The sequence below is a fragment of the Bubalus kerabau genome, chromosome 22, assembly GCF_029407905.1.
Source record: "Bubalus kerabau isolate K-KA32 ecotype Philippines breed swamp buffalo chromosome 22, PCC_UOA_SB_1v2, whole genome shotgun sequence".
Classification (NCBI taxonomy): domain Eukaryota; kingdom Metazoa; phylum Chordata; class Mammalia; order Artiodactyla; family Bovidae; genus Bubalus; species Bubalus kerabau.
The window spans coordinates 14964384-15082885 of NC_073645.1; the positions used below are offsets into that span (position 1 = coordinate 14964384).

A 118502-nucleotide genomic window follows, 5' to 3' on the forward strand; every position below is an offset into this window, starting at 1 on the left:
CTGAAATTTTAAAATCAGTACACTAAGCAAATAATTGCAGTTCAAATTATCCTTGAAAATGTCTTTGCCTATAAATTACAACACCAGCTGTTAGGAAGTCCACCAGAGTCAGTTTTTTTCCTCCAGTATTGAACAGACAGCTAGAGTTTGGGAGGGAGAGAGGTTAATATCAATAGATAGATTGTGTATCAGAGTCCACGTTGAATTTTAAAAGAAATAAACACACATGGCCATGTGTTTTATAAATGGTTAGATGCTCACACTGCAAGAGATATATGAGATTTGAAACCTACTAAATGATCATCATACTCACCTCTTCCATCTCATTTTTCCTTTGGCCCGTAAGCCAGACCGACAGATGGAATCATGATATTAAAATTTGCTCTTTCTCTATTCCTGTGTCCTTCCATTGCCAAGTATTTAAACACTTAAATTCACAAAAGTTAAATGTGTATCTGGTGCAACTTCACTCTACTGTTGCAGGAAAACATAACATGCCACCCCTTCCAGAGTCATCAAGGAAGTAAGCATATGTGGAAAACTGGAAAGGTTGACACATGAGCAGTCAGGAACCCCTAGTCTCGATCCCTGATCTGGCACTAACTTGCTACGTGACCTTGCTGTGTGTCAAAATCCATTTGCCATCTCTGGAGCTCGGTTCCCTCACCTGTAAAACAATTTTTGACTCAGAGAAATGCGCCTTAACCCCTTTATACCAAGAGATAAAACACAGCAGGTAAAATGTGACCGCTTCCAGGAAATTAAAAAAGGGTGGGGGAGGGGTGGGATTGATGCAAGGCTCCTATTCTTCAGGGAACAACTGGCTTCCCAGCAGCTCTCCTGGATGCTTCCTGAGACCCAGACTTCTGCCTTCCGACAGACACACTGTCCACTCATGGATTCTGTGATGTCCTGGATCCAGGGTGCAACAGTCCTGAGCTCCAGCCTCCACTCCTTCCCCTGTTACCGGCATAAATCTTGGCAACTTACTTAAGCTATCTATAACTTCAATTTCCTCATGCATGCAACTAATCATATATATTTAACCTACACATGTAATAATAGTTGGTATTTTTGTTAAATATATAAGATAACATATGTTAAGCCCAGTTATTTTGTGCCCCTTGGGATCATTTAAACATTCCAAAAGCAACAAAAACAGAACGCTACTTTCTTAAGCAATAAAATAAAAATAAATAAATGGGAATAGTGAGCTCAGGAAACAGGAGAGCAACCAGACCTTGGAAAGACTGGACCCAGGGCAGACTGGGGTATCTGCACAGTAGGATAAATGTCCCTACATGGGTCTCTGTCCCATCGACCCTCTGTGTTTAGGATGGAATTGCTGATAGACATAACCCAGGTGGCTTAGCTTGGATCATAGGACTACATCTGATCAAAGGGAAAGAGCCCTGTGAGGGAAAACCCCATTCAGGCTGCACACGGTGAATACGAGTGAACTCCCTGAAAGAAGGAGGCCCTGTTACTAGAATCAGAGACCAGATGCTGCTGGGAAGGGAGAAACTATATTCCACACCCAGTCATGAGAGTTATCATCAATGTTACACAATGGTTAAATCCTTCTAAAAAGTTACTGTTGGGTTTTGGGGTTGTTTTTAATGGCCTGTCCAATGAAATCACCCTCTGGGTGTGACTTTGCCGTGATCTCTCCTGCTCCCCAACCTGCCTGCTGTTGGGCCTTTTGTGGTTCCAACCACTTTCCCATTGAAAGTCTTGCTGAGTTTTGTTTGTTTGTTTGTTTTTCTTTGTTTTGTTTGGCCACACCACACGCCATGTGCAATCTTAGCTCCCCAACCAGTGACTGAACCCATGCCCTCTGTGTTGGAAGGATGGAGTCTTAACCACTGAACCCGGGAAGTTCCAGTCTGCTGAGTTTAATTGTCTTTAGGGACCCAACTCTTCACGAAGGTTAACTGGGCCACAAAACACCATTAATCCAGTGGGTAGGCTTAGGTATCCTTAAAAGACTTGGTTTTCTTCAGTTATAGAACCATAAAAACCCCACATAACTGATGAATGAAAAAATTCAGAAACTGTGATCTTCACCCAGAAACAACACAAAGAAACTCAGAAACCAGAGCAGGAATGTCGCCTCTGCATGAACTCCTCTCTCCGTGACTCCCTTAGGCTGCTTGAACAGCTATCACAGGCTCAGTCTGGTCTTCTGAACCCTCTGTGACATTAGGTCAGAGAGTAACATCAACAATGTACTTAGCCAGGAGGGAATTAGGAGATGAGAAAAATCAGGGGCAAAAGAGACCAAAATGAATAGTGCACGCTGTTCTTTGTAATTTTTCTTAGCAAAAGGAGGAAATGTTTGGTCTATACGTTTAGGCTCAAGAGCTCCAGATCCTAATGTGTATTGTCTTGTGATTCTTTTAATCTGTGGCTTTTTCTTTCCCAGCACAAAATACCTGGATAAAAATTCCACCTGCAATCTGAAAGTGAGGAACCATAATTCAGTCTAAATTAGTTTTCAGGATAACAGAACCACTAGATGTCAGGATGCTGGGTTCTCATCTAACTGCCAACCACTGCCTAACTTGAGGGGCAGTGCTTTCCTTCTATGGGTCTCAGTGTTCTCATCCCTCAAGTGAGGGTGCTGAACCACATGTTTCTAAGGTCCCTTCCTTCCTGATTTATTAGTCAGTGAAGCTAGGATCAGAGGGATTCTTAGGAACAAATGTTTCCAGTGTATTGAGAGGGCTTCCCTGTTGGCTCAGATGGTGAGGAATCTGCCTGCAATGTGGGAGACTCAGATTTGATCCCTTGCTTGGGAAGATCCCCTGAAGAATGGAATAGCAACCCACTCCAGTATTTTTGCCTGGAGAAGTCCACAGACAGAAGAGTCTAGCAGGCTACAGTCCATGGGGTCACAAAGAGTCGGACACGACTGAGTGTATATTGAGAAACCAAGTCTCCTGGGAAAGACATACATGAAGATTAAAGTGAATCATTTTCCCACCTTGATCTGAAAGATCAAGGGCTGAAGAGCTGAAAAGTGCACTTGTTGATGTTACTAGAGAGCTCTGGAATATCACTCTTCATGAGCATGTGTTCTACAGTATTTGAGATGACAATAAAAGCCAGAAGTCAGTAAACTTTTTCTGAAAACGTGAAAGTGAAAGTTTCTCAGTCGTGTCCGACTCTTTGTGACCCTCATGGATTATACAGTCCATGGAATTCTCCAGGCCAGAATACTGGAGTCATTTCTTTCTCCAAGAGATCTTCCCAACCCAGGGATCGAACCCAGGTCTCCCACCTTGCAGGTGGATTCTTTACTGGCTGAGCCACCAGGGAAACCCAAGAATACTGGAGTGGGTAGCCTATCCCTTCTCCAGAAGATCTTCCCAACCCAGGAATCAAAGTGGGGTCTCCTGCATTGCAGGCAGATTCTTTACCAGCTGAGCTAAAGGTCAGATAATAAACACTTTAGGCTCTGCAGGCCCATAGTCTCTGTTGCCGCTGTTCAACCCTGCCTTTGTGGTATGAAAGCAGACACAGACAACAAACGAATGAGTGTGGTTGTGTCCAGTACAAAGATATGTGATAAGACCTGACCCATGGGCTGCAGTATGCTGACTCCTGGAACAAGGGATGGTCTTCCTTCACAGAGAGATGCAAGGCCAATTAGCATTTGTCCTTATGGAGGAGTCTGGAGGGAATGGTGCAAAGTCATAAAATGATTTGGAATAATAATAGTAATATGAAGATCCCTGACACAGGAGCCACAACATGTAGATTAAAGCCAAATTCCATTATTCAACTAATTGGCAAATTGTTTAACCTCCACCAACCTCAGTTTCTTAATTTTTAAATGGAAAAAAAAAAAGGAAATGCTATGCCTAAAGGAATAAGAACAAGCATAGTAACAGTTCACATTTGAATGTCATAAAATTTTAAAAGCTCCTTTTACTTTTATCATCATATTTAATTCTAAACAAAACTTAGTTTCTGCCTAACGTGGTAGATGTTATCTAATTCTCAGCATTCTGACTTGTAGATACCATCATTTCCATTTTATGGATAAGACACTTAAAGTCATGTGAAGAGTAAAACTGAGATGAAAACACTCTGCTATAACACTTTATAGCATAAAGTGTTATAATTGCTCAAGATGAGTATAATTCTTCCCAAGTACAATTCTTCCCAGTTCTTCCATAGATTAAAGTAGTGCCTTTTCATCATGGAATTTAAATCTAATTCAACATGTGCATTCTAACACCCACTATTGTATGTAATCAGCCTCCACCCTCAAGGAGCTCCTGATCCCCATACATACAGAACCCTAATTCACCCCTAAGGAGAGGCTAGAGAATCTCTCCTATTTCCTTGCCCTCCCTAAAGCATATCCAAAAAAACAGAGTTGCTGTTATTTTCATGGACATTATAGTCACATGGCAACAGAGATCCAGACATGGTTCCCACCTGCGCCAATAAAATATGTGAAGGAATGGTGAAGCAGAGATGTTCAGTGAAATCTGGCATCTTCCAACTCCCAATAGCCCTGCAAGTGAGAGGCTGCAGAGATTCTCCTTTGTCTGAACATGCGTAAAGGCAAGGATGACAGGTACTTAGCGAGTATCTTCCCATGGTTTACATTGGATGATCAGATGAAAAAGACACACACCAGGACATCACTGTCAAGTGTTTGAAATCCTCCCAGGCATTACCTTTAGACACTATACAGTTTTAAAGAGCAAAGACCATGGTTGTTGAATTCCATCTGCAGAGCACCTCACAGTATAATTGACACATACATGACTCTTTATTTATTTATTTATTTATTTGTTTTTTTGGTGGTTTTTGATATGTGTTTCTTTTTACTACAGTTGACCCTTGAACAACACAGAGGTTAGGGATACCAAACCACCCCCTCAAGCAGTCAAAAATCCATGAATAACTATATTCAGCCCTCTATATCCATAGTTCCACATCCAGGGATTAAACCAATGGCAGACTGTGTAGTACAAAAATTTGCATGTAAGTGTACCCACACATGGGTACAGATGTGTGTTGTTCAAGGATCAACTGTAAAGGGAGCATTGTTCTAATACAGAAAACCAGAAAATACACACACATAAAAATAAATAATTGATGAAACAAGACTAATTCATAATTTCATAAGGCAAAATATCTATGAATGTGGCAAATCATTTTCAGAGATGGCCACAACCACTCCTCCCTCCTACATGCACTTTTGAAATGTGATTTTGCCACTCCTCTCATCTAGAGATGGAATTTGATTTTCCCTCCCCTTGAACCTGACATCACAGCTTTTTTGCCAACAAAACATGGCAGAGTGACATTGTACAAATAATGGCTTTAGACTCTAAGAGGACTAACAGCTTTTGTTTTTGCCTGCTAAGAGCCTCTAGTCTCCATATTATTAACAAAACAAAAAAAATTCTTCTAAAATAAGCTATTTAAATAAGATAAAGTCTTATAACATCACAAGTCCAAGTTTCAGCTGAAAATCATTTGATACCAAGAACAGAAAAGATCCCAAATCAAGTGAGAAAAGAAAATCAACCAATATGACACAAATGTTGGAATTATCTGACATGGATTTTAAAGTAGCCATCTAAAAAGTGCTTCAGTGAGCATATGAACATGTTTGAACTAAATGAAAAATAGAAAGTCATAGAAAAGAAACAAGGTATGAAGAAAAAAACAAATGGAAATTCTAGAACCAATATATAACATCAATGAAAAAAAACACTCAGTAGATGGTTCAACAGCAGAAAGAAAAGGACAGAAGAAAAATAAAAAAGTTGAAAATTAAAATAGTAGAAATTACCCAATCTGTACAACAGAGAGAAAGAAAATAGAAAAAAAAAAAAATGAATAGAGCCTCAGGGACATGGGGGACTATGGCAAAAGATTAACATTCATGTCACTGAAGCTCAGGAAAAAGGGAGAAAAAAGGTGGACTGAAAAAGTGTTCAAGGAAATCATGGCTGACAATTCCCCCAAATTTGGTAAGACATAAACCTACAGATACAAGAAGCTGAAAGAAACTCCAACAAGATAAATCCAAAGAAATCTATGTCAAGACATATGATAGCTAAACTGAAAACTGAAGATAAAAATAATGTTGAAAACAGCCTGAGAGAAATGATGCATACCTATAGATGGGGGAAAAAAACCCAGTTTGAACAAGGCAGACTTCTCATTGGAATCCCTGAAGGCTGGAAAAAAAGTGGCATAACAACTTTCAAGTGCTGAAAGACAAGAACCATGAATTCAGAATCTTATAATTAACAAATATAGCCTTCATGGAGAGGAAATAACATATTTTCAGATAAAGGTTAACTAGAATCTACTTCTAGCAGAGAGCAACTAGAAAAGAACGACTAAGGGAAGGAAGTTCTCTAAACCGAAAGAAAACTGATAAGACATCTTAGAAGATGAGAATATTAAGAATGAATGCAGAAAAATCAAAAGAATGGTTTTGATTTTTATAAATGCAGTAATACTTCCTTCTCTTAAATTTTCTAAATGATATGGTTTAAGAAAAAAGTTCTAATTGATAGTTGAAGAAAAATTATGACAATGTCTGCTTTGGTTCCCCATGTGTATACAGGAAATATCTAAGACAAGATTAGGGGGAGAGAGTAAAGGGATTAAAAAAGAGGGAAGAGGTTTCTACACTTAAGTCAAACTGGTAAATGTTGACACCTGTAGACTGTGATATGGTGTGTATGTATATAAAGTAAAACCTAGAGTAATAATCATAAAAGATACACAAAAGAAACATTTTAAAATGCTATGGAAATCAAAATTGAATTTAAATTGCCCTCAGGAAGGCACAGAAAAATGAAAAAGAGAAAACAAATCAAAATTTTTTTAAAAAGCACAATTACAGTGGCCACCAAGGAATCATGTGCAAAGTGGTTAAAGGTACTAGAGCCAGCTCATCCAGATTAAATTTCTGACTCAACCACACTGGGCAAATTCCCTAGTCTCCTTGTGCATTAGGCACTGTATCTGTCAACCAGAGATAACAGTATCCACTGCACAGTATTGTGTTGAAGTCTGAATAAGTTAATACTTATTAGCAATGGCATCTGCAAAAGGTAAATATAAACATGTTTTCCAATTAAATAATATACAGTTGACAGAATAATGTGAGGATTAGGGGCACCCACCCCCCACACCACCAAAAATTCTGAATAATCCATAGCCACTTCTCCCTATATGTGATTCCTCCATACCCAAGATCCCTCTGTATCTGAGGTCCCTCCTTATATGAGTTTCTGCATCCTCGGATTCAACAACCGAGAATCACACAAGACTATAGTATTTACTTTTGGAAAAAGTCCACAAATAAGTGAACCCACACAGTTGAAGCCTGTGTTGCCATCAAGGGTCAAATGTAATTAAATTGACTTCCCAACTAGGGGCAGAGGAACATCCTCCTAGTTCTCATTCTTGCCCTCCTAAATTACACTGTGACAAACATTCTTGTTCTTTAGGCTTCTTCCATATTTCTGACCATCTTTAGGATACAGGGCTTCCCTGGTGGTTCAGATGGTAAAGAATCTGCCTGAATGCAGGAGACCGTTTCCATCCTTGGGTTGGGAAGATCCCCTGGAGCAGGGAATGACTACCCAACCCTGTATATATTGCCTGAAAAATCCCATGGACAGAGGAGGCTGGCAGGCTACCGTCCACGGGATCACAAAGAGTCGGACATGACTGAGTGACTAACACTTTCACTTCAGGATACAGGAGTTCTCTGAAAAATGTCTTGATGTTCACATGCAACCTCACTTTTTTTCTTCTCAGGATAAACACTGCAGACTTCTATAAGAAGAAGAACAGACACAGAACTTGAATAAAGTAGCTGCAGTTTTTCACCAGATTCATTTTGCCAGCACAGAGCAATGAATTCACTGATGCAGCATAGTATCCTGGTTAGGAGCAGAGACCGTGAGGTTAGATGGCCTGGTTTCAAATTCCAGTTCTATCATTTATTAGCTGTGCGACTTTGGGCCTATTGCTTAACCTCTCTGTGCTTCAGTTTCTTCACCTGTAAAAGGGAAGGAACAATAATATATAACCCACAGGAAAGTTATGGGGCTGAAATGAGTTAATGTACCTGAAGTACTCAGAGTGGTGCCTGCCATTCAATCACATACAAATGCTAAGTGAATTCCCTTTTGTGATGGCCTAAATTGATCCTGAAAGCATGCAGATAAGAAAACAATCATAAACCTCAATGTGAAATGGTGAGGAAAAGAGGGAAAATACCTCCCTCTTTCATCAATGAGTAACGTCAGCTGCCAAGAGTATTGTAATAGAGCTATTGGTTATGCGGCACCACAATCTGTAGCTGCTGAACATGGAATTCCCTATAAATCATCTTTAAACAATGAGTGAAACAAGTAATTTTGCATAAAGAATTTTTTTTTCATCTGAACAGATTCTAGCTGCCTGCACATGTGGGAGCTTAGCATATTTATTTGATGACAAACATATTGCCCCATCCCATAGGGGCATCCTAAAGGCTCAATGTTTAGTTTGAAATCTTTGAATATCTTGATTTAAAGGAATTCTACAATTTTTGGTTTAAAGAGTTCCATGACTCAATGGGTTTATTCTTAGATTCCTTATGGCTGTAAATCAAAATATAAGATCATGCTTTGGGAGATGTTGTTTGTTGTGTTTTTAAATGGAGTTAAAAATAAATTGCTAAAATCTCTCTTAAACTCTGGGCCTAGAGTAGATTCTATTTGGGGAAATTATTACACAGTATGTAAACAAACTGTACCAAGATAAATCATACAAGATTCCATAATTCCTTGCTGCTAAAGCATAACAGCTGCTTGCTGCAGAAATGTCAGTTTTCTCTCTAAGTCTAGTTTCTCCTTTCCTCATGTACAATGGCTGATGTCACCCTGGGATCTAAACACGGGACAGACTATAAAAGCATTGTGTGTGTTAGTCGCTCAGTTATGTCTGAATCTTAGCTACCCCATGGGCTGTAGCTCACCAGGCTCCTCTGTCCATGGAATTCTCCAAGAAAGAATACTAGAGTGGGTTCCCATTCCCTTCTCCAGGGGATCTTCCCAACCTAGGGATCCAACCCAGATCTCCTGCACTGCAGGCAGATTCTTTACCATCTGAGACACCAGGGAACCCTGGTGACAACACAAAAGCATTAATCCATCCATTTTATTCAACCTTGCAGCAAGATATGCAAGACCCAAAGGAATTACTCTATAATGGTCAGACTCCATACATTGTAAAAAAAAAAAAAAAAGAAAAAAAACAGAGATGTTTGGGGCTGATACATATGCTCTCAAGTCATACCTGATTAGTATATTAACCATACATTTTGATTTCCCAATCCAGTTTCAATGTTGAATATTCTGACCTATTTTTAGCATAAACTATCAGATCACCCTGGAAATTCCAATAGCTAAGCATTTTTAATCACACCTTCCCTATAACCCTGAAGAGCCATGTGTTTCATTTTAAGGTATGAAAAAATATTAAGACCATGAGCCCAGGCAGCCTTTCCTGTTCATAACAGCTAAGTACTGTCTGCCCATTTTCAGGGCTCAACATTAAGGTTTGACTTCCATAACTTGGGGAACGTGATTAGCATTCCAAAGAAAGCTTCAGAAGGGAGGCCTCATATGATTTCTTAAGAATTTCTGCTCCAATGTGCTTTGGAGATCTTACAGATTTAAAGAAGAATTTGAAGTAAATAAGAATACGCCACTAGAGGACTTCTAGTTGGGAAATATTCATATATTGGACCCTGTTCTCTTAGGGGATTAGCTCAATGGAGCATGGCTAAGATAATGGGAACAAAGACCAAAGAACACTCCAGCCTCTGCAGCTTTAGAGTACAGACTCTGGAATCAGACACAGATTTTAATCTTATCTCTGCAGTTTATAAGCTGTGTGACCTTAGACAAGTTAAAAAATCCTCTTTGGTGATAATAACAGTGTCATCCCAGTACTATTGTTGTGAGGATTAAATGAACCAAAATACCTAGAATAGTGTTTCTAAAACAGCATTTCCTATTTTAGTATTCTTATTATTGAGGCTGTTATACTGTCATGTCCATATTGAGAGAGATTTACTCGGAAACAAGAACCAATAAAACATATTAAGTGCCTACCACTTCCCCATTCCTGTGCTAATCACTCAGAATTCAATGATGTAAAAACATGTGGGTAAATGAGGGAGAAAAAACAAAGCTGCCAGGCAGAAGAATTCCAAGTAATTTATGTACTCCAGCTGGACTCCCCACTCAGAAGTAATAATCGCACATGGTGACTCTGTTTCAAAGAGCACAGTATAGACGGGGCGGGGGAGAGGGTACACACAGCGTTAAGTGAAGGGACCTAGCAAACGCTAGCTCAGCCAGGTGAGCAAGGGCACCATCAACAGCGTTGCATCGGGTTCATCACATGTACCCTGCTGCTGCTGCTGCTGCTGCTAAGTCGCTTCGGTCGTGTCCGGCTCTGTGCGACCCCATAGACGGCAGCCCACCAGGCTCCCCTGTCCCTGGGATTCTCCAGGCAAGAACACTGGAGTGGGTTGCCATTTCCTTCTCCAATGCATGAAAGTGAAAAGTGAAAGTGAAGTCGCTCAGTTGTGTCCGACTTTTAGTGACCCCGTGGACTGGAGCCTACCAGGCTCCTCCGTCCATGGGGTTTTCCAGGCAAGAGTACTGGAGTGGGGTGCCATTAACCCCAGCCAACTCATGAGAAAAACATCAGACACATCACAGTTGAGGGACATTTAACAGAACACCTGGCCAGTACTCCTCAAAGAGTTCAAGGATACCCAAAACAAGAAAGGTCTGAAAAACTGTCACAGCCAAAAGAAGGCTAAGAAGACATGAAAACGAAATACAATGTTCTGGTTCCGAGAACAAAAAAGGACACCAGATGAAAATGAAAGAAATGTAAGTGAAGTGTGGATCTAGTGATAATACTACACCATATTGTAACAAATGTACTCTACCAGTCTAAGTCATCAATAATAGAGGAGACTAAAGAGGTCTATGGAGAGTCTCTGTATTGTCTTTTCAATTTACCTATAAATCTAAAACTGTTCTGTGGGGGGAAGGGTGAGGGGAAGGGGTAGTTAGGGAGTTTGGGATGGACAGGTATACACTGCTTTTTTTAAAATGGATAACCAACAAGGTATAGCACAGATAACTCTGCTCAATGTTATGTGGCTGCCTGGATGGGAGGGGAGTTAGGGGGAGAATGAATACATGTATATGTATGGCTGAGTGCCTTTGCTCTCCACCTGGAACTATCACAATAATGTTAGTTGGCTGTATCTCAATACAAAATGAAAAGTTAAAAAAAAAGTTGTTGAATACATGAATAAATTGAAATCACCGTGTGATTTAAAAAAATAAACTGTTCTAGAAACTGAAGTTTATTCAAAAAAAAAAGAAGAAAGAGAGAGAGAGATAGGTGAGGTTCACAAGGAACACCCAGAGTAACAAGAAAGACAAGAAACTAAATTATAATACATGATAGTGTGGCATGCATAAGGACGGAAATGTAAAATGTGCAGAGTCTGCATGGAACATGGAAGGGCTAATGCCAGTGTCCAGGGTGGTAAAGTAGAGCTTCAGGAGGGACGCACAGCCTGAGCTGCAGTTTCTAGGAATGAATTAGGAGGTGTGGAAGGCAGGCCTCCTAAACAGTAAGGACAGCTTGGGTAAGACCTGGGTACTACTGAGCCCTTTGGTATTGTCATGGCATTCAGGGGGAAGGAAAGAAGTCACAAAACAGGACACTGGAGAGGAAAGAGCCAGATCAGAAAGACCTAGCTGCTGGACTAAGAACTGGACCGCACTCAGCCAGAGGGAAGCCCAGCCCAGCAAAGACGTTTCCAAAAGGAGAAGACTGAAAGGGCAAAGTAGTGGGAAATGCTAACAGGCATCCCATTCCCTTTAAATTCAAGCGCCTGTCATTCCTCCACTGCCAGAAATGACAGCTGGAACATACCAGACCTGACCTACTTTTAACTCCATTTGTCTGCTAATGCCATTGGGCTCAATTTATGGATGGCTAATAGGCTCTTTCTAGAGAAAGAGTCATGACTAGAGAAAAAGAACTTAGCATTATTAGTCAGAAGGCTTCTCCTGGAATGGAGAGAGCAAATAGCAGAAGGGCCCAGTCCTTAAGGCTTGACCTGGATGACAAGTCTTAGCCATCTCAGCCTGAGCATGGTTCTGTGAACCAGCACCCCGCTAGGGAGAACAGGGAGCAGACATTAGGCTGGGGGTTAGGAAATGCACTTTTATAAGGGGCTAGAATTGAGGAAAATGCCCTGGGGATTGGGCTCCATCCTGAAAAGAGGCCAGCAGTCTAGGAAGCCTATTAAAATAATAAGACAAACCCCCATCACTTTTTGCAGAGCTACCAGCAAGCCCCTTACTTCATGAAAAACAACAGAACGGCTTGTGGGTTCAGTGAGAAGATTTAAATTCCAATGTATGAAATTCACAAAGAGAAGAATTTGTCCAACCAACTCTTTTGGTTCCCACAATAAGGAGAGGCACAATATGTGGAAGGGTCACACCTAACAAACAAATCCTCCATTCCACATGCTTTTTACATGTCATTCCAGGAAGCCATGAGGAGCAAACTCTGGGCATACTTATTAGAGCCTGGAACACAACTCTGGTGGGCTAATTATTCTGGGAAGCTTCTGGACTGAAACTATAAGAGACTCAATTTAAGGAAGCTCCTAAGAGCAGAAGCCAAATTGGGCTCCAGGACTGCCCCAGAAATCTGGAGCTACTCTGAGACTCAGTTAAATGCAAGTCAACTAAACTCCAAACATACTTCATAAATATTGGGTTGGTGCAAAAGTTCATTAGGGTTTTTCTGTAAGGTGTTATGGAAAGTCTGAAGGAAATTTTTGGCCAACCCAGCCACCTTCCCTGGTGGCTCAGAGGGTAAAAAAATCTGCCTGCAATGTGGGAGACCTGGGTTCGATCCCTGGGTCAGGAGGATACCCTGGAGAAGGGAATGGCAATACACTCCAGTATTCTTGCCTGGAAGAACCCACAACAGAGAAGCCTGGTGGGATACAGTCCTTGCCATTGCAAATAGTCAGACATGACTGAGCGACTAACACACACACAATCTCCTTAGGGTTCTGAGGCCAAGCCAGGGTTTGGTTCTGCTTTAGAAGAATAATATCTCCAACAATTAGAAGAAAGCCTCATGGGACTGTTTTCTATGACAGGGCAGGGAGACTATTTACCAGTGTTTCCTACATGGGGCATGAGCACCCTCGCCGGAATTATTACACAGCCTCTCTGAGGTAAATGGTTTCTTGCATTAGAATAGGTTGCACAGTTCTCAGAAAAGAGGACCTGAACAAACATCCAGAGCAATGATGTCTACCACCATGCCCCACCCGAGTTGCAGGTAGAAGCTTCCTCAGTATGCAATGCCTATTTCAGAAAATTCCAGACATTAGCACTGGATAAGCATTAGATATAGTTGCATGGCTCTGCCATCGCATTTATTCCTCACAGTATCTCCATGATACAAGCATTATCATCTCTTATTTCCAGACAAGCAAACTGAAGTTCAAGTAGGCTAATTAGGTTTTCCAACCAGCTTGGAAGTAGAAGGTTTGAATCTAAGACTGTCTGACTCAAGGCCCTGGTTTTTAATCACTGCCCCATGAGAGGCAGCATGGACCATGGCTAGAGTATAACCCTCAGTGTAAAACATGTCCCAAGTCACTGGCTGCATGATCTGGAATAAGAATCTCAATATCAGGCTTCTGCTTCTCCAGGATTTCATGATCAATCAGAGGAGAGCTGAGTCAGGTGCAGACAGCCGGCTGAGGCTGGGCTGGGTTGTTATTCTTTGAACCAGCCCCCAGAGTCTGCTAAAAGGTCATGCAGTGGGTGCTCCAGGTGCACGTGGATGGGCAAGCTGGATGCACACTCGAAGAGTAAAGGTTACAACTAACTTAGGGATTTATGTTGCAAGGCCAGAGCTCTTGAAGCTCTTCATTTCCTAGTAAGTCCCTTTGCACAAGGCGAGGAGTGGAGACAGTGATCCTCTACAGTCAGGCTTTTGCTCTCTTATGTTTGCAATCTAAATGCAGCAGCGATTACCTACCCTTCTGGATTTTGCTGCTATTAAATGGTAGAAACTGCTGACTGAATAGCCCAGCTATCACTTCTGGATTCATGGCTACCAAATCCAAAATATATATACAGAGAGAGATACTATGTAGTACATAGTATTAAACATAAACACATGCATTATATAAATTATATTATTTATAATATATAAATTATATGATATCTGATATGACATTATATAATATCTAATATATACACACACACACACACACACACGTGTGTGTGTGTGCAAAGTCACTTCAGTCATATCTGATTCTTTGCAACCATGTGGACCATAGCCCACCAGGCTCCTCTGTCCATGAGATTTCCCAGGCAAGAATACTGGAATGGGTTGCCATGCCCTCCTGCAGGGGATCTTCCTGACCCAGGGATTGAATCCACATCTCTTATGTCTTCTGTATTGGCAGGTGGGTTCTTTACCACTAGCACCACCTGGGAAACACACACACACACACATATATATATCTCAAATCCAATTACTGGCTGCTGCTGCATAGACACAAAAGTTAAACCATAGATCAAAACAAGTATTCATATGGCTGAATTACTATATGAGATGGATATAAAATGCCCAGGAGAATAAATTGTAAAAAAAATACAAGCTTTATATAATCATAGTTCTTGAGAAGAAACATGGTAGCAAGAGCTTGGTTTTCCTCCAGCTCTGCCACTAACCAGCTCTGTGAAACTATAAGACCCAGTGAGGTCCATAACAAGCTCATGGGTCAGACATTTTAAATTATGGTGTGGCAGGGCATTGATATACATAGCACCATTCACAAGTGCAACAAAAACAAAACAAAGTCCTTTTTGTAACATCTTTATGGGGCTCTCATTGCCACCAATGGTGGAAAAAGAAATATGACACTTCAAGGTTACTTAGTCTTAAGTTTTGAAAAGCCTCCTTCAGTGTAACAGCTTTTTACTTGAGCAAATAGTCGACTCAAATTCCCTTTCAGCAGTTTTTTCCTCTTTCTTCAAATTTAATGTTCTCCTATTCCCTGCTTTTTACAATATAGTATCTAAGCATGTATCCTCAGCACAATAGGACTGGGCCATCTGGTCTACCTGATTTCCTTACCTCACAGTTCTACATTGCTAGCGTCAGTGAAGACTGGCTCTTAGGCACTCTCTATCAGTGTCTGTAGAGATGCAGATAATCCTGGTGATTTAGGGTGTCATGCTGGCTCCTGCTCCTAAATCTCCTAAATAAAGTAGTCAAAAAGAGTTCCAGAAATAAATGTCTCAGAAAGTAAAAGAGATAGAATCTTATTCATCACTCCAGCTACACCCACAACATCAATAATGATCTACAGTAGATGACTCATGTTTTATCTCCAGTCCAGACTACTCCTTGAGCATCTGACATATGTAGTCAACTGCAACTCTCATCTCCATATGGTGTCAGATTGAATATACTCATCCAAATTCATAATCTTAATCCCCCCAAATCCAGTCTTCTCTCAGAACTCCTTAAAACAACAAGTGCACCTATTATCCACCTAGCTATTTAGGGTAAAGATTTAGATCTCATCTCAAGCTTCTCTACTTCAGCCTCTCTATATAATTTATCATCAGGTCCAATTGCTTTGGCCTCCTAATTACTTCACAGATTCATCCCTTTCTCTCTGTCTTCATTGCCACCTCCTACTTCAAGTCACCATTTTCCCCCATCTGAACTTCTTCAAACCAAACAGGTGGCTGATTTACCTGTCTACTCTGGCCTTCTTCTAATCCCTTCTCTCCACTTTAGCCAGAGAGATGTGTATCAATCAGCACACGCGCACACACACACACACACACACACACACACACTCCCTTAACACTCTAGCTGGCATCCTATTAATCTAAGGCAAAGACAAAAATATTTAACATGCCTCTCAGAATCCTGCTTCTTCCAGTCCCCACTTCCCTCTGCAGCCTCCCCTCACACATTCCCCATTCACCTTGGTTCCAGTGTCACTGAGTTCAATCTCTCATCTGAAAGGCTTGCTCTCAACACGGGGTCTTTATGTATGCTATTCCCTCTATACTGAAGGCTCCTCTCCCCACTTAACCCTCCTTTGCCTGGCCAACAGAACTCTTCCTTAAGACCTCACCTTATCATCATTCCCTCAGGGAGCCCTTTTTAACCTTCCTGACAATGTAAAAGCTCCTAGTCATATGTACTTCTCAGTGGTAACTTTATATGTATGTATAAGGTGGCTCAGTGGTAAAGAATTTGCTTGTCAATGCAGGTGCTGCAGGAGACACAAGTTTGATCCCTGGATTGGGATGATCCCTTGGAGGAGGAAATTACACCCACTCCAGTATTTTGCTGAGATAATCTTATGGACAGAGGAGCCTGGTGGGCTATATACAGTCCATGGAGTTGCAAAGAGTTGGACACGACTGAGCATGCACCACACACACATATGAATTTAGATTAATATATATCTCTCTCATTAGACTGTAAGCTTCATGAAAGGGGAAACTACATCTGTTTTTGCTCACCATTTTCTCCTTAGCAATCAAAATGATGTATGGTACATAGAATGAATGAATTACTAATCATTGTATACATAACTGAATGAATAAAATTCAACCAGAAACTGATGATTAAATTTTTTAAAATTCAGTTATTGATATTTGTGGCACTGACTCTCAACAGGAGAAATGTTTTCAGATCAGAGAATAAATGCAGTCTACACTACCTGTTAGCCAGGTAATCTTTGGAAAATCATTTCACTCAGCAGCATCATTATAATAATAACTGTTTTCAATCACAGGGTTATAGATAAACTGTCAATTGCTATACGAATGTGAGACATTATAATTCTACTAGCAAAGCTTAAAAGTGTTTTGTGGAAAAGCCACCAAAAATTGCATAAGAACGCGTAATCAATGTTGAAAAAAGCCTAATGGTTTCCTCCTACAGGGTTCAATTTTACTTTTGTTAATATGGATCCTTAATCAAATGATACACTAAAATAGTTATGAAATATTCTTTAGGTACCCAATACCTTGCTAAAAGTATTTCCTATAAACTGCAAAGTTTATTTCCTATCTTGAAATCATGATTATAATTAAGTGGGTGATATCAGTTCTTTCCCCATAGATAAGAAAACTGAGCTTTAAGAGAATAAGTACTTTGTTCAAGGTCACAAGCTAGTAAGAGACAAAGGAGGATTCCAACACCTGGCTTCTGTGACTTCAAAATCTATCTATGCTTTTGGGAAGTCTGGATAAATTTAAAGGAGAAATTTTATCAAACAAAAGCAGCATTTTATTTTTTTATAGGGGATCATTATTGAAACCTGAATTAGCAACCTAGGAAATGACCTACAAGAAATATTTCAAACACCAAAGGAAAAAGTATAGAGACTTAGAGCCTATATCCAGGAGTCCTAATATATGAATAGCAGATATTTTAGCATGATAAAGGGATATATGATGAGTGGAGGTAGTATTTAGTTAAAGCATAAAATGTTTCTGACATAATAAACAACTTGGGTCTGTAGATTAAAAAAGCTCTCTGATTTCAAGGCCAGGAATAAGGGGTGGGGGTTGGGGGGGAAGATACTGAGGCATGCCATAATAAAATATTTGATCTCTTTAGGATAAAGAGAAAATCCTTACAAGCTACCAAGCAAACAACAACAACTACCTACACAGGAAGAAAAAACTCAGACTAACATTTACAATACTGGAAGTTAACACTAGAATCAAATCTACAGCTAAGAGCAGACTGAAACCTAGTTCTAGGCCCTAGAAGGGTAAATTCCTAGAAGGAAAACTCTATAAGATATTTAAATTGTAATAGCAAAATCTAGGCATTTGTCTTGGGGAAAAAAATGAAAACATTCCAAAAGTTTAATGGTAGCAAGAGGGGAAAGAAAGGTGAGAGAAGTGAAAGTATTTTAATGGTCTCATCCTGTAGGGCAGGGAGAACTGGAGAAACAGAGCATCAGACCGTAAGTGTACCCAAGTCAGGGAAATAGTTGGGTTTATTCATCTGGTGGAAGATGATCATTTAACAAGGGGAAAGAAAAAGAATGAATATCAACTTAAACCAGCTAGGTTAAAAGAAAGGAAACAGAAGAAACAAGAAAAGGAGTAGGCTCCTGGGTATGCCACGTGGGGAGGGACATGGGAGGGGTGTTCAGAATGGGTTGGATCCAGGTATACCTGTGGCCGATTCATGTTGATGTATGCAAAAAAAAAATCACAATATTGTAAAGTAATTATCCTCCAATTAAAATAAATTAATTTTTAAACATAAAAAAAGAAAGAGTAATGAAATGCAATGATTGAAGAAATAAAATTATTACATTGAATGAATGACTGAAATCATTCATAGACTGAAATCTACTAAAATATAAAGACTGTTGGATTAGGTTGTATACATTTTGCTATTTGCAAACTTGTATTTAAGTTGATGTGATAAAGATGGAAAATAAAAGGATCAGCAAGGAGATATCAGACAAATGCAAACAAAAGGAAAACAGATATGGCAACATTAATATCATATAAGGTGGAATTTAAGGTTAAAATATTATATAGGATTGAAAGCATCATTGCTGCTGCTAAGTCACTTTAGTCGTGTCCAACTCTGTGCAACCCCATAGATGGCAGCCTACCAGGCTCCTCTATCCCTGGGATTCTCCAGGCAAGAATACTGCAGTGGGTTGCCATTTCCTTCTCCAATGCATGCTAAGTCGCTTCAGTCATGTCCGACTCTGTACGACCCTATGCACAGCAGCCCACCAGGCTCCTCTGTCCACAGGATTCTCTAGGCAAGAATACTGGAGTGGGTTGCCATTCCCTTCTCTGAAAGCATCATTATGTGGTGGTAAAAAACTTAATTGAGGAATTTAGTGCTCCAGGAGTTGGTGATGGACAAAGAAGCCTTGTATGCTGCAGTTCATGGGTCACAAAGAGTCAGACAGACATGACTGAGCAACTGAACTGAACTAAACTGAACTGATATGTACCAAAAAATGGCAACTAAATATGTGGATCAAAAACTATTAGATACACAAGGAAAACTTGAAAAATGCCATTGAAATAGGGGATTTCAATACAACTCTTTCAGAACCTAGTGGTCAAAAGTAAGTTAAGGTTACAGAAGAATTTAATAATACAGTAAATAAGCTTGATTTAATAGCTAATTAAATCAATAGATGAACTAGTGTATACTAGTTTCTGGAAGCCAATTGTGAGTATCTCATCCCATCTCCATATTCAGTGTTGTCATATTAGTAACTAGAAATAGATCATGACAGGTGCATATACACCATGGAAAACAGAAATGCTATAATTGCTAAAAATCACATCTAGAAATTTGGCTATTAAACGTTTATCAGCACCCCACTGAGTCTCTACATGAACATTTACTTTCAAATAGAGAATATAATTTTTCTTGTATATCCACTGAACATTTTGAAAAGTTAATCATGTACTCAACTCAAAAACTTAACTGATTCCAAAAGTAAAGATTTTTACAAACTATATCTTTTGATCATATATCAATGAAACTTGAAATAAGTGACAAGAATTACCACTGAAAAAATTTAGAAACATATTTCTAATAAGTCTTAGATCAAAAAAGTACAATGAAAGGGAAATCAGAATCACTTAGAAAGCAAAAAGAGAACCTTTTTTTTCCCCCCCAGAAATCTATGGGATAAAGGGAAAACTCTATTTCATAGAAATATTATACTTTGAAATACCTTTATTATTAAAGAAGAATGAGCAAGGAAGAATAGTGCAAAGGGGCTTTGTACTAATCTTGAGAAGTTGGGGGATAAAGAACCATAAAATGAACCAAGAAGCAATGAAGAGAGAATAAAAATAAAAACTGATACTAATGAAATAGAAAACAAAGAATAGAAAGGATTAAAAATAGACAAAGAAATCCATGAACTGGTTCTTTGGAAGAAAAAAAAATAGATAATTTTTTAATCAGGCACTTGAATAAGAAAAAATGAGAGCAAAATAGAGCAACATTAGAGTTGAGAAAAGAAGTATAACTACAGATGTAGGAGAACTTAAAAGAATTATAAGAGAATATATCACATACATATTTTTAAGATGCATTCAAAACAGATTTGAAAATGTTTTTCCTGAAAACACAAATTCCTTAAATTGACCTAAGAAGAAATGGAAAACTCAAATATTCCGATCATCATAAAATTGGGAAGGCAATTAAAAGCCCACCTTCAAAAAAGGCATCAATACCAGCTGGGTTCATAGCCATGTTTTGCTATCTTTGAAAGAACAGACAAATATTTAATCTATTCCATTCCTAGCAGGAGGGTGAAAGTTTCTTCAGTTAAATTTTAGAAGATAAAATCATTGTAATATCAAATCTGATAAAAGTACTAACCAAAAAAGAAGAAGAAAAAGAGGAGGAGGGGGAAGAAGAGAAAGAACACTTTCTCCCGGATGTAAACTCAGTAAGGCCAGGGATGCTTATGCATAAATACTATAGCCTTTGTACCCAGACTGATACATGACATAAAGCAGGTACTCAATAAACATCTTTTAAGTGAATAATAAACCAGTTCTCCTTGTGAACATAGATGCCAAAACTAAAAATAAATATTTGCAAACAGAATGTGATGACACACCAAAGCATTTATATCATATCTTATTGTCATAGAGTATTTAATCAGTATTACAGAGGGAATGATATAAAATACCAACATTCTTTATTATTTCTGTGAAGCATCTAGAAAATTTAGTAAGTAAAAAAAAAAAAACAACAATGAATATAAGCATTAAAAAAGAAAAAAGAAAATGTTATTCTTGATATATGTCTCTATACCTAGAAGACCAATTATCCTAGAGAAATTTCCATAGGAAATATTGATTGATAAAATCCAAATGCACTGAAGTGGGTATAATATCTCATTTTCTAAAACAATGATGAAAACAAACATGCAAGAGAGAGATACTTAAGCATGGGAAGATATATATAAGGTTAGCCCTGAAATTAAAAGATGCTTACTCCTTGGAAGGAAAGTTATGACCAACCTAGACAGCATATTCAAAAGCAGAGACATTACTTTGCCAACAAAGGTTCGTCTAGTCAAGGCTATGGTTTTTCCTGTGGTCATGTATGGATGTGAGAGTTGGACTGTGAAGAAGGCTGAGCGCCGAAGAATTGATGCTTTTGAACTGTGGTGTTGGAGAAGACTCTTGAGAGTCCCTTGGGCTGCAAGGAGATCCAACCAGTCCATTCTGAAGGAGATCAGCCCTGGGATTTCTTTGGAAGGAATGATGCTAAAGCTGAAACTCCAGTACTTTGGCCACCTCATGCGAAGAGTTGACTCATTGGAAAAGACTCTGATGCTGGGAGGGATTGGGGGCAAGAGGAGAAGGGGACAACAGAGGATGAGATGGCTGGATGGCATCACTGACTTGATGGATTGAGTCTCAGTGAACTCCGGGAGTTGGTGATGGACAGGGAGGCCTGGCATGCTGCAATTCATAAGGTCGCAAAGAGTCGGACACGACTGAGCGACTGATCTGATCTGATCTGATCATATTGGAATTTCATGTGTCAGGGAATAGAATCAAGAAAGAAGAACAGGAAAGAAAATCCAGGTGAATTTTAAAGTAATATATATATATATATATATATATATATATATATATAAATTAATTTATAACTTAAGTTCAAATTTTAATCTTATTAGTAAAATGGATCTTAAAAGATGCATTTGTTTATTTTCAGTGGATTGCATTGTTCCAAGGAAAGGTATAGAATGAAAGAATTAAGAGATCACCCTTCCCAATTCTAACTCGAGGTGGTGAGATGCAGGTCGAGAGCACAAGAAGCATAGACTTTAACTCCAATATTTATGCTTCCAGGGCCCTGGCCTACTTTGCTGCACAATCTTTCTCTGCAACTTTCTATGAGGAATGCCCTCTAACCGGGATTCATTAGTCATAAGAGGGTATGGACAGACTAATCACAGGTAAATGCTGTTGGATTAGATTTCTCCACCAATGGGCCCCATCCAAGGCTGGTTTCACTCCTCTATGTTGCTGTTTCAAATAGCTGCATGATTAAAATTTTTGTTTGTTTGCTTTCTCTAGGCTTCCTCTAATTCCACTGCTGCACACTTAAGAAACTAGAAGTCAGTAAGACTACTGAAGAGCCTTCATTTGAAAGCAGCATTTCCCACTCTCACCCCACTCCTGCCCACCAAACACCATTACTCACTTGACCATGGTAATTGAATAAAAGTAGTTCACTGAACACATTCAGAGAGGTGCTTTATATGACATCATCTATGATTGAATGAACGTACTTAGAAAAAAAAAGTCCCTCTGATATGTCAAATGACATTAGAAATGTTTATCATATTTTACCTTCAGTTCAGTTCACTTCAGTCACTCAGTCGTGTCCAACTCTTTGCAACCCCATGGACTGCAGCACACCAGGCTTCTCTGTCCATCACCAACTCCCAGAACTTGCTCAAACTCATGTCCATTGAGTTGGTGATGCCATCCAACCATCTCATCCTCTGTCGTCCCCTTCTCCTCCTTCAATCTTCTCCAGCAACAGGGCCTTTTCCAATGAATCAGTTTTTCACATCAGGTGACCAAAATATTGGAGTTTCAGCTTCAGCATCAGTCTTTCCAATGAATATTCAGGACTGATTTTCCTTTAGGATTGGCTGATTTGATTTCCTTGCAGTTCAAGGGACTCTCAAGAGTCTTCTCCAACACTACAGTTAAAAGCATCAATTCTTCAGTGCTCAGCTTTCTTTATAGTCCAACTCTCACATCCATACATGACTACTGGAAAAATCAAGGTAAACTGGAAGTGAATCAAGGTAAATTGGAAGTGGTCAAACAGGAGATGGTAAGAGTGAACATTGACATTTTAGGAATCAGTGGACTAAAATGGACTGGAATGGGCAATATTAATTCAGATGACCATTTTACCTACTACTGTGGGCAAGAATCCCTTAGGAAAAAATGGGTAGCCCTCATAGCCGACAAGAGAGTCCAAAATGCAGTTCTTGGATCCAATCTCAAGAACGACGTAATGATCTCTGTTCATTTCCAAGGCAAACCATTCAGTGACACGGTAATCAAAGTCTATGCCCCAACCAGTAATGCTGCTGCTGCTACTGCTAAGTCGCTTCAGTCGTGTCCAACTCTGTGCAACCCCACAGATGGCAGCCCACCAGGCTCCCCTGTCCCTGGGATTCTCCAGGCAAGAACACTGGAGTGGGTTGCCATTTCCTTCTCCAATGCATGAAAGTCAAAAGTGAAAGTGAAGTCGCTCAGTCATGTCCGACTCCTAGCGACCCCATGGACTGCAGCCTACCAGGCTCCTCCGTCCATGGGATTTTCCAGGCAAGAGTACTGGAGTGGGGTGCCATTGCCTTCTCCACCAGTAATGCTGAAGAAGCTGAAGTTAAACAGTTCTATGAAGACCTACAAGACCTTCTAGAACTAACACCCAAAAAAGATGTCCTTTTCATTATAGATGACTGGAATGCAAAAATAGGAAGAGATACCTGGAGTAATAGAAAAATTTGGCCTTGGAGTACAGAATGAAGCAGGGCAAAGGCTAACAAGAGTTTTGCCAAGAGAACATACTGGTCATAACAAACACCCTCTTCCAACAACACAAGAGAAGACTCTACACATGGACATCAACATATGATCAATACCGAAATCAGATTGATTATATTCTTTGCAGCCAAAGATGGAGAAGCTCTATAGAGTCAGAAAAAACAAGACTAGGAGCTGACTGTGGCTCTGATCATGAACTCCTTATTGAAAAATTCAGACTTAAATTGGAGAAAGCAGGGGAAACCACTAGACCATTCAGGTGTGACCTAAATCAAATCGCTTATGATTATACAGTGGAAGTGAGAAATAGATTCAAGGGATTAGATCTGACAGACAGAGTGCCTGAAGAACTATGTATGGAGGTTCATGACGTTGTACAGGAGGCAGTGATCAAGACCATCCCCAATAAAAATAAATATTTTACCTTATGAAGTAACAAAGATGTTAGAGATAAATAATCTTAATTTATTAAGATCAAAATTGTATGTTTCATCTTATATTTTTGGTATAAATTTTGGTAAAAATATTTTACTACAAGATTTTTTTATTCTTTATCAGAAAACCTCTAACTATTAAGTATATTTCTGATTCTGGTATAATACCTAGATTATTCTTTTATTTATTTTCACTGTGGCATTACTTAAAAATCTCTGTTTACAAAAGTCCATGGAATAAAAGTTAGAAGCCACAGGTTCTATGTCGAGATAGCTGGATATTCTTAAATTGGAATAATCCAAAAAGTATTTATTGTTTCATCATCACAACCACCTCTTTCTTAAAGAAACTTAGGGCTTTGATTGTTCATCTTCAATTTTATAATAGTCCTTCTTGTTTTTTAAACTAAGATACAGCTCTGAAAACCAAATAAGTATGCAATTTTGATTAAAATACTTTAACCAATAGCTAGATTAATGATAGACTAATTGGTTTATTAAAATTATTGAACTAACAACTAACATTCAATAGCAGGTAAGGCAGTGGTAAAGAATCTGCCTGCCAATGCAGGAGATGTAGGAGACTTGGGTTAAATTCTTGGGTCAGGAAGACACCCTGGAGAAAAAAAAATAGCAACCCACTCCAGTATTCTTGCCTGGAAAATTCCATGAACAGAAGAGCCTGGTGGGCTACACATTCCTTGGGGATCACAAAGAGTTGCAACTGACCATGCATGCCCTCCTCCCAGCACAATACTATTCATTACCCTCAACCACCCCCTTGAAGTCAAGAGAGACCTATAAGTAGGGATTAGAGAGAAAGTGAGCAAGTTTGGAGCCACTCTTTGGCAGTTCCCACATTACAGCAGAATCAAGCCCTGCTGTAATCAGGTGAATCAGAATCAAGGTGACAGGACAGGACCTACCACAATAAAAGTAATTCTTTCTAAAGATCAATATATCTGACCTATATCCTTTTTTAAAGTTTGACTTTTCCTATTAATATGAACTTAATCCAATTCTTTGTAAAATAGCATCTAGGTTATTTCATAGTAAAGATACATTTGTCTCTGCCTTCCTCATACAGCATGCATGCGTGCTAAGTCATTTCAGTCATGTCCAACTCTTTGCAAACCCTATGGACTATATTCCACCAGGCTCCTCTCTCCATGGGATTCTCTAAGCAAGAATACTGGAGTGCGTTGCCATGCCCTTCTCCAGGGGACCTTCCTGACCCAGGGATCGAACCCACCTCTCCCGTGGCTCCTGTATTGCAGGAGGATTTTTTACCACTGAGTCACTGGGGAAGCCCTTCCTCATATTAGTATTAGTGAGCAATAAATAGGAAAATATTGAAATCACTCTCTTCTAGTCCCCAAATTTCCCCTTTGTCCACCAAAAGGATACAGATAAACAATTCAATCCATCCTGACACAACACCTCATTGTTAATAATGCATACCCAGATTTTCCCACTAGAGTATAAATTTACATAAGAGTGTAAATTCTGTGAAGCCAGAATCCTTGTCTATTCAGAAACCCAATGCCATCATAACCTGAGCTTTACAGAGTTCCTGGAACATAATAGGAACTCAATATATGTGAAACAAGAAGAGGGGAAGCAAGAGGAAGAAAGGAAAGAAGCAAATCAGGAGACGAGCAGGTATATAATAATAAATGATGGCTTATTATTCAAAGAGTGGTTGTATTATTGCTGTCACTGCACATATTATGAAGGGGGTTGTAAGTCTATTAGCCTGCATCTACAAAGACTTCATTAGCCCTTTAGATGTTTTTTGTTGGGCCTTAGCCACAACATAATCCTATTTGCAGCTAACATCTCTGAAAGAAATGTATTGTGGTTTCTGTTTATTTCTTAGCTAAGTCTAGGGTGCCCACATTTTAGAAGAAGATGACCAAAAAAAAAAAAGTTTCTCTGAAGCTATCTGAACCAAGAACAGCAAGTTCTGTTTTTATGTGGGAATGGATTTTCCATTAAAGGGAAAATGCACTATTTCACACAGTTTGGCAAAACAGTATTTTTTAATTTATATGTTTAAATTTAGAGCACTGAAAGTCCAATGTAAGAGTGTTTTCTGACTATGGAAACATCATCTTTACTTAGCTGTGAAGAAGGCCAATTTTCATCGACTTCACACTTTGACTCTCGGTAGCATGTCCTTATGAGCTAGGAAAACAAGCAAGGCCATTCTATTAGCCTTTAAAGTTTCTCTCACAGTCCAGATAATCATCTTAAGAGTATTATTCTATTTTAGCACATTTTCAGAAAAGTTATCACACTCACAAAATATGGCTGTCAACCTCCTCTTTCCTCTGTAGCAAGATGAATTTCCCTTTGCCTTTGCTCACCAGAAACCCTGTCTCACTGTGTGAAGTCATTTTAAACTGAAGGGAGTAATTCTCCAGCTCTGTTGATTTTAACCAGGAATGGAATCTATGAGTCAGGAGTGTCAGCACTTTTCTATCACTTATCCATATCAGATATCACATATCAATTATGGAAAATTCAGAGTCTGGATTTGATCATACAATTCCTATCAACATAGGCTTTCAGGCAGTCCCCTGCAGTTAATTAGACTGCTTATGTGAGTCTAAAGTGGTTTTGTCATTGCTGGTCTAGCAATGACCACCTGGAAGCAGTGAGGTCAATTAGACTTCTTAAGAGTCACTTCAGTTCTATTAATCATTCTTATCTATAAATCATTTTACCCCAAGGATCAGGGAGAAACTACTCAAGGAATCTTTCGTACTCTAGAATAATAAAGTATCATATTCTTTGTGCTGATGTCAGCAGTCAAGTTAGGAGCTAGTGCCCAGGTACAAGTTTAAGTAATAGATGTTGTATGTCCTGGGAAAGACATGTAACCCCATTTACATTCTGTAAAATTGTAACCAAACTCCATATTCTGAATTATACTATCCTTCCTCAACCCAGCCTTTCAGAGATCATAATTGCAAGGTCTGTTTAAAGCTTGCGTGTGTGCTAAGTTGCTTCAGTTGTGTCCAATTCTTTTCTACCCTATGGACTGTAGCCCGCCAGGTTCCTCTGTCCATGGGATTCTCCAGGCAAGAATACTAGACTGGATTACCATGCCCTCCTCCAGGGGGTCTTCCTGACCCAGGGATAGAACCTGTGTCTGTAATGTCTCCTGCATTTGCAGGCAGGTTCTTTACCACCAGAGCTGCCTGGGAAGCCCAGAGCTTGTGTAAATACAAGAAAAACTAAGTCACAAGAAGTTGGTAAGATGTATGTTATTAGAAATGTGAGTAAAGTTGGTCTGGGTCAAAGGGGAATGCAAAGGAGATCCTAAGGAAAAAAAGAGAGAGAGAGAGAGATGGTATACATCTAGCCCTTCCATCCAGGTTGATGGAGCATGGTACAAGGAAAGAACAAATGCTGCTGAAAGGTGGAAGATCCAGGGTGGGAACACTTGAAATTGAAGAGGAGAGGACGGGGAAGAAAGAGAAACTCTACATCTGCATCTTGGCTCTAGCTATTTAGGAGCTATTTTATTCCCACTGGTGAGTAAAATGATGGACAGTAACATACACAACCAATGATACCTGTAACCAGCGGGGTATCAGCCTTTGGAATCTCCAGGTATTTGGCTGGTTCTATTAGACACAAGTTGGGGTGATAGAATAAAGTGAGTCACCTCAAGTACCAATACCCCAAACCAAGAAAAGGCAATTCAATACCAAGAAAAATCTCAACTCAATCTTAGCTACAAAATATTTGAATCTGTGACTCTAGACCTATATCCACTGTATCTTTTCATTTCCCCCTTCCCATCATGTCATATTATGTATTAGAGGTGATAAAAATCCTGTCATGAGACGAATGCTGCTGTGCTCCTTGACCCTCCTGTTATAGAGAAGAGCGGCACTGATATTTCATGAAGCCCTGTTTCTCCCCCCAGGACAGGCTCATGACTCACAGATTACCTACCAGATTAATATGATGGTATATGAAGATTCAAAATCTTATCCATATTTTTCCATTTTGCCAAATAGACAACAAAATAAATCAAATAAATGGATGTGCTCAGTGTTCCTCTCCCCAATGCCAAAAGCTCTTTTCTTTTTGGGAGGGCAGCTTAAAGAGTAGGACACTGCCTTGGCTTCCTTTCAAATCTCTCTGGTCTCTCATCAGAGCAGTAGAAATCTAGAAACTGTTACTAGTTTTACCCAAGTCCAAATAGACTGTATGAAAGAAGAACCAGTTAAACCAAATAGTCTACAGCACTCAGAGTTCTCCTGAGAAGCAGAATTATCTATATATATACATATGCTGCTGCTGCTGCTGCTAAGTCGCTTCAGTCATGTCCGACTCTTAGCAACCCCATGGACTGCAGCCTATCAGGCTCCTCCGTCCATGGGATTATCCAGGCAAGAGTACTGGAGTGGGGTGCCATTGCCTTCTCCGATATATCAGTTCAGTTCAGTTCCTTTCAGTCGCTCAGTCATGTCCAACTCTGTGACCCCATGAATCGCAGCACGCCAGGCCTCCCTGTCCATCACCAACTCCCGGAGTTCACTCAGACTCACGTCCATCGAGTCAGTGATGCCATCCAGCCATCTCATCCTCTGCCGTCCCCTTCTCCTCCTTCCCCCAATCCCTCCAGGCATCAGAGTCTTTTCTAATGAGTCAATACTTCGCATGAGGTAGCCAAAGTAGTGGAGTTTCAGTTTTAGCATCAGTCCTTCCAAAGAAATCCCAGGGCTGATCTCCTTCAGAATGGACTGGTTGGATCTCCTTGCAGCCCAAGGGACTCTCAAGAGTCTTCTCTAACACCACAGTTCAAAAGCATCAATTCTTCGGCACTCAGCCTTCTTCACAGTCCAACTCTCACATCCATACATGAACACTGGAAAAACCATAGCCTTGACTAGACGAACCTTTGTTGGAAAAGTAATGTCTCTGCTTTTGAATATGCTATCTAGGTTGGTCATAACTTTCCTTCCAAGGAGTAAGCGTCTTTTAATTTCATGGCTGCAGTCACCATCTGTAGTGATTTTGGAGCCCAGAAAAATAAAGCCTGACACTGTTTCCACTGTTTCCCCATCTATTTCCCATGAAGTGATGGGACCGGATGCCATGATCTTCATTTTCTGAATGTTGAGCTTTAAGCCAACTTTTTCACTCTCCACTTTCACTTTCATCAAGAGGCTTTTGAGTTCCTCTTCACTTTCTGCCATAAGGGTGGTGTCATCTGCATATCTGAGGTTATTGATATTTCTCCTGGCAATCTTGATTCCAGCTTGTGCTTCCTCCAGCCCAGTGTTTCTCATGATGTACTCTGCATAGAAGTTAAATAAGCAGGGTGACAATATACAGCCTTGACGTACTCCTTTTCCTATTTGGAACCAGCCTGTTGCTCCATGTCCAGTTGGATGGCAACAGTTCTAACTGTTGCTTCCTGACCTGCATATAGGTTTCTCAAGAGGCAGGTCAGGTGGTCTGGTATTCTCATCACTTTCAGAATTTTCCAGTTTATTGTGATCCACACAGTCAAAGGCTTTGGCATAGTCAATAAAGCTGAAATAGATGTTTTCTGGAACTCTCTTCCTTTTTCCATGATCCAGCAGATGTTGGCAATTTGATTTCTGGTTCCTCTGCCTTTTCTAAAACCAGCTTGAACATCTGGAAGTTCGCGATTCACGTATTGCTGAAGCCTGGCTTGGAGAATTTTGAGCATTACTTTACTAGTGTGTGAGATGAGTGCAATTGTGCAGTTGTTTGAGCATTCTTTGGCATTTCCTTTCTTTGAGATTGGAATGAAAACTGACCTTTTCCAGTCCTGTGGCCACTTCTGAGTTTTCCAAATTTGCTGGCATATTGAGTGCAGCACTTTCACAGCATCATCTTTCAGGATTTGAAATAGCTCAACTGGAATTCCATCACCTCCACTAGCTTTGTTCATAGTGATGCTTCCTAAGCCCCACTTGACTTCCCATTCCAGGATGTCTGGCTCTAGGTGAGTGATGCCACCATCATGATTATCTGGGTCGTGAAGATCTTTTTTGTACAGTTCTTCTGTGTATTCTTGCCATCTCTTCTTAATATCTTCTGCTTCTGTTAGATCCCTACCATAGGAGATACATATACACAAAATCATATGTATCCTATATGTGGTATACACCTATATATCATTTATATGGTTCCAAACTGGGAAAGGAGTACATCAAGGCTGTATATTGTCACTCTGCTTATCTAACTTATATGCAGAGTACATCATGTGAAATGCCAGGCTGGATGAAGCAAAAGCTGGAATCAAGATGCTGGGGAAAATATGAATAACCTTAGATACACAGAGGACACCACCCTTATGGCAGAAAGTGAAGAAGAACTAAAGAGCCTCTTGATGAAAGTGAAAGAGGAGAGTGAAAAAGTTGGCTTAAAGCTCAACATTCAGAAAATTAAGATCATGGCATCTGGTCCCATCACTTCATGGCAAATAGATTGGGAAACAATGGAAATAGTGACAGACTTCATTTTGGGGGCTCCCAAATCACTGCAGATGGTGACTGCAGCTATGAAATTAAAAGATGTTTGATCCTTGGAAGAAAAGCTATGACCAACCTAGACAGCATATTAAAAAGCAGAGACATTACTTTGCCAACAAAGGTCCGTCTAGTCAAAGCTATGGTTTTTCCAGTAGTCATGTATGGATGTGAGAGATGGACTATAAAGAAAGCCAAGCGCCGAAGAATTGATGCTTTTGAACTGTGGTGCTGGAGAAAACTCTTGAGATGTACTTGGACTGACTTCAAGGAGATCCAACCAGCTCATCCTAAAGGAAGTCAGTCATGAATATTCATTGGAAGGACTGATGCTCAAGTTGAAACTCCAATACTCTGGTTACCTAATGTGAAGAACTGACTCATTGGAAAGGACCCTGATGCTGGGAAAGACTGAAGGCAGGAGGAGAAGAGGACGACAGAGGATGAGACAGTTGGATGGCATCACTGACTTGATGGACATGAGCTTGAGCAAGCTCCAGGAGTTGGTGATGGACAGGGAAGCCTGGCGTGCTGCAGTCCCTGGGGTCGCAAAGAGTCAGACATGACTGAGCAAACTGAACTGAACTGACAGTATACCCTATTATATATATATGAAAAGATGCATTTTGAGGAACTGGCTTATTCAATTATGTGAGCTGATAAGTCAAAAATCTCTAATATAGGGACTTCCCTGGTGACCAATGGTGAAGCCTTCACCTTCCAATGCATGGGGCATGGGTTCCATTTCTGGTCAGGGAGTTCAGATCTCACAGGCCTCACAGACAAAAATCCAAAACATAAAATAGAAGTAATACAGTAATACATTCAATAAAGACTTTAAAAATGGTCTACATAAAAAAATGTTTAAAAAATAAAATAAATAAACAAAATCCCTAATATAATACCATTAGTCCACCGCGCTTCAGTTTTAATAAAAACTGAACCAGCAAACCAGCAAGCTAGAAATGCAGACAAGAGGTGATGTTATAGTCTTGAGTTCCAAATCTATACAGCAGGCAAGTGGGCTGGAAATTTCAGCAAGATTTCTATGTTCCAGTCTTAAGGCAGAATTCCTTCTTTTCCTGAAACATCAGTTTCTGCTTTTTAAGGTCTTCAACTGATTGGATGAATCAAAAGCACATTACAAGGTTAATATTTTTTACTGAAAGTCAGCTGGAATTTTGGATGCTAATCACATCCACCAAGTACCTTCACAACAGTATCCAAAATAGCATTTGACCAAACAACTGGACACCATACGCCAACTAAGCTGACACATAAAATTTCATGATCACCAAGTCCTACTGATGTCTCAAAATGTGGACATTCTAGAATTTAATTATTTACACATCATTTTACCAAATTAATAAATATATAATTTTTCTTGTTTTAAAATAAATTCAAAAAATGTCAAAACAATTGTTTAATAGTCCTTTTAGGAGTACATGAGAAAATTATGTCACAAGTAAGCTTTAGTGTAGTTTAATAAAAAAAAAAAAAAGCTCTAAAATATTGCAGGGTTCTTCATTATACATACAGGAATAAATCTGTAGTATGCTTTTGAAAGCATTCTAAGGTCAGATATCCAATGCCATATCACGACAGAAGTACCTGACATGAACTGAAGCAACACAGGCAAAATCAACATATACATAATATCTACTACACCAGAAACTGGAGGGGTCTTTTCCCCTTTCACATGAAAGAGAAATCCAATATTTTTTCAGGAGTTTACATTCTCTGGGGTTGCTTTGATTTCAGAAAGATCAAGAAAAAAAGTCAAAGTACTTTACTATTGCCAAAAATTCAATAATAAGTAGAGAAAATGTGGAACTTATTTATTCTATGACACCACAGATTCAACATTCTACTGTTCTAAAAGCCCCTTCCGTTTTTGTTAGCGAACACTGTCACATACCTGCTATGTCCTAAGCCCTCCCTCATGTGCTGGCAATACAGAGATTCCCAGCATTGTAGCAGGGAATTGCTTGTGTTTATAAAAGAACTGTGAAGCAGAGAGATAACATTTTTTTCTCTGCATAAAGGCACAAACATTGCCTAAATGGCTACCACCACCTGCCAGATAGGTGAATACGCCAAGCTGAGACAATGTTTGTGTGTTCAGGAATATCCCTCTTTGAAGTATGCCTGCCTCCTGACTTACCATGCACATTCCCAAATCCATTGTTTTTCTCTCTCCTTGTCCCTTAGAGTTTCTCCAAAACCTAGCACAGATTATCATTTACTTTTGTTCATCTGTTTCTTGTTTACCATGGCATCCCCTTCTTCTGGCACAGGCCCTAGAAAAGGGCAAGAGATTCAGTTGTGTGTTGAGTGAATGAATGAATGGCATTTCACAATTACATATACTCTAAAGCCTGACCTGAGTCAAGGGTATGAATAAAACTATCCTGCACCCTGACCAGAGAGACATCCCCAGCCATGGGCTGTCTGTTTCACTAGCCCCATCTTTGAAACATGCCATGCCAAGAATAGTGGGGAACCTTTCTTAACCTGAGAGAATTAAGCTTTATTGACCTATGGCATCCATTGTATGTCATAAATTAATGTCTTTCTCATGCACCTAGAGTGTTCTCTATTATCCTCAGGAAATCTGAGAAAATCATCACTCAATTCCTTTTCTGTGTTCAGCTGAGGATGGCTGACTGGAGGTAACCTCCCCCGTGGCTCGGTGGCAAGGCTTCCAGAATGTATAAGTGCAATTACACTGACAAACTATGGATAACTAGTCTTCACTGTTGGCTATTTCCCTACATTTCCCTCCATCCTATTTAACCCTGATTATTTTACTTCTGCAGTGGCGGCAGGAACATTCAACTCCGTCATTTTAATGGATCACTAGGAGGTAACACCTCTTCTCTCTTAAGTCAAAGACTGCTTTGTGAACTATTCTACTACATCATTATGGGGCCTTGGGCAGGAATTCCATGCTTCCAGTCCCTTCTTAGAGTAGCCATGTTCTTCATGCAGTTTCTGATATTTCTGAGTTAATCACAGAGGACAGTCAATGTCAAGAATTTTAGAAAATGAGAGAGGTGGGGTGAGCCTAGAACCCCTCTATCAAGTCTGCCGCATTGTATGCAGCCATCGGACTTAATTCAGGTTCAGCCAGAACACCGGGTGGAGGAGAAAGTGGGCGGTACCGAGTGTTCCCCAGGCAAGGGCCGCCTGCCGGCCAGCTGAGTCACCATCTTATTTTCCTTTCATCATTCTCCTAAGAAAAACAGAACTCCCTCTCCCTATGTTATGCTGCTCTCAGTAGGAGCCCAAATCTCCAAGCAGCTGGGACAAGAAGGTGAGAACAAAGATGCTTGATCACTTCAAGGAAGCCTTGAAATAAGCAGAAAAGAGCCCACTTCCTCTGCTTCCATTAAATAAAAAATGGCTCAGCAGTTTGCTTATCAAAATACAACTTGGCTATTTTCTCTGCTATTTTACCATTTGGGTCTTTAAACCATTCTTTTAAGACAGAAGTGACAGGAACAGTGCAACCTATGTGTCTCTCCAGGAACAATAAGTGGAGAATTATTATAGATACAGGAGAGGTACGCTTTTCATGTATCCCCAGTGGTGTTACTGAATTTCTAACGTTTAGATCCTTGTTTAAAATCCCAAGTAGTAGACATAAATAACACTCTAGAATGGTCTTCTAATGCCATGCCAAATACTTGTGGCACTACATGATGCTGATAAATAAAACAATCATTTGTTTAGAGTTTTCTTTCTGTGTCAGAGATGTTTACCATTGCTTAATGAGTTTAAAAATAGAAGAACAGTCCTACATAGATTGCTCTGTTCCTCTCAAAAACCTAGTCTGCTGTGGGTATGTGGACCAGACCAAGTAGGTCCCCCTTTGGCATGGGTAATGGGGGAAAATGAAATCACGTATGCTTCCACACTACTTAATGATTTTTTTTTTTTTTTTACTTAATGATTTTTCTCTTCAGAGGAACTATTAGAAAAATAATGTATTTGATCATCTAAACAATACTTATTAAACATAATGTATAATATATATTATAATAGCAATAAAAGCAAAGACTATGGGTGAGCAGGCACTATTCTAAGTATTTGTCACGTATCAATTTATTTAACACTCACAAGACCCCCACTCCGTGCCACAGAAGCTGCTGTTAATGTCACTTTACATATTAGGGCACTAAGGCACTGAGCAGCAAAGCAGCTTATCTAAGGTCACGTGACAAGTAGGTACAGTCATCCCTCGGTATCCATCAGGGATTAGTTCCAGGGCCCTCATGGATACCCAGATCCACAGATGCTCAAGTTTCTGATATAAGATGGCAAAGCACAGTCCATTCTCCCTCCTTATCTGCAGAACCAGCGGATAAGGACATTCTGCAGATAAGAACGACCGACCGTGTTTTGAAACGATATTGAAACAAGGATAGGTGAAGAATAGCACCTCGTGCCACTAAATTTTCTTTCTATCAGCACTTAATTAAACCTTGGCTTAGGGAAATTTTCTCAAAAAAAAGAAAAAAAGTCCATACCTGAGGCCAGGGCTTCCCTCTGATTTGCAGTTTGTGTGTTATGACAGATTGCATCCGCCTGCTGGCAAAGTTCAACTGAGGCTGTGAGTGAAAGTTGTTCAGTCGTGTCTTTGAGACCCCATGGACTATAGCCCCTCAGGTTCTTCTGTCCACGGGATTCTCCAGGCAAGAATAATGGAGTGGGTTGCCATTCCCTTCTCCAGGGGATCTTGCTGACCCAGGGAGCGAACCTGGGTCTCTTGCATTGCAGGCTGACTGTTTACCATCTGAGCCACCAGGGAAACCCTCAGCTGAAGCTAGTTCTCCCTGAATATTCACGCTATGGGTAAAGAAAACGGCTATCTTTGCCTATGGGTTGTGCTACCTTTGGTGGTTCTATATTCTTTCTTCATAAGAAACAGAAAAATTGAGACTTTTGAAATCCCCAAGAGTTTCCCCCAAACAGTTATTCTAGCCATTACCGTGTCTCAACCCAAAAACTTATTGAGGAACCAAACTGCTGGTTCATTCAAACAGTCCTCTTCCCAGTGCCCAGGAGTTGCCTGCTATATCACATGACTTCTCTGGCTTAGCTGTGCTCAGCAAAAATGGTTCCTTACTGGGGCCTTGCTTCTGGAACATTTAAAAGCACAATTTAGAAAGAGCAGTAGCTTTAAATACAGTTACATACCGCTTCCTTCACTAGGTGCAAAGGTCTTATGAATTTTAAGTGAGTCTTTTACCTAAACCAGTTATACGGATCACATTTAAAATCCTAGCTAAAATTCTAGCTAACAAATGGCCTCAGATTCCAATATGTACAACAAAGAAAATTTATAGCACTTTAGCTTGTATTTTAGTTCCCACTTTCCTCCCCAAATACTGAGGCTAATTCAATGAAGCATTCTAGATACCCAAGTTTTTAAAACAATGGCCCATTTAGAATTGGAAACAAAGCAACACACCCTTTCTCTCCCTTCCCCCATGCCCATCTGCCCCTTTACCCTAGAGATGGAAGCCTGTCACAGATGATGTCCTGTGGTTTATGGAAGTGAAAGGATCAGAGAAGTCTCAGACTACTCCTAAGTATATGACTTGTTGGAGAGACCCACAGGTATTTGTCTAGCAGGACACATTAAGAAGTTTCACAACACAATAAACCTCAAAATCAATAATAGTTAGCTTTGGATACTCACTGTATGCCAGGCACCTTTCTAAATGCCTTACATGTTTTAACACATTTAGTCTTCACCGGGAATGAGATAAGTACTCTTCTTATCATTCACATTTTACAGAGAAGATCATTGACGAAGGTAGAGGATAAGTAACTTGCCAAGGTCACATAGCTTCTTAGCCGGGGAGCCAAACATCCGGACCCAGGAACTCCAGCTCTGGCTTCCCAAGTAGCACTAGTGATAAAGATGCAGGAGACGTAAAAGATGCAGGTTCAATCCCTGGGTTGGGAAGATCCTCTTGAGGAGGGCATGGAAACCCACTCCAGTATTCTCACCTGGAGAACACCATGGACGGAGGAGCCTAGTGGGTTACTCTTTACAGGGTCGCAAAGAGTCAGACACGACTGAAGCAACTTAGCACAGCCACTATATCTCAGCCTCCTCTCAGAGTGGAAGTTTTGTGCTGAATGCCATCCTCTTCCAGGCCTCAGAGACAAGAAAGAAACAGTCAGCTACTTGCTTGCCTGAGGGGCTGTGGGAAGGGTAGATTTCAGAAAGCTCAGTTCTGGGGGCTTTTGTTTGGTTTTGTTTTGGGAGAGGACCGTTGTTACTATTACTGAAAAAAATTAGCATAATATTTGTCTAGCAGAGAACCTTTGGACACATTTATCTGACTTTTCAGGGTAGAAATAAATAAGAGTTGGGGCCTGCATTTGCACTTATAGTTCTGACACTTTAAGAATTCAATGAATACCAAAAGCATCAACACAAGTCACAAATGATACAGGCAAAGCAGTGTACCTGGAAGGTGGGTGATTTCTAAGCCTGTTTTATCCCACTACATCCAACCAATATGGATTTGTTGATAGAAACATGTCAGTTTCAACCTTTTCAGTATTCCTGACATTTACTTAGACTGGAGGAATGGAGAAGAAATATCACTGTAATCTACAAAAACAATCAAATCATTGCAGTACCATCTCCACTGCAAAGTTTCAAGCAGGTAAATTTCATTCCTCCTTGGGAATCCAGCACAATTCTGAAACTTTCAGAGCCTAATATATAAATCAGAGTATAATGAGAGCTGGTGTCTATTTATCTTGCTCACAAAAGGGTTGCAGGTGCCTAGCAGATAGATAGTAGGCACTGAATATACTGACTGAACACGGATGAATGAATGAGTTGGGACAAGAGAGCCCTGTGAGTCTGGTTCCATTCCTGCTTTGAGAGAACCAGGTAAGACTCCTATTCCAATTTATTCTAGAACTGCAGCAGGATATGCAACCTGAAACATAGCAGGCAAGGAAAATCTTTGCTCAAACATATACCTCTAAGACTATTTCAGTAGCCACAAGGCTTGTTGACTATAGACCAGCATTTGACCAGAGGTTAAAAGTAAAGGCCTCTGCCCACCCGCAACATTTACCGCAAACCTACTTGCAAAGTAATTTAGTGTAATTGGTCTTGAGGATCAGGCTTAAATTCAAATCTAAACACCATTGTTTGAGCTAAATTTTGAAACTCTCTTAACTTGTTCTCTCATTTTTAAAAATCAGGATAATAATTCATACCAGTAGAACTATACAAAAAAGACCTTAATGACCCAGATAACCACAATGGTGTGATCACTCACCCAGACCCAGACGCCCTGGAGTGTGAAGTCAAGTGGACCTTAGGAAGTATCACTACAAACAAAGCTAGTGGAGGTGATGGAATTCCCGCTGAGCTATTTCAAATCGTAAAAGATGATGTTGTGAAAGTGTTTCACTCAATATGCCAGCAATTTGAAAACTCAACAGTGCCCACAGGACTGGAAAAGGTCAGCTTTAATTCTAATCCCAAAGAAGGGAAATGCCAAAGAATGCTTAAAATATTGCACAATTGCACTCACTTCACATGCTAGCAAAGTAATGCTCAATATCTTTCAAGCTAGGCTTCAACAGTATGTGAACCAAAAACTTCCAGGTGTACAAACTGGATTTAGAAAAGGCAGAGGAATCAGAGATCAAATTGCCAACATCTGTTGGATCATAGAAAAAGCTAGAGATTTCCAGAAAAACATCTACTTCTGCTTCACTATGCACAGCCTTTGACTGTGTAGATCACAAAAAACTGTAGAAAATACTTAAAGAGATGGGAATACCAGACCACTTTACCTGCCTTTTGAGAAACCTGTATGCAGGTCAAGAAGCAACAGTTAGAACCAGACATGGAGCAATAAACTGAAGTTCAAAATTGAGGGAGTACTTCAAGGCTGTGTATTATCACCCTGCTTATTTAACTCATATGCAGAGTACATCATGTGAAATGCCAGCTGGATGAAGCACAAGCTGGAATCAAGATTGCCGGGAGAAATATCAACCACCTCAGATATGCAGATGACATCACCCTTATGGCAGAAAGAGAAGAGGAATTAAAGAGCCTCTTGATGAAGGTGAAAGAGGAGAGTGAAAAAGTTGGCTTAAAACTCAACACTCAAAAAACTAAGATCATTGGCATCTAGTCCCATCACTTCATGGCAAAGAGATGGGGAAACAATGGAAACAGTGACAGACTTTATTTCCTTGGGCTCCAAAATCACTGTGGACAGTGACTGCAGCCGTGAAATTATAAGATGCTTACACCTTGGAAGAAAAACAGTGACAAAACTAGACAGTGTATTCAAAAACAGAGACACTACTTTGCCTACAAAGGTACGTATAGTGAAAGTTGTGGTTTTTCCAGTAGTCATGTATGGACGTGAGAGCTGGACAAGAAAAAAGGTTGAGTGCCGAAGAATTGATGCCTTTGAACTGTGTTGCTGGAAAAGACTCTTGAGAGTCCCTTGGACTGAAAAGAGATCAAACCAGTCAATACTAAAGGAAATCAATCCTGAATATTCATTGGAGGGACTAATGCTGAAGCTCCAATACTTTGGCCACCTGATGCAAAGAACTGACTCATTAGAAAAGACCCTGATGCTGGGAAAGATTGAAGACAGGAGGAGAAGGGGATGACAGAGAATGAGATGGTTGGATGGCATCACCAACCAAAAGACATGAATTTGAGCAAACTCCAGGAGATGGTGAAAGACAGGGAAGCCTGGTGTGCTGCAGTCCATGGGGTCACAAAGAGTTAAGCAACTGAATATCATCAACAACAATTCATACCAGAGTTGTTGTAAGAATTAGAAAACATTTTTGACCAAACAAATATCTTTTTAAAATCCTCACTTTTATCACCAAGAGCTCAAGGATTAGGTAACTGCCAATTTGTCTTTCAAATAGTTTGCATATGTCCCCCACATGTCACTGAATCTCTCAGAAGAATTGTGATATCTTCCAGCAATGCGCCAAGGGAACCTTGGCCAGAGCAGGGCTCATTACCCAAGTATTGGGAGGTCAGTTGTGTTATGCTCATAATGAGACTACATTTCACTAAATGAAAGGATTTATGTCATTTCCAGAAATACTTAGCTTGCTTCTAGGCTGGGGTCCTCTTTGATGTCACTCTCAGACCTCCTCCCCAAATAACTTTAAAGAAAGAACCTTTGACTATCTCATATTCTGAAGATTCTAATCTAACATCTGTTTTGATAATATATGGAGCAGCCTCTTAGATTACCCTGGTCCCCATCAGGAATTTTATTTCCTGTACTGAGAATATGACTTATGCACAGAAAATATTTGTGCTTATTTGATGATATGGACCATAAGATATAAAATAAAAAACATGTCTTTCCTATCAAACCATTTAATAAGCATACAATGATGATTGCTATCACTAGCAATCCTAAAAGAAGCAGACTCTTGGATTCAAGTTTTAAAACTCATATAATATACCAGAAGCTAGTATATTTAACTACCATCACTCACTGAGTTTCCCCTGTGTCAAACTCTCTGCTAAGCATATTTATGCCCATATTCTCTCATTTAATCATCACACCTATTCTTTGATGCTGGTAAAAACAAATCCTATTTTCCAACTTGGAAAACTGCAGGGTAAAGCTAACTTGTCCAAGGTTCCTTAATGAAGAAGCGGTGAGTTCAGAACTTAAACCCTGAAATCTAGATTTGAAGTCTAAGATTTCTCATGCTACCATTTCGGGTTTCCTACTATTGAATTCAGCAGATGGTAAAATCTTTACTCTTATAACTTGAGTAAGTAGGGGTGTAGGATCTCATTTTCTGACTAATATACAGCAACGGACATTATCATACAGGAGGATAACTTCATGATCTATTTATAACACAAAATGAAGATGCATCCCAAATAGTCTGTCAAATGAGGAAAAAGCTAGATCTTAATCTCTCTAGAGATCAACTGGTTCCAACAGAACTCTAAACTTCTGGAGTCTCCACTTATAATGATTTTTTGTGTGTTTGTATCATGGTCCAGTTTTACATCAACTGCTTACACATAGTAAGTTTTCCTTGCTCACCAATTTCTCCCAACTCTTGACTTTTCCTCCAAAGCCTTTTCTGTTTACAGGCATACCTTATTTTATTGCGTTTCACTTTACTGTACCTCACAGATATTGCATTTTTTACACAGTGAAGTTTTGTAGCAGTCCTGCATTGAGCAAGTTCATCAGCTCCATTTTTCCAACATCATCTGCTCACATTTTGGTAATTCTCACAATATTTCAAAACATCCACTAGCAAAAAGATGATGATTCACTGAAGACTCAGATAATAGGTAGCATTTTTTAGCAATAAAGGATTTTTAATTAAGGTAGATAATTTTTTTTTAGACACAATGCTATTTCACAGGTAATAGACTGCAGAAAGTGAAGAGGAACTAAAAAGCCTCTTGATGAAAGTCAAAGTGGAGAGTGAAAAAGTTGGCTTAAAGCTCAACATTCAGAAAACAAAGATCATGGCATCTGGTCCCATCATTTCTTGGGAAATAGATGGGGAAACAGTGGAAACAGTGTCAGACTTTATTTTGGGGGGCTCCAAAATCACTGCAGATGTTGACTGCAGCCATGAAATTAAAAGACACTTACTCCTTGGAAGGAAAGTTATGACCAACCTAGATAGCATATTGAAAAGCAGAGACATTACTTTGCCAACAAAGGTCCATCTAGTCAAGGCTATGGTTTTTCCTGTGGTCATGTATGGATGTGAGAGTTGGACTGTGAAGAAGGCTGAGTGCTGAAGAATTGATGCTTTTGAACTGTGGTGTTGGAGAAGACTCTTGAGAGTCCCTTGGACTGCAAGGAGATCCAACCAGTCCCTTCTGAAGGAGATTAGCCCTGGGATTTCTTTGGAAGGAATGATGCTAAAGCTGAAACTCCAGTACTTTGGTGACCTCATGCAAAGAGTTGACTCATTGGAAAAGACTCTGATGCTGGGAGGGATTGAGGGCAGGAGGAGAAGGGGATGACAGAGGATGAGATGGCTGGATGGCATCACTGACTCGATGGACGTGAGTCTGAGTGAACTCCGGGAGCTGGTGTTGGACAGGGAGGCCTGGCGTGCTGCGATTCATGGGGTTGCAAAGAGTCGGACATGACTGAGCAACTGAACTGAACTGAGACTACAGTATGGCTTCCCAGGTGGTGCTAGTGGTAAAGAACCCTTCTGCTAATGAAGGAGTCTTAAGAGACTCAGGTTCAATCCCTGGGTTGAGAAGATCCCCTGGAGGAGGAAATGGCAACCCACTCCAGTATTCTTGCCTGGAGAATTCCATGGACAGAGAAGCCTGGTGGACTATAGTCCATGGGGGTCACAAAGAGTCGGACATGACTGAAGCGACTTAGCATGCATGTAAACTACAGTATCGTGTGAACATAATTTTATATGCACTGGGAAACCAAAAAATTCATGTGACTTGCTTTATTGCAATGTTTACTTTATTGTGGTAGACTGAAACCAAACCTGCAGTATTTCTGGGATCTGCCTGTATTTTCATAAATAGGTTTCATAATCAGAAACACAAAGAGAATCATGGCAATGCTGATTCCACCCTCCAGGGCTAGTTCCTGAAGGCCCGCTTCAGACCTTTCGCTTGCTTTGCAGACAAGAGTGGAAATAATTGGGCTGAACTAGGTCTATTTTTATGAAATTATTCTGAAGAACACTCATTAAGTTGGGAAGATTCTACCTTACCCATCTCCATGGGTATGCTAAATGAGGACAGCGGTTTGTGAAAAAGCAGTCATGAGCTTTTAAAATCACCACCTTTCATACAATCGTTGATTTCTTACATGTTTCAGTGGGCCTGGCCTCAAAGCCCAAACTTAAAAGAAAAGCAGCCGTTGATAGGTCACCTTTAATAACAGTTCTCTACAGTGTCAGAACTATAGGACATGCTCAAAAGAATCCATATAAACATATAAATTCACATCATAAAAGCAATGTCAATTATTAAACTATGGGGCTATCTGTCCATTGGGGGGACATTTGTCTTTATGATGAGTCATTAAAATGCAGTCCAGATTGTGAGATGGACTCATGCAACATATGATTCTGCACCAGGGCTCTTTTGTATCCTGAGATTTGCAGTCACCTCAGTGGCTTTCACAGATGCAACTGGTTTAGGGCAACTAGAAGGGTTTCCACACCAAAGAGGTTAGCTCAAATCCCAGATCTGCTGGTAGACTTCACTTCATTTCAATATATTTCCTCATCTCCAAAATGTGTGGGTTGGACAAAATGATTCCCAAGGTCCTCCAGAAGCCTCAAGCTCTAAGGCTTCTTCTTCTACCCCACCCCACTCCCCATCCCACACATACATCACTTCTTCCCTTCCCATTGCAAGCACTGCTGGAAATGGGGGTAACTACTCAGATTGGTCTGAGGATCAGACTCGATGATATTGATGGGGCCACATTCCCTGCTGAGCAGGGGCTCCGAGCAGTGAACGCACACTTGGGAGGGGAATGAACCTGGCAGCAGCTCTCCTTCCCTGCTCTCAGCCACGCAGCTAAAGCGGAAAGCTGGCCCAACGGTTGTTTTCTGCACTTCTCTGTGCTCTCCTCTTGCCTATGCACAGCAGAGCCCAAGTCCCTGTGCAGCCTAGGTTATTTTAGGCATTGGATTGTAAAACACTTGCGTTTTGCCTTGCAGTCTCTCCCTCCCCTCCCTCTCTCTGTAGTTCTAGTCCCCTACTGCTGGTAGATATAATAGATTGGGTATAACCATCTGGGGGAAAGTGAAACATTAGGCTGATACAGTCCTATTAGCTTTCCCAGAGTTCTACAAACAGAGACCTCAAGCCCAAACCCACTTTCAAACATGTAGCTCTGTCAACTTACTTTCTGCATGTTCCACATGGATGTACCTTCCCAGAGAACCATCCAGGGAGGAGAGGAGTTGGGCTGAAGTAAGAGGCAGGAACTCTCATTTCCTTGGCTCTGACATTCTAGTTTTACCAACGATGCCATATCGACAAGACTGCTGGGAGGATACCCGTTGATTACAGAAACAAATATAGACAAGTATTTTATCAGAAGTTAGCTTATACCCTAATTAATATAGAGTTTGCATAAAATAGAAGCTATTCATCTGACAAAATTCTTTTGTCTGAACTAGTTAACATGAAGTTCAAGCCTCTTTTTCTCAGAGTATATCCAGCTCTGTAACTTTCTCTTATTGTCTGTCTCTCCCTGTCTCACACACACACATACATATACATGCTGCAGTATAACCATGTAGGTACATCATTGCATCACATTGAGAGGGACTGATAATTTACTCCTTCCCAGACAAGCCACCTGTATCAGGGAGCCTGCTTGGAAGGTCCAAAGAAGAGAGAATATCATTGGTCCCAGTTTTTCCTGTCCACAGCCTACATATACACCTTCTAACACACACACACAGCAGTTGGGTCGCACACCCTAGAATTTTCCCAACCAGTAGGGGCTGGGCATCTCAGATTGAGTTACTTCAGTTGTGAAGACTAACTTCTTGAGGACATGCTCCTGGTCTGGGAAAACACGCCGGCCAGAGGCAGCTACCTGCTTGCCCAGTGGCGCTCGGGATACCCTCCTCATGAGCCAAGTCAAACTGAACTCCCTTCCAACCTTTCCCTGAGGGCTGTGACTTATCATTAGTGAATCTTTCCAGTTCCTTAGGCTTCCATCCTGTCACAAGAATCCTATCATTTCCACACCATTGACTGGAGCCTAAACGCTGCTTTAGGTATAGAAGAAAAAGAAAAGAAAGTTGAAAAAATATTCAACTGCCACCTCCTCAGGCAGTTATGAAAAGTCAACTGAAAGATTATGTCTGGTTTCCCAGAGAAGAAAGGAGAAAGAGGAAAAGACAAAAGACATTCAAGAGCTATCAAATTCCAGAGTACCTTCTGTAAGTCCTTTCTTGCCCTAGCGATAATGAATGCAGGCTCTGTTGAAGATTTCTCATTTTTCCTAACGCTCCCTGAGTACTTCTCAAGCTGTTGTCATTAAGTGACTCTGATGTTTTCTAATGCACAAACACATTTATAGTAATTAGATAGAGGAGACTTCTTACCATTCCAAAATCATCATGCTAGAGCCTAGTAGAGGAAGCTGGAGAGTCTCTTCAGTGACAGTGGCTGCTGTCTTGCATCGTCTTTTTTTGCAAGCAGAAGGTGAGACCCAGGGTACGATGACAAGGTAGCAAAAACCCAGGGCAGAGCTGGCTCCCCAGAGAATGCAGAGAGGGAGAGCCGTGCCAGGGACCACGCTCTGCACCACACCAGAAGAGAAAAGGGAAGAAGTGAATTCTTTGCCTTAGAGACCGTCCCATCTCACCTCAGTGCTGGTCCAAGGCTCTTGGAGACACTGCATTCCTTAGGGTGACATGCGCTAAGTCCTTCTTTCTGGAGTACTCACATGTGTTTCTTACCCCATCTGGTTTCCTCGACCTGCAAAGGCAAATGCAAATACCTAGACCTCCAGTATATAATCTGCTGCCCTGGCCAAGACTGGTCCCAATGATTAAATTTGTTACATGTAAAAATACCATGTGTGTATGTGTTTAGTCACTCGGTTGTGTCCAAAATATTACATATCAAGAGGAAAATCCTCAATTATGCAGAATGGTATATGATATAAAATTCCTCTCCTTATCACCTGAGTCCCCCAAGTGCCCTTACCACTTGGGTAACCACATTTCATAGTTTATATCCTTTAAGAAATGATTTAAAAACATGCAACTGATTCTATAGATGATACTTTTTAAAATATTCAAATGAGAATCACAAAAAGCACACTGCTCCATCACTTGCTTTTTTTAACTTCGTGTATTTGAACATTTTTCTGTATCAGTACACTCAGATCTAATTCATTCTTTTTAAGAACTGAATATTGTCTGGGCAGACTGTAATTTAATGAGTCCTCTTGTAAGAGACCATGGGATGACTATCCATTGCTTATTATTACCAGCCATGCTGCAGTCAAATTGTTTGAACATATATCTTTGTGTATCTGTGCAAGCAGATCTTAGAAGTGGAACCCTACACTAAAAAAAATATGTACATTGTACATTTTGATAGATGAAGTCAGATTGCTCTCAACAATAATTGAAGGTAAAGTGTTCACTTTTCTACAACCTGGCCAATGCCAGTATTCACTACTAAGTAAAAATGGTATTTAATGTTTTAATCTCCATTATAAATCTTCAGTGCACATTTACAATGCCTAATTTGTACACACACAGAAACACATTTCCTCCATGAACTACTTATTCATATCCTTGATTCATTGTTCATTTACTCTTCTTGATTTGTAAGAATATCCACAAATATATACGAAATGATAATATCTTTATCATACGCATTCATTTTTCCCACTTTGTTCTTTGAATTTTTTGTTTACAAGTATTGTTAACATTCTAAAGTTTTATATATATTTTAAACACTGCGAAGGGTACGCCAAAGCGCAGGCAGCTGCGACGGGCGCACCAAAGCGTAGCTGAGATGAGCCACCCCACGTCGGAGGTCAGGGGCAGAACCTGGGAGGACCCCATGCCCGAAGAGCAGAGGCCAAGAGGAGCTACCCCACGTCCGAGGTCAGGGGCAGCGGCCGAGAGTACCAGACTGCAACGGCGCAGGAACGGCCGAGAGGAGCTACCCCGTGTCGGAGGTTGGGGGGAGCAGCCGAGTGGAGATACCCAGCGTCCGAGGTCAGGGGCGGCGACAAGAGGAGTTACCCCGCGTCCAAGGTCAGGGGCTGTGACTAGAGGAGTTATCCCGCGTCCGAGGTCAGGGGCGGCAGCCAGGAGGAGATACCCCACGCCCCAGGCCAGAGGCCAGGGGCGGCAGGTGGGAGGAGCAACCCCACCCCACTAAGCCTGAGGTCAGGGGCGGCGGCCGGAAGGAGCAACCCCACGTCCAAGGAGCCCTGGCTGCACAGGTGCAGGAGGGCCTAGAGGAGCTATCCCACATTGAAGGTCAGGAAGGGCAGCGGTGTGGAGATAGCCCTCAACCAAAGTAAGGAGCAAAGGCTGCGCTTTGCTGGAGCAGCCATGATGAGATACCCCACACCCAAGGTAAGAGAAACCCAAGTAAGACAGTAGGTGTTGCAAGAGCTCATCAGAGGGCAAACCTACTGAAACCATACTCACAGAAAAACTAGTCAATCTAATCACACTAGGACCACAGCCTTGTCTAACTCAATGAAACTAAGCCATGCCTGTGGGGCAACCCAAGACGGGCGGGTCATGGTGGAGAGATTTGACAGAATGTGGTCCACTGGAGAAGGGAATGGCAAACCACTTCAGTATTCTTGCCTTGAGAACCCCATGAACAGTATGAAAAGGCAAAATGATAGGATACTGAAAGAGAAACTCCTCAGGTCAGTAGGTGCCCAATATGCTATTGGAGATCAGTGGAGAAATAACTCCAGAAAGAATGAAGGGATGGAGCCAAAGCAAAAACAATACCCAGCTGTGGATGTGACTGGTGATAGAAGCAAGGTCCGATGCTATAAAGAGCAATATTGCATAGGAACCTGGAATGTCAGGTCCATGAATCAAGGCAAATTGGAAGTGGTCAACAAGAGATGGCAAGAGTGAATGTCGACATTCTAGGAATCAGCGAACTCAAATGGACTGGAATGGGTGAATTTAACTCAGATGACCATTATATCTACTACTGCGGGCAGGAATCCCTCAGAAGAAATGGAGTGGCCATCATGGTCAACAAAAGAGTCCGAAATGCAGTACTTGGATGCAATCTCAAAAACGACAGAATGATCTCTGCTCGTTTCCAAGGCAAACCATCCAATATCACAGTAATCCAAGTCTATGCCCCAACCAGTAATGCTGAAGAAGCTGAAGTTGAATGGTTCTATGAAGACCTACAAGACCTTTTAGAACTAACACCCAAAAAAGATGTCCTTTTCATTATAGGGGACTGGAATGCAAAAGTAGGAAGTCAAGAAACACCTGGAGTAACAGGCAAATTTGGCCTTGGGGTACGGAATGAAGTAGGGCAAAGACTAATAGAGTTGTGCCAAGAAAATGCACTGGTCGTAACAAACACCCTCTTCCAACAACACAAGACTCTACACATGGACATCACCAGATGGTCAACACCGAAATCAGATTGATTATACTCTTTGCAGCCAAAGATGGAGAAGCTCTATACAGTCAGCAAAAACAAGACCAGGAGCTGACTGTGGCTCAGACCATGAACTCCTTATTGCCAAATTCAGACTTAAATTGAAGAAAGTAGGGAAAACCACTAGACCATTCAGGTATGACCTAAATCAAATCCCTTATGATTATACAGTGGAAGTGAGAAATAGATTTAAGGGCCTAGATCTGATAGATAGAGTGCCTGATGAACTATGGGATGAGGTTCGTGACATTGTACAGGAGACAGGGATCAAGACCATTCCCATAGAAAAGAAATGCAAAAAAGTGAAATGGCTGTCTGGGGAGGCCTTACAAATAGCTGTGAAAAGAAGAGAAGTGAAGCAAAGGAGAAAAGGAAAGATATAAACATTTGAATGCAGAGTTCCAAAGAATAGCAAGGAGATGAGAAAGCCTTCTTCAGTGATCAATGCAAAGACATACAGGAAAACAACAGAATGGGAAAGACTAGGGATCTCTTCAAGAAGACCAGAGATACCAAAGGAACATTTCATGCAAAGATGAGCTCGATAAAGGACAGAAATTGTATGGACCTAACAGAAGCAGAAGATATTAAGAAGAGATGGCAAGAATACACAGAAGAACTGTACAAAAAAGATCTTCACAACCCAGATAATCACGATGGTGTGATCACTGACCTAGAGCCAGACATCCTGGAATGTGAAGTCAAGTGGGCCTTAGAAAGCATCACTATGAACAAAGCCAGTGGAGGGGATAGAATTCCAGTTGAGCTATTCCAAATCCTGAAAGATGATGCTGTGAAAGTGCTGCACTCAATATGCCAGCAAATTTGGAAAACTCATTAGCGGCCACAGGACTGGAAAAGGTCAGTTTTCATTCCAATCCCAAAGAAAGGCAATGCCAAAGAATGCTCAAACTACCACACAATCGCACTCATCTCACACGCTAGTAAAGTAATGCTCAAAATTCTCCAAGCCAGGCTTCAGCAATATGTGAACCGTGAACTTCCTGATGTTCAAGCTGGTTTTAGAAAAGGCAGAGGAACCAGAAATCAAATTGCCAACATCTGCTGGATCATGGAAAAAGCAGGAGAGCTCCAGAAAAACATCTATTTCTGCTTTATTGACTATGCTAAAGCCTTTGACTGTGTGGATCACAATAAACTGTGGAAAATTCTTCAAGAGATGGGAATACCAGACCACCTGATCTGCCTCTTGAGAAATTTGTGTGCAGTTCAGGAAGAAACAGTTAGAACTGGACATGGAACAACAGACTGGTTCCAAATAGGAAAAGGAGTATGTCAAGCCTGTATATTGCCACCCTGTTTATTTAACTTATATGCAGAGTACATCATGATAAACGCTGGACTGGAAGAAACACAAGCTGGAATCAAGATTTCCGGGAGAAATATCAATAACCTCAGATATGCAGATGACACCACCCTTATGGCAGAAAGTGAAGAGGAACTAAAAAGCCTCTTGATGAAAGTGAAAGTGGAGAGGGGAAAAGTTGGCTTAAAGCTCAACATTCAGAAAATGAAGATCATGGCATCTGGTCCCACCACTTCATGGGAAAGAGATGGGGAAACAGAGGAAACAGTGTCAGACTTTATTTTTCTGGGCTCCAAAATCACTACAGATGGTGACTGCAGCCCTGAAATTAAAAGATGCTTACTCCTTGGAAGGAAAGTTATGACCAACCTAGATAGCATATTCAAAAGCAGAGACATTACTTTGCCAACAAAGGTTCGTCTAGTCAAGGCTATGGTTTTTCCTGTGGTCATGTATGGATGTGAGAGTTGGACTGTGAAGAAGGCTGAGCGCCGAAGAATTGATGCTTTTGAACTGTGGTGTTGGAGAAGACTCTTGAGAGTCCCTTGGACTGCAAGGAGATCCAACCAGTCCATTCTGAAGGAGATCAGCCCTGAGATTTCTTTGGAAGGAATGATGCTAAAGCTGAAACTCCGGTACTTTGGCCACCTCATGTGAAGAGTTGACTCATTGGAAAAGACTCTGATGCTGGGAGGGATTGGGGGCAAGAGGAGAAGGGGACGACAGAGGATGAGATGGCTGGATGGCATCACCGACTCGATGGACGTGAGTTTGGGTGAACTCCGGGAGTTGGTGATGGACAGGGAGGCCTGGCGTGCTGCGATTCATGGGGTCTCAAAGAGTCGGACACGACTGAGCAACTGATCTGATCTGAAACATAATCCAATTTATCAACTTTGTGCTTTAGAACTTCTGGGTTTTATGTCAGACCCCAAGAGTTTCCCCACTCCAAAATTATTTTTTTTAATTAGTGGTATTTTCTTCCAGTACTGTCATTCATAATTCTTTAAGTATAAATGTTTTAATAACTTGGGATTTATTTTGGTGTAAGACATGAAGTAAGGATCTAGCTATGCACTGTTTCCAAATTCCAGTTGTCCAAACATAATTTATTACAATATCTAATTTTGCCTTAATAATTCTAAATACTATCCGGCATGTCAAATCTGAAAACAAATTCAGGTCTATTTCTAGACTCTCTAATCTGTTTCATTGATTTTCTATTTCTACCTTGATTATAAACTGATTTAATTACTCTAACTTTATTATGAATTTTAATAGTTGGTAGGGTTAATCTTTTCTTATAAGTCTTCTTTAGTGTACCTTATTCTCAAGCTGGAAAAGTTGCAGGCAGACTCCCTCTTCAGAGGTGACAGCTTGGGTTTTTGATGCCTGTTTTTCAGTTCTGTGAAAAGCCACCTGAGTGAGTCTTTTGGTTGTGCAATGCCCACCCATGGCTCTGGGGAGGACATAAATGCAGACCCAAATGCAATCTGCTCCACCTGAAGAAGCCAAGGGGTCTGTTTAGAAACTAAGTTGGGCAGGTCTTTGAACAGATCAATGTTTCTACAGTTTATCTGGCCCACAGAGAAATGTTTCTTCCCTAAGTGCTGATTTATAATGTTGTATAACAGCGTGCACTCAAATACATGTGTAAGAGTACAATGTGTCTCTGTCAGCATTTGTGTCAAGGAGTTGCAGAGATGGGAGGAAGAGCCAGCATCACAGAGGAGCCTGTGTGGAGCCCTGATGCTCTCTTCACCTGCAGTGCTGGTGATAAGTGTTAGTTACTCGGCCGTGTTGGACTCTTTGTGACTCCATGGGCTGTAGCCCCCGCAGGCTCCTCTGTCCAGAGTACTGGAGTGGGTAGCCATTCCCTTCCCCAGGGGATCTTCCCAACCCAGGGATCAAACCTGGGTCTCTGGCGTGGCAGGCAGATTCTTTACCATCTGAGCCAGCAGGGAAGCCCCATAGAGAAGATAAAAAACAACAGGCAGGGACTGGTGCCGTCCATCCTCAGCCTGGGCTCTCATTCCACAGTTGGTGTCATGAACAACTGAATTAGGAAGATGCATATGGCTAAACTGCAGGCTTCTGATTTATTCTAGAGCCTTCAGAGAAAACCTTATTCCTGTGGTTATTTTTATCTTTGCAGTTCCTAGAAGCCCACACGGTCCTTTCAATTCTACCCTTCTCTATGTAGATTAGCAGATCAAAGCCCCCACCCTTCTATGCTGCCCTTAGATGGCCTTTGGAGGACTCATTCCATTTACAGATTTGGGAAGACCCTTCTGTCACCCTAAAGACAACTTTTTAATGCCATTCTCACTTAAAGCTACCTGCTCCTTAAGCACCCAGGAAAAACCATCTTTTGGCTCTATTGCCCTTTGCCCTCCTGAGTTCATTCATCCATTGCATAAACATTTATAAGCAGGTGTCTATCACATACACAACCTTATACCATGAATAGTATAGATTATGATGATTAGCTTTTATTTTATTTTGAAATAATTTCCAAATGCATTACTTCATCTAATCCTAAGTAGAAAAAAAGGCCTATGTCTTAAATTTAGACTCTTTGGAAAACAATATATTCCATGCCAGTGTTATAAACATAATAAACTTGATACTTTTGTTATGTTTTACAAGATAAGAAAATTAATGGGAGTTAACAGGAGGTCAGCTTAACCTTAGAAGAATTCTTAGAGGAGTTGATTCAGAGTATTTTTTCTTTAATTGTAGAGATGAATATAAGTGAATTTTTTAAAGTTAGTTCTCATATAATCATGGTATGGAAATTTTGGAAAATGAAAAATGAAACACCACTATCCTAACTGATATTAGTATGGATAAGAAAAACTAGTGGGATAGAGTGCTGCTAAGCACTTCAGTCGTGTCTGACTCTGTGCGGCCCCATAGACGGCAGCCCACCAGGCTTCCCCGTCCCTGGGATTCTCCAAGCAAGAACACTGGAGTGAGTTGCCATTTCCTTCTCCAGTGCATGAAAGTGAAAAGTGAAAGAAGTCGCTCAGCCGTGTCCAGCTCTTTGTGACCCCATGGACTGCAGCCTACCAGGCTCCTCCGTCCGTGGGATTTTCTAGGCAAGAGTACTGGAGTGGGTGGCCATTGCCTTCTCCAGGAATAGAGTACTAGTGTATATTAACTACTAATGTTTAGTAGTTAGTATATTAGTATATTAATATACTGACTGCTGCTAAGTCACATCAGTCATGTCCGACTCTGTGCGACCCCATGGACGGCAGCCCACCAGGCTCCCCCGTCCCTGGGATTCTCCAGGCAAGAACACTGGAGTGGGTTGCCATTTCGTTCTCCAATGCACAAAAGTGAAAAGTGAAAGTGAAGTCACTCAGTCGTGTCTGACTCTAGCGACCCCATGGACTACAGCCTACCAGGCTCCTCCATCCATGGCATTTTCTAGGCAAAAGTACTGGAGTGGGGTGCCATTGCCTTCTCCGAACTACTGACTACAAACATACTAATGTTTCCTTTCATTAATTTTTCCTTATATGCGATAGGTAAATATACAGATTGTCTATCTACATATATAATTTAATATTCTGATTTTTAGATAACATTAGGGCTTCCCTCATAGCTCAATTGGTAAAGAATCTACCCGCAATGCATGAAACCCTGGTTCAATTCCTGGGTCAGGAAGATCCACTGGAGAAGGGATAGGCTACCCATTCCGGTATTCTTGGGCTTCCCTTGTGTCTCAGCTGGTAAAGAATCCACCTGCAATGTGGGAGACCTGGGTTCAATCCCTGGGTTGGGAAGATCCCCTGGAGAAGGGAAAGGCTACCCACTCCAGTATTCTGGGCTGGATAATTCCATGGACTGTATAATCCATGGGGTCAAAAAGAGTTGGACACAACTGAGCGACTTTCACTTTCAGGGTGTGAATATTCATATGCTACCTCAGAGTGTTGTTAACCATCATTCTGAAACTTGTATCACAGTACAGTGCGTGACTGTATCATATGTACCATATAAATATTGCTGTATCACTAAACATACAGAGTTTTCCAACTTTTCAACTATTTGGAGCAAAATACTACTTCCATATTGTTGTTTCCATTAAGTTACCGATAGGAAACCGTTTTGTTTGTTTTTAGGAAACCTATTTTGAGTAATCCATCTTTTGAGTTTGAGCTTTCTTGCTGAAACTATGAGAAGTCTTTGCAAAATTAAGATGATTAAAATCTGAATGAAGATTTTTGCTGCAATTTTCACTAATTTAAATCTACATCCATTCTTAAGTGACTAGTCCTTCTCCACAACTTTTTATGACTACTTTGTTACTCTGCCAGGTAGACAACATATTTTTTCTGTCAACATTTTGTTATACAAACACAAAGCCATTAACATCAATAAGACATGCTAATTGAAATAAAAGTTGTGGTGTCTTTAAGAACTAAACAAAAAATGAATCAGTAGTGACACTAAAGCATTTTCGCTGGGTTGAATTGAACAGTACAAATTCTGGACCTGTGGAATCACTCTGGTGCATTGAAGACAGATTTAAGAACACATTTTCCTGAGTAATCCAATAGATTTGCTCTATTTCTGTTTAGTTTTGGTCTCTTTTCCTCAAGCCTGTTTGCATGCAAATAAGAAATGTTGCTGATTCCCCACCTGCAAAGTACCATTCTGCTATCCTTTAATTAACCAGCCCTCTTGAATCACCTTTTACTTTCCTCCCACATTGTTCTAATTCTATCCATAGATCCTGTTGTGGAGTTGTTCACAGTACTTGCTAGCATCCCATGTGGTGGTAGATTTTATAAGTGAAAGCAAATCAACACTTGTGTTACAGTGAAAGTTTCACGTCCAGAGATGTGTACCCTGGGCTCCCTGCAATAACTTATGTACATCTTTTTCTTGCATGAAGTTTCAGAGCCAATCACTTCCAAACTGGAGAAATGGGCAGTGATTGAAGAAATAAATGCTGCATGATCGAATTCCTCCAACAACATAAAAAAGAATAAAAAAAAGATCCACAGGATACATGCATTTTAAAATATTTCCATGTAAATTTCAGGATTTCAAATATAAGTAGGAACACTTCACAAGATTTGTTAGCTACTTCAATTCTATATACAAAGAAGATTGGAGAACGAATGTTTTCTAAGTTTAATGTTACAAAAGAAATACATGTTTACTGTAAAAATTCAAAGTTTACAAAAAAATACAAAGAAAAAAATCCAGCAATAATACTTTAATCCTGTCCAAAGACCCACAGTATTAATATGACTGTTTTTTTATAAAAATAGAATCATACTCTACATTATAATTTAAAATCATGCATTTTTCAATTAATAGTATACTGTGAACAATTTCCTATGTTATTAGTATCCTAAAACATGATTTTTGTCTTGTTCAATATGTAAGTATACAATATATCACAGATTATTTAATTCCTATTTTTTTTTAATCAATTGTGAGGGTTTTTTTTTCTATTGTCAGTAACTGTAATTACAATCTTACATAAATTTTTTGCACATCTCTTATTATTTCCTTAGCAGAGATTTCTGCAAATCTAGAAAACTTAGAAAAATTCCTAGTTTTGCTGTTCAAATTATATAAACAACTTTAGGAATTTTTAGTAAATGATCTTGTGTTGCTCATGAAGGACTTTTCATTATTTTAATCTATGAAAATGTACTGCATGTATTCCTTCCTACATTAAAACTTTTAAAAATCAAGTGTGATATTGTTAACTAACATCTAACATAATCTATTTGCCTGTATTCATTTGCTTTACATTTTAATCCTTTTGTTCCTGTAAAAATTATGCACCTAGAAAAGTAACATTTTGTCCTATCATCCTTATAACTGGAAGAGGCCCACAGTTCATTTCTTCCTTAATGTTTAATCCCTTCAAACAAATACTGTGCTCTCCCAGGAAGGGACTCTAAGATGAAAATGGAAAATCACCACTTCTGTTTGAAAACAAATCAGAAGGACTTTATACTCTACCAAAAGAGAGGGGATACATGTATACATAGGGCAGAATCTTTTGCTGTATAGAAGAAACTAGTGCAACATTGTAAAACAACTGTGTGTGTGTGTGTGTGTGTGTGTGTGTTAGTCATTCAGTCATGTCCAACTCTTTGTGACCCTGTGGACTATAGCCCATCAGGCTCCTCTGTCCATGGGGATTCTCCAGGCAAGAATATTGGACTGGGTTGCCTCTCCTTTCTCCAGGGGATCTTCCTGAACCAGGGATTGAACCCAGGTCTCCTACACTGCAGGTAAATCCTTTACCATCTGAGCTACTGGGAAGTCCTAAAGCAACTAGAGTCCAATAAAAATTATTTTTTTTAAGTCTTTATACTCTAAGATGGGAACCTACAATTTTAGCTGCCCAGCATCCCTTCCTTCTCTAATTTAATATTTTTGGTGGGGGATAGGGGTAACAACACCTGCCCCTTACCTAATTAGAGCACAGTTGCCAGTCTCCCACCAAGAATTATGTAGTGGGCACCTATTTTGTGCCATGGACTACTTTAGGATCTTGGAATTCAGCAGTGAGCAGAAAATGAATAAGTTCCTGCTTTCTTGGAGCTTAGAACCTATTTGGAAGAATGGGTCAAATTAGACCAATTGGAATTATTTTTTAGAATTTTATGTGCAGACAGTGAAACAAAGAATTCCTTCTTTCCCCTTGATTGAGAGCTATAATGATACTATCCCAAAGCTCCTAGCAGCCATGTCCACTGCCTTATGATGGATCTGGAAGAATGAGGTCAAGACATACTACTGAAGCTGAGCAGAGTGCTGAAGAGCGAGAGACCTACAGTCCTTCAGCTGTTTTGCATCCCCAGGCCCATTCCTGTTTCCCAGTTACAAGAGACAGTGGAGCATCTGCATCTTTTTGTCTTTAACCTATTTGTCTAACACAGATCTGGCCCCACACTGGTAAACGCCTTTCTCTTCTTCTGTCCTATATGATGGTATCTAGGAGTGCTGGAAGCAAGAGACGGAGAAGATGCTCAGCTTAAGGTTATCTTTTTATTCTTTGCTCTAGCAGTACTTTATTTAACTATTTGATTCCCTCCTGCATTTCATTCATTCAATAAACATTCATTGAGCAACTGCTATGCACCAGAGAGTCTTCCTGGTGCTAAAGACACAGCAGTGAACAAAACGTAAAAACCTCTATCCTTAGGTAGTTCAGTGTCTAGTGGAACCAGCTGACAACCTTCAAACTAATAAACAGGGTGGTTGGCAATAAGAAAAGACAGCAGGAAAGGAGGCTAGGGAGTGCTGAGAAGGGGTGGGTAGGGATCCTTGTGTTATGAAGAACAGTCTGGGAAGGCCTTGCTTTTTAAGGGGAGATTTGAGCAGAGCCCTGAAGGAGAGATGGGAGCAAACGACAGATCGCTGAGGGAATGTGATTGAATAATAGAGGTGAACAACTCAGGAATGCCCTGACACTGCACGGATAAGTCAGCTCATGCTGTCTCTTCCCTGAAATTTGACCCTTGGACAATTTTTAAAACTAGAAGAAAAGCAATGGGGGGGTGGAAGGGGGAAAGCATTAAAGGCTATTATGGATTTAGCTTCCATTGAAAGCTTTGTTTTTTATTACTATCTCCTTTAAAGGTATGGTTGAGGTTATTGAAATTCCTGTTCTTCTGATAAAGAGATTAAAATGTTATAATTTAGGGGAGGATAGAAAAATGACCCTTTTAGCATAATTAATGAGATGCTCATCTAAGTCACCATGGGTGTCTAGTCTACCTCCCTTAGCCCTGTCCTTGTCTAAAAAGTCACCGAGGGGCACAGAAAGAGTCCAGTTTCCACTGGATTGAAATCTAGAATGGGGAGTCCTTAAAAGATGACAAGAGACACTGACACCATAAAATCAGGCAATATCCACAACCTCGGAGATAGACAGACATTGTTAGTGTGTGTTGTTGTTCAGTTGCTAAGTTGTGTCCAACTCTTTGTGACCCCATGGACTACAGCACGCCAGATTTCCCTGTCCTTCTCCATCTCCCAGAGTGTGTGTGTGTGCATGTGCTAATATGTATATATATACATATACACATATATATAGTAAAGTAATGCTCAAAATTCTCCAAGCCAGGCTTCAGCAATATGTGAACTGTGAAATTCCAGATGTTCAAGCTGGTTTTAGAAAAGGCAGAGGAACCAGAAATCAAATTGCCAACATCTGCTGGATCATCAAAAAAGCAAGAGAGTTCCAGAAAAAAGAATCCATTTCTGCTTTATTGACTATGCCAAAGACTTTGACTGTGTGGATCACAATAAACTGTGGAAAATTCTGAAAGAGAGGGGCATACCAGACCACCTGACCTGCCTCTTGAGAAACCTATATGCAGGTCAGGAAGCAACAGTTAGAACTGGACATGGAACAACAGGCTGGTTCCAAATAGGAAAAGGAGTACTTCAAGGCTGTATATTGTCACCCTGTTTATTTAACTTATATGCAGAGTACATCATGAGAAATGCTGGGCTGGAAGAAGCACAAGCTGGAATCAAGATTGCCAGGAGAAATATCAATAACCTCAGATATGCAGATGACACCACCCTTATGGCAGAAAGTGAAGAGGAACTCAAAAGCCTCTTGATGAAAGTGAAAGAGGAGAGTGAAAAAGCTGGCTTAAAGCTCAACATTCAGAAAACTAAGATCATGGCACCTAGTCCCATCACTTCATGGCAAATAGATGGGGAAACAGTGGAAACAGTGTCAGGCTTAATTTTGGGGGGCTCCAAAATCACTGCAGATGGTGACTGCAGCCATGAAATTAAAAGACGCTTACTCCTTGGAAGGAAAGTTATGACCAACCTAGATAGCATATTCAAAAGCAGAGACATTATTTTGCCAACAAAGGTCCATCTAGTCAAGGCTATGAAAAAAAAAAAAGTCTATGGTTTTTCCAGTAGTCATGTATGGATGTGAGAGTTGGACTGTGAAGAAAGCTGAGCACCGAAGAATTGATGCTTTTGAACTGCGGTGTTGGAGAAGACTCTTGAGAGTCCCTTGGACTGCAAGGAGATTCAACAAGTCCATTCTAGAGGAGATCATTCCTGGGTGTTCTTTGGAAGGAATGATGCTAAAGCTGAAACTCCAGTAGTTTGGCCACCTCATGCGAAGAGTTGACTCACTGGAAAAGACTCTGATGCTGGGAGGGATTGGGGGCAGGAGGAGAAGGGGATGACAGAGGATGAGATGGCTGGATGCTATCACTGACTCAAAGGACGTGAGTCTGAGTGAACTCCGGGAGTTGGTGATGGACAGGGAGGCCTGGCGTGCTGCGATTCATGGGGTCGCAAAGAGTCGGACACAACTGAGCGACTGATCTGATCTGATCTGATACATATATCATACCTATAGTGTTTGTGAATATATATACATATATCTAACACTGATACCCAGGGTAAATTAAAGTGAGGCTCCCTTCTCTGTCAAAGATAAATGATCCTACTATTTGCTGGAACCCCAAACTCCTCTCTTCAGAAGAACTGAATTACAAATGTGCCCAAAATTGCTACCCTTCTGAATCATGGGCCCTCTGCTTCTCTATATCACATGCTTATGAACAAATATAAAATTAAATTAAAATGCTGAGAAAGCCACAAAGAGATCCCTTGGATTTCAAAACCCTGAAGAATCTCAGAACCAACCTGTTCAGTGATGTGTCAGTCCTGTGGGCCTGTAGCTCTGATGGATGCCAGCCTGTGAAATTGGTGAATCAGAGAATCACTAATGCCTTTTGAAACATGATGCCTTTCTTCCTATTCAGGGCACCCTCTATTCATAGGCACCTGATACCCTCATATTTGATCATCTGCTGCTTGGCCTTCATTTCCTTGCTTTAAAATATAAAGGTTGGATCAGATTTTCAGTAAGGTCACCATCAGCTTGAAGTGATATATTCATTCACTCTTCAATGTGAATCAGTTCTAATGAGGTGGATGAAACTGGAGCCTATTATACAGAGTGAAGTAAGCCAGAAAGAAAAACACCAATACAGTATACTAACGCATATATATGGAATTTAGAAAGATGGTAATGACAACCCTGTATGCAAGACAGCAAAAGAGACACAGATGTATAGAACAGTCTTTTGGACTCTGTGGGAGAGGGCGAGGGTGGGATGATTTGGGAGAATGGCATTGAAACATGTATAATATCACATGTGAAACGAATCTCCAGTCCAGGTTCGATGCAGGATACAGGAAGCTTGGGGCTGGTGCACTGGGATGACCCAGAGGGATGGTATGGGGAGGGTGGTGGGAGGGGGGTTCAGGATGGGGAACACGTGTACACCCGTGGCGGATGCATGTTGATGTATGGCAAAACCAATTCAGCATTGTAAAGTAAAAATAATAATAATAATAATAAATTAAAAAAAAGAAAAGAACCAACCACCCTATAAGGAAAAGGACATGCCACAAATGGTACTTACTAGAGACAGACTGCACCCTCTGGTCTATAGGCAAGATGTTTTCAATAGTTTTCTACTTAAGTTGAAAGCTTCATATGTTTAGGAAAAACCCACCTGGTCTTCTTTTTTTAAAAGAAAATCTTCTAGTTAGAAAAAGGAAGAACCATTTTCAACAATATTGGGAAGTTCTGACATAAGGTTAGAAATCCTGTGGCAAGTGATGTTGCCACTCCCTTCTGTGATGCACTTGTGGATAAAATACCAGGAAATCCAGAGGCAAGGTAAAAATAGCCTCAACCACGAAGGCTTAGAAAGTGATCTGCTTCTGCTCCCAAAGATGTCATGGGCACTGCTATTCCACTTATTCTGCTTACTGTTTCCAAGTAGATGGAGAGTCCAAGAGCCCATACAGGGCTTGTGACAGGTTGGATATCGTAATTGAAAAAGAGAACCAACCATTATTTAAAAAGAAAAAAAAAAAGAAACACAAATTCAATAAAATTCTATGAAAACTAGTAATGTCTGGTCCAAACATGCCAAATCTGATGAGTCTCTGGGTGCTGGCTTCTGTTGCCACTCTAAATTCCTGTAATGGACAATTTCTAAAGTAATGTTTCAAGATGCTAATCTCCTCTTGGACATGGACCAGCAAGGCAAAACCTGGAAAGGGCTTAGAACAGTTGATGACAGGAGAGCTTAGATTCTCACACAAGAGAAGGGAAAGCTGTCAAACCTCTATATCAATTGGTTCAGGTTTCTTCAGGAAATGTTATTTGTTCACTTCACCGTGCTCCACAGCATTAGCCACTTCATCCACTGTCAACAACAGCAGGATTTTTAAAAAAAAGAAGGGGACAAGAAAAAGGAGGAATATTCCAGAGAATGCCATATCATTGAGAAGCAAGGAAACAAGATTAACTTGTTTGATTGAACCAATAGAAACAAAGAAACCAAAGATAAAAGAAAAATATTCCAAAACATCCCTCCATCTCACTTTTCCAAACCTTCCACTCACTGCACTCACCAAACACTTTTTGGTAAACATTTTCGATCTGTTTGTTTTATTCCAAAATAATGAAGGCTCAAGGTACTGGTGAAGCACAGAGAGGTTATAACATGAGAATCCCCAGGAAATTCACAAGAGTGTTAGGGAATCGTGTCACAGACCACATCAAGTGCATGTGGCCAAGATGTCCCCTTCACTTTGCTTACAGGATTCTCTCCCTGTAGCAGCAAGACTCCTGCCAAATCGCTAGACTGGTGGAGGCACAGGACACTCTGCTGAGAATCAGGATGTTTGGAGCTCAGTCTCAGCTGTGTCATGGAATCTAAGCCTTGGTTTCCTTCTTTGTGAAAGGAGGAATTCTTAATTGCCTCCTCGACTTCAAGGGGCTCTTGGGAGGATCAGATTAAGAGAAGGCAAATAAAAACATCTTTGGAAATTGCAAAATGCTACAGTAACATAAATCTGTTTGTTACTCCTCCTTGCAGACAAACGCTATTTGATTCCACTTACACAAGATAGCTAGAACAGTCAAATTCATAAGCGTCAGAAAGTACATTCGCAAATGCTGGGTTGGGGGGACATGGGGATGAGGAATGGGAAGGTGGTATTTAAGGGACAGAGCTTCAGTCTAGGAAGGTAAAAAATTCAGAAGAAGGATGATGGGGAGAGTTGCACAACAAGTGAATGTACTTAGTGCCACTGACCTGTACACTAAATATGGTTTTAAAAGTGTTTTACATTATGTGACTTTTACCATAATAAATTTTTTTTAATTGTTACTCCTCTTATTATCATCATCAGATGAAGTGTGGGCCAAGTTCAAATGGCAGAGCACGGGTATTCGGGGCTGCATCTATCTTCAATCCTGAATATCAAGCCCCGATTGCTCACCACCTTAAGGTGAATTACTATGGTCTCTCACTTTCATATAAGGAGAAAGTCTTATATGGTCTTTCTTGCCTGTATGGTCTATATTGCTCACCGCCTTAAGGTGAATTACTATGGTCTCTCACTTTCATATAAGAAGAAAGTCTTATATGGTCTTTCTTGCCTGTATGGTCTATATTGCTCACTGCCTTAAGGTGAATTACTATGGTCTCTCACTTTCATATAAGGAGAAAGTCTCTCACTTTTCATATTTGTGGAAACCAGTGAGAGCTTAGAACAAAAACAAATTTGTTCTAGTGCTCATTGTGCTTCCTTGACCTCAGATGGAGTTACAGAATACGTTTCCATTTTACTTCAACTTGCAGAACAGGCAGAGCAATAAATACTATGGGCCTCGCTACTGTGAACTTGGCACATCTCATTCTCTAGAAACTATCTGAACAAAAGTCTAGGAAGAAGCTTGGTTTATCTATAAGAATTAATGCTTGCTTCTATTCTCTCCTAGTTTATGGAACTTCTCAATATAAGAGTAATTTGATTATTATTATGAGATTCCTTGTGGATAAAATGGGATTAATATATTTTTTAAATCACTCAATAAGTAAACTCCTTAACAATCCCACATTAGTCTTCAGATTCTGCATTTTTCCTAATGCTCCAAAATAGATACACCAGTGTAAGGGCTGATGCTAATGTCCTCTGCTATGTAATCCCATCCTCAGGAGAATACATCAAGAAAAGAATTGATTATAATCAGAATTACATGCCACTGTAGTTTAGCCATATTCTTACACCGACATCTAGTTCTAAAATAATGCCTCCGATAAAGCAGCAGTGAGATGACAAGATGAACCAAAATTGAAATAAATGAATTATTTGCATATCTAAAATGACAGCAGCAAATTAGGACATGCAAACTGTTGATGTATATAAATAGTCCTGCACATTTTAGTGATGAAGAATCTAATCAATGACCTAAATGTTTAGCCTGTGCAATCTACTAAACATCCAGAGTAAAAGCTGGATCCCCCCTCGTTTTGGTCAAAATGTATTCAACAACTACAGACCCCAGGCAAATGCAGACAGGGAAGGAGCAGGGTATAACAAATGGAACCATAATGTAATAATCACTAATACAAATCATTTTAGAGTCACAGAGTATAGAATTACAAGGAGACTTCTCAATGATATGGCTGAGCAGATTTGTATAGAAACTGCTCCTGAAACAGCCCTGAAAGTTAAAATTCTGGATGAAATCTTTTAAAACCCTTTCAAATTTATGGCTGAGGCTGTGGGGAAAGAAGAAATATGGGTAAAGTACCAATCTACCATTAATCATGGGAGGTCTACGGCTGGGACTTAACAGGCCTAAGGAGACTTGAAACAGACCCATTAGAATACAATAAAAGGTCAATCAGGGACTCTAAACCTGGAACCCCTCCCCACACCGGGGATTTTCACCCTTGAAGGAGACAACAGAAATGCCTGACTCTCTTGGCCTTGGCTGTGGAAAGAGCTGGGGAAAAGACCCCTTTGAATTTCTAATCATCAGTTCATAACCAGGCAAATTTGGGGCCAAAACTCAAATCATCTGTGTGGCCCAGGAAAACCTAAACTAAAATTTTAAAGTGGTTTTAGGTTTGTTATGCTCCCAGGAACATGGAAGCAGTGAAAGAAAATCCTTTCTGCATTAATATATTTTAGGCACAGGACCCAAAGAATTCAAGATAAGGTTCCTAGGAAACTGAGCATACAATGCAAAAAATCCTTAAACTTACGATGTAAGAAGAAACCATAGTAAAAAATCAATACTTGGTGAAAAAAGCCCTATAGAGTCGAATCCATAAAATTTCAGGTACTGGAATTATCACATATAGAATATAAAATAAGTATGTCTAACATATTTAAAGAAATAAAAGAGGTATAAAATGAAAACAAGTTATTAATACTATCAAAATTGTCCAGACAGATAGGAAATAGAATTAAATAAAACTTCTACTTTCAACAATTACAGACTAAGGAATACAGACAAACCTTTCCACTAGGGAAAATAAGAGAAGCAGGGTGGAATGTAAAACGCATCTGCTTAGGGGCCCTGGCGAGCTCTAGGGACAGTGAGGAGCGTGATGCAAAGGTTCGGGGATAATCAGCAGTCTGAGTGTTGGAGGATGCTGTTCTGCTGTGACTGCTTGCACATCGCAGGAGAAAACTGAGTGGCAGGAACAAAATCATCCAAAAGAGCTAAATAGTTAAGTCCAGGGCATGCCAAAGGTGAAAACTGGTGAGAACGCCTCTAGCTTTGTTCGAGGGCCCTGAGGAGTAGGAGTTTCCTAGAAATCAATAGGATTTTCACAGAGGCAGCAGCTCAGTTTCGAATCACATCAGCCTTTGAAGCTTATCCTGGATTCCTCTGTCCCTGGATGCCTAGCAAAAACAAGCTTAGATCTTCACTGGAGGAAGACACTATCATCTAACATTTTTTTCACAAACAATTATTTCCACGTAGAAATCAATAGCAAAAAGATAAGAGAATCCTCAGGTGTTGGCAGTTTCAGAAAACACTACTTTTAAGTAAACTTTGAGTCAAAGAAAAACATTCAAATGGAAATTAGAAGGTATGTAATTGTTTTTTTAATGACATATCAAAACGTAAAAAGCAACTACAGACAAATTTATAATTTTCAAGTATCTGTTAGAAAAAAAGACTGAAAATCAATGAGATACACATCCTAACATCCATCTCAAGAAATTACAAAAACCTAGCACGTTAAGATAATCAGAAGATGAAAAGTAATGAGATTAAAAAACTAGAGAATATCAACCAAGACAAAAGGTGTGTGCATTAAAAAGACACAAACTTATCAACTCTTAAGAGATATTAGTCAATAAAAAAGAGATGAAGTATATAAATTCTTAGAATAATAAAACTTACAAAAACTGATAAAGAAGATCCAGTAAATTTGCAGTTTACTGACAATTCAAAAGTCTAATTCTATAACTAAAAACCTTGTAACCTGTTGACTCACAGAAAAATATTACCAAAGAATATACACAAGGCGTGAACACAACCCAAATCATTTTGTGATTCTGAAACCTTGCAGATCACTATGGGAGCCCTCCCAAGTTCACCGATTCGATGGACATGAGTTTGGGTAAATTCTGGGAGTTGGTGATGGACAGGGAGGCCTGGTATGCTGCGATTCATGGGGTCGCAAAGAGTCAGACACAACTGAGCGACTGAACTAACTAACTAATATACTAAGTGAGGTAGCTCAGCTGGTAAAGAATCCATCTGCAAAGCAGGAGACCCCGGTTCAATTCCTGGGTTGGGAAGATGCCCTGGAGAAGGGATAAACTACCCACTCCAGTATTCTCAGGCTTCCTTGGTGGCTCAGACGGTAAAGAATCTGCCTGTAATGTGGGAGACTTGGGTTCAATCCCTGGACAGGGAAGATCCCCTGGAGAAGGGAACAGCTACCCACTCTCGTATTCTGGCCTAGAGAATTTCATGGACAGAGGAGCCTGGCAGGTTACAGTCCATGGGGTCAGTAAAAGTCAGACACAACTGAGCTTTCAAGTCAGACAGAGAAAGATAAATATATGATATCACTTATTTGCAGAATCTTTAAAAATGATACAAATGAATTTATTTACAAAATAGAAACAGACTCACAGATGTAAAAAACAATTTTACAGTTATGAAAGGGAAAAAGGTGGGGAAGGGGTAAATTAGGAGTTTTGGAGTAGCACATACAAACTACTATATATAAAATAAACGAAGACCTACTGTATAGCACAGAGAATTATATTCAACCTATAATGGAAAAGAATCTGAAAACCACTATACATATATATAAATGAATCACTTTGCTGTACACCTGATTAACACAGCATTGTAAATAAACTATACTTCAATAAAGAAGAAAAAAAGAAGATTGAGTTATGACCCTATAAAAAGTTTTCTAGTAAACACTATAAAGGAACAAACCATAGAGAAGCTGAACATCCAAGCAAGCAAACAGGCCAACTGTCCGATGAGAGTGTATGAAGACATGGAAGTGTTAGTAGCTCAGTCGTGTCCGACTCTTTAACCCCATGGACCATAGCCTACCAGGCTCCTGTGTCCGTGGGATTTCCCAGACAAGAATACAGGAGTGAGTTGCCGTCCCCTTCTCCAGGGGTTCCTGGACCAGGGATCGAACCTGGGTCTCCTGTATTACAGGCAGATTCTTTACCATCTGAGCCACCAGGGAAGCCCAGTGTAATTTGGGGAAGAAATAAATTATACCACTCATGCTGCAGTGCCACGTGCCACATAGAGCCGCTGGGATCAGGAAGATAAAGTGGTCATATTGCGAAAAAAGTTATTATGCATGAGTGAATTTCCACATTGTATCTGGAAGATGCTATGCTTGGCAGTAGAGGACGAGAGGAAACATGAGTTTTAAGTTCTTTTTCTGTAAGTGTAAAATAAATAAGAAGTCAAATAAAAACATAAATAAAATAGCCCATACTAATCCATAATATTTAGGAATGCATTCCTAGGTGGAATATAAATAAATATGGCTTCTTTTAAAAAAATGAGGCTGTTTTATCATAAACTTCATCAGGGTAGTTATCATTAGGGAGAAAGGGGAAAATGATTGGGAGGGGAGACAAAGGGAACTTTTAGGATACAGACTAATAAATTCTATTTTGGGGGTTACATGGTTTCATTTTGCATTAAATTATAGAGGTGTGCACTGTGACAGACAGAATCTAGAGTGAGTCCATGATTCCCATGCCTTCTGTGGGAGGCTCCTGTGACTTGTTTTAGTCAGCAGAATATACCAAAGGTAACAGAATGTAGGTAATCATGTATATTTGATTATGCAATATAAAACTGTAGCCCATATTACCAGGAGTCTCTCTCTGTGTTGCTTTCTTTGAGGAAGAAAGCTGCCAATTGTGAGATGCCATATGGAAAGCGCCAAGCAAGAAGGAGCTGAAGGCAGCCTCCGGCCAAAGTCGAAGAGAAACTGAGGTCCTCAGACCAACAGCGGGCAAGAACTGAATGCACCAAGCAGTGTCACTTGGATGCTGGTGCGTACCCAGCTGAGCCCGCAAAACACAGCATGATAAGAGGAAAGAAGCCTGTATGCAGGTCAGGAAGCAACAGTTAGAGCTGGACATGGAACAACAGACTGGTTCCAAATAGGAAAAGGAGTACGTCAAGGCTGTATATTGTCACCCTGCTTATTTAGCTTATATGCAGAGTACATCATGAGAAACACTGGGCTGGAGGAAGCACAAGCTGGAATCAAGATTGCCGGGAGACATATCAATAACCTCAGATATGCAGATGACACCACCCTTATGGCAGGAAGTGAAGAAGAACTAAAGAGCCTCTTGATGAAAGTGAAAGAGGAGAGTGAAAAAGTTGACTTAAAGCACAACATTGACTTAAAGCATCCAGTCCCATCACTTCATGGCAAATAGATGGGGAAATAGTGGCTGACTTTATTTTGGGGGGCTCCAAAATCACTACAGATGGTGATTGCAGCCATGAAATTAAAAGACGCTTACTCCTTGGAAGAAAGTTATGACCAACCTATACAGCATATTAAAAAGCAGAGACATTACTTTGCCAACAAAGGTCCATCTAGTCAAGGCTATGATTTTTCCAGTGGTCATGTATGGATGTGTGAGCTGGACTATAAAGAAAGCTGAGCACTGAAGAATTGATGCTTTTGAACTGTGGTGTTGGAGAAGACTCTTGAGAGTCCCTTGGACTGCAAGAAGATCCAACCAGTCCATCCTAAAGGAGATCAGTCCCAGGCTTTCATTGGAAGGACTGATGCTGAAGCTGAAACACCAATACTTTGGCCACCTCCTGCAAAGAGCTGACTCATTTGAAAAGGCCCTGATGCTGGGAAAGATTGAGGGCAGGAAGGAGAAGGGGACAACAGAGGATGAGATGGTTGGATGGCATCACCGGCTCAATGGACCTGGGTTTGAGTGGACTCCGGGAGTTAGTGATGGACAGGGAGGCCTGGCGTGCTGCGGTTTATGGGGTCGCAAAGAGTCGGACACGACTGAGCGAATGAACTGAACTGAACTGAACTAAACTGAAGATGAAAGAGGTAAAAACATGGAAAAGTGAAGAGGCAAGAAAAATAGCATGAGTTCCAAAAATGTCTATTGGTAATTCATGGAAGAGAGAGCAGAGATTAAAAAAGGAGAAAAAATATGTTTAAGATACAATGTTTTGGTTTTTAATTTTTATTTTATACTTCAGTATAGCTGATTTACAATGTTGTGTTAGTTTCAGATGTACAGCAAAATGTTTCAGTCATATATATATATATATATATATATATATACACACACATATATATATTCTTTTTCAAATTATTTCCCCATTTAGGTTAGATACAATGTTTAAGAATTTTCCAAGAAAGATGAAATGCACCAACCTCAGATTCAAGAAGCCTAGCAAATAGCAGGCTAGACACACCTCGGCATAACTTAGGACCAAGTGCAATTCCAAAGACAGTGAGACCTTCAAACTAGTAAGAGAAAAAAGCAAAACTGTCTATAAATGACTTGAAATTAAATTAACAGATTATTTCCCAGTATAATTCCCAGTATTTTCCCAGAATAATATTTTCAAAGCGCTGAAAGATAGAGCTGTCAGCCTAGAATGTCATATCTTAAGAAATTATTTTTCAATAATGAGGATAAAACCAAGACATTTCTAGACAGACAAAACCTGAGAATTTTCAATGAATTTATACTCACAAATTTAAAATGTTTAGAATGACAAGAGGAAAAGTAACTAAAATAAACTGATGTTTTCATTGAACATCTTTTTGTTGTTTAGGCTAATTGTACATCTGAGGTTGTAACATTTTATTGATAAAATATTCAGACTGAGGTAAATTAGCAATTGTTCCATATCATTCAAACCTAAAACCTTGTTATTGATTTAATGTATTTATGTATGTTTTTAATTGTATTTATGTATGTTTTTAATTATATTTATTTGTTATTGATTATTGAAAGGGTTGGGATTTATCTAGGGCATTTGACTCAACTGTGCATTGAAAAAATTCAGGAGGAAAGTCTGAACTAGGATTCAGGCAGGTCTGATCATACATAATGAACTGGTGGGTAGCTGCCCTCAGTTCATTTCCATAAGACTAATTTGTCTGATTGATAGTTTTTGGAGGATATTGAGAAAGTTGGTCTTTCTGTAAGTGCTTAAGAAGAATGATGAAGGAAACAGGACAACAGCGTAATGTTGGTTTCAAGTCTGGTTCTCTTCCCTGAGCAATGTCTGCACCTGGGTTCAGAATGTTTTGCAGCATCCCAGGAAATCTACTTGTCTTTAGTATTTGGACAAAGGTACTGGCAACTGCAGTCATACAAGCTCCTCTCTCAAGGGGCTTCTTGGGAATCAAACACTGATACAGTCCAGAACAGAAGAAGCAGAGGCGTTTACATGAGTGCCCATGAGAATACCTCTGGGAGTTCTCAAAAATGATGGGAAGACCCTGTCAACAACGGACTGAGATCCTGCATAAAGAGAACGAGCATAAGTCAGTGAAGTATAGAAACACTTCTGCAACTGTACCTGCATGGAGAGGGCACATGTGAGATAAGGCACCTGTGGGGTGTGCCTGCTGGCCACTCCATTTGCCACTGGTCATTGGACAGCTCCGATAGCCTTTCTTCCTTGAGCCCATTCCCTGTAGCTCCTACTAAAGATGCTTTCAGGTATCCTGAGAACCAAGATATAGAGTGATTTTTTTGGAAAGAAAGAAGATTCTGATGGCAGAGTCCACTACATCAGTCCTTCCTGGAAAAAATAAGAAACTATCCTTAGGAATGCCAAGAAGAGCCTCACCCTATGAGTGAGAAAATAGAAAAGAAAGTCCAGATGAAATAAACTGAGGTCATAGCATAGAAAGCATGGCATCATGGACACAGAAGAGGAAGGAGAAGGCAGGAGGAACTGAGAGAATAGAACTGGTATATGTTCATTACCGTGCACAAAATAGATGCCTAGTGGAACTCGGTGTAGAGCACAGGGAGCTCAGCTCGGCGCTCTGTGGTGACCTAGAGGAGTGGGATGGGGGTGGGGGTAAGAGGGAGATTGAAGAGGGAGGGCACATATGTACACTCATAGCTGATCCACATTGTTGTGCAACAAAAATCAACACAGCATTGTAAAGCAATTATCGTCCAATTTTTAAAAACCCTATGATAAACCCTAATGGAAAAGGATATTAGAAAAAGAATATATGTATGCTTATAATCAAATCAGTTGTTGTATAAAAGGAATTAACAACATTGTAAATCAACTACACTTCAATGAAAATAAATAAGAAAATAAAGAAAGCATGGCACCACAGAAAGAGTAGGGAGAAGTGGAGGGAAAGAAGAGAGGAGAGGCAGAGAGTAGTATAAAACAAAATGAAAGAAGAAAGTGAGGGAACATGAGAAGAAATGATCAGAAAGCTGATAATGACAAGCTGACAGCAAATGGTCCCCAGGGAGAGTAGGTTGTCTCCAGGATGACAGCCCAGAGAGAACACAATCAGTAAAGCTTGGGAACTGAGCGCTCTATAGAAGAAACCAACAGAGAAGGCTAACAGGGGAGGAGATGGAGCATGGAGACAGACCAAGACTCGCTTCTTTGGCTAATCAGCTTTTGCCAGCTCCCTACTGATCTAAGTACAAAACGCAGTGTTTGTCCAGCTCTACCTGCAGATATAATGGTATAACATGTTAGGAGTCAATTTTGTATAATTCTTTATGTATAGAGAATAGGAAAGAATGACTTAACAGTTTTATAAAATTATACTTTCTTGTAAAACAGTTCTAGGAATACTGAATAGAAGGAAAAAAGACAATAAAATACTACTCAAATCCCACCTACTGGAGATTAGCATGGTTACCATATGGTAGACATCTTTTCAGGTAAGTCAGATAAATATATCTATCAAGCTCTTGCTAAGTCGCTTCAGTCATGTCTGACTCTTTGTGACCCTATGGATGGTCGCCCGCCAGGCTCCTGTCCGTGGGATTCTCCAGGCAACAATACTGGATGGGTTGCCATGCCCTTCTCCAGAGGATCTTCCTGACCCAGGGATCAAACCTGTCTCTTACATTTCCAGCATTGGCAGGCTGGTTCTTTATCATTAGCGCCACCTGGGAAGCCCCATATATATATGTACGTACATACATACATAAACATATATATACAAGCACACACACTTCTCTAAAAACACACATACACATATATGTCACACACATTACTGTATACATGGTTGGATGAATAGAAGGATGTACACAGAGACATACAAAACATATAGATAAGATAGAGAAAGAAAGGAGGAAGGAAGGAAGGAATGAAAAGGAAGGTAGGAAGGAGAAGAAAGAGGAGTAATAAAAACTTTTGCAAAATGAACTTACACGACCTGCTGCAATGAAAAGGAAGGTAGGAAGGAGAAGAAAGAGGAGTAATAAAAACTTTTGCAAAATGAACTTACACGACCTGCTGCTTTTAATTAAAATATTTCCATAGAGTCACATTATCTAATGTGGCTACATTAAAAATTAAGATCACTAAGACAAAGAACATTACTCACCACTCAGTTCTACAAGGGTTAAGTTGTAATCCACTGCAGCTGACCACCAACAGTGCACCCAGAAAGGAATCCAGGATGAAAAAGAGATGAGGTACTCTGTGCCTTGGAAAAGCAAGCCCTTAAATAGTTGGATGCATACTTCAGGAAGAATTTCAATAACCCCAGATTCTTGCATCTTCCCATACACAGAAAAGCACTAAAATTATTAATTTGAGCTGTCTATTCTTTGTGACTAGCAGTAATCTTTTACTAAGATATATATAGGTGGCTCGGTGGTAAAGAATCCACCTACCAATGCAGGCCAACACCTGCTAACGCAGGGTTCAATCCCTGGGTCAGGAAGATCCCCTGGAGAAGGAAATGGCAACCCACTCCAATATTCTTGCCTGGAAGATCCCATGGACAGAGAAGCCTGGTGGGCTACAGTCCATGGGGTCACAAAAGAGTTGGACACAACTTAGCAACTCAACAGCAACATACTTGACTGCATGAATTTCCCAGCCAAAAACCATATATACTTTGGCTCCTCTTTAAAGCAGTCTCCTCAGAGCTACTGAGTGGCTATCTCTCAGGCTTTAGTCCTCAGCAAGAGCCTAAATAAAACTGAAACTCACAACTCTTATGCTATCTTTTTCTAAGTCGACACTAAGCATTTATTTAACTTACATAGATACAGCCACACACTTGATAAAGAGAGAGATGAAGAGGAAAAAATGTACATAGTGCAGACGTTTCAACTTACCTTCCCCTTCATTCAAGGAACATAAGAGAGATTTCCATCTGTTCCTCACTCATGGTAAATCACAATGTATCTGTGTAAGGCAAGCATCTCACTGAGCTGAATAGGAGAGTTGGCACGCAAAAGGAGATACCGTTTGCACAGTATGCCTCCACACAAACTTACTACCTTATCTAGTACTCTAATGAGAAAATATCAATTTCTTCCAAAGCGGGAGATTAAACTTTCTAAAGAGATGTTCAAAGAAAATGTTGATTGCATGTAATATTCACATTCTGGGATCATCTTAAAATCTATTGCTTAAGCAAGATATAATTTTTCAGTATAAATTTAGTGTCCCCAAAATTTGCCAGAGGGTACCAAAGAGCAACTGAAAAATTACTAAATCTCCAAGTAATATTTATGAGATTTCATTTATAAAAAGGACCCCAAATAAAAAGACATAAAGTTATTTTTTAAATTATGCCAAGATTCTTTTTTAATTACTTATTTTAAGTAAGCTGCTACTGCTGCTGCTAAGTCGATTCAGTCATGTCCGACTCTGTGCAACCCCATAGACTGCAGCCCACCAGGCTCCCCGGTCCCTGGGATTCTCCAGGCAAGAACACTGGAGTGGGTTTGAATGCCTATTCATTCCCTTCTTGAAAGATATGAAAATTAACACCATAGTTTCTCCCACCATCCCTCCCTCAATTCCTACTCTTTATTCATTACACAAGTATTTTAATGTTGTAAAAGTTGGTAACATGACAGTCTGATTGTGATCATATTCCTCGTACTGTGCTGTGCTGTACTTGGTCACTCATTTGGATCTGACTCTTTCTGAACCCATGGACTGTAGCCCACCAGGCTCCTCTGTCCATGGGGATTCTCCAGGCAAGAATACTGCTGTGGGTTGCTATGCCCTCTTCCAGGGGATCTTCCCAACCCAGAGATCGAACACAGATCATTTGCTAATTCCATGAGTTTCACCACTATTCCATGCATCATGACATTGTCATTTATCTCTTAATGTGCTACATTTTGTCATCACGTATATTTTTCAAGATTGGATCACTGAGACCATATAGTTCAGAATGCCTGTTTTACAGCTTTCCACTTGTATACCCAATCCACTTGATATTGGTAGATACTTGTTCCATTGCCTTCAGACAGTGACTGATCCCATTAAGAAACATGGCACCAAACATATTTTTCCCCTGTTAAGATCTAAATTTTCTTACCACTAAATTTTCCTTTATTCCTAAAACAGTAATTTCCCCTGAAAGTGAAAGTGAAGTCGCTCAGTCATGCCCGACTCTTTGCAACCCCATGGATAGTAGCCTGCACCAAGCTCCTCCGTCCATGGGATTTTCAAGGCAAGAGTACTGGAGTGGGTTGCCATTTCCTTCTTCAGGGAATCTTCCCAACCCAGGGATTGAACCCAGGTCTCTCACATTGTAGACAGACGCTTTACCGTCTGAGCGAGAGGTGTCTTAATTTTCATTATTCTATATCAAGATTGTAGATTTTTTCTTCCTAGGATAAACTGTGCCTTTTTAATATTCAAATTCACTTTTTTATTTAGGTCAAGAAAATTGTCTTCTATTATATTTTTACTTGATACTTTTTCCCTTATGTCTTAAAGTTACATAAATTTAGTTCAGTTCAGTCACTCTGTCATGTCCGACTCTTTGTGACCCCATGAACCACAGCACGCCAGGCCTCCCTGTCCGTCACCAATTCCCAGAGCTTACCCAAACTCATGTCCATTGAGTTGGTGATGTCATCGAACCATCTCATCCTCTGTCATCCCCTTCTCCTCCTGCCCTCAATCTTTCCCAGCATCAGGGTCTTTTCAAATGAGTCAGCTCTTTGCATCAGGTGGCCAAAGTTTTGGAGTTTCAGCCTCAACATCAGTCCTTCCAATGAACACCCAGGACTGACCTCCTTTAGGATGGACTTGTTGGATCTCCTTGCAGTCCAAGGGACTCTCAAGAGTCTTCTCCAACATCACAGTTCAAAAGCACCAATTCTTCGGCACTCAGCTTTCTTTATAGTCCATCTCTCACATCCATACATGACCACTGGAAAAACCATAGCCTTGACTAGACAGACCTTTGTTGGCAAAGTAATGTCTCTGCTTTTGAATATGCTGTCTGGGTTGGTCATAACTTTCCTTCCAAGCAGTAAGCGTCTTTTAGTTTCATGGCTGCAATCACCATCTGCAGTGATTTTGGAGCCCCCAAAAATAAAGTCAGCCACTGTTTCCACTGTTTCCCCATCTATTTCCCATGAAGTGACGGGACCAGATGCCATGATTTTAGTTTTCTGAATGTTGAGCTTTAAGCCAACTTTTTCACTCTCCTCTTTCACTTTCCTCAAGAGGCTCTTTAGTTCTTCTTCACTTTCTGCCATAATGGTGGTTTCATCTGCATATCTGAGGTTATTGATATTTCTCCTGGCAATCTTGATTCCAGCTTGTGCTTCCTCCACCCAGCGTTTCTCATGATGCACTCTGCATATATGGTAAATAAGCAGGGTGACAATATACAGCCTTGACATACTCCTTTTCCTATTTGGAACCAGTCTGTTGTTCCATATCCAGTTCTAATTGTTGCTTCCTGACCTGCATATAGGTTTCTCAAGAGGCAGGTCAGGTGGTCTGGTATGCCCATCTCTTTCAGAATTTTCCATTTTATTGTGATCCAGTCAAAGGCTTTGGCATAAAGCAGAAATAGATGTTTTTCTGGAACTCTCTTGCTTTTTCAATGATCCAACAGATGTTGGCAATTTGATCTCTGGTTCCTCTGCCTTTTCTAAAACCAGCTTGAACATCTGGAAGTTCACGGTTCACATATTGCTGAAGCCTGAGAGCTTCAGAAGGCAGACAGACTGAAACCACAATCACAGACAACTAGCCAATCTGATCGCATGGACCACAGCTTGTCTAACTCAGTGAAACTAAGCCATGCCTTGTGGGGCCACCCAAGAAAGATGAGTCATGGTGGAGAGGTCTAATAGTATGTGGTCCCCTGGAGAAGGGAATGGCAAACCACTCAGTATTCTTGCCTTGAGAACCCCATGAACAGTATGAAAAGGTAAAAAGACAGGACACTGAAAGATGAACTTCCCAGGTGGGTAGGTGCCCAATATGCTACTGGAGATCAGTGGAGAAATAACTCCAGAAAGAATGAAGGAACAGAACCAAATCAAAAGCAACACCCAGTTGTGGATGGGATTTGTGATAGAAGCAAGGTCCGATGCTGTAAAGAACAATATTGCATAGGAACCTGGAATGCTAGGTCCACGAATCAAGGCAAATTGGAAGTGGTCAAACAGGAGATGGCAAGAATGAAGATCAATATTCTAGGAATTAGCAAACTAAGATGGACTGGAATGGGTGAATTTAACTCAGATGACCATTATATCTACTACTGTGGGTAGGAATCCCTTAGAAGAAATGGAGTAGCCATCATAGTCAACAAAAGAGTCTGAAATGCAGTAGTTGGATGCAATCTCAAAAACGACAGAATGATCTGTTCATTTCCAACACAAACCATTCAATATCACAATAATCCAAGTCTATGCCCTGACCAGCAACGCTGAAGAAGCTGAAGTTGAATGGTTCTACGAAGACCCACAAGACCTTCTAGAACTAACACCCCAAAAAGATGTCCTTTTCATTATAGGGGACTGGAATGCAAAACTAGGAAGTCAAGAAACACCTGGAGTAACAGGCAAATTTGGCCTTGGAGTACAGAATGAAGCAGGGCAAAGGCTAATAGAGTTCTGCCAAGAGAACGCACTGGTCATAGCAAACACCCTCTTCCAACAACACAAGAGAAGACTTTACACATGGACATCACCAGATGGTCAACACCAAAATCAGATTGATTATATTCTTTGCAGCCAAAGATGGAGAAGCTTTATACAGTCAGCAAAAACAAGACCGGGAGCTGACTGTGGCTCAGATCATGAATTCCTTATGGCCAAATTCAGACTGAAATTGAAGAAAGTGGGGGAAACCACTAGACCATTCAGGTATGACCTAAATCAAATCCCTTATGATTATACAGTGGAGGTGAGAAATAGATTTAAGGGACTAGATCCGATAGACAGAGTGCCTGATGATCTATGGATGGAGGTTCACGACATTGTACAGGAGACAGGGATCAAGACCACCCCCAAGAAAAAGGCTTGTTACATAAGTACATAATTTACATACATACCCAATCAATATTCCTTGAATGCATAAATGATATGCTGGAATACTTTTTTTCCGTTCCATTTATTCCATTCTTTTCTTCAGAAAATAAATTATACTTCTCTTCATTTCCTTTTCTCTGTCTTCCATCCTGACCACTTTTTTATATCCCTTCTCCCTCCCCTTTTTTTCCCCCCACACTGCAGGATCTTAGTTCTTCCACCAGGAATGTAACCTGGGCCCCAGGCAGTGAAAGCACTGAGTCCTAGCTGTGGGACCCCCAGGGGATTCCCATATACCCTTTTTAATACGTCTGTCTTTTCCATTTTGTTTTTATGATTCCTCAAGCCTATTCAGCACTTTTACCTCTGGCTGCGTTTTCAGCATTGTGCTGCTTCTTTTTCCTCTTATCATTTCTGAAGTGTGCTTCATCTCTGTAATGATTTTGTTTTCTTGCAGTTCTTCCCTAAATTCTACTGACACACCATTCATTTTCTGCTTGATTTATTATAGTCTCTTCACAGAACCCTCTGAGCAGTCCTTTAGGAAACACAGTGTAATTTCTTTAAAATATATACACCTATTTGTCTAAACTCTTCCTATGTTTTGGGGTAACTTTTATGATTATTTTTTTCTACTTCCTTTAAAATGAAGACAGTGAGTCTTCTTTAAATGGAGCCAACTATTAGCTAAGGAATAATGTGGACAGGGGAGAGCAATCTTGAGTAGTCCACAAAGTCAGTTCAGGTTCATGGCGGTAGGTAAATCTATCACAATTTATATGGCGGGCTAGGAGTTCTGGTGCATATGTTAAGCTAACCGTTTTCATCAGAATGAAAGGAAAGAGCCATCTGGACACCTTCATCTACTTCAAAAGGGTGCCCACTGCCAACATTCCTGGCTGGTAAAACATACAGATTACAAAAGAGATTGGAATATATACAGCCCCTAGTTTGGACCCCTCACTTTCAGCTACAGACAGCCCCCTCTCTCTCACTGTCCAGGCTTCCTTAGGAGTGAAAGTTCATGGAGGTAACACTTCTGCTCAGTGTCTTTCAGCATCACAATGGAATATTTTCCAGTCCGCAGTGAAATACTGAAATGGTAATGAAGACGGCTGGTGATTAATAAACCCAGGGATAAACAGGGTCAAAATGAGTTAGAACCAAAGGATGTGTCACTGAAAGCAATGCTTGGGAGAGACAGAAAGGGGATGACTCACATCCAGAATTATGCAGGAGGCAGAGGTAAGTGTGTAAGAAATTCTAATATTGGGATTTAGAGCTTGAGGACTGCGGAACTTCAGAACCGATCTGTGCCACTGGTTAGACAACCAATGAAGTTCTGATTACCTACATTTATTCACCTGACTCATATTTCTAGTACCTATACACAAAAAAACCAACAGATGAACAATTCAAATCACAGCCCTGATTGCTCTGCTCCTTCCCAAGTGCCTCCTCTTGCCATTCCTAGCAATTCAGAAGCCCCAGCTGACTCAGACCAGGAGATCAGGAGCCATAGTTGGGGTGAGGGAGGGGACAATGTCAAGGTGGGGAGGGAGGATGTGATTGCTGAAATTGGCCAGAGGGCAAGTCCAGAGGTGGGAGACTTAATGCTTTGCCCTGGGAGAAAGTACCCCATCATCTCTGAGGATTAGTGCTTCTGTCAATCAAGTCCTTTCTAGGATATGAGTAGGTGAAAAACAGAGCTTCCCTGCTCCCCTTTATTCTGCTGCTGTTTGGACAGATTTAGATAATCATGATATCCAGCCTGTCTTAGACTCTAATCCCAGCTCTACCTTTTACTTCCTTACTCTCAGGGTAAGCTTAGACTCTTTAGCCTATCTGAACCTTGGTTTCTTCATAAGTGAGAGGTACAATCTACTATGCATAAAATAAATAAGCTACCAAGATACACTGGACAGCAAATATGGCCACTATTTTATAGTAACTATAAATAGAGTATAATCTTTAAAATTAGTGAATCGTTATCCTGTACATTGGGCTTCCCAGGTGGTGCTGGTGGTAAAGAACCTGTCTGCCAATGCAGAAGACATAAGAGACATGGGTTCAATTCCTGGGTCTGGACGATCCCCTGGAGGAGGGCATGGCAACCCACTCCAGTATTCTTGCCTAGAGAATCCCACCAACAGAGGAGCCTGGTGGGCTACAGTCCATATGGTTGCAAAGAGCTGGACACAACTGCAGCGACTTAGCATGCACACATGCACATCTTGTACATCTGCGATTTATATCGTATTGTAAAGCAACTATATCTCAACAACAAAGAAAATTAATGCCCCCCCCCAAAGGGATGTCAGTTTTCTTTTAGAAAAGGGATGTCTCTTTTCTGTTAGAGATGCCATTCCTACCACTGAGAACTACTAACCTGGGTCTCCATGGACTAGTCCTCATTTGGTGACTTGTGTACTGCCACAGCATAGGAGATATCCTGTGACTCTAAAGAATTATAGGATGAGTCTTTAGGTTTGAGACATTTGAGAGAAATCTGGGGCATTTGGGGACAGGTTGCAGCTGGGATCATTTTATTCTTTCATTGAATATGAGGGGGTTGTTTTCCCTTGTTTTTCATCCTTTTGCTACTTTAGATGAGTTCTAAGGGAGCAAAGAGGAGTAAAAATGCTTTTACAAGGACATATTTAACCAGAAACTCCCTAAGTTTGGCTGTACGCAGGTCAGGAAGCAACAGTTAGAACTGGACATGGAACAACAGACCGGTTCCAAATAGGGAAAGAAGTACGTCAAGGCTGTATATTGGCATTCTGCTTATTTAACTTATATGCAGAGTATATCATGAGAAACACTGGGCTGGAGGAAGCACAAGCTGGAATCAAGACTGCCAGGAGAAATAACAATAACCTCAGATATGCAGATGACACCACCCTTATGGCAGAAAGTGAAGAAGAACTAAAGAGCCTCTTGATGAGTGTGAAAGAGGAGAGTGAAAAAGTTGGCTTAAAGCTCAACTTTCAGAAAACTAAAATCATGGCATCTGGTCCCGGCACTTCATGGCAAATAGATGGGGAAACAGTGGAAACAGTCAGATCAGATCACATCACATCACTCAGTCGTGTCTGACTCTTTGTGACCCCATGAATCGCAGCATGCCAGGCCTCCCTGTCCATCACCAACTACCGGAGTTCACTCAGATTCACATCCATCGAGTCAGTGATGCCATCCAGTCATCTCATCCTCTGTCGTCCCCTTCTCCTCCTGCCCCAATCCCTCCCAGCATCAGAGTCTTTTCCAATGAGTCAACACTTCCAATGAGGTGGCCAAAGTACTGGAGTTTCAGCTTTAGCATCATTCCTTCCAAAGAAATCCCAGGACTGATCTCCTTCAGAATGGACTGTTTGGATCTCCTTGCAGTCCAAGGGACTCTCAAGGGTCTTCTCTAACACCACAGTTCAAAAGCCTCAATTCTTCGGTGCTCAGCCTTCTTCACAGTCCCACTCTCACATCCATACATGGCCATAGGAAAAACCATAGCCTTGACTAGACGAACATTTGTTGACAAAGTAATGTCTCTGCTTTTGAATATGCTATCTAGGTTGGTCATAACTTTCCTTCCAAGGAGTAAGCAAGTGTCTTTTAATTTCATGGCTGCAGTCACCATCTGTAGTGATTTTGGAGCCCAGAAAAATAAAGTCTGACACTGTTTCCACTGTTTCCCCATCTATTTCCCACGAAGTGGTGGGACCGGATGCCATGATCTTCGTTTTCTGAATGTTGAGCTTTAAGCCAGCTTTTTCACTCTCCACTTTGACTTTCATCAAGAGGCTTTTGAGTTCCTTTTCACTTTCTGCCATAAGGGTGGTGTCATCTGCATATCTGACGTTATTGATATTTCTCCCGGAAATCTTGATTCCAGCTTGTGCTTCTTCCAGTCCAGCATTTCTCATGATGTACTCTGCATATAAGTTAAATAAACAGGGTGACAATATACGGCCTTGATGAACTCCTTTTCCTATTTGGAACCAGTCTGTTGTTCCATGTCCAGTTCTAACTGTTGCTTCCTGACCTGCATACAGATTTCTCAAGAGGCAGATCAGGTGGTCTGGTATTCCCATCTCTTTCAGAATTTTCCACAGTTTATTGTGATCCACACAGTCAAAGGCTTTGGCACAGTCAATAAAGCAGAAACAGATGTTTTTCTGGAACTCTCTTGCTTTTTCTATGATCCAGTGGATGTTGGCAATTTGATCTCTGGTTCCTCTGCCTTTTTTAAAACCAGCTTGAACATCAGGAAGTTCACGGTTCACATACTGCTGAAGCCTGGCTTGGAGAATTTTGAGCATTACTTTACTAGCGTGTGAGATGAGTGCAATTGTGCGGTAGTTTGAGCATTCTCTGGCATTGCCTTTCTTTGGGATTGGAATGAAAACTGACCTTTTCCAGTCCTGTGGCCACTGCTGAGTTTTCCAAATTTGCTGGCATATTGAGTGCAGCACTTTCACAGCATCATCTTTCAGGATTTGGAATAGCTCAACTGGAATTCCATCACCTCCACTTTGTTCTAGTGATGCTTTCTAAGGCCCACTTGACTTCACATGCCAGGATGTCTGGCTCTAGGTCAGTGATCACACCATCGTGATTATCTGGGTTGTGAAGATCTTTTTTGTACAGTTCTTCTGTGTATTCTTGCCATCTCTTCTTAATATCTTCTGCTTCTGTTAGGTCCATACCATTTCTGTCCTTTATTGAGCTAATCTTTGCATGAAATGTTCCTTTGTTATCTCTGATTTTCTTGAAGAGATCCCTAGTCTTTCCCATTCTGTTGTTTTCCTCTATTTCTTTGCATTGATCGCTGAAGAAGGTAGCTGACTTTATTTTGGGGGGCTCCAAAATCACTGCAGATGGTGATTGCAGCCATGAAATTAAAAGATGCTTACTCCCTGGAAGGAAAGTTATGACCAACCTAGACTGCATATTAAAAAGCAGAGACATTACTTTGTCAACAAAGGTCCGTCTAGTCAAGGCTATGGTTTTTCCAGTGGTCATGTATGGATGTGAGAGTTGGACTATAAAGAAAGCTGAGGTCTGAAGGATTGATGCTTTTGAGCTGTGGTGTGGGAGAAGACTCTTGAGAGTCCCTTGGGCTGCAAGGAGATCCAACCAGTCCATCCTAAAGGAGATCAGTCCTGGGTGTTCATTGGAAGGACTGATGTTGAAGCTGAAACTCCAGTACTTTGGCCACCTGATGCAAAGAGCTGACTGATTTGAAAAGAACCTGATGCTGGGAAAGATTGAGGGCAGGAGGAGAAGGGGACAACAGAGGATGAGATGGCTGGATGGCATCACCGACTCAATGGACATGGGTTTGAGTGGACTCCGGGAGTTGGTGATGGACAGGGAGGCCTGGCGTGCTGCAGCTCATGGGGTCCCAAAGAGTCAGACATGACTGAACTGAACTGACTGATATGTGCAGAGGAAGTCTGGGGGTTTAGAGCATGGAGTTTCAAGTCAATTTAAACACTGCCTTCATCACTCATGAGATCTTGGACCAGTGGCTTAATCTCTCAATGCCTCAGTTTCAGGATAGGAAAAAAAAAAAAAATGGAGATAATAAAATCTTAATGATAAGCTTATTTGGGGGGCTTAAATAAAATAACTCATTTTAAACAGTGAGCAAATAGTAGAAAAATCAAAAAATACTATGTACTATTATTATAAATTTGCCTTACATTACCAATTTAAGAAAACAAAGGAGAATTGGTTGATTTGCCAAACGTAAATCTGGGTTCAGTTCAGTTCAGTCACTCAGTCGTGTCTGACTCTTTGCGACCCCATGAATTGCAGCACGCCAGGCCTGCCTGTCCATCACCAGCTCCCGGAGTTCACTCAAACTCACATCCATCAAGTCAGTGATGCCATCCAGCCATCTCATCCTCTGTCGTCCCCTTTTCCTCCTGCCCCCAATCCCTCCCAGCATCAGAGTCTTTTCCAATGAGTCAACTCTTCGCATGAGGTGGCCAAGTACTGGAGTTTCAGCTTTAGCATCATTCCTTCCAAAGAAATCCCAGGGCTGATCTCCTTTAGAATGGACTGGTTGGATCTCCTTGCAGTAGGCCCTACTAATGCTCAAGTGTTTATATCTACATCCAAATAAGAAAATACTGCGTTCTTTTCCCTGAAGAAACAGTAAGTGACACTTCCTTGTAGTTCTATGCCACCAGTATCAGTGGAATAGAGTAGGGCAATGGCACCCCACTCCAGTGCTCTTGCCTGGAAAATCCCATGGACGGAGGAGCCTGGTGGGCTGCAGTCCATGGGGTCGCTAAGAGTCAGACACGACTGAGAGACTTCACTTTCACTTTTCACTTTCATGCATTGGAGAAGGAAATGGCAACCCACTCCAGTGTTCTTGCCTGGAGAATCCCAGGGACGGGAGAGCCTGGTGGGCTGCCGTCTATGGGGTCGCACAGAATCAGACACAACTGCAGCGATTTAGCAGCAGCAGCAGATAAGGAATAAAAGTGACTTGTCTAAGATCCCACAATAAGGTCTCAATAATTTAGAACTACTCTCTTTTTGTCCTCACTTTGACCCGTGGACCCTCAACAGAGAGGTACAGCGGTGCTGAAGGAACATGAGCCATCCTCTACCTCTCGTAGGTCCTGGAGAAAATAAAATACCAAAATAGACAGAGGTGGCGCACTTTTCCTCTTTTTAGCCCTGCAATTTAGGAAGGCTTAGAATGAGTGAACAGAAGTTTTCTCAAATCCTACATGGAATAAGGTAAGGTATGGAAGGAAAGAAGGAAGGAAAAAAAAAGGAAGAAAGAAAGGAAGGGAGTGAGGAGAGGAGAAAGGGGGGCGGGAAGGAAAGAAGGAAACCTACTTCTGACCTAAAAATATAAGTTGCCAATCTTAAACTCTCACACACCTGTGTAATTTAAGAATTTTATGTCCTACAATCTCTGTGAAAGCAACTTACAGTCATGCTTGACATTATCGATTGATGTCAAGATTAACTTAACAAAAAAAAAAAAAAAAGATGAAGCCTGAAGGGATAACAGCAAGAGATATTAGGAATGTTAAGCCTACAAATTGCTCAATACTGGCCTGTTATTGGGAGCTGAACATTGTTTCACTGATGGGAGACTGACTACAGAAGCAGTGATCTGTAGATTAAAGAAACATCTTTATAGCTGTCTTCTCTGTCTATAGTCTGTGGGTGAGCATCCAGATCACATATCTTTCTGGTATGATGGACGAGGCCTTTAAGACATGCCTTTATGGCGATGCCAACAATTTTATGATAATGACTAGTCCCAATCTGGAACAAGATCCATGTACAGTGTCACAATACAGTTAACTTAAGTACATGGACAGGCAGAAAACATTTAAATGGGCTTCCCCCTAGAAGATGCCCTCTTTCTAGTTCTTCCACTAATGTTTAGTCCATGTTTTGCTGTACCAATTCCTTTCACAGTATAAAGGAAGCTTTCATTTCTTAGCCTTTGAACAAGAACCATAACTCCCAGATTGAGTTTGAGTTGAAAACAGTGATCACTATTAAACATCCTCCGTGGAGGTCAGCACTTTTAAATGTGTGAAAGTGTTAGTCACTCAGTCATGTCCGAATCTTTGCAACCTCACAGGCTGTAGCCCACCAGGCTCCTCTGTCCGTGGAATTCTCCAGGCAAGTATACTGGAGTAGGTTGCCATTCCCTTCTCCAGGGGATCTTCCTGACCCAGGGATCAAACCAAGGTTTTCCACATTGCTGGCAGATTCTTATCTGAGCTATCAAGGAAGCCCCAAGAACACTGGATTGAGTAGCCATTGTAACTGTCCACTAATCCTGCTTATTAATCAGGGAGGCTAACTACAGAACAGCTGCAAACAAAGTAAAGCTGTCAGTGGCAGAGACCTGGTTAGGACTAATGATACATTTGCTGGGAGACTTCTCTAAAAACAGCTGAGGAAATAAGCTGCTGCTGCTGCTGCTAAGGCGCGTCAGTCGTGTCCGACTCTGTGCGACCCCGTAGACAGCAGCCCACCAGGCTCCCCCGTCCCTGGGCTTCTCCAGGCAAGAACACTGGAGTGGGTTGCCATTGCCTTCTCCAATGCATGAAAGTGAAGTCGCTCAGTCGTGTCCGACTCTTAGCGACCTCATGGACTGCAGCCCACCATGCTCCTCCGTCCACGGGATTTTCCAGGTAAGAGTTCTGGAGTGGGGAGCCATTACCTTCTCTGGGAGAAATAAGCTAGAGGCATGTAATAGTCAATAGGTCAGTCTTTCTATTAGTTGAATTTACATGTTTTTTATCCTTATCTTTTTCTCTCTTAAACTAAGTAAACAATGTCTGGAAGATAATTAGGCATCTCAGACACCATGAAGCCATTCATCTTCAAAGATTTGCCTGACAATTTGATACAATGTTGAGACGACTTCAGTTTCTTAATTTCCTTCATATAGCAATCACTTAAATAATTGAAACAAATTTTCTAAGTCATATCCTTTCCTATTTATTCATAATTATCCAATCAATTGAAGTACTTTCCTGTAACTTCAACCATAATATAATAAGTGCTATAATCAGATAAGTTTAAGTTTAATCAACTCAGACTTCTATGTCTATGGAAATGTTTTAGTAATCTAAATTAAAATCACCCCCGATAATTCACTCACTTCTCTCAACGGCATTGGATAGTTCAGGGAGGGGCACATGTCAGTGGGTTAGCATTCAGCGGCTTTGTGTTGTATTGAGCAAAAGTTATTTTCTTTAAGCACAATATATATACTGCATTTTAATATCTCTATAGATTTCCCTATTGACAAGAGGAAAGCACAGCAAATTTACTAAATACATTTGAACTGAATGGCCCAGGGTTATTAATCATTACATCTCTGTATTTTAAGGACATGAATTTGCTTGCTTAAAAGCCATCGGATAAAATTGTAGTGTCTATATATTGAAGGGCAGGTGAACTCAGTCTCATTAGAGTCCATGCTAACAGTACAGAAAAGCATACACAAACTGAGCTTTGGGAATAATCCACTTTGTTTTAAAAATCCATTTATAATATAAATACACACACACACACACATATTTAGATCTATAGAGCTATGGAAGGCAAAAGTCTATTAAACCAGGAAGCTAATTCGGCAGTCTCTCAGTACACAGTGATATCAATACTGTATATTGATTGGCGCTTTTTTCCAATTATACATTCTAGCAACACTTGGAAAATGCAGAAAATGATGAAGAAAGTTAAAATAATAGGCTGCTGTGCTGTTGTGTTTAGTCGCTTCAGTTGTGTCCAACTCTTTGAGACCCCATGGACTGCAGCCCACCAGGCTCCTCTGTCCATGACATTCTCCAGGCAAGAGTACTGGAGTGGGTTTCCATGCCCTTCTCCAGGGCATCTTCCCCACCCAGGGATCAAACCCACCTCCTGCATCTCCTGCCTTGCAAGCAGATTCTTTCCTGCTGAGCCGCCAGGGAAGCCCCATAAATCCCATTTATTATTAGAAATATACTTATTACCATTTTAAACATATAGAAAAGTATAAAAAAGGAAATAAAAATCACTTATAATGTCAATATTAAGAGACAACCACTTAAACAGTTTGTACACACACATATACAAGGACTTACATATATAAGCTTTCCTTCAATTGAGATTTTACTACTATATATGAAAATGCAACTTCTTACCTGGAGGTTTTCACTTGAAGTTGTACCATTAATTTTCTTTTTGTATTATATACGGTCAGGCCACTCAAGACAGCTGTTCTCTTGCTCTCTGGGCATCCCCTGCCCAACCAATGCCTGTTTCACCTACACTTTACACACAGGGCTGACCGTCCTATGTACTTGGCCCAGTACTTCTAGGTGTCGTCCTACACACAGGCACCAGCTGGTGCTTGTTTTTATCAAAGAGGTGGTGAGGGGCACGCCCCTCTGCTGGTTTCCCTGGTAACTAATGGACCACCTGATGTCAATTTCCCTATAATTGGCAAGTTCCCCTTCCTCCCCTGGAGCAAAGACTGCTGCTAAGTCCTTCCTGCCTTCTACTGCACACAGTGGGGTGTTGCTCCAGGACCTTGCTTCAGAAAAGCTCCCCCATCCTTTAAACCACTGGTGTCTGTGTTGCTGACTCCAAGCTCTTCGGTCTTAAAGCCAAGCAAGTGTAGGCCTCATAGGCCTGTGGGGTACAGCTCAGCCTATTATTAACTGTATTTCCAAAATCTGTTTATCATTAATGGCTGTTAGATGATAAGCTCCATAAACACAGGGACTAAATTAAAACTGTCTTGTTCATATAACCGTAACAAGTATGCCATAATTTATTTAACCATTTTCTAATTGTCTAATATTTAGGTGGTTTACAAATTTTCACCCTCATAAATGTTACAATATTATTAATGCATGGATTTCCCCAGTCTTTCCCCTTTATCTAACAGCTGTTTTGTCTCTCTCCCATCCTCAGAGGAGAGCTCTATTTTGCCTATAGAGACTCTGAGCTTTTGTTATGCAGATTTTAAAAGGAAGGTGAAACTTTTGAAAGCTGAAGTTGAAGAACAAGAGGTGTGTGGGCACTAGGTGTAGGAGAGAAATTTTCTGAGAATTTTGGAGGACAAGATGGGGGAATAGGTATGTGAGAGAATTAGATGGGAGGTAAGTATTGGCAGTGGTCTGTGTAAACTCTTCACTGCATTCTTAAAATGTAAGTACAAAAATTGAAGTGAGTCAGGTGGGGGGGGTGCAATTTTGGCTGCTGAACATTCATCCTTCACAATTAGGGTGTCCTAACTTCTGAAACTGTGGTGTTGGAGAAGACTCTTGAGAGTCCCTTGGACTGCAAGGAGATCAAACCAGTCCATCCTAAAGGAAATCAGTCCTGAATATTCATTGGAAGGACTGATACTGAAGCTGAAACTCCAATACTTTGGCCACCTGATGTGAAGAACTGACTCACTGGAAAAGACCCTGATGCTGGGAAAGACTTAAGGCAGGAGGAGAAGGGGACGACAGAGGATGAGATGGTTGAATGGCATCACTGACTCAATGGACATGAGTTTGAGCAAGCTTCAGGAGTTGGTGACGGACAGGGAAGCCTGCTGTGCTGCAGCTCATGGGGTTGCAGAGTTGGATATGACTGAGCAACTGAAATGAACTTCTGAAACAACCCCCAAATCTCAGTGGTTTAACATCATTAAAGTTTAGGACTCACTCATGTCATGGTCCATTAGGGTGTTCAGTGGGTGACTTTAAGGTGGTGACATAGGAACTCCACTTCTTCTTGTGGTGGATCTGACATCCCCCAGGGTCTCTTGAGTTTGGCACTGGCCCTTCTACATCCTGCCTGGACATGAGGAAGCAGAGAGAGCACCACGGACTCTGCAGGAGGTTTAATGGGCCAGACCTAGGTGGAGAACATCACCTTTGCTTCACTGCATTTTCTAGAATTCAGTCAGGTAAACCCCATCTAGCCTCAAGGGAAATTGAAATGTAGCTTCTTGTGTCCCAGAAAAGGTCTTGTAGGTCTTCATAGAACCGTTCAACTTCAGCTTCTTCAGCATTACTGGTTGGGGCATAGACTTGGATTACTGTGATATTGAATGGTTTGCCTTGGAAATGAACAGAGATCATTCTGTCGTTTTTGAGATTGCATCCAAGTACTGCATTTCGGACTCTTTTGTTGACCATGATGGCTACTCCATTTCTTCTGAGGGATTCCTGCCCGCAGTAGTAGATATAATGGTCATCTGAGTTAAATTCACCCATTCCAGTCCATTTCAGTTCACTGATTCCTAGAATGTCGACATTCACTCTTGCCATCTCTTATTTGACCACTTCCACTATGCCTTGATTCATGGACCTGACATTCCAGGTTCCTAAGCAGTATTGCTCTTTACAGCATCGGACCTTGCTTCTATCACTAGCCACATCCACAGCTGGGTATTGTTTTTGCTTTGGCTCCATCCCTTCATTCTTTCTGGAGTTATTTCTCCACTGATCTCCAATAGCATATTGGGCACATACAGACCTGGGGAGTTTCTCTTTCAGTATCCTATCATTTTTGCCTTTTCATACTGTTCATGGGGTTCTCAAGGCAAGAATACCAAAGTGGTTTGCCATTCCCTTCTCCAGTGGACCACATTCTGTCAGATCTCTCCACCATGACCCGCCCATCTTGGGTTGCCCCACAGGCATGGCTTAGTTTCATTGAGTTAGACAAGGCTGTGGTCCTAGTGTGATTAGATTGACTAGTTTTCTGTGAGTATGGTTTCAGTGTGTCTGCCCTCTGACGCCCTCTTGCAACACCTACCGTCTTACTTGGGTTTCTCTTACCTTGGGCGTGGGTATCTCTTCACGGCTGCTCCAGCAAAGTGCAGCCGCTGCTCCTTACCTTGGACGAGGGGTATCTCCTCACCACCGCCCTTCCTGACCTTCAACGTGGGATAGCTCCTCTAGGCCCTCCTGCGCCCATGCAGCCACGGCTACTTGAACGTGGGGTTGATCCTCCCGGCCACTGCCCCTGGCCTCAGGCGTGGGGGCGTGGGGTAGCTCCTCCCGCCCGCCGCCCCTGACCTCAGAAGCCGGGTAACTCCTCTCGTCGCCGCCCCTGACCTCAGACGCTGGGAATCCTCTCCGCCGCCCCATCCCCCCACCCCCATCCCCAACCTTGGACGCCGGGTAGCTCCTCTTGGCCGTTCCTGCGCCGTCGCAGTCTGGTACTCTCTGCCGCTGCCCCTGACCTCGGACGTGGGGTAACTCCTCTTGGCCGCCGCCCTTCGTAAATGGGGTCCTCTTGGCTTCTGCCCCTGACCTCGGACGTGGGGTGGCTCCTCTCAGCCGTGCTTTAGCGCGCTGGGCGCAGCCACCTAAGCTTTAGTGCACTGGTCGCAGCCGCCGAAAAGATGTCCTTTTCATTATAGGGGACTGGAATGCAAAAGTAGGAAGTCAAGAAACACCTGGAGTAACAGGCAAATTTGGCCTTGGAATACAGAATGAAGCAGGGCAAAGACTAATAGAGTTTTGCCAAGAAAATGCACTGGTCATAACAAACACCCTCTTCCAACAACACAAGAGAAGACTCTATACATAGACATCACCAGATGGTCAACACCAAAATCAGATTGATTATATTCTTTGCAGCCAAAGATGGAGAAGCTCTATACAGTCAGCAAAAACAAGACCAGGAGCTGACTGTGGCTCAGATCATGAACTCCTTATTGCGAAATTCAGACTTAAATTGAAGAAAGTAGGGAAAACCACTAGACCATTCAGATATGACCTAAATCAAATCCCTTATGATTATACAGTGGAAGTGAGAAATAGATTTAAGGGCCTAGATCTGATAGATAGAGTGCCTGATGAACTATGGAATGAGGTTCATGACATTGTACAGGAGACAGGGATCAAGACCATCCCCATGGAAAAGAAGTGCAAAAAAGCAAAATGGTTGTCTGGGGAGGCCTTACAAATAGCTGTGAAAAGAAGAGAAGTGAAAAGCAAAGGAGAAAAGGAAAGATATAAACATCTGAATGCAGAGTTCTAAAGAATAGCAAGAAGAGATAAGAAAGCCTTCTTCAGCGATCAATGCAAAGAATGGGAAAGACTAGAGATCTCTTCAAGAAAATCAGAGATACCAAAGGAACATTTCATGTAAAGATGGGCTCGATAAAGGACAGAAATGGTATGGACCTAACAGAAGCAGAAGATATTAAGAAGAGATGGCAAGAATACACAGAAGAACTGTACAAAAAAAGATCTTCACGACCCAGATAATCACGATGGTGTGATCACTGACCTAGAGCCAGACATCCTGGAATGTGAAGTCAAGTGGGCCTTGGAAAGCATCACTATGAACAAAGCTAGTGGAGGTGATGGAATTCCAGTTGAGCTATTCCAAATCCTGAAAGATGATGCTGTGAAAGTGCTGCACTCAATATGCCAGCAAATTTGGAAAACTCAGCAGTGGCCACAGGACTGGAAAAGGTCAGTTTTCATTCCAATCCCAAAGAAAGGCAATGCCAAAGAATGCTCAAACTACCACACAATTGCACTCATCTCACATGCTAGTAAAGTAATGCTCAAAATTCTCCAAGCCAGGCTTCAGCAGTATGTGAACTGTGAACTTCCAGATGTTCAAGCTGGTTTTAGAAAAGGCAGAGGAACCAGAGATCAAATTGCCAACATCTGCCGGATCATGGAAAAAGCAAGAGAGTTCCAGAAAAACATCTACTTCTGCTTTATTGACTGTGCCAAAGCCTTTGACTGTGTGGATCACAATAAACTGTGGAAAATTCTGAAAGAGATGGGAATACCAGACCACCTGATCTGCCTCTTGAGAAATTTGTATGCAGATCAGGAAGCAACAGTTAGAACTAGACATGGAACAATGGACTGGTTCCAAATAGGAAAAGGAGTACGTCAAGGCTGTATATTGTCACCCTGTTTATTTAACTTATATGCAGAGTACATCATGAGAAATGCTGGACTGGAAGAAGCACAAGCTGGAATCAAGATTTCCGGGAGAAATATCAATAACGTCAGATATGCAGATGACACCACCCTTATGGCAGAAAGTGAAAAGGAACTCAAAAGCCTCTTGATGAAAGTGAAAGTGGAGAGTGAAAAAGTTGGTTTAAAGCTCAATATTCAGAAAACGAAGATCATGGCATCTGGTCCCATCACTTCATGGGAAATAGATGCAGAAACAGTGGAAACAGTGTCAGACTTTATTTTTTTGGGCTCCAAAATCACTGCAGATGGTGACTGCAGCCATGAAATTAAAAGACGCTTAATCCTTGGAAGGAAAGTTATGACCAACCTAGATAGCATATTCAAAAGCAGAGACATTACTTTGCCAACAAAGGTTCATCTAGTCAAGGCTATGGTTTTTCCTGTGGTCATGTACGGATGTGAGAGTTGGACTGTGAAGAAGGCTGAGTGCTGAAGAATTGATGCTTTTGAACTGTGGTGTTGGAGAAGACTCTTGAGAGTCCCTTGGACTGCAAGGAGATCCAACCTGTCCATTCTGAAGGAGATCAGCCCTGAGATTTCTTTGGAAGGAATGATGCTAAAGCTGTAGCTCCATTACTTTGGCCACCTCATGCGAAGAGTTGACTCATTGGAAAAGACTCTGATGCTGGGAGGGATTGGGGGCAAGAGGAGAAGGGGACGACAGAGGATGAGATGGCTGGATGGCATCACTGACTCTATGGATGTGAGTCTGAGTGAACTCCGGGAATTGGTGATGGACAGGGAGGCCTGGCGTGCTGCGATTCATGGGGTCGTGAAGAGTTGGACACGACTGAGAGACTGATCTGATCTGTGTCCCAGAGGTGACTACTCTTTGTTATCGCTTTCTATTCTCTCAAGTCTTGATAAAACTGTTCCTCAGGGCATCTGTGTCCTCTTGGCCAAATGACACATGGGGGCCCAGTCAGGTAAGTCTATTCAGAATCTCTTTCCTTCCTAATTATTTGAATCTTCAGTCAGGAGGAAAACATTTGGGGGTTATTCATTCTGATGGCAATGCCCTGTAATAACTCTTCATTTGTTTCTGCAAGGGGGACCCCCCCAATATAGTCTTGGAACCATCTTTTTTTTTTTTTTAATTGGAGGAAAATTGCTTTACAATGTTGTGTTGGTTTCTTCCATAAACAGTGAAAATCAGCCATAATTATACATATATCCCCTTCATCTTAAGCCTCCATCCCCTTCTCCCATCCCACCCCTCTAGGTAATCACAGAGCACCAATCTGGGTTTCCTGTGTTATATAGCAACTTCTCACCAGCTATCTATTTTACACGAGATAGTGTATATAAATTGATACTACTTTCTCCATTTGTCCCACGCTCTCCTTTCCCCACTGTGTCCACAAGTCCATTCTATACATCTGCATCTCCATTCCTTCCCTGCAAACAGGTTCATCAATACCATTTTTCTAGATTCCATATATATACATTAATATATTATATTTGCTTTTTTCTTTTTCTGACCTACTTCACTTTGTATATAATGGGTTCTAGGTTCATCCACCTCACTAAAACTGACTCAAATTCATTCTTTTTTATGACCGAGTAATATTCCATTGTATATATGTACCACATCTTTTTTATCATTCATCTGTAGATGGACATCTAGGTTGCTTCCATGTCCTGGCTATTGTAAATAGTGCTACATTTAACACTGAGGTGCATGTCTTTTAGAATTGTGGATTTCTCCTTTAAAATACTAGGGATAAATCTACCATATGACCCAGCAATCCCATACTGGGCATACACTTTGGAATCATCTTTTACAAGAACTCGACATTCAACTTTTCCTTCATATCCATAATCTACCCACATCTTTACAACAAATTACTTTGCTGTCTGTTAGCCACAGTTATTTTTTGTTGTTTATAACTAATACAGAATTGGAACTATTTTGGAATTATGTTCATTTGTTATTAGTACTAATCTGCATTTCTTCACTCATATCAGCACTTTTGGGTGATGGCCTTATAAATGTTACAGAAGTAATGTTTAGATAAATTAATCTGTACATAAATCTTTACCTTATTTCTGATTATCTCCCTAAGCCAAATATCTAGACCAAATATGCTTTAAAAAGCATTTTAACCCTAATTATGTATTTTAGTCTTTTAAAGATTGATACAAAATCTTTTCCTATGATACACATTTCATTTCAGCTTCAGAAATTGTGTTTTCATCTCTGTAACAGTAAAAAAAAAAAAAAAAAAAAAAAAACAGCACTCACCACACAGACTAGTATTAAAGTTAGTGAATCTAATCATAAGTGAGGAAATCCTTCCAGAAACTGCAGATACAGTGTAAGTTTTCCAGAAAACTGAGTATTCCAGTTGCAATAGGACGGACGGCAAGAGAAGCGTGACTGTCCCATTAGTGAGCCTTCAGTCACGTATTGGGTTTGGGTTGTGGTCAGTTCAGCTCTCGGTTTCCGTGGAAGCCATTCTTTGTCCCCTGTCTCTATTCGTGCTTCTTTTCCTCTATACTGGGATGTCTCTTCGTCTCCAGGAAGCACAAGGCCACCAGCCACCAGGTCACGCCCACATAAGTCAGATAGGTCTTTATGAAATTGCCCATGAGGCTTCACTGTTGCACGAAGACAGATTCTTTCACAAGGTTGTTTGTCTTCTTGGTTTAGGAAAGAAAGTGGGGGAAATGGGCATATAGACATTCATGTACCCCCCCCAGAGAAGATAAGGACAATCTTTCTTTTTAATTTCCAAAAAGGAAAAGCTGCATATCTTGAGCTATTCTTATACAATAATATCCTACTGTGAAATTGGAAGGGCTTCTGTTGTGTAAAATTTAGCTCAGGTGTGGGCAACTCAGCCAAGTATTTGTTATTGCTGTCCAACTTGTGCTGCTTGAAAAATACATTCTTTATCAAAATGTTAGCATAAAATGATTAGTATTTAACCCAAAATATATCATATTTATTTAAAGAAATATAATATATTTAAATACAACACATATTTAAAGAAAACAAGCACAAAATTCACTAACAGAAAATTTTAACAGAGTAATACAAAAACATGAGTAATCATTTTTAATAAAATTAAACTAAAACAAGTCTTTCTTAACCTAAAACCAAAACCAGAAGAACATGAAAAAGCTTTTAAAAGCTACTTATCAGAAATACCTGGTAGAATCATGTTGTTAGCAAATATTTTAAAAATATATATATAGAATAAAGTTTGCTTCTGAGGCCTGGAACAGTGTAAAGAAAAAGGAAATATTCCAAATATGTGATATAAACATCCTGACACTATTGCTAAATCTTAACTAAACTAAAAGAAAGCTACTGACCAATCTCACTTGTGAATATCAACCAAAAAATATCCTAAACAAAATGTTACTAGAACAATCAAATAAGACACTGAAAGGATAGTAGTGGATCATAAATAAGTGTAATTCATTCTAGACTGCAAGGATAACATAATATAAGTAAATGTTCACATAATATACTCTCTTACCTGCCAAAAACATTTGGTTAATTCCAAATGTATTCCTGATTTTTTTTTAATGGTAAGGTAGGATGGAATGATTACTGCCTGAATAAATAAAATAAATACATATTGAAAATTAAGGTCAGTATTATGTTTAGTGGATAAACAATGAAAATGTTTCCATTGAAGTCAGAAATAAGGATACCTTAGATCATCATAATTATTTAATATTGTTCTGAACATTCAAGACAATGTAATTAATCAATAAAATGAAATAAGAGGTATACATACTTGAGGGGAGGATGCAAAATTGTCAGAATTTTTAGTTAATATAATTTTATACCTCTAAATGACAGGAGAACAAACTGTAAAACTTGTGGAACTATTAGGAGTATCAGTAAAGTAGTTAGTTTTAAAATAAATATACAAAAATTCAATCAGCCTTTTTATTTACCAATGATAACTAGTGAGAAAACTACCACATTTACAATAACAACAAAGAAAATGAAATAGAAAAGTAAAAAGAAATATGCAGTACTACAAGTTATAAAGCTCTACCAATACACAAAAATTAACTCAAAATGTATTAAAGACTTGAACATAAGACCTGAAACTGTAAAATTTCTAGACTAAAACAAAGGCAGTAAGCTCCTTGGAGTACACAGGTCTTGGTAATGATTTTTCAATCTGATACTAAAAACAAGAATAACAAAAACAAAAATAAACAGCTGGGACTACATCAAATTACAAAGCTTCTGCATAACAAAGACATTTATTAACAAAATAAAAAGGCAACCTGAGCATGGGAAAAAATATTTGCAAATCATACATCTGGTAAGGATTTACTATCCAAAATATATAAAGAACTCACACAACTCAATAACAAAAAACCAAACCATCCAATTTTCAATGCACAGAGGATATGAATAGACATTTTTGCAAACAAGGTGTACACACGGTCAACAGGTACATAAAAAGGTGCTCAATATCGCTGATCATCAGGGAAATGCTAATCAAAATCGCAAAGAGATATCACTCATACCTGTCAGCACGCCTGTTATCCAAAAGACAACGTGTGAAGATGTGGAGAAAGAGAAACTTTGTGTATTATTGGTGGAATGGAAATTGGTACAGCCACTAAGGAAAACAGTATGAAGGTTACATATGATATGTGCTACCATATGATCCAGCAATTCCACTTCTGGGTGTTTATCTAAAGAAGACAAAAACACTAACTCAAAAAGATATATGCTCCCTATGCTCATTGCAGCATTATTTTCAATTGCCAAGATACAGAAGCAGCATAAGTGTCCATCAATAAATGAATGTATGAAAATATGTGATATATGTAATACCTATGCATACAATATTAATATTCTAGGCATTAGAAAGAAGGAAAGCTGACCATTGTGACAACATGGATAGCATTCAAGGGCATTATGCTTAGTGAAGTAAGTCAGACAGGGAAACACAAATATCATATGATCTCACTTACATGAGAAATCTAAAAAAAAAAAAGCAAAACAAAAACGTCTGTCTCATAGATACAGAGAGCAGTTTGATGGTTGTTAGAAGTGAGGAGTGGGTACGGGTGGATGGGTAAAGGGGATTGAAAGGTACAAATTTCCAGTTAAAAAATAAGTCATGGGATGTAATGTACAACATGGTGACTATTTAATAATACTGTATTGCACATCTGAAAGCTGCTAAGAGAGTAGATCTTAAAAGTTCTCGTCACAACAAAAGAAACTTTCTTACTATGCAAGGTGACAAATGTGATTACTGTGGTGATCATTTCACAATGTATACAAATATTGAATTATTCTGTTGTACACGTGAAACGAATACAATATTTTCTCAATTATACTTCAATAAAAATAAATTTAAAGACATACCTTGTTTCTGGATGGAAAGACTTGGTGTTGTAAGATGTCAATTCTCTTTAAAATAGACTACCAACTGTATGCAATTCCAATCAAAATCCAACAGGATTATTTTACAACATAACGAAAATTACTTTCAAGTTCATCTGCAAAGACCATAACAAAAATGAGAAAGGAATGGAAGGAAGAGGACACATGCTTTCCCTATTAGGTAGTAACATCTTATATTTAGCAACAGTGGTAACAACAGCAGCAGCAATAACATAGGAAAAGACAGACTGCCAAGGCGCAGGGCAGAAAATTCCAGAAGCAGACTCGAGTATCATGAGAGTATTGTTGGTTTGCAAACTCAGGAACTTCTGGGTGCAATGCAAAATTGCCCACCGCCACCCCCCATGTAAAGGCAAGCCACTCCCTATTGGTGGGTGGCAAGTTTAATAAGGAAGGGACCTCACAATGCTTGTTGTGGGTGGCTGCCAAATGAGGGGCTCTCTGCACCTGCCCCCCAGAATCCTAAAGGTTTATATAGAGGTATGAACTGAATTCAGTCATGTACACACTCCAGATGGTCTCAACACATAACTCTCTCAAAGCTGTGTCCTTTGAGGGCTTCCAGGTGGGTAGGCAGGTGGTACATGCATTTTGAGGATAGAGGAGGAGGTGGGGAGCCTCTGATTGTCCAGATTCAGCTTGCAGGTCAATTGTCACGTTCTCTCTGTGACCTCCTCCAGAAAATGTATGATAAATGTGGCATTTCAAATCACAGGGGAAACAGTTGCTATTCACACATAATTTGGGGACAAGTGGAACCTTAAGGGAAAAATTAAATGTCATAAATTCAATTCCAGTTAGATTAAAAATTTTAATAAATGTCAAAAGTGAAACAAAAGTCTAAGTAAACACTTTAAAAAACAATAGAGTACAACCAGCATTTCCTAACTTGACACCAAAGCCAGAAACCATAGGAGAAAATGAATTTACATAGAAATTAAATACTTCCTGGCAGCAAAAACAAAAACAAAATAACACAATTATAGAGGTGTGAAAGACAGAAAAAACTACTTAGTAACACACAGGATGGACAAAGAGCCCTTACAAATCAACTATAAAAAATGGTCAAAGACTATGAATAATAAATTCACAAAAGGAGAAATTAAAATGGACAAAAAGTAGGAAAAGATGTTCAGTTTCATTATTTTCCAAAACACACACAAGAACAACAAAAAAGAAATCTTCTTAAACCACAGGACTAGGATCAGATGAATGACAAAAAACAAATGTCGGTATGGAGGAGGCAGATTTTTACTCCCACCCTCTTAGGATTTTTCAGCATGGCCTGAGAATTAAACTGACATAAGATAGAGTAAGAGAGAAAAGTATACACACTCATATTAAAATTTACATGACATGGGAGCCTTCATAAGGAATGCAGAGTAAAAGAAATAGCAGAACCTGCATGCTTTTATATTAGCCCGCAAAAAAAGGAAGCAATTGTGAAAAGTGGTTCAGTGGCTCAGTTGTGTCTGACTCTTTGCCACCCCATGGACTGTAGTCCCCCAGGCTCCTCTGTCCATGGGATTCTCCAGGCAAGAATATCGGAGTGGGTTGCCATCTCCTTCTCCATGTGAAAAGTAACTAAACAATATAGAGAGGCTAAAGGAAGATAAGAATTATTTGAACAAGGTCTGTGTGTACAGATTTCTTTCTGCCTCAGTTCTGTGTCTTTGGTGATAAGAACATCTTCCTTTCTCCTGGTACAGAAAGGGCACCTTTCACAAGGGAGTTTTATCTCCTGCCTTCAGGAATAAAAAGGAGGGTCTGAACGCCTATCTTGCATCCGCCGTCTCTCAAGTGACTTCAATGCAAAATAATCAATAAATCATGTATTATGGGGGTGACACTCTGAACTCCTTCGTCGGCAAAGGAGAAAGAAAACTGGCATTTTCCAAAACTTTTGATATAAGTAAGAATGGATACAGCCTTTCTGGAAGGCACTTTCATCAATCCATACCAAATTATAATGGCACATCTGATTCAGCCCAAAGATCTCATATGTAGAAAACTCCACAAAAAGACAGTTACAAAATGGTGGGGGGTGGGGGGAGGGTATCAACATGCCCGTTGTTTTAATAACGATAAAGCAACACTGAAATGAGACAAAACAAAATGTCCATCATTGGGTGATTGGTAAAGTAAGTGAGAGACTCGGCTATCATTAAAATAAAAGAATGTAGTTTTACATCTTTTGAGGTAGAAACATGAAGTTAGCACATTTTTGACTGGTGAAATAATAGGCTGCAGTAAAGGATGAATTCAATTATAAAGTATATGTCCACATATCTATACGTGCATCCATGTGCCTTTAGAAATCAGAATGTTGATCTCTGGATGGTTACATTCGGTGGTTTCATGACCTTAATAGGTTGTTCTCATTTGATATTTACTTATTGAGTAAATGAGTATGTATCATCTTAACTATTAAATATTAAGCTTTTTCAAAATCACTTTACCAACCAGTTCCCAACCCTACTTAGTTTTGTCCCTCTCTCGACACCAACACCACATTTTGTCAATACTAAACTGCATTTTCTTTCTCACTAGGAAGCATCTTAAAATGTATGGCACTTCACAAATGTTTTTGGCCAGGATACTGGCCAAGATGACATAGTTATCACCGCCTGTGCAAACTTGGTTATAGTTATTCTTACTGTCATCACTTCAGTTAATTACAGACATCACTGGCACTACATCTGTTGAATATAACTGGCATTCAAAATTACTTTGGTTACTCTTGTTACGTAGCTAATCACCTCAAAACTCAATGGCTTAAAACAACAGCAATCATTTTATCATCTCACAGTTTCTGTGGGCCAGGAATTCAGGAAGTCTTGACTGGATGCTTCTGGTTAAAACATCTCTCATGAGACTGCAGTCCCAGATTGGCTGGAACCAGAACAACTGAGGCAGAGGGAGCAGGAGAAGCTGGAAACTGGCAAAGCATCGATCTCTCTTCACTAGTCCCAAGACTTCTCCATGGAATCCTCCTGAGTTTTATTAGTTTGGGTTCCTCCGAACATGGTGGCCAGAGACCAGTCAGACTGTTAACATGGAAGCTCTGGGCTCCAGAGCAACTATTCAAGCAAACAAGGTGGAATTTACATTATCATTTTCAGAGCTGGCTTCAGAAGTCATGAGGCACCGTATCAGATGCTGTCTATCAGTTACAAGCAAGTCACAAAAGAGCCTAGATTCGAGCGAGGAGAAACTAGACTTCCCCTCTCAGTGTGGCAGTCGTGAGGTGCCAGATGCCCATGTTGGGCAAGAGCTGTTATCGTGATCACCTTTGGGGAAAAAATATTTGCCACAAAATGTTTTCCAAAAAGTTATACTTTTGTTTAGTATTGAAATGTGAAGTTATCTTAAATCCAGAAAAGTACTACATGACAAAAACAAATTCCTTTTATATGTCTAACAGAGCTCTTTCAGTAGGTGTAACACAAAAATTCCAAGTGACAAGGGAACAGTGTCTCATAGTTTAATTGGCAGAATTTATTCTTCCTTGGGGTCTGTTGCAGAGATGTCTTCCATTCATCCACTTTCCACACTTCTCCTCATGAGGCTGACGTTTGCCCTCTGTGGATGTGCTCCTGTGCCCACTGGCTTCAGGTTGGGCTGGGCCACTTGGAGCAGCCTGGCAGACCAGGAGACAAAAGGGAGGAAGGGAGGGAAGGAGGGGAAGAGCAGAGTACACATTCACATAGTTCTCTGCCCATGAGCTCACCTGAGTCTGGTGGTCACTCTACAATTCTCTCCCCTCCCAGTACTATCCCCCACCCCTCATTCTTTTATACGAAGGTGGTGGCAGTTCCTCAGATGTTAGCTCTAGGTTTCTACACTTTTCGTGGGTAACTAGTGCCTTTGTAAATAAATTCTTGACTGGTCAAGAGGTATATAAAATAATGCTGCATCTTACAGCTAATTGCATCTTAGAATAAATACAACTTCAGAACTGACTTCACTTCACTTTACATGTTAACAGAATGAACAGAGACTGGCCTGGACAAAGCCTTTCTACTGAGGACAGGTGGGCTGGTGAAGCAGGGAGCTAAGGGGAGAGACACTGGGCCAATTCCCTCTTGCAGACAGGCATGGCCACTGGGCTCTAAGGGCATGACCCACTGTACTATTTTCTATGTTGTAATTCTCTTGTACTACAAATACCCCTTCAGGTATGTTTGCTTGATGTTACAGCCTGATCTTATCTATGACATAAGCAAGGCCCAAACCTCCCCTTGTTGTGTAGAAGAAATAGAAAATCAGTAGGAAGGAGAGACTTGTTGCCCAAGCAAGAAATGACCTAAGAAGGATGAAGAATGCTCATATACAAACAGATGACTGAGGGGATGGGTAAGAGTCAGAATGAAGGAGGACATGGATGATTTCCCTGTGGGATCCCAGATACCTGGGGAAGCTCTGCTGCTGTATGTGACTCAGGGTCTCAAAAGAGAGGGAAGCTCCCAAAAGCTGGAGATGCCTGGTTTTCATACAGTTTTAAATCTAATTGTGAAAGTTGCTCAGACATGTCCAACTCTTTGCAACCCCATGGACTAATAGTCCATGGAATTCTCCAGGCCAGAATACTGGAGTGGGTAGCCTTTCCCTTCTCCAGGAGATCTTCCCAACCCACAGATTGAACCCAGGTCTCCCGCATTGCAGGCAGATTCTTTACCAGCTGAGCCACAAGGGAAGCCCAAGAATACTGGAATGGGTAGTCTATCCCTGCTCCAGATCTTCCTGACCCAGGAATCGAACCAGGGTCTCCTGCATTGCAGGCGGATTATTTACCAACTGAGCTAACAGGGAAGTCCTCAAACCTATTTAGGTGAGCCTATTTCTTGAACATTTTTGGACATGAGCCCACTCTTAGTCATATCTCTGTATAGGAAGCAAGCCAGAACTTCCAAATCATCTTGAAATCTGTTTAACAATTTTAGCCATTTCAATTCTGCCAGATAACCAGTGATACACTGCACTGAAAACAAGGCACATTCCTTTCAAGTAGAAAGTGAGTAAAGGGTCATGCTCTTGCTTTCATTTGATGTATTACTGATTCTTCTGAAACTTACCAAAAGAGAGCATGCAGACTCTAATTGGTTGTGGGAACCTGCTTTATAAAAATTCAGCTAACACTTTTGACTAAAACATTATTTCAAAGGTGACTGTCAAGTTATTTCAACAAAAATGCACACTCTCTTTTCAATAATTCTAATTACTGCAATCTGTCAAAAAATATGTTATATTACCAAAAAGAGATTAACAAGGACCATTAGGAGAGCCAGAGCTTTGGCACTGTTTACACTGGAAGAGCTCTTTCAACTTCCTCCCTCTCTACTAACTTGACTCTTTCCCAAATTATAAGACTCCTCTATATGCAAAGATCTCTGCTTCCACAATTGCAGCAGTTGTTACTTAACTTTTTTTTCCTTCTGGGTATTTATAGAGCTGTGATGTTCCATTTTGCCAAAGGTGCCCACCTCCCTTGAGATGAACTTCTCCAGGCTGATAATTCTTTAATGTTTCAGAATTTTTAAAAATACATTGGAAATGAGAATTATCTGAAAAATAATCCCATTCTGAGGGTTGTCTACTTTCATTTGTGAATGGATTAATAACCATAGTTATGAAAGTTAAAAAATATATATTTATCTTTAAATTATTCAGGTCTAGAAAATCCCGGCTATCTATTATAGTTGTTCTTTAGTCACTAAATCATGTCCACCTCTTTTGCAACCCCATGGACCAACCCTGCCAGGCTCCTCTGTCCATGGAATTTCCCAGGCAAGAATACTGGAGTGGAGGCAAGAATACTGGAGTGGGTTGCCATTTCCTCTTCCAGGGGATCTTCCCAACCCAGGGATTGAACCCGAGTCTCCTGCATCACAAGTGGGTTCTTTACTGCTGAGCCACCTGGGAAGCCCACCTGCAACAATAACTCTGGGGAAATAGTCTCAGGAATTCTAATTATCAACATATGTAATATTTGAAGCATACATTTCATCATAATTAATAGGTACAGCAAGAAAAAATGTAATACAATGTGGTTGGTGAGACAAAAATGTTCAGTTTCACAAATGTGAACTTTGAGACCCTAGAAATAGACTGAGGAAGGTTTTACAATGTTCTTTGAGTAGAGGTTCTCTATAAGGTAGGATTTTCCTAGTTGTTCATGTCAGAAACCCAAGTCAAACTAACATCTTTCAGAAGATCAATCATGTCTAATAAGATCATTCTAAAACTCCGGTTATGATTTCAAGAAAATATGCCTTTTTCTCAGCTGTCCTCACCAATGGTAGATAAATTAATTAAGTTGGTGCCCTTTTCTAATATTTGCTGTGGTGAAACGGAAATGAAATCATTTTACCTCAGTGTATGTTAGTGTTGCTGTACAACTGCATCCCCCACCGCACTGCAATTCATGTTATAATACTGAAGAGATGGTTTACATCCCAAACTCTATGCTTTGCATGATCCAAATGGATGATTGGGAATTAGGCCAAATTCTCCCTTAATTGATTTAATTTACTAAATCTTTTATTTTTGCAGATAAGTTAAAAGCCAATATTGAAAAGCGTGATACGATTAAATTGCTAAGAGCCAAGCAAACAAGTATAAAGACTAGAATTTGACAATGAACCCGGAAATAGTTTCAGGTGTTAATTTCATCTCCATGTCTAAAATATATTCTAGCATTGCAGACAGAGCCACTTATGAGGAAGTTGATGGAGTAGCAGGGATGACAGGCAACAGTCCTCACAGGAATTGCTGTCTTGAGCCAGAAAAGCAGCGAACACTGTCTCACAGGAGCAGATCTCACAAAGACCAGGGTCCAGGGCAACTGGCCAAATCTTCCTGACAAACCTCAGCTGTTACCTAATTACCCTCATTCATCTTTGCTTTAAAAAGCTAGGGATTCCCTCAGTTCCCAGCTCCAACGGAGCAGGAGTGAGACCTGGCCCGTGGTGTAGCTGGGTTTGGGTAACAGCGTGCTGACCCATGGTGTAGCTGGGTTTGGCTAACAGCGTGCTTCAGACACAGAGGACCCTGGGGGTCTGCAGGGCACTGAGCCCGGTTTGGTTTGAGCTGCTGTCACCAACACCAACCTGTCACATGGTCTGAAATTTCTATCAATACTCCCTCAGGTTCAGATGCTGATCCAAGGAACTGCCTGCCTCAATGCAACGATGTACCTTGTAAAAAAGGGTCGTTGCCTCTGAAACATGGATAAGGTATTTGATTAGGGTATTTGACCTGGCTGACAGTCAAGAGAGAGAAAGAGATGAGAGAATGAGACACAGGACAGGCAAGTTTTAATGAAGAGACTACAGAAAGGCATACACTGGGGCTTCCCTGGTGGTCCAGTGGTTAAGACTCTGCACTTGCATTGCAAGGGGGTCAGGCTCCATCCCTGGTCAGGGAACTAGGGTCCCTCGGGCCTAACGGCTAAACCCCTCGGACCACGGCTAAATAAGTAAGTAAGCAAACCTTTCAGAAAAAACATGTATTGGTATATACGGCAATGAAAATGAATAAACGGCAACTTCCCAGAACATGGGTGAACTGACAAAATGAAAATGTTAAAAAAAAAAAAAAAAAGAAAGGCACGCACGAAAGGCAAGATCAGTTAGGGCAAGATTAGCAGGGTCTTCAGAGAAACAGAGCCAGTATTATTTTATATATATTATATATAGTTAGGACTTCCCTGGTGGCTCAGACAGTAAAGTGTCTGTCTACAATGCAGGAGACCCGGGTTCAATCCCTGGTTTGGGAAGATCCCCTGGAGAAGGAAATGGCAATCCACTTCGGTACTATTGCCCGGAAAATCCCATGGACAGAGGAGCCTGGTAGTCTACAGTCCATGGGGTCGCAGAGTCGGACACGACTGAGCAACTTCACTTTCAACTTCACTTTTCATACATAGGTTATTAATACACATATAGCATGAAAGTGAAAGTGGTAGTCACTCAGTCATGTCTGACTCTTTGCAACCCCCTGGATTATAGGCCACTAGGCTCCTCTGTCCACGGAATTTTCCAGGCAAAAATACTGGAGTGGGAAACCATTTCCTACTTTAAGGGATCTTCCCCACTTAGGGATGGAACCTGGGTCTCCTGTATTGCAGCCAGATTCTTTACCATCTGAGCTGCTAGAGAACCCTGTATTATATATCATATACATCATATATATATATATATGGATATAGATATATCTTTACACACACATCAACCAATAGTCTACTCAGATATATATGTGTGTATACATAAATGCCTATGTCTACATGTACACATATACAGAGACAGAGTGTTGTATATACTTAGATATATATACAATTCTCTGTCCAAGAGGGCCTCCTTGGTGGCTCAGCAGTAAAGAATCTGCCTGCAATGCAGGAGATACAGGAGACACGGATTCAACCCCTGAGTCAGGAAGATTCCCTGGAGGAGGGCATGGCAACCCACTCCAGTATTCTTGCCAGGAAAATTCCATAGACAGAGGAGCCTGGTGGGCTGTGGTCCATGGGGTCACAAAAAGTCAGACACAACTGAAGTGACTAAGCACATACACGTGCATATAAAAATAATTATTATAAGGAATTGCTCACATGATTACAGCAGTTGAGAAGCCTCATGATCTGCCATCTGCAAGCTGAAGACCCAGAAGAGCTGGTGATGCAGTTCAGCTTGAGTCCAAAGGCCTGAAAACAAAGGGCTGATGGTTCCAGTCCAAGCACGGGAGAAGACTGATGTCTCAGCTCAAAGAGTTGGGTGGAGAGTGAATTCTCCCACCTGCCATCTTTTTGTTCTATTTAAGGCCCTCAATAGATTGGATGAAACCCACCTACATTAGGGAGGGCAATCTGCTTTACTCAATCTATAGCTTCAAATCCCATTCAGAAACATCTGTACAGACACAACCAGAAAAAAATGTTTAGCCAAAATATATGGACACCCTGTGATCCACTCAAATTGATACATAAAATTAACCATCATAGGCAGGCTGCAATAGAAAGGGATAACCAGGAAAAAGCAACTGAGATATTGGGTACCTGGAAATGCAGGAATCCAAGAAAAAGATTAGGAAGCAGGAATCACATCCTTTGCTCCCTTCACAGTGATCTGGGATTTAACCTTGAGCAACCACTTTGGGGTATTCAAAGTGTAAGAGGGGGTAAGAAATAAGAGTGAGTCCCCTCTGAGTACAGATGCATATTTTCAAGCCCACAAAAACAGTCAGTAACCAGTGAGATGCATTCTGTGAAAGGGAGAATGTCAGGGAAAGCACACATCAGCTGGTGAGCTAACATGTTTTACTTACAAGTTAATGTCCTGGAGGGCCCTCCCAGGTGGCGCTAGTGGTAAAGAATCCATCTGCCAATCCAAGAGATGCAGGAGACACAGGTTCCATCTCTGGGTAAGGAAGATCCCCTGGAGTAGGAAGTGGCAACCGCTCCAGAATTCTTGCCTGGAAAATCCCATGGACAGACGAGCCTGGCAGGCTGCAGTCCATGTGGCCGCAAACAGTTGGCCATGACTGAGCGACACACAATGTCCTGGAGCTCCGCAAAACTTCAGTCCGTTTTCCCCCAAAAACGGATTTAACAGACTTTTAGATTTGCTTTGAGGATTAGCAGAATGACTAGTGAATAATAAATAATCAATGAATGTGAGCTGTATTAATAGCTGCTATAATCACACACACACACACACACACACAATGGCAAAAGTGTGGACCTTGGCCAAGGTCAGCATCTCACGCTCAATGAGTGCGATAACATATTTGACAAAGATCAACTCTTTGTTTTGTTGACAAACATTCTGATCAGCTACTTGGCCATGGGGACAGAAATCTGATGCACTGATTCTTAGCCAGCTTTGTGCTAAGTGCCAATACTAGTAAAGCCAGTAGTTACTCAATAATGTAGGAATTAGCCCGGTCTGCACTTAAAACTCATATGTCTAAGTATAACTGAAAACTGTCTACGGGGACCTATGGGTTATTTCCTTCCACAAGCTTGCTGGATTTTTGGTACCAATAGTAGCATGGAGTCCTACAGGGCTCTTAAGAGAGGGTTTGTGAGCATCTTGTGGATTCCTCTGACAAGATTCTATAACCATATACAAATGGTTTAGATATTATTTCACATTAATCACGCTTTCCATACTAACTTCACACAGATTCAGTCAGATGAATTGGTTTTCCAGCATCTTTGCGAAGAGCAATTCTCAACATCTGGAACCCAGATATGATCTGGAGCCCAATCTTACCTGGTAGGCACCCTCCAGGGCATCCCAGGACACAGTGAATCAGAGTTTCTGTAAATGGAGCCCAGGAATCTTTATGTTTAACAAACTCCCTAGATAACTCTGTTCAGAGTGCTATTTAGAAAAACACTGGGTATAAGATATAAGGTGGTATGGCTAATGTTGGAGTTAACATTCTCATATCACAACTTTTCACCTTCAAACTCTGTGGTCGACATGCTATCAAAATCCAGTGCCTTTCTTTGCCTTACATAAGAAAAATTTAGTTAATAGAATCATTCAAAAAATTAAACTCTTTTCTGTGGCTTCAGGTCAGCATTCTGGATTCAATTTAACTGTAGATAATTGAAGAGCAGAAACACCGAGGGGGAACGTTCAGTTGTGTAAAGGCTCTGATTTGTGACCACAGGTAACTTCTCTGCATGTTTCTGCTATCCCAGGGGTAGTTCTCAGACATGAGCTGTTTCTCACCTTCCCCACTGGAGAAGGCAATGGCACCCCACTCCAGTACTCTTGCCTGGAGAATCCCATGGGTGGAGGAGCTTGGTGGGCTGCAGTCCATGGGATCGCAAAGAGTCGGACACAACTGAGCAACTTCACTTTCACTTTTCACTCTCACGCATTGGAGAAGGAAATGGCAACCCACACCAGTGTTCTTGCCTGGAGAATCCCAGGGACAGAAGAGCCTAGTGGGCAGCCGTCTCTGGGGTCGCACAGAGTCGGACACGACTGAAGCGACTTAGCAGCAGCAGCAGCAGACACCTTCCCCACGTATACCCTCCCAATATAAGGCTCCTCACGCACGCTCTGTACCGCCTTGCACACGTGTCTTGCATACCTGGTGTCCTGCACTTGTCACTTCTCAGTCGGGGAAGTGCTAGGATTTCCTTCATTGAGTAACTGCACACTTTCAGTGGACGACAGTCAATTTTTGTGATTCTTTTTCTCTGTGATGTTTGCTCTGACCGTCTTTACTGAAATGCAGTTTTACCTTTATTGAACTTAAAGGAAAAAACGGAACTTAACATTTTGTATTTTTTTCACTTCACTTTTCTTATAATAATCATTTTTATTACTTTTTCAAATACATAGCTGTGTCACAGATTTAAAAAACACTCCTTCACCTAAGATAGTTTGCAAGATGTTACCCCGTATCACATCTTGTCAACAACTTTAGACAAAACACAGTTCTAATTTACCATGTTCTCACTTGCTAACTGGGAGGGGTTTGTATCTCTGTGGGATCTTCCTGACTCTTTTGCTTTCATCTGAGGGCTTCCCTGATGGCTCAGTGAGTAAAGAATTTGCCTGTAATGCAGGAGACACAGGAGACCCAAGTTCAATCCCTGCCTCAAGAAGATCCCCTGGAGAGGAGCCTAAGGCTACAATTCAAAGGGTCCCAAAGAACTGGACACAACTGAGCAACTAAGCACAGACAGCCATGATTCTTCTAAGAAATTCATTCATCCATCCACTCATCAATCAAATAGATATTTATTAATATGTCCAAAGTCTATCTAAACACTAGAACCCAGGGGTAAGACAGAAATGAATCCCATTCTTGTGAAGGCAACTGTTTAGCAAGGAAGCTGAATGGTACACAAATGTACCATTGGTACACAATGGTACACAAATGATTCTCTAGGTCTATAATTCTCTGTGAATATGGTTACACTTCATTTTCCTACAGGTAGATTATTTATTTTGTCAATTATCCATGACAAACTTTTACATCTAACTGACTTTTTGCTGCCTCTCCTCATACCTCTTCCCCATCTCTCCCACTGTGAGACTGTGTGGGTCGAGAGAATAAAGAACACTTTAATAATAGCCCATTCAAAATGTAATTAAGAAAGGTAATTGGCACCAAAAATATCACATACTACATATCAAAGATAAATTCTAGATAATTCTTGCTGTCTCCTATTTTGAATTACCACTTCTCTTCCCCACTGAAATTTAAATATTTATATCAATATACTGAAGTATGCATTTCTTTCTGAACTTTCCTGTATGTGCCTTATTATAATAGACATCACATTTTATTATTATAATCACTTGTGTACCATTCAGCTTCCTTGCTAAACATTTACCTTCACAAGAATGGGATTCATTTCTGTCTTATCCCTGGGTTCTAGTGTTTAGATAGACTTTGGACATATTAATAAATATCTATTTGATTGATGAGTGGATGGATGAATGAATTTCTTAGAAGAAGAAACATGGATTGGTCTTTCATTTTTTTTATAGTCTTCTGAGTATTTCTTGTCCATTACCTTCCTTTTGATCCATAATCTCTGAGCACAAATTATATAGTTTGAATAGAATCTAAGATATCATACGTCTGTTGAGGGAACCATAATTACAAGATGTCTCAGTTCTTTCTCAGCTTTTCGTAAAGTGCCAAATGCCCAACATAACTGTCATCTGTTACATATATTTCTGGTAAATTATCAGCCTCTCTCATTTGTTTTGGATTACCCGTCATGAATTTTGCTTTCAGGTTTTTATCGATGATCATATCACATCTCTGTTGCTTACACTGCATAAGCACAGTTTGGGAATTTTTTTTTTTTAATGTATTTAGCCAGCAGGAGTTTAAATAGCAAAGTGTTTAAGAAATTATTTTTCTTCTCCAGAGAAAGTGTAGACAAAGCAAGTTGAAAGAGAGACCCAATTAAATAAACTTCTGTCTCTGGACACAAAATCCCAAGGTCTGCATGCCTCACACATAATACTAACAAGGCCTGCTTTTCTGGATTTACACTGCTTAGAGTAAGTAAGGAATGACATCACGATATGCATTACTCCCAGTGCTTTCAAAATGCACTGAGATGCTGAAAGTTTCCAAATGGCTTCTTTGTATGCTGTTAGGGACCATCTGGCTAGCTGGAGATAAACAAGTTTCAACATATGGGCCCGAACACATACACAGCACTGCTTCACTAGTGCAGAAAATTAACAAAAGGTCACTCTCTTGATATGACAAACTCATGCTAAAGAAGCAGCACCATGTAGTGGAGGGCCTGCCCCAAGTTACACATGGGAGACCGTAATTCCGGGTCCTTTCTGCCCACTCACTGCATGTGGCACTTGATCACAAGTCTCCTGGAATTCCTCACCTGAAAGTAAAAGAGTACCAAGTCAACACTGTCTTTACTCTTTCCCTTCCCTTAGGTCCTTCCCTTTTTCTTTTTTTATTTCTTCCTCCCTATGAAGGAATATTTATTAGTATTTTATTTAAAGTTCTCAGCAAAAAGATCTTTAATCTCCTTCTTTAGGTTTCTTCCTAGTTTTTGAAGTGATTTTAAACAGGATTGTTTTTTTTTTTAATTTATCTGATATTTCATTGCTGCTGCTGCTGCTGCTGCTAAGTCGCTTCTGTCGTGTCTGACTCTGTGCAACCCCATAGATGGCAGCCCACCAGGCTCTCCCGTCCCTGGGATTCTCCAGGCGAGACCACTGGAGTGGGTTGCCATTTCCTTCTCCAATGCATGAAAGCAAAAAGTGAAAGTGAAGTCACTCAGTTATGTCCAACTCTTCGCCACCCCATGGACCGCAGCCTACCAGGCTCCTCCATCCATGGGATTTTTCAGGCAAGAGTACTGGAGTGGGGTGCCATCGCCTTCATTATTACTATATAAAAGAACAACAGATTTCTCTATATTATTCTTCTATCCCACTACCTTGCTGAATTCATTTATTTCTCATGGTTTTTGTCTGGAGTCTTTAGTGTTTTCTGTATAGATTATCTTATCATCTGCACACAATGACAATTTTACCTCTTCCCTTCCAATTTGGATACCTTTTCTTTTTCTTGTCTGATTACTGTCACTAGGACTTCCAATACTTCAGTGAATAGAAGTGGTGAGAATGGGCATCCTTGTCTTGTTCCAGGTTTTAGCAGGAAGGCTTTCAGCTTTTCACTGTTGAGTATTACATTGCTTGTGAGTTTATCATTAATAGCTTTTATTATGTTGAGACATGTTCCCTCTATACCCACTTTGGTGAGAGTTTTTGTCATGAATAGATGTTGCTGCTGCTGCTGCTAAGTCGCTTCAGTCGTGTCCAGCTCTGTGCGACCCCATAGACGGCAGCCCACCAGGCTCCCCCGTCCCTGGGATTCTCCAGGCAAGAACACTGGAGTGGGTTGCCATTTCCTTCTCCAACGCATGAAAGTGAAAAGGGAAAGTGAAGTCACTCAGTCATGTCCGACTCTTAGCGACCCCATGGACTGCAGCCCACCAGGCTCCTCTGTCCATGGGATTTTCCAGGCAAGAGTACTGGAGTGGGGTGCCATTGCCTTCTCCGGAATAGATGTTAAATTTTATCAAATGTTTTTCGCGTGCCTACTGAGATGATCATGTGCTTCCATCTTGTCTTTTGTTGATGGGATGTATCACACTGATTTATTTGTGTAGGCCGAACCATTTTTGCAACCCCTGAAATGAATCCAACTTGATTATGGTGTACGATCCTTTTTCTGTATTGTTGGATTCAATTTGCTAAAATTTTGTTGAGGACTTTTACATCTAAATTCACCAAACCTATTGGCCTGTAATTTTCTTTTTTGTATTGTCTGTATGGTTTTGGTATCAGGGTGATGGTGGCTTTTAGAATGACTTTGGAAGTGTTTCCTCCACTCCAATCTTTTGAGATAGTTTGAGAAGGATTAAGTGTAAGTTCTTCCATTGAAAAGGAACACTAATAAAGGAAATTGAAGATGATTCAAACAAATGGAAAGATATCCCATTCTCTTGGATTGGAAAAAGTAATATTGTTAAAATGACCATACGATGCAAAGCAATCCGTCACTCTAATGTGATCCCTATCAAGTCACCCAAGACACTTTTCACAAAACTAGAACAAATAATCCTAAAATTTATTCAGAATCACAGACTCAGAATTGCCAAAGCATTCTGTGGGGGGATGGAGGGAAGCTAGTGGCATAACCCTCCTAGACGTCAGACAATTCTACAAAATTATAGTAATCAAAACAGGGTGGTATTGGGGCTTCCCTGGTGGCTCAGTGGTAAAGATTCTGCCCGCCAATGCATAAAACACAGGTTCAGTCTCTGATCTGCAAGGATCCCACATGCCACAGAGCAACTAAGCCCATGTGCCACAACTATTGAGCCTGTGCTCTAGAATCTGCGAGTGGCAACTACTGAGTCCATATGCCGAAAGTACTGAAGCCCATGTGTCCTGCAGCCTGTGCTTCAGAACAAACGAACCCATCGCAATAAGTAGCCCGTGTACTAGAGAGAAGCCCCCATTCACAGAAACTAGAGAAAAGCCCACATGGCAATGAAGACCCTGCACAGCCAAAAAAAAAAAAGTGTGGTACTGGCACTAAAAACATAGAGATCAATGGAACAGAACAGAGAGCCCATAAACAAACCCATGGGGTTTGTAGGTGGTGCTATGGTAAAGAATCCGCCTGCCAATGCAGGAAATGCAAGATGCCGGTTGGATCCATGGGTCAGGAAGATCCCCCAGAGGAGGAATCACAACCCCCTCCAGTGGAATTTTCTTGCCTAGAAAATTCCATAGACAGAGGAGCCTGGCTGGCTATAGTCCATGGGACCACAGTCAGACATGACTGAATGACTGAGCATACACTCACAAAGAAATCCATATACCCATAGCCAATTAATCTTAGAGGCAAGAATATACAATGGAGAAAAGATTGTCTTTTCAGCAAGTAGTTTGGGAAAGCTGGACAGCTGCATGTAAATCAATGAAGTTAGAACACACCCTCACACCATACACAAAATAATACATGACACCATAAAACTCCTAAAGGAGAACATAGGGAAAACATTCTTGTATATAAATCAATGCAAATTTTCTTAGATTAGTCTTCCAAGGCAAAATAAATAAAAACAAAAGTAAACAAACAGGGCCTAATCACACTTGAAAGCTTTCGCAAAGCAAAGGAAACCATCAACGAAAAGAAAAAAACAACCTACAGAGTGGGAGAAAATATTTGCAAATGATGCAAACTGACAAGGGGTTAATTTCCAAAACATACTAACAACTTAAACAATTTAATTTAAAACAAAGAAACAACCCAATCAAAAAATAGGCAGCAAACCTAAACAGACATTTCTCCAAAAAAGATACACAGATGACCATGACATAAAAGCACATGAGAAGATGCTGCGTGTGTGTATATGTTAGTCACTCAGTCATGTCTGGCTCTTTGCAACCCCATCAACTGTAGCCCTCCAGGCGCCTCTGTCCATGGAATTTCCCAGGCAAGAATACTGGAATGGGTAGCTATTCCCTTCTCCAAGGGGTCTTTCCAACCTAGGGATTGAACCCGAGTCTCTTGCATTGCAGACAGATTCCTCACCACCTGAGCCACCAGGAAAACCCAGAGAAGATGCAAAACATTGCTAATTATTAGAGAAATGCAAATCAAAACCACAATGAAGTATCATCTCACACCAGTCAGAACGGCCATCATCAAAAAGTGTACAAATAATAAATGCTAGAGAGAGTATAGAGAAAAGGGAGTTCCTACACTGTTGGTGGGAATGTAAATTGGTACAGCCTCTGTGGAGAACAGTATGGAGATTCCCTAAAGAACTTAAAAAAGATCTATTATATGACCCACCAATAAGGATACATAAATCCAGTGTTCATTGCAGTGCTGTTTATAATAGCCAAAGCATGGAACTTGCATCCATCAACAGATTAATGGATAAAGATTTGACACACAAACACACACACATACACACACACACACACATTAGCTTGGTGCAAAAGTAACTGGTTGTACATTGTTGAACTTTGCTGTTTGATATTGGAATACATTCTTAAATAAATGTCATTATGTTATACATTATTTTCATCAGCATTTCTCACTTTATGTTTTTTTGCTAATGACTAATTACTTGCTGTTCATTTTATATTTATCTTACACGGTGGCTCAGAGTTTAAAGCGTCTGCCGCCAATGCGGGAGACCCAGGTTCGATCCCTGGGTCGGGAAGATTCCCTGGAGAAGGAAATGGCAACCCACTCCAGTATTCTTGCCTGGAGAATCTCATGGACAGAAGAGCCTGGTAGGCTACAGTCCACAGGGTCGCAAAGAGTTGGACACAACTGAGAGACTTCACTTTCACTTTCACTATAGAAATGACATTAGACAAAAAGCAAATTCGAGTGATTTTTTAATTTCAGTTCAAAATGGGTCGTTAAAACAGCAGAGACAACTTGCAGCATCAACAATGCATTTGGCCCAGGAATTACTAATGAACGACAGTGCATGGTAGTTTAAGAAGTTTTGTAAAGGAGACAAGAGCCTTGAAGATGTGGAGCATAGTGGTCAGCCATCAGAAGCTGACAAAGACCAATTGAGAGCAATCATCAAAGCTGATCCTCTTACAATTACACGAGAAGTTGCCAAAGAACTCAACATCGACCATTCTACGGTCATTCAGCATTTGAAGCAAATTGGAAAGGTGACAAAGCTTGATTAAGCAGGTGCCTCATGAGATGACAGGAAATTTAAAAAATTGTTGTTTTGAAATATCATCTTCTTTTCTTCTATGCAACAACAATGAACCATTTCTCAATGGGACTGTAACATGCAACAAAAAGTCGATTTTATATGACAACCAGCCGTGACCAGCTCAGTGGTAAGACTGAGAAGACGCTCCAAAGCGCTTCCCAAAGTCAAACTTGCACCAAAAAATAGGTCATGGTCACTGTTTGGTTGTCTGCTGCTGGTCTTATCCACTACACCTTTCTGAATCCCAGCAAAACCGTTTCATCTGAGAAGTAGGCTCAGCACATCGATGAGATGCACTGAAAACCGCAAAGCCTGCAGCCAGCACTGGTCAACAGAAAGGGCTCAATTCTTCTCCACAACAATGCCCAATCGCACGTCACACAACCAATGCTTCAAAAGCTGAACGAACTGGGCTACAAAGTTTTGCCTCATCTGCCATACTCACCTGACCTCTCACCAACCAACTACAACTCCTTCAAGCATCTCACAACTGTTTGCAGGGAAAATGTGTCCACAATCAGCAGGAGGCAGAAAATGCTTTCCGAGAGTTCATGAAACCCCGAAGCATGGATTTTCACGTTACAGGAACAAGCAAACTTATTTCTTGTCAGCAAAAATATGTTGATTGTAGTGGTTCCTGTTTTGATTAATAAAGAGGTGCCTGAGCCTAGTTATAATGATGTAAAATTCATGGTCTGAAACTGCAATTACTTCTGTACCAACCTAATACACACATACTACATTATCACTCAGCCATAAAAAGAATTTGCAGTAACCTGGGTGAACTGAGAGAGTATCATACCAAGTGAAATAAATCAAAGAAAGACAAATTTTATATGATACCACTTACATGTTAATCTAAGAAATATTACAAATGAATCCATTTATAAAACAAACAGACGCAGACATAGAAAAGAAACTTACGGTTATCAAAAGGGAAAGGGACGGGGAAGATGAATAAATTAGGGGAGTATGAGATAAACAGATAAACACCACTATATATAAGATAAATAAGCAACAACAATTTACTGTATATTATAAGGAATGATATTTAATATATAATAAGTTATAATGGAAATAAGTTGAAAATATATATATATATATAACTGAATCACATTATTGTAAATGTGAAACTAACATAAAATTATAAATCAAGTATACTTCAATTTAAAAAAAGAAATATTTTTTGCCTTCTATACAAGTTCCAAGCATGGTGCTTGGTGCTGGGAATATTGGTTAAAAAAAAAAAAAAAGACACGGTTCATGCCCTTGAAGAATTACTAAACAATGAGAAAACATACATAGAATCAATAATTGAGAACAGAAAGAAAAAATTCCAGGCAGAGGAGGAAAACATGTGTGAAGATACTCAGATAGGGAGGAGCATAGACTGTTTTTAAAAATTCAATAGATTTGTAAACATTTCTATCCATTGAATTGAGAACTCACAGGACAATTGAAACACTAAAAGGAAAATTCTCATCATCCCCAGATGCCATTCAGACATTATTATATTTGTTGTTATTGTTGTTTAGTCACTAAGTCATGTCAGACTCTCTTGCGACCCCATGGTCTGTAGCCTGCTGTAGTTCTCTGTAGTTGGCTGTCCATGAAATTCTTCAGGCAAGAATACCAACGTGGGTTGCCATTTCCTTTTCCAGAGGATGTTCCCAACCAGGGGTCAAACCTGCGTCTCCCGCAGAGATTGAACGTGCGTCTGTTACATTGGTAGGCAGGCTCTTTGCCACTGAGCCACCAGGAAAACCTATTATTACCACAATAGCATAAACTATTTGAAAAATTGCCTGAATTTTCTATTTGTCTTGCTGAGGTAATGTCTATAATCGATGAATCTAATAAAATTACATGAAAATATGATCATCAAAAACATTTACAGGCATCTCAGGCATGTGACACCATGGTAAATGCTTTAAGAATTTATGAAACAGTTTCCAGAAAACCTAGGTTCTATGAGTGCCCCCTGTTTAACATGTACAAAATAAAATTAAACACTAAGGCAACAGTCACTAAGTCACTTCTTACAAGTATGCCACTTCTCAAGTTATCATTTCCCAATATTTGGTCTTACCAGAAAATAACTGATACCCTAGAGTCAGAAGAGAGATTAGTTATAATAGTCATGGTTGCTGAATCGTCCAAAAATACATATAAAATTTTTAAGTGATTTTCCCAATTCTTAGTTAAAAGCTGTCCCTTTGGTACAAATTACGTCATAGGTGAACTAGTATAAATTGTTTGACATTTTTTCTCATTCTCTCCCAGCTTCTTTTTCTTTTCCTTTGGCTGCTAGGCATGGAGTACAGTATCCAGGGACGAGCCGCTGTAACCAGGGTGAGGCAAAGAGTTCAAGTCAGGCAGGACAAAGAACCAATGTTAATAACTAAGGTCCTAATAACAAAAATTAAACACCTATGAAAACCTGAATCAATCCAATTAACCATAAGGCCCTGACTTACACTACAGGAAAGAAACACGTCACTCCTTAAAAATCTCTATTGTGCTTACTATACTACATGGTGACAAGCTGACAAAAGTCTGCCTTCTGATGTAAATTCCTCACAAGTAAGGACTTGCTTTACCATCCTGGTTCCCTCAATGTCCCCAGTGCTGAATGCAGCAGGAGCCCAACAAATGCTTATTAATCAAATCAAGGAATGAACGGTCACTATTTTTAAAAAGTTACAAAATGGATGCAATTAATTACAGAACTACCTTAGCTACCTGTTAGGATTGCAGCAAATACATAAAGTCTGCCATTGTGTTAGTCTACGTAGAGTGACATTCGTAACATTAGACCATCAATTAAAAGTCATTATTTAAGTTGCTTTATTACAGCTACAAATAAACTTTATTTGATGTAATGTAATAAAACATTTTCAAATTTAACAACATTTACCTGACCAGAACGAATCAGTTAAATTATGGATATAAGTATATACAGTTACTTCAGCAAATCCGCGGTTCAGGAATTGGTACAAGCTTTATCGGAAAGGACAGTGCCCACCTCCCCTTTCAAAGAGGCAGACCCTTCCTTGTGTGTGATAAGAAGCGAAGTCAGTGAAAGTTGGAAGAAATCTGCCATCCATGCTGGAATTCCACATTATCCTGTGAGAAAACAGCTACACATATTGCAGGAAAATAATAGTCACTTTCCATTCTCTCTTGTCAAATGAAGGTTTGCATTCATTTCGTCCCCTTAGAGGTACTCTTCTCTGATCTACTTTCTGTCTCCCTAACTCATAATATTACATAGAACCATTAAAAAAAAAATACCAAGTACAAAGGGAACTTTTCCATGTCCTGACCCGCCCTGAATATCTACCACTTTGGGGAAGGACAGGGGACGAGAACAGAATTGACCAGGCACACATGTGATTTCAGATACAGAGAACACAAATACCAACCCTCTAGAAGGAACAGAATGGTACTACAGAGGCTTCCCAGCACTGCCCCAGGGGACCGCCGGGGCACACATACAACGCTGCTCAATGAGAATTAGCACAAGGACGCTCCATCTCCAAAAGCATCACGGCCTTGCGTGGAAACCCCATTGTTACCATCCTTTCTCCCCCAAACCTCAGAGTTAGGAGCCAGCCCGCAGGCCCACAGCACCGAGGTGTAAAGGACAGTCACAAGTTCTGTGCCAACCATCGTGTTCATGTCCGGGGCAGGGAGGCAGCCCTCGCTCTCCATCCAGGGAAAACTCCTCACAGGAGGAATGCCCCTCCCTTCTCAGGAGCCCCCAGGAGAAGAGTGAGTGTGATTAAAAAAAAAAAAAAAAAAAAAAGCTTTATTCAGGTTTTAAGATTCTCTCCATCCTGAGCTCTGTTCCTGAGTTACTCCAGAACGAGAAGCGAGTTAACAAAGAAAGGAAGCTGGTGGGGACATCACAGGGACCCTGCAAAAAAGCCAAACTGTTTGACAGAAGCTTTGAACAGACACTGCTCTGGGAGATCATTTGTAGTGGCTGATGACAGGGTTCTGTTTTCTAATGTGGACATGCAGTGTATTCATCACTAGGCTTACCGCAGTGGGCTGAGGAAAACACCCTCTGTCCCACAGCAAAATACATCTGTCTCATGAATGATTCCTGAATATTCACCACAAGGCCTAGACTCAACAGCATGAGAAGTGTGCACGGGAACTTCTTCACTTGCACAGACTTGAACAGAAGCAAAGCACCAGAAACTGTGTTCTTTCTGGAACTCAGTTCTGTGTGTGCGCTTACAGCTGAGCTGATCAGGCCATTTTCACGTGCACACAACAGCACGGATCCACAGAAAACAAGGAGAGGTCACCATCCCTCTCACGATACACTCTGAACAGTGGATATACTTTGCTGGTCATGTCTTAGCCATCCCAAGAAAGGACAGACGCCGCATTCCATTCCGAAGTCTCGGCAAATGATTGCATTCTGTTTCCACCTCTGTCTTGCCTTGTTTATTTCATCTCCATTATTCTGCTTTTGATCATGAATCATGACTTTTTTTTCTACAGTAGTCAGAGTTTTGTCTAGAGAGAGAGAGAGAGAGAGAAAGAGGACGCAAGAAAATGATTTAGCAGAACTGTCGTTGTGAGTTGCTTTGTGGTGGGTGGATTTAATTCTTACAGCATTTGATAATTTGAATTATTTGTGG

General features: G+C 40.6%; 1 long non-coding RNA gene across 6 annotated transcripts; it reads right to left on the reverse strand.

The window, feature by feature from the left end:
* Window positions 1-22431: 22431 nt before the first annotated feature.
* On the reverse strand, window positions 22432-86038 carry LOC129636914 (uncharacterized). Of its 6 annotated transcripts, none has more exons than XR_008707202.1 (7): window positions 85844-86038; window positions 45126-45238; window positions 43647-43785; window positions 36742-36892; window positions 36428-36640; window positions 32885-33020; window positions 31535-31837 (listed from the first exon to the last, which is right to left on the reverse strand). It is a non-coding gene; the product is annotated as an uncharacterized LOC129636914 (long non-coding RNA). The 6 variants fall into 6 exon arrangements; XR_008707203.1 differs by having other exon boundaries at window positions 43647-43788; XR_008707204.1 differs by lacking the exons at window positions 36428-36640; window positions 36742-36892.
* Between the last annotated feature and the right edge of the window lie 32464 nt (window positions 86039-118502).